We start from the raw sequence: 133,204 nt of genomic DNA on the forward strand, positions 1-133,204 counted from the left end.
GCTCTGCTTTACCGACAAGACAAGTGACTGGGCACTATCACATTCTGACCCCGCTTGTCCGATAACGCATGCTTCTATAATCTCGCGTGCGAGTTTGTCCTACTGATGACTGTACATTTTCAAAGGCTGGAGTACATCCGCGGGGGCGGCAGTGCATACCAAAATGGCCCGACACAACCTGTGATACATTGTACCAGTGCTCTCTTAACCGCTCATTAAGACAGCGTCCTGTCTGCCCTATGTATCTGCAGCCGCACGAAAAAGGGATAGAATACACCACTTCCACAATGCATGATACAAAATGGTTTTGGTGTTTCTTAGTGCATATTCGTTTATCTCGCATCAGAATTCACTTTCTTGCACATCCTAGACAGTTTGTCCAGAGCCGAGAAGACTAAATAAACACCAACTTAATACAGTAGTACAGAAATATTGCAGTACTATTGTGCCTACCACTGGTGAAAAATTTAGAATTGAAGTAAATATTTGCATATAGCAAGATTTATAAATCACCTCATTTAGGTACGGCTGGGCTCCTTTATAGGTTTAATTCTATGTAAAGTCTGTCGTTTACTTGCCATCCCAATGTAGGTATCGGACTTTCTGAGGCCAGTCTATAAATATAGCTAGATGAGCTTGTAAGTGGGCAATTAGAAGCTTGGGAACAACCTTCACGAGTTAAGCTGAATTTTCGTTTAAGCATGGTGTAACAGTAGTGAAAGGCGTAGATGAGGCAGCAACTATTCAATATTCAATTAAGAAATGTTCGACCAAAATTACTATTGACCGAGTTTGCTTTGAACCCAAATTCCATTATTTGCACATGCCTAACGAAGACTTATCGGTTTTTTGTGCGAACGGTACCACCAATCGCAATGAATAGCTAGGTCTATTCATTCTGATCCGTTAGAGTAGCTATGTGCTTTGCATGGGTGCTCTATGAACAGTAGCAGGTGGAATATGAGCGAGCACAGCGTGATACAAACCCTACAAAGTAGCCAACATCTTATGTAAAACAGACCGAAAACACCATCGGCACTCCTAATGGGTTAATTCAGACATCTGCAAAATTATCGCCGTACGATTGTTCAATAAATAAATATCTGTAGTGGCTAGGTCCCCTGTAGGTATGACACTTTAAACAGTTTCCTCACTCCAACTGCACTTTTTTCCACAGGCTAACTTTCAAAGAGATTATAAAATTTTCTGACATGAAAGCTCCAAAACCCTCTCTCCCCTGCTACAACAGCTGCTCCAAATCACCACTTGTCAGTTCCACCACTGACATGCCCAAGAAATAGGGGCTTGCCGATCAACTATGCTTTGTGCAGGTTTATTTTGGGATAAAACCTTTTGTATAATGTGTTTATTTTTCTTTTATTTGCTCCCCAGTTCACTGTGAGGCAAGCAGAATAGAATGCCCGACAAAGTCTCTGGCAAGATACACGTTCCAGTTCCGAGTGCATTCCACCAATTATATGCTCGGTTTCCTTGACGAATATTATGCTTACAGAACGGAGTGCATAGAAAACTGGCCAAATTTTTTCTCTGAAAACTATACCGCACAGAATAGGTATTGATTTACCACCAAGGGGCCCATTTAGCCAGGTGCATAGCATAAATTTGATTTAGGCAAACGTGTGGTTTCACGATTCAAACCGGAGACGACGAAGAAGAAACGCACACGTCTCTTGTCGTGTGTTTGTCCCTGGTCCCCGTTGTCGCCTCCGGCTAGAATCATGTGTAACATTAACCAGCTCGCCTGTTTATTAATCTTGTCTTCTATCATCAATGCGAGAGACGTGGTCGCCTCCACGTCTCTTGCATTGTTGGCCAAGGACTTCGCCAACCAGGCATGGGCAAAATACATGCAAATATGTATCGAAATACAAATACAAAGTAATTAGTCAAAAATGTATTTAATTACAAATCTAATTACATTTCCAAAAAAGCATTTAATTACAAGATACAAATACAACCAAATGTATTTGGTCTCCTCCAAATACTTTTCCAAATACATTCCTCGAAATTTGCGTCAGCGACTTCAGGGCACCTGCAACGGGTTTCTGGGTATCTCATTTTAATTTTGCATCGCACACTCAGGAGTTAGTGTGCGAGGCTCTAGTAACGTAACATAAATATAATCACACAAAAAATGTAATCAGCTTGGACGTAATAGGTGAAAAAAGTACAGAGCTTCAAGCAGTTTTCTTTTTCTTTTTTTTTTTGTCAATTACATTTTGGTATAGACCAACAAAGAACCGAGAAGACCAACACGCGCAGCACTAGCTAGAGAATTTTTTATTGTTGCAACTCGCACCAGTTAAGAAAATCTGGACGACCCGCGCATTTAGAATGTTCCAGGTAAAAATATGGATGGAAATTAGGCTGGAAAGCATGACAAGTTGTCACAGGCACTTATTTAGCCAGTCTTCCTGTGAATGTCGATTTCGTCACTATTCTTGCCCTGGACTAGCACCGTAATTACAAAGTCACTAAACGCTTGTGCTTGATTGAGAGACACTGCATTCGGTGCAGAAGGTAGTTTTCTTCCTGCTCTGGACAGTGACAATAAATTTGAGAGATGTATTTTCGCCCGCAAAATTGTATCTAATTACAATTGTATTTGAAATACCCATGTTTTAGTATTTAAATACACACGTCAAATACATTACCCGATTTGTAATTAAATACAAATGCAAAATACACAAAGTATTTAAAATATGTATTTCAATTACTTGTATTTGAAATACTGCCCATCCCTGTCGCCAACTAAGTGCAATTTCGCAGATGACAAAAAAAATTTTGTCGCTCCGAGTGTCTTTTATGTCTGTATTGTGCATTGGTTAGATCACGCCTCGAGTTCACGTCTGTGGTTTGGAACTCTGTAACAATGTTACATAGTAATCTTATTGAAAACGTTTAGCGTAAGTTTATAAGAATCTTAAAACGACCAATATATCGGCCGCCGCCGTTTCTACAATTACCATTCCCTGCTCACTGACCTCGGTTTAGTGCCTCTGCACGATAGACGAATTGCAAGAGACATGCATTTCCTGCGTCAAATTGTGCATGGTTCTCTTGATTGTGCCCAGCTGCTGATGTCGCTGAGGTTCCGGGTACCGTCAGGGAGGACATCAAAATGCAGACACGTTTTATCCTGATGTGCGGGCCACTTGCCCAATGACACGTCTGCAACAGACTCGCGATGCCTTTTTTGGTGAAGCAGACATTTTCGCCCGATTGTGTTTTTATCTCATACTTTTATGTATCTGTGTACAGGACAGTGCACCGTTGCTCAAGCCACTTGGCTGTTTTCAGGCACGCAAATAAACCCCATCTATCTATCTATCTATCATTCCCGATGCAAGCCTTGATTCGTGTTCATCAGTTTTTTTGTCATCCCTCCTGCCGTTGGTGTTTGTGTTTGGATTCATGGTGGTCAGCAAGTTGGTTGAGACGTGCATTTGTCCCTTGTCCCCAAATAGACAATATGTGAAATTGTTTGAACGTCTGGCAACACTGCGTGCTGCCATTTTTGTTGCATTGAGATTCCTCTACTATTTGTCAATTTTGTAGTGTTGTAAGTAACAAGCGAGGCCTACTGCTCACCGTCATAAATCCTCACCCACACCTGCGAGCTAACGGTTAGTATTGTTTTTGCTCTTGCGCATGTATGTGCTTGTCCCCCCGCCGGTCACCGGTTTCTTGCCACAACCAACATGGCGGACGTACACTTCAGCTTGAAATTTTACTTTTGAATGCCGGCAAAGGCGCAGGCCCCTGGTTTTCAAAAGAGCTTTCTCTACACAAGTGCTTGTGCGAGTGAAGGATTCTTCTGAACTACACTTTCACGCCCTGGCCTTTGCCAGCACCGAAGCCAACTGGTGAGACTGAGCGTGTTCTTCGACGTCCCACTAGATGGTGCTGTGCATTTCGCATATGGGAAGCTTCTAGGGGAAGCTCATTGCTGTTTGAGGTGAGGACGGGTGTTCTGCGAACCAGAACATACAGAGTGAAGTACCAGGAAATTGATACAGTGTGCACTGCTTGTGGAGAGGACGAGACAGCTGAGCACTTGATACTCTACTGTAAAGGGCTTCACCCTATGCCTACCGAAGACAACATAGATTTAATAAAGTCATTGGGTTTTAGAGACAGCGAAGGGAGAGTGGATTTCAAGACTGTAGAGATTACCAAGCAAAGATTAAGTGAATGGTGGCAGAAATCGAGAGAAAACTAGGTATTTTCTTATTCACTGATGGCAAGGGGGTTTCATAGCCTCACTTTCTTTGCACTGCGGAGTGAATATAGATTTCACATTTAAATATTCTAAGCTTAAATGGTAAAACAAAATGGCTAGGTGTCGTAAGCTACCGCCCGATCCAAAGGGCTCAGCCGTATTCATCCATCCATCCATCCATGGTCTATTATGCCCAGCAAGTTTAGTTAGAACTGTATTTACTTTTACCAATTAAAAGGTAATTGTGCTAAAATAATTGGACTTATTCTCAATGCTGTGTACCCAAATAAATAGTCTGCTTGACAGTGACGACCGTAACATGGTAGCACTCTTATTTTCGTGTCATACATAGTTTTTACACAAATTTCGGCTGGCATTTCAGATGGATAATAGCAACAAACTGCAGAATATGTGACAACATATTCAGCAACTGGTGTTGTGTGGATTATCAGTCATGTCTTGTCTACACCTGCAGATATCTCATAGGAAAATTGACTAATTGTGGGCAAAGCTTCCCAAAACATGGCACGAGGAGTGCATTTTCTGCAAGTGATGTGTCAGACCACTAGCAACAGGTTTGGTGAATGCCTGCACCTTTGATGCAAGAACTGGCTGCCAAAGAACTTGGAGACAAAACATAGCGTAAAGCTCGAAGGGTGATGCCATTGGATGGCACCCTCAGAGATCCACAAGCATTTTCCAGAACACTCCTTTTTTTTTTTAGTTCATTTTAAATTACGATGTACTACCCTTCCTTCCCAATCACTCAGTGCATCCTCACTCATACTCTCATACTCACACTAGAAAAAAGAATCAACCAGTAGTACTGCTGTTGTTTTTTCTGCATAACACAAAAAGAAGAGAGGAGTGGTCTGCCTTACACCTGTGTGGTGATGCCTTCAAGATGCTTTCGTTCTCACCTGCCGCTCTTCCCCCTTTTACCGCAGCCGGCTGCCTATTGTTCTGGCACTTATCCATCTAGTAACAGCTGTCGAGTCATCTGCTACTGAATATAGATGATAAAGTAGGGTTTATCAGACTACAAAAGCGCAGTGCATTTTCACGACAGTAATCAGTGACAAAAACTGCATGCCAGCTACAGTATTTGGACATGTGTATGCACACACATGCATCTTTGCAATGTTACCTGCAACGGAAATGCCTCTTCTCAATCTGCTTTGAATGTGCCGAGAATTGCGGGTCCGATCAGTTCCTGGTTGTGTATGTAGTGCCGCCAACTGAGCATGGGTTGAGGGACGTATGATGCCGGGTTCAGCCATGTAATTTTTAGACTATCAGAAGCAAAGCACCGAGTTTTTTTTTTAATTGATATTGTCAGTTCGTGAGAACTAGAGGTAGAAAATACTATATAAAGAAAAATAGCAATATAACGAATAAAACAAAACATACGAATACACATATGAATATAATCAATCCAGACAGTAGCCCAATGAAAAATGCTGTTATACCATGAATAAATAAAGTGTGGGTCAAGAATTTTAAAAACTCTTGGGGAATATTTAACACATTATTGCTTACATAGATGCAAAACTAAAGATTACATTGCAAATCCAATGGGTGTCTCGGACAATATCAGTCTTGGGTAGTAACGTGTTACTATAACTTCGTTACTTTTTTGCAAACTTTTATCTGTAACGAGTTACTTTTTCTTTATCTAACTTGTAATCTAAACCCTAAAAGAAGGAGAAATAAAATAATGGACATTATTTTATTTCTCCTTGTCTTGATTTGAAGTTGAAAGTAACGACGTTACTTTTCAGTTTCTTGAGGAATAAGATATCATTGAAAGAGTACAATCTAGCCATTTCTTGCACTTTCCAAAATCAATCACAATCACCTTATTTCCCCCCAGGAGGTATTACATAAGAGGTAGGTACGAGAGAAAAATCAATAATGCTACATGTCATTCTAAAAGGTGACGGGTTACACGTTCTATGAAGGTTAATGGGCAGGTGATGGCAACAATCTGGTCGAAGAGGTTGTTCCAATCTGAAGCTGTAAGGGGAAGAAATGAGGTGAGGAAGGTAGTGGTACGTGAGGGTGCGTGGACAAGAAACTTGGAGTACCTGGCAGGTGCGCTGCGATATGCGTGCAGGGGTACGTTGGATGGCGCATGGGCGAGTGAAGAATAAATCTTATGGAATAAACGGAGGATGGCGAAGATTTTATAGGCCTGATTCATGTTTCAATGATATATGTATCATACGAATATGAAGAATTAATAAATTTGGTGGTGCAATTTTGTATGGTTTTGATTGCATTGCCAAGATAAGCTCGATATGGGCTCCAAATAGAAGATACAAGAAGGCCTGTATTTTTTTTTTTTGTGTTGGGGGGCGGACCATAGGTGATGCTTCAGGGATCCGAGAGTTCTGTTTTTGCAGATCCGGTAATGCTGGTGATGTGTGTGCACCATGATAAATCGCTGCAAAGGGTACACCAAGGTATTTACAGGATTCCACTAGTTCAGCAGGGATGTGTTGGCGATAGCCAGTGTTGAGAAATACAGGGTGTCACAAAAGAAAATTTACACGGTCTTTTTTACCGCAAAAATAAACTAGGCATCGCCGAACGCTCATTCTCCGCCCAAAGGTAGAGCTAGAGGTCACAACCAGATGCCAAAGTTACAGCCCGATCCGATAACTTAATCAAAAGTTATTAGTGATTTTCTGAAAATTTCAATGGGAAAATGGAGCCCATTTTTGCCCGTTTTCGGTTTCTGGTGCCATAGAGCCCCATGTGTCTGAAAACTAGGTCGGCCGCCATTTCCCCATTGCAATTTTCAGAAAATCACTTATAACTTTTGATAAAGTTATCGGATCGGGCTGAAACTTTGGCATCTAGTTGTGACCTCTAGCGCTACCTTTGGGCAGAGAATGAGCGTTCGGCGATGCCTAGTTTATTTTTGCGGTAAGAAAGACCGTGTAAATTTTCTTTTGTGACACCCTGTACTTTAAAGGGATACTACAACGAAATTTCGGCGCTCATTTTTCTGTCTATATGTGTTCACAGGAGCAGTATCACATCGAACATACAAATATTTTGTTAAAAATGTCTCGAAAAGCAATTTTAAAACGAATTAAACGATTAGCAAAGAGCACCTGGTGGATGTCGCTAACGCCTCACTTGTAATACCCGTCTAGGAACCTTGACAGCTAGTGACGGAGGTTGTCTCATCTCCGGCCACGACAAAAGAGGAGGGGAAGGAGGAACTCAACTCTTCCCGAGAATGCCTTTTGTGTGTCGCAGAAGTCGCTATTGTCCCCCTACAAGATTATAGAAGATTAACCCGTCACTCAAAATTCGTACAAAAGCAGCCGCTTCGGTGGCGGGAACGACTAGGCCATTTTCTCGACATCAGCCTTGCCATAGCTTTGCTCGTCTTGAGACGACCTACGTCACGATTCCGTTGGATGTCACGTGGTCTCCGCTGGGCCTTCTCTGAGCGCTTGCCAGAGTGGGCCGTTTATCACGAAAAATACAGCCACCAGGATCAAAACACAAACGTGCGATTGTCTTTTACGGATATTGTGGATCATATTCAACCTATTTTTGAACACGACGGGAATATTTCAAATTTCGTTGAAGCATCCCTTTAAGCAAATTGTACTTTAAGTTCTACTTTAAGTAGGTTTAGAAAACTTGTACTTTACTTGAAGTACAATTGCTGAGTATGTACTTGTACTTTACCTAAAATATTTTTTTCTAGTACTTTCCGAGGAAAGTACAACCCTCGATTTTAAATTACATTTCCCAAATTTGGTTTCGTTAAATTTGTATCTCAAAACTATGCTTTGTTAACTCTGAAGAAATACTGGGGGGGATATTCTACCGTATTCGCACCAGGAATGTGAGCAGACGACCCATTGCTCCTTTGTTCTGGGGGCGAGTTTCCGGTAGCGTTTAAACTCTTGCTACTTCTCACTCGGTCAGCGCAAACGAGGAGGTTAAAAATATTAGGAAGGCAAAATTAATCATAATGTAGCACCCGAGACTGTGGTGCAGAAAAATTAAACTTTCAAGCCGAAGAAAAAGACTAGAGAGAAGAATGTCACAATGTTTTGAGATATGTTTTTTTGTCTTTTCCTTCAACTTGAGCGTTCCTTAATTTTTTTAGCACCACATCCCAGGTGTCGCATTTTGATTATCACCAACTCGCCTGCACACTCACCGATTTTTCATTAAAGAGAGGACACTCCTCTACGAGAGAATTGCTTGCGGAAGGCTGACGTCATACTCTCTCCCCGTACATTTAACACCCTTGGGTGCAACAAGCCCGTACAAGCGGCGCCAAATTCAGGAGTCGGAGGGACATCTTAATTTGGCGCCATTTCTGAAAATAACTACTCCGTGGCCACTTGACTATCAAATATTTGCCGCCGTTTCCAAAGATAAGTCATGCACCTCCGATTACCCCTCGGGCAATGCAAACCAGTTAAAAAATCACTGTATAGGGGAATGAAAGGGCATCATGAAAGATTGTGTTAAAAAAGACTTGTGCTTTACTTTGAAGGTACAGTCAGCACAAAATGAAACCCGAACGCCGGAACGCGTGGCCGTTCATACAGGCTGCTCCACCTGGAGGGTCCCCGAGAACTAGTGAAAATGCGCCGGGGTGCGAGGGTGCGGGTCCTACTAAGATGAGCCCGAATCTCGCGTGGTGCGTCTGGGAGTTCCGCGTTTCGCCAGTGGCGCGCTGTAAGCGCCGTCACATCCGATACAAGAAAGCACTGTCACTCGCTTTGTGCATCGGATTCCCAGCGATATCTCTTCAGCGCTGTCATTGATTATCGCTTTGTGTATCGCAAGGGCAAAATGAAAGTTGAAACATGAGACCCGTAGTGCTTGATGACGTGTCACCGGAACCACGCTGGGGCTCCGGTGAACAACGTGCCACGCGCGGTTTCTGAGAAATAGTGAAACGTCATAAACGCGAAATAAAATTCGTTTATTCGCACGACCATACTCTTTATGAACAAAAAAATGCTGCAACAGACTGACGCGGAGGCCTCGGTTTTTAGGAGCAATGCAGTTGTTTTAGTGCGAGGCTATCAGTCGATTCTTAGAACGCGAAGAATGGACCTTTTCTGAGAAGCGTTCTGCGCACGCGCGAGCGCCCGATGCCAAGCGGCGGAAGTCGGAACGAAAAATCGAAGAAATTCGGAAGGAGGCTGTATATCAGCGAGTAGAACACGTAACTGCAGCATATATATAATTGTGTTCCACAAAAAAAGAACGTCGACGGAAAGGAAAACACGACGTTTGGGTGGACGCCACGGATGCCCCTCTTTAAAGTCGCGTTGGGCAGGCGCCGCTGCTCAGAGAGCGAAGAAACTGGTAGCGTAGCTCCCATTATCGATTGGTAGCGCAGGTAGGTCACTTCCTCGATTTTTAGTTCGTGCAGCCACTGCCTGGTGCCGTCGGTATGTGGAAAAGGTCCATTGCTCGCTGACGCTCTCTTTGGTAACCACCGATACGCCAGGCATATCAATTACGGAGTGGAATGCATTCATCGCCCTGTCTGAGCAGGGTCTATCGTGCTTCATAGGTTAATAATGATTCTTTGCGAATCCTGGGGATAATTGCACGCATTACCCGTGACTTCCGAAATTACAACTGTATACTGAACCTTTTTTTGGGCTTTGGTTCTATCACGGTTCAACGTTTGTTCTACGGAATGGAATTCTTAGGGTGTTAGTCAGGCGCTCAGGTTGGAGTGCATACAGAGACGACTTGTGAAAATTGTCTACGATCGCCACATTGGACGGAGTGTTTTTTTATCATTATGTGCTTCTTTTGGGCACTCTTGGTTTTTTGCCTCTTTCAACTAGGCGACTAGTCCGCGACATGGTGTTTTTATATAAGTTGTTTAATTCTGCTTCTGATTCCCCAATATTATTGAGTAGAATCTCAATTCATGTCCCCCAGCGACAAAATAGGTCTACTCCCTTTTTTTACCCCTCTTATCTAGAGTCCAGTCCCCCGCTGACACGGATGATGCTCACGTACAACAAGCATTTTAACCCTCACGTGGACTTTTTTATACCTTTTAAAAAGTTCAAGAATAGTATTGTGGTTAGGATTGCCATGTAGTTTGTTTAGTTCAGTGCTGTTTTGTAATGTGAAGTGTAACCCTAAAAAGACCCCTAAAGCTGTTTGGGAAACACAATAAAACTCTGAATGAATGAATGAGTGGCCGCCCGGTGTCGACCGGGCGACAGTGCGGCGACAGAAAAGTACCCCGAGTGACGGCGCTTACGACGCGCCACCGGCGAAACGCGGAAGTCCCAGACAGTCAGCACGAGGGTTGAGGACATCTTAGTAGGACCCACACCCTCGCACCCAGGTGCATTTTCATTAGTTCTCAGGGGCCCTCCAGGTGGAGCAGCCTGTATCGATGGCCACGCGTTCCGGCGTTCGGGTTTCATTCCGTGCTGACTGTACATTGTATTTATACAGTAAAACCTCGTTATAACAAAATGGGATATAACAAACTAATGGATATAACAAAGCAATCATAATTCCCCTTGCTTGCTAATAGTATGGAGAAATGGACATTGGCTATAACAAACTAATGGTTATAACGAAATAACTACGACCGCTCCTTCAACTTTGTTATAACGAGGTTTTACTGTAGTACTTTATTTCAAGTACATTGCACCCAGTATACTTACTACCTACTTTACTTGAAATACATCACCTCTCATTTACTTTGTACTTTACTTGAAGTACCTTTTAGATGTATGTTCCCCAACACTGGAGATAGTATAGGAGAAGACATGGGGGTTGTGGCGGCGGTGAAAAGGGGCTGCACCACTGTTGTACCTTGTCAAGATCATTCTGTGGGAGGGGGAGGGGGTGGGGGAGTTATATCTTGCCACAATTTGACTGTCAAGTTCGCATTGCGCCAACTTGATTCTCGCAAGTCGTGACGAAATATAGCCACGTGTAGATTTAATGAAAAAAAGGAACCTGCTGTAAAATCCTGAGCAAGCTCTCACTCAAAATTTGGAGATAATCTTGTAAAACTGGGTGATGGGTGCTTCATAGGTCAACAATATGTAAAGATATGTTCTTTGTGTATTTTCCGAATGCTGCAAAATTGAGGGGTAGGCGCTTATTGTCGAATGCTCGGTATTTTACGGTAATTATTTCTATGAGCACGCTTGTACTTATGATTGAATACTTGCATGCTAACAGCTTAAAGGGATGCTGAACCGAAACCTGGATTCCCCAAAACACGTGGCAAAAGCGTGCAACGGGGATGCTACAAACACCAAAACATCGCTCATACCGCGATATCTCGAACGGATGACCGTATTTTTCAAAAAAGAGGCGCATTTGGCAGGAATGTTGACGTCATGTTTCTCCGAGAAGAGGGAACGGCCTCGCGTCTTCTCCACCTCGCGGCCTTGAGGGAGCGAAGCGAAGAGAGGAGGAAACTAGGTATCTTGACAATCACGCGCCTCGTCGGCCTGGTTCAATCTCGACTTCTTTTTACAAAAAATGCGGCCGTCCATTTGAGATATCGCCTTACTAGTAGTGTTGTAGGGATTGTAGCGTCCCGCCTACATCTCCAGCATTGTTTTTTTGAAATCCAAATTTCAGTTCACCATCCCTTTTACACTACCCAGAAAAAACAATTTCTGCAAAAAATGTTGAGTTTGAAAAAAGCCAAGTTTACATCCACCAACCTCTAGAGAGTATTCCCAGAAAGTTTTATTAGTTTACACTGGATAGTTATTTTTTTATAAATTATTTTCGGTCTACCAATGCTCAAAAAAAGGTAGAGGTTGGAGCACTTTGAACGCACTTTTCTCAGTTCAGCTTTTTGGCAGCAAATTGCACCTTAAAGGGCAACTCCGCTTCATTTTTGGTTTTGAAAAAACAGTGTAGTCCTCTTCAGTATCGCCTAGGAAGACCACACGTGAAATCTTACGACGCAGTTCTGTCTAAATGTTTCTTAAACAGTCCGGCAAACTTTGCAACTCGCCAAGCTGCCGAAATCGGCTGACTTGAGCGGGTGAATTCAGGCGCAAACCAACAGCGCAGTCAAGGCTACGGCATGGGCGGAGCCAACATTGAGCTAAACGGCATCTACATGGCCCCCTTTTGCTTGTTTTCATTTCTCCGGGCGAGCGTAGCGCATGACGTCAGCAACGTTGCCTCTCGGCGCTCAGCATTGTCCACGTGATTGGCGTAACGCGCCTGCGCAGCGCGTGTCTTGGGAGCCGTCCGGCCGCCCGCCGTGGTCCCGCTGTTACCGCCGTCTTCCGCGTCACAACCGCCGTCGTCGTCTCACCGATTGTGATTATTGTCTCTCGGAGTTTCGTCCACACTACGGACACCACGTGCGCGCACACTTATGCCGCAGTTGTGCAGACGTCGTCGAATGCCGTAGACACCAAAACGTGGCGAAGAGTGCGGTGCAGACGACACTCGCGCCTGCCACACGCCCGCCCCAATCCCGCCCGTCGTTGGGCCGAGGATCACGTGACATCTCGTACCACGTGATGGCCATGTACTTGGCGACCCGAGGCCAATGTTGCCGGGCGGAGCCGAAGTTTTGGTTTCGATTTCTGCTCGTGTTTAAAATCAGATTTAAAAATATATATCCCATTTTTCCCGAAGCAAACGACGTAGTGTGTTTTACTAGGGCTTTTCAATTCGAAATCAATCATTATCCCGAAATCTTCGGAATTAAGTGGAGTTGCCCTTTAATAAAACTATCGTTTCAGTATGAAACTATCGATAGACTTAATATTTGCAGCTTATATGACAAAATTTTATGAAGCCGATTACTATGAACTTAGATTTTGCATTTTCATGTTCCTTTCTTATAAAAAATTGTAATTTTTAAAACTTAATAAATGCGGGGAAAAAAAGTTTTTTCATAAATATTTTGCTTGAAAAACGCATAATTTCTGAAATTTCTTTTCATGGTAACTGGCGACAGGTATTCTAGCATGCATTTCACCAGAAAGATAAGTGGTTATCAACACCATTTCTCAATTATAGATTCATTGAGCAGATTCCATGCAAAGCTATGCTTTACTTCGTTCTGGGGGTATAATACCTTATAAAATTGGTTCACAGGCCTGAAACTTTGCATGCCCTCCTTCTATATGGCTACAAACACCAGCTGCAGATATCACGCTGATTGAGTGAACGGTTCAAAAGTTGACATCCCCAGCTAGTGTCCCCCCTTAAAAGTACAACCTATGTTGCAGTTTTTATTTTTTCTGTGCAATCGCTTTTTAATCATATCAACCGCCAAACGCTACATGCGCATGGCACTGCGCTTGTTCCGTACATTGATTAGTGCCACTACTCTGGCTTGGTGTCAACAGTCAAGGCAAAACGTGCTGCTATTTGCGCAGGGTTTGTTCCTCACTTGCCGGGGACAAAGTGAAAGATGTCCAGAAACTATAAAGATTTGAAGCAATGGTCATTTTTTGTGGTGGGTTATATGTTTTACTGCTTCTGTCATATAAGGCGACTGGACTGGCTGAGACAATTCGGTAAATATGGACTTCTAATGAACCTTTATGCACCTCAATGCTTTTTCGTGAAGGGATGAATATCTGCAAGAGGAGCAGCAAAGAGAAGGGTGGTTGATTAGTGTGCTTGGTCATTTCAGTAAGCAGCCACCATGTACAAATTTGGAGAAGAATTAGCAGGGGACACAAAAAAGGTGACTGCAACCTTGGAAGAACAAAAATGTTGAGGCTGTACCAGTATAAAGCAGCTTCAAGCACACGTTCAATTGAGATTGTGTTAGTAATGTGTCGTCAACTACCATTTCAAGTCATCGACAGAAATCTTTTTTTGTTTCCTCATGCGTTTATTTAGGCAAAACGAGATTTTGTTGCAACACCAATGCAACATGTACACCTATGAGCTTTTCCATTTCAACACATTAAAATCCATTTCTAAAAAGCTTTAAAAAAAAAAGCCAAGCACTTTCACATGCTTAGAAAAGAGCCTCGGATAAATGCATGCAGTATTTATGTATATATATACATGCAGTATGCTTGTACCACCTCCAATGCCTCTACACGCGTACGGCATTGGAGGTGGCACTAGTTCTATGTCCTGGAACACTTGGGGTGCGACTTAAAGCACTTCAAAGAGCTGCTTGTTCATACCTGTGCCTTCAGAGCTTCATGGAACTTCTGAGAAGTTTCCAAGCAGGGCCCAACAAATGACCAGAAAGGATTACGCCGCTGATTCACGCAACTCTGTGCTTACTGGTGTCCTTTGGAACCAGATTAGCTCTGATTTATGCTCGAGACTTGTGGTTTTGGGACACAACAAATAAGGCTTCGGAAGTTAAAGCCACTGGTACCATCAGGAAGCCATGTGAAGGCACTTGGATGAACATGTTAACAAAACAGATGAAGGCACTTGGATGTGAAGGCACTTGGATGAACATGTTAACAAAACGAAAAAAAAAATAGCACTTTCTAAATAACCAAAAACATACAGCAGAGAAACAACACTAAAAAAATAGGGAAAAGGCTGCCAATTTCTCCACAGCCTTCATTTATTTTCCCTCTCTTTTCTCGTACCCTTTAAAGGGGCTGTGCAAGAATTTTTATGCTGCAAGAATCTGCAGCGTGTTACGTTTATTTTGTTTATCTTAGCACAAGTAAGAAAAAAGTTGATTTCCCCCTGGAATATCGTAAGTCCACCCTATAATCGCAAAGCAAAAACCAGACTACATCTCGGTGTAGAGCTGCATGTGGCGGCCACGGGAACTACGGCGCGATGTCGTCGCGAGTACACTGTTGTGAATGAGCAAGTTGTGAAATTGTCTGCTCAGTCTAAAGCTAACTTTAATAAGTCTTGCATGAATGTGTCAAAAGCCTTTTATCGTTGTCAAGAATCCTTGGATGAAACGTCTGTGGCGCCATCTACCCAAAGTCAACAAAACCATCTCTCCGCTGCTTTTGTGATGAACGGGCAAGAACACATGTTAACACTTATGTTTTGTTGCTCAATTAAGATCGGCTACATGCCGTCAACATCAGCGATGCCAAATGGTTGTGGTGTTCTGGAGTGATCGAACCAGAGCTTGACAAGTGTTCTGATTGGAAATGAAAACTTCTGGACCACTGGAGACCGAAGGGAGCTCACGAGCTTGTCCGAGAACACAACCGGAAGCTCTTTGACACCAGTGATCCAACACTGCGCACGTAATTCATAAAGATGGTGTAAGAACTGAGGGCACCACAAACTTCTATCTCCTACATGTTTTTAAAATAGTACAAGCTAGCACATGTAAGCAAAAATTGTTTTGTAGCCTACATTCTATAAGTGACAGACTAATTCCCACAATAGGACTTGGTCCGAAAATCGTTGCATCGTCCCTTTAAAGAGACACTGACAACGTATCTACGCTTGCCAAGGTTTTTACTTGTACATGACACACGAGCCCAACTACCCAGAACACAATCTGTGGCTCTAAATTAATTTTCTTTCCACCCGAAAATCGCCGATCAAGAACTGGCCGGTTTGAGTCGCACCCACCCCTTTTCCGTGGTCACATGCCATTCTCTGTGGTTGACACACACATCAAATATAATTAGTCGTGGGTCGTCGAAGGAACATACTCAATATTAAAAATAGAAAAAATTATGATACACATTTTTTGTAGCTTCTGAAAAGCTGCAAATACGTTGCAAGAAGCAGAAGCATGCAGGCAAGCTGATTAGGAAACATCATAATCTAAAATCTTGGGGTGCAGAGAACTAAAATTATGGACATCACAGCGCAACACAAGATTTTATGTTGTGCTTTCCATTGTTTAATTACTTTGTATTTTAAAGTTTTAGATTAAGAAATATTTGCATGCATTTAAAGTTTGTGAATTTCCCAATTTGCAAAATTTAAGGGCTGACAAACATTACGGACTTTACAGTGGATATATTGAGGAGTAAATATGTAAACACTATACAATACAACAATAACGACAATCACTTTAACACAATCCCCACTGAACACTGAGAAACAAGATGTTGCCCAGTTGTTTTTCCTCCTTGGCCATAATTACGCCGAGCTACTGCTGCCGTTCTGTAACACACTAATGGAATGGTCCAGACAAGGGAAGAGACCAATTTGTGCCTTCTTGTCTTCAGCATTTCCTCTGCAATGCTGTACAAAAAATAAAGACTTCATTTGTAGTGGCACATTACATGATCTTATCATCTTGAAGTTCAAGCTGCTTACCTGCGTGGACAATATTGACAACATCCTCGAAGCCTCCACTGCCAGAAGGAGCAAGTTACGTGCCAACGGTGCAACTCCAACATTGTTCTATAAAGAAAAACCACAATAACTGAACTGTTTATTTTTCCTATTACTCAGCTGGGCACTCATCATGTTACCCAGCTGGGAAACACAAATTAAAACCATCATGGTGTTTATGAAAACATACAGGAGCACTGCTTTGCAACAGCGTTGTCGGGCTGGGATACCTGTACCACAACACAACAGCAGTCTGTACTGAGACGCTAGTCATGATGTTCACATGCCCGAAATCTCAGCACAAATCGCATGCATGACCTCCAATGTTTCCTACATCTACCGTAAAATACCCACCAACCGCCCATTTCACAAGAACTACCCACCCCTCAATTTCGTAACATTCGGAAAATACACAAAAGACATCTTAACATATTGTTAAACAAAGAAGCACCATACCCATCTACCAGTTTTACATGATTATCTCTCAATTTTGAGTGGGCACTTGCTAGGAATTTTACGGTAGTCATTCGTTGCTCTCCATCTGTAAATGACAATCATTGGCTTCGACATATTTTACGGGAAAGGTGCAAATAGCTTATATTGTAAACAAGAAAATAGAACTGAATAAAATGATGTATATCCTAACAATAAACAGTTGAGAAAAAATTGGTACTAAAGTGAACCCATACTTTAAATGTAGAAGAGAGGTACAGTCATTAGGCAGCAGTTGAGATGCAATTTTTCCTGTAGATTTAGCCTGCTCAAACTATACATGCCATCCATAGCTGTAACTGGGTGTCACATCAGTGTTCTGATTTGCACTGGACATAGAGAAACTTCTCTTTTCACCAATTGGGCTGTGTTCGAAACACTTGTTATTGGTAGTTTTCCTCGGAATGCACCCCAAAAACAACCTCAACCTAAATTTTGCCAGTGCTAAGTTTACAAATATTGCACTTTCATAAAGGAATGCCTCACCGCGCTGGAACCCTCATCGATGGCCGTGAAGAGATGCAACTGGCGAGCCGTGAAGTTGATCTCTTGCTGTACTCTTTCTACTTCAGCATGTAACCTGTAGTGACAACCAATATGAGAGTTTATTAGCCAGTATTCTCATTAATGACCTGCTCAAAAGCCGGTTATCCCAGATGCACTTCTAAACCTTTTTCTCTCAGTCTCAGTTGAGGAGAACACAACCAGACTAAATTAGCGGACCCACCGGCCCCCGAAAATACAGCTGATCAGGGCACGACCGATTGTCCTTGTGTTAACCATATTTCCACTGTCTGGAACATTTCTTCTTCGAATAATTCAGGTCAATATTTGCCGTTTTAAAATGAAGTCGGTTACTAATGATAATGAAGTAAGCGCGGATCCAGCGTTCACTGTAGCGCATCGCATGCCTTTGCCCGACCAGCTGCTTCCTCGAGGAAACCGGGGCTATGAAGGACACCCCAGCGAAGTGCTTCAGTTGGACTTCAAGCAGATCAGAGATCTGTTGGCCCACAAGCTGTCCCGAAGCAACCTGCAAAAAAAGTTTTGTGCAGAAGCAAAAAAAAAGAGCAGTTTTGCGTTGAATTACAGTACAGTCACAGCAATAGCTGCGACACGTCACGGCGAAGTTGTTTGGCATCAACGTTGCATTCACGCACCGTTGGATGCGTGATAAAAAGCAGTTGGAACAAAAATAGACATCTGACAATTTTGTTCCCGAAACTTTTGTTTCTTTCTTGTTCCGGAGTGTGTGAAAGCGTGTCTCCCGGCATGAGCTCTTGATATTGACAGTGCTCCAATGGCATTTTGTTATCAGCTATTGTTTCTTTTTTCCAGGGAGTGCGTGCAGTGGGCACTGGATACTAAAAAAAGCCCAAGTATAAAGCGGACTGTTAATGCTGCAACAAAGCTCAAATATTTCAAATAAATAAATAATCTGTGGCATAATTTAGTGGCAACGCCTCCGCTTTGCACGCAGCGAACCCAGGTTTGATCTCGCGGGTGGTGGGCGCTCTTTTTTAAGGATTTGGCAACATCGACGACGGACTTCCTATAATGCTAACTACAACAACAGCATCAACAATGGTGAGAATAGTCCAGTGGTGGAAAGAGCCCATAACAGCTATCGCTCCGGAAGGTATGAGGCCGAGGCCACTCCAAAGTAGTCCAGCGCTTTAAAAGCAAATCGTTTCGTGCACCATCAGCTAAGTGCAACTTTCACCACTTCACACATTGGTGATATGTTGTGTTATTAATATTTGTAGCCCTGAACCTATGGGGGTGATCTACATTCAAAGTTTGTCGAACTTTTGTTTAGAAGTTTGAAGTTCGGTGAACTTATGAACCTAAGAGGTTCGAAAGTTTGAAAATCGTCGAATTTCTTAGCGCAATAAATTCGAAATCTAGAAAATGAACTGAATTTTATAGCACTAAAACATAGGATGTTCGAAAACAATTCGAAAGTCCGAGAATCGTAGAATGTTTAATGTGATTAGTTTGACATTTCAAAAACTTTGCGAACCTCCTGAACCCCTTAGATCGATCTTCAAACCTCAGGTTCGCAAAAACTTTGCGGCATCTCTACTTTCAATGATCCCCTCTCCCTAATTTTTCAAAAGCCAAGAGTAAAATTGAAAGATTTGTTGAAAATTAATGCACCAAGAAAGTAGAGATGCTAAGAATGAAAACCATTTTTACAGTCAAGGTTTAGTGCATGCAATAGGAACACAACACCGAGTGCAGGCTAAAACGAAAAAGAGAAGCCACTGTACAAACTATGAGTAGGAAGCAACCTTGCTAGAAACAAAAATTACATTTGTGCCTCATTACACCATGGCCATAAACATGTACACATGCCATGTAGTGACAAAAAAAAAAAAAACGTTATTTTGTTTGAAGGCAGGAAAAGGTACAGTAGCTATAGTCTGTGACAGGTTACGAGTTCAGGGGAAGCTCCTCCCACCTGTTTCCACTTCAGCAGAGCAGACGCTCGAGAGCAGAGGAGGTAGGCTCCTCTCTACCGTTCGCTCTGCTAAAGCAGAAACAGGTGGGAAAAGCCTCCCCTGAACTCTTGACCAGTCACCAACTCTAGGTAGTTCGTCAATGTGCGAGGCAAAACTAAGTTTGGCTGCAGTTATTTCATTTTATTTTGTATCAACTCCATTTAAAACTTACGCATGACATGCATGCCTCGAACATGACGCCATTTAGGCCATCAAGTTTGGGTCACAAGATGCGCCTACTTACTGCTCACAGCACGCCAAGTTCTCTGGTGTGAAATGAACACCACAGAAGGCACAGTTGCAGACACAAAAATTTCCATGACCGCAACCTATGCGACATATGTGGAAGCCTTTTACAAGTTCCGCATTCGTCACCTCCAACAAGGACACAGAACTGCTAAGACTACCCACTTGTGGTTTTCCTTGACTGACTCCAGATGAGAACACATGACCACAATTTCGTCTGAGAGCCTTCTTCCTGCCTGGGACAGTCTCTCCGCAGCTGCAGTCACCTCCTCCTTTCCCTGACCGGACATCCAAACAAAAATGCAATCGCTACAAAAGGCGAAAGGCTTCTGGAGATGGGGCAAGCAGCAAAGAAAAGTAATAGGCACCTCAAGCACTTTGGAGCCAGAGCACAATTCCGTAACAATTGCTTCAATTTCGCCGACAAGTGTGTGAATAGTGCTGTTGTTCTGTATCCAGCCATCTCCTCTCGATGCACCCCTGAAGGAGTTCCTCTGCAATCGGTGGAGAGATGGTAGTGCAAAAGGAACAATGCGAGAAAGACTAAGCAGAAATGCTCGAATTCCTTGCTTACGTCAGACAGCCAGAGCGAGCGCTGGAGGGCATGTTTCCAGCCGGCGTCTGAAGCAGTTGAGTCGATGCCCTGTCCAGCGAGGCGATTGCTGTCCTTGACTCTACTCAATATTTCCGGCACATTTCTGTGTAGAGCCCTAAGTAAACGGTTTCACAAGGTGTAAATTAGAGCAACAAATCGCAGGACACATGCGCTTAAAATATGTCGCTTACTGAGTCTGTTAGAGTGGGAAAGGTAAAAGAGAATGTGTAAAAGCTTTGAATCGAACAAGAAACCCTGAAAGAGTGAAATATGGAAAACAGAACTACAAGGCATCTGTGCTATATGGAATGGTGAACTGTACTGTGTGAAGAAAGACGTTGTCCATAAAAGACTCGGAGACAGATTGACCCCTGAACAGAATAGCTGCAGATTTGCATACAGTTAGGCAAACAAAAGGGGATTGACAACCGAGGGTTCGGGCACTGTAGCTCGCAGCATTTGGAGCAAAAGCTCGCAGAGCAGAACCAAGGCATGCCAAATACAATACTCATCATGCCTGCTCGTTTCGATTTAGATAGGCACTGTACCAGTATGCAGTCACATGTTGCTACTGCTTGATGCAAGTTGAAAAGCCTCGGGGTTAGCAGTCGTACTGCACTGGAAAAATCTAGTCTACAGTGGAGACACAAGATGCCCCTTGAGCCCGAAAAACTTCCAGCTGTCTACACAGAAAATATGATTGGACTGGACAAACAATATGTCAATCACATCTTGTTCTCGGTGGCATTTTTACTGAAGTATTCATCCACCGAATCGTAGTTTGCACATTCATTTATGCTAAATACCTGCAAAAGCAGTACACATTCAATAGGGGGGGTCCTGATGTCCTGACCCCCCTCTTGAATTGTGCATATGTAAAAATGCAGGGCCGGGAAACTGTGGGGGGGGGGGGGGGGGGGTTATTAAATATATGACCCGCTGACCCCCTTCTTTCAAAATACCTGCGTCCGCCCCTGCACATTGCATGTAACTTAAACACACAAGGCACTGCAGATGAAATAGCATAAAGTGCATGAGCAATGTATACCGTATTTACTCGCACAATGAACGCACTCGCGTAATGAACGCACCTCCCAAGTCGGCTGTCGAAATTTCGACATTTTTTTTTTTTCACTCGCGTAATAAACGCACCCCCAACGCGGAGGTCAAAATTTTGACCCCCTCCTCCCACGCGCGCGAAGTGAACGCACTTTTCTATCCTGGTGCAGCGAGGTCAGCGAGGTCGCGAATGCATGGGCAGCGTGGTCGAACAAAACGCCTTGCAAAAGACGTTAAAAAAATTCGCAAAGATCCAACGGAAGCAAGAAAAAAAACATGCGAGAAGAGCTTTTTTTTTTTTTGAACAGCGCAGTCTGGACTTTGGGTTCGCGTGCCGCCCCGCGCAAGGAGGTAAGAAAGAGAAGCGGAGAAGCGCTCTAAGCGAACGAAACAGCTTGCGAAAGGCGGCAAAAAGAAAGAAAAGAAATCCACGGAACTAAAAAAAAACAAAAATAAACGAGCTTTTTTTTTCTTCTTTTTTTTTGCACAACGCAGTTTGGTTATGGGGGGTCGTGCGCCCCGCGCAAGGAGGTAACAAAGAGGAGCGGCGAAGCGCTCTAAGCAAACGAAACAGCTTGCGAAAGGCGGCAAAAAGAAACAAAAAGAAAAACAACCCACGGAACTGAGAAAAAAAACAAGAAAAAGAGGAGCTTTTTTTTTCTTCTTTGCATGGCCCAGTTTGGTTACGGGGGGTCGTGCGTCGCGCGCCGCGCGCAAGGAGATAAGAAAGATAAGCGGAGAGCCCTCGCCAAAGCAACGCCTAAGCAGCGCCTAAGTAAACAAAACAGCTTGCAAAGGCGGCAACAAAAAAAAAAAAAAAACCCAAGAAACTAAAAAACAAAAAAAGCTTTTTTTTTTTTTTTTTTTTTTTTTTTGCACGGTTTAGTTTGGTTATGGGGTAGGGCGCCGCGCGCAGAGAGATAAGAAGTTACTTCGATTTTTCAGGATAAAAGGTCCGTTCATTATGCGAGTAAATAACCGACGCAAAAATTTTACTTCGCGTAATGAACGCCCCCCCCTAACTTTGCATCGATTTTTCGGAAAAAAAAGTGCGTTCATTCTGCGAGTAAATACGGTATGCACTGGGCAAAAATCTCGCTGATGTACATGTGCAGTGGTCTCCCAACCGCTGCAGATGCATCGGTGCAAGCTTCCTATATTACCTAGCTTTAAGGTATTCTGCATACACATGTTCTTAATTAAACATGTGCAAAACAAGCAATGTACTCAGACTTGCCTGAAAGAAAGTTCAGGGGGGCAATGCCCAGGTGTGCCCCTGAGAGTTTCTTCTCGAACGGACGGCTCGTCAACCCTCGTCGACTGCATCCCTTCGAGCAGCACTGGACAGAACAAGTTTAGGTGGGGTTACAAGAGTATGTTTAAACCACGACCTACTGTAATCTCGACTTGCCCACAGAATGGCTCCCTATGGGAGATCCTGTCACCGATGAAGCCCATCACTTTGCTGTTGGGGGTGCTCAACAAAGACATTTCTGCGACCCAAACTGCGATCACAGCTTGCCTATCTAGGCACGGAAGCACAAGGGCGTTTTTTAGCACGGACTGCTGTTGTGACATCGTCGAAATGAGGCGCATTCTCGGATCACCCATGAATAGCCACTGCGCTGGCAGCCGGCGCCTCTAGTGGCGTATCTGTCATGTGCCCACTCACTGACGAGATCCATCGAGGCCCGCTAGGGGAACAGGTTAGGACCAGATAATGCTGCCGCGCCTTGCGTGCCTTCGATTGATACGCGGATACTCTAGAAAACAAAAAGACCTTTGTGTAGCACCATGTCATAGAGTGCTGAAACACTGTGGCCGCATCCTGTACAACAAGGCGCACGCTGGCACACTTTTTTGTGGGCAGGTCAGGATTACCTCACAAGCGAAGAACAACCCAAACAAACAGGTCCTTTTAACCTCCCAAGTAAATCATCCTGCAAAGTCCAACCTGTGTAAAAGCATGTATCAAGGATGTGACATGAGTCATGACTCCTAACTTTAATGCCATCGTGCAATCCTAGTAATTACCATTTGACTGGTCATGTCCCAACTCCTTAATCGCAACTAAGTTGTGGGATCAGTGTGGGAAGTCTGTGATTGCTGCATCATGTGGCAGTGTTGGCGGGAGGGGGGCATTCTGCATGTTATCATTATTTTTATTCATCTCCTTTTTTCGTCAGGATAACAAAGTAAATGTTACGATGAGATGACTTTTGCCTTTCCTTTAAAGAAAAGTGCCTGAAGTGTAATAGAAGACCCTTCAGGAAAAGCACCTTTGAAAGTGCCTTCAAAATGGTCAACATTACGGCAGTATGAGAAAATCCAGTCATGAGAAAGCCACATTGTTTCTTAGATGGCAGTTCAAAATAAATTTTCAAATGATGTCAACTGAAATCAGACACAATAAAGTAGAACCTCTCTTATAGTAAACACTGATATAGCACTCTGCTGGAAAAATGACCTGAAATCTCATTTATTTCCATGCATGAACTAATGAGCACATTAGGTTCCTTCGATAAAACTTTAAAAAGAAAGTTCCCCACAAATCCACAATCTGAATATACCATAAAATACCAAGGAAATGCCCACTTCGTTCAAGCGCCCACAATTAACGTGTTCCAAATTTGGGAATACAGCAATTTTGTTAAAGGGCAACTCCACTCAAAAAGTCGACCCTATCGAAATGACTGATATCGCTTTAGGAGGCCAAAATACGGTCATACCCAAAATATCACGTCAAACCGACGCCGCGTTAGCGATTAAAACCAATATTAAAAAATTAAAAATGTTCTCCCGGCTCGGTTAGCGGCCCGAAAGCGGGTGAGCAACGCTGGCACCGGGTGAGCTAGTGAAGCAACACTGGGCAATGACGTAGTTCTAGTCCTACGCTCTCGTACGGACGCCGCGAGCGCTTCGTTTCCCGTGGCATTCTGCGATTCTGCTGACGGCACGAGGTGTTTACCACATTATCCTGTGTTTCCCTATTTTTATTATCCTCCAGGCAGTTCCTTTAACTCCAGCATTGCTTCCGCGACAGCGCGGAAGAGAGCAAAGCGGTGCCGCTCGCTCACGCGCGCGTCGTGGAGCCGGAGAGATTCGCCAGACTCGCGTTGGGCAATGTCGAGCAGGATTTGTAGTGCTCTGTGTTGCACCAAAAACCCGGTGCGCAACCCGGAGCTGCGGTTCCACCAGTTCCCAAGAGACCGGAAGAGGCACAAGGTGTGGGTCGGTGCCGTTCGCCCGATAAACTTCGGAAGACCGTTGACTCCGAGCTCCAACGCGAAGCTCTGCTCCCAGCACTTTACGTCAGACACCTACACACGGGATCTGCGGCTGCTGACTGTTGCGGGTTTCTCCACGAAACGGGCGTCTTTGAAGAACGATGCGGTGCCGTCGCTGTTCGCGTACCGTCCGCCGGCTGCTCCAGCACGATCGACCGGACGCAGCAGGTAGCGGCTGATCTAACTAGAGTACACATAAAGGCACCTTAGCTTAGCAACTTAGACCACTTGTGGATAGATCTGTCCATCTATCTCCCATTATTTCGTTTTCTCTCGGTCCGCGAGCAAGAAACACATACAGTCACGCTGCGCCGGCACCGACCGCGTCATATTTATAGCAGTCGAATTCGCTTTTCGGCCAGCAAATTTATAAATACACACTAAAACCTACTACATTTGGTGCATATTAACAAAGTGAAGCGGTAAAAAAAGAAAACGTGCTTCTAACCTTCTGTTTTTGAAACTCCACGTGCGATTGAGCCAACCTTGTCGGCGCGTCGGCTCAGAAGCGCGGGACAAGAACTAGGTCATGCCGACGACGCGCCACTAGTATCAGTGTTGCCAAGTTGCTTCAACCCCTAGTTTCGGTTTCGCCGCGCCGCCGGAACGATACTTGGATTCGCGATATCTACAAAACTATACACACTACCGAAAAACAAATTATATCTCGTGATTCAGGGCCGCCGGCTTCGACTAAACAGATCATAACCCAAAAATTGTAAAAATGGAGTGGAGTTGCCCTTTAAAGGGGAACTCCGGCGATATTTTGAGCAACCCCAACTAACCATATATTCGAAATCGCCGTCCGTTACTCTTTTCGGTGTGCTATTTAGTATCGCGAAATTCAGAATAGTTTTTGTGAAATCGGCAAATGAAAACGACGCCAAAACGAAGATTCGAATATACCCGCGCTTTTCATTGCCCTGACGTCACGGTTGGGCTGGATTGCAGTTCGAGCAGGCAGTCTAAATATGAACTATGCCGAGCATTTGTATCCTGCTGCTGCGCGGGGGCTGGAGCGACCTTCCAAAGCATTCATTTGACACCATGAAACTGTTTGTAATCAGATGTGAACAAAGTCTACAGCTTAAAGAGTGAACTCCTACCCAACCATGACGTCACTTTTTCAATGTTGCCCGTAGAGCTTTTCACTTTGAAAAACACGATGAGGTCCAAAATTGTAAATTCTGTAACTGCACAAAAAAACATTATTTTGTCCAAATATTTGGGTTACTAGTTCAGCGATGTTTGTTGGTGTCTCTAGCAAGCTTTTAGGCAAATCGGGGACTATGAAGAAAACGGCGGAGTACCCCTTTAAGTGCCTGATTTGACCGGACAAGTGCCCATGTCTAGACTAATCTAGTTTTCAGTGAAAGCGGGGTGGGCGCTCCCCAGGTATTTTACGGTAGAAATAGACAAAAATTATAAGTATTCTCATGCCAAATTGAATGTACATGAATTTAAAAAAATGGGCAGCGAGTAGCTACGTGCATCTTGAACAGTGTGATATGAGCACCAATGAGTAGAAACAAAAATAGGAGCTATAACCCTCTAAGCATAAAACATTTCATGTAGATATCTAGAAAGCAACAAAGCTACATACACAATTTAGAGTACCATTTCCCTTTTATTCCTGCTGGTTCTCCTCCAGTCAGCTCATTAAAAATATTTGGCGTTCACGACCAGCATGAACAGTGGAAGCACCCCAGGTAACAAAACAATTCCAGCCGATTTACAACTGCCCTTTCCATACAGAGGGTGATGCATCAGCCTCTGTATGGAATCAGAGGGTGATGCATCACCCTCTGTAAATCATATTCCATAGTTATTTTGTATGTCTCCAGAACGTACACCCAATCTGCACATTGGTACATGTTTGCATGGGCCGATATCTAGGGGCCCGGTCCAGCCCCGCCCGCTGTCTCTTGGGCCCCGGCCCGTCCACGGCCCGCTATCCATTTCTGACAGCCGGCCCAGCCCGGCCCGGCTGACGCTGATTTTCACAGGCCCGCTGAGGCCCGCTACATTTTCTCCTAGTACGAGTAGCTCACAAATAGCACTGCATGACAGCTCACTTGCCACTGCTGCACATGTTGATACGGTACAGTCAATGCAGTAAGCATCCTTTTTTTAATTTTGCTGTCCTTTATTAGTCGGACGAATCTGCGGGCCTATGCAGCTCGCTAAGAAAAATCGCCCCCATCGTCCTTTCTTGCGACCAAACCCGCATATCGGAAAGGACGAAAAAAATAAAAATGACAAGTAGCAGCAAACAAAACCATATGTCAAAGTTGAAAAGAAAGGGAAATGTCATGACAGATTCGGACAAAAGACGGGCAAAGTTCTAAATTGCCAACTCCCACTGTGTACAACCAAAAAAACCTCGTCTTTTGCGCTTGTTTGCGAGAAATTGTTTCGAAAAAGCACCCCTCAGGGGAACCTCTTCACCCATATTGTGGATGCACACTCGTACGCATAGTATATGGTTTACGCCTTTGAGTGTGCACATTGTGTAGGCGCATGCATGTGTGTTAAAGAGGAGAAGCGACTCTGCACGACGGCAGCGCCGCCAGTGACGAAAATGTCCGCTGCGTCGCCAGAGCTCTGGAAGAGAATTTGCTGCACACACACCGAACTGTACGAAAACGTATACAAACACACACACATGCTTTCAGCATTTGATCTCCACCCACTATGGTCCTTCTCTCTCAAACACCAAAAACACTTTAAAAAAATTGCTGCTAAAAAAAAAAAAAAAAGAAGTAACTGCCGGCTTGGCCCGCCTTGGCCTGCCTTGTAGACTTGAAAGCAAGGCCCGTGCCCGGCCCGGGAGCTTCATGAATGTAGCCGTGAAGCCCGAGCCCGGCCCGTGGCCTGCGGGCTGGCCCGTACCCATGCAGACCTCTAGGTACAAGTGGATTTTCAAGCTTTAAGATTGCTTCAGACCTCCCTACAATTGGCCTCATCAGCATCATACAGTATTCCATTCCAAGGGTTTCTCTGCAGTGTTTCTTTCTGGCAGGAGTGAGCAAAAGCTCAGCTGTACACATTGATGGCACCATGCACACAAGTCCTCCTAAATGCTTGGTTATAAACCAACACGCTGTTTATGAACAAGTCCACGTTTGCGCACATTAGGTGTGGGCACTGCGCGTGCACAGAAGCCAGATACGTGTGAAAGGGAGCGACTGCGCACATGCCGCGCCGACATTACGGCTGCCGCAGCAGTGCGACATCAGAGCCGCACATTGGTACGTAGGTTCTCCCTCCAAGTTGGCTTCACCTATGAAAGAAAACTGCCTCTTTCTCCGAAGTGCAACTTCTGTGCAGATTATACCCAAGCTGATCACCAAGAAACAAATGTTGAGTTACAAACATTGCTGCTATACAGCCCATTAAAACTCACTGAGCCCAACCGTGTGTTCTAATGTGGATAAGCTTCTAATTTCCAGCAGTACGAAAATATTAATATAGTGAAGTAAAGCTGAAGTAAATTTGTAACATTTTTACATGCTTTTCAGACGTGCACTGGTACACTCTATTGCAGGTTAAGAAATGCAAGACAAGCCCCTGCTGCCAGGCATGTAGCCAGGATTTTGTTTCAAGGGGGGGGGGGAGGCCCCAGCAAAATAGAAGATTTCAGAGGGGGCCGGGCCCCAAAGGGCCCCCCCCCCCCCCTGGCTACGTGCATGCCCATGACAAAATGCTGTATGAGGGGGAGGGGGAGAGGAGGCCCCAGCAAAATAGAAGATTTCAGGGGGGGGCCGGGCCCCATGGCCCCCCCCTCCCCTGGCTATGTGCATGCCTGCCGCAAAGCCCTCCACTCTTTCAACTTCAGCAGGGCGAACGCTGGAAAGGAGGTGAGTGAACTTGCCTCCTCTCCAGCATTCCCTCTGCTAAAGTGGAACGAGTGGGGGACTTGGCGGGAGAAGCTTGTCCTGCTTTTTGTAACTTAGCTGCAACAGAGTATAGTGAAGATGCCGATGTAGTAAAAGGTTTTCCTGAAAAAAATGAAGAGTGGCTCTGCTGAAATGTGGTCAAACCCAAACTGCACTACAAGACCAAGATACACAAAATTCTACCAAGTAATTCATCCGGAAAGAGAAATACCAGTGAGGTCCAAGTCAAGTGGGGGTGTTCCTTCATGGTGGCATACTGGCGTTTGGTCCCCTGATGCAGTTGAGGTTGCATTCACTGTCGCATTAATTGTTGTTATGCCCCTTATCAAGCGACCTGAAAATCATAAACACGAATGCTGCATATTGTTAAACCAAAACACTATCTAGCTTCGTCAATACAGAAAACTCCTCTAAAAGCCAATGAGAGCGACGGCAAACGGTTGCAGTAGTGCCCCTAGCAGATTAGGAGTCTTAACAAGCAGACGACACAATGAAGTACTGTCGAGACCGGTTATAGCGAAGTCGGTTAAAACGAAATAGCGGCTACAGCGAAGCAATCACGATTTCCCATTCACTTTAGCACTTCGTTATAACCTAAGTCAGTTATAACAAAATAGCAGATATAGCGAAGTGCTTTTCTATTCCCATTGACTTCGTTATAACCGGTCTCGACAGTACTGCATAGGCTTCGCGGCATTCTCAAGCTTTGCGAGCCACACTTTCCCACAACCGCAACCGAAACGACCACAACTGCAATCATGACCCCAACCGCAGTGACAAGCAAATTATAGCACATGCAGAAAGACATCTATTCATTTATTAAACGACGATTGCCCAAATCCCAAAGTTCACCTTTGGTCCTTCAGAAGTAAAAAATACAAGAACTAAAATATGATGCAAAATGGCTTTCAGTTTCATCTTAGTGAAGAAGTTTCCCAGCATATATATTTTATTCAAAAGTTTTTGAGACATAACCCCTTTTTCCTGCACGATTTGAAATGAAAACACCCATATATATGTCCTTCATTGATGCAACTGTAGATCAGTGGTTCTCAAATGGGGACCTGCAGACCTTTTGGGGCCTCGGAAGGCCTTCTTGGAGTCCCCAAAGCTCTCAACCATCAATCAAGCCAAGCAATAAAACTTTTTTTTTAATGTGAAAGCATTAATTGTTTTATGGAGCGAGCAGACGTTATCAGCTTTGAAGCCGCGCCAAATGGCACCTAAACTCCTTCCTCCAAGTGAAGCCGCTATCTCCCAACTTTAAAACCACGCGAAAAGCCTAGCCAAGTGGCACCTGGTTACCCCGATTCTAAAGGAGCGGGGTGAAGCCGATGGATTTAGGCTTCGCCCCCATTGGCTAGCGCGAGTCATAGTTTCAAGGAACAAGGCTCCCCTTGGCCGCTGCGCGTCAGTTTCAACGGCCGCCACCCGATGGTGCTGCATGTCCGCGCCGCGAGCGCGCCGGTAACATGAAGCGTCCAAGGTCGGAGCGGCGAGGAGGTGGGAAAGCGCACGCTCGGCCAACGCAAACGCGCCGCAGACGAAACAAGGAAGCGGAAGAATGATGAGCATCAGAGATTTCCCTCCACACCCCCTAGGGGGGATGTACACCCCTCTTGTTTTTCTGAAGGCCCCCCCTTTAATTCGCACACTCTTCTATTCTCAATGCCCCCACCCTAAAAATTTAGACATCCCCCCTAATTTCAATTCCTGGGGAAACCCCTGACGAGCATGCTTTTGCATTCACAACTCATAAGTGCTTAGGTGTACCTTGAGCCTTTTCATTAATGCTGGTTGTTCCATAAAGCCAAAAAGACCAAACCACGTGTGCCCAGTCAGTAGGGTTGATTATTCTCCGTTTCGGAGCTTCGAAGTTGGTTTATACACATTTAGTATTCTTCGTCATCATCTTATAGTAATTTTAAAGGTAGGAAAGTGGAAGAGAGTCAATCGTGCACTCGCTCGGGGCGAATCTGTCACTGACTCGTTTTCTTCATTTACCCCTTTGTCATTGTAATCATCCAATACCCACCCTCCCCACTAGCGAATGGGGTGTCCCATTACTTCTACTGATCCAGAAGGGGTCCCCAAAACATGAGTGGTTGAAAGTCACTGCTGTAGATGTCTTATTAACATTGAAGGCAACAAAAAAACCTTATAATAATGCGTTTTTTTTTTTTTGTTTTTTTTTGAGGGGGGCCATTTTACCAATTTGCTTTAAAGAGTTTGTCTGCTATCGGAGACTCCAGCAAGGTGTCTACCTAAATAGTGTTTTCAAATCCCCCAACTTTCCCAGGTTTTTCCTGACTATTCTATAAATATATTTCCCGATCAAACCCTAAGGGGACATGATGTGTTTGAAGTGCAGTTTTGATGTGGAAAACACAGGTATAACTGACAGCAATAGTGTGCTTGGTCACCGTGCCCTGGTGACCAAGCACGCTATTGCCTTCTCAGTGTATTCTTCAGTATGTCTTGCTAAATAAATGTCCCGTTTTAAAGTGCGAGCCCAAGGAGAGAAGTTTGTCTTGATGAGCACATTTAAAAAGGATGCAATCCGCCTAGACTCAAGTTTTCAAGAAGAAATTTGCATTGGCATGCCAGCTGAGTCGCATGCAATATGTCACACCACATATGCATTATTTGTAGTTGCTCAGAGAACGTAAATCCCAATTTCCCTGACCGAGGCTGATTTGGGTGGAAATTTCCCGACTTTTCCCGAATCACCAAATCCACTGACAATTCCCTGTTTTCCCTATTTTCCAGGTTGGTAGAGACCCTGTCCAGGCTCACCAGGAGCACTGCAATTATTTTTCGCACACGTGCTGTGGGAGATTTCAGCAGTGTCGAACCGAAATGTTTATCGGTTCGGTTCGGGTTCGGGTTCACGGCTTTCGGTTCAGTTCCGGTTCAGTTCCGGGAAGCCAAAAATAACGGTTCAAACCGGTTTGAACTGGTTCGAACCGGTTTAAACCACTAAATTGAGAATATATTTTCTGCTCTGTTCTGGCGATAGACACTATTTACACCGTGAAACGAATTTCTATATATAGTTTTTCCTATCGTTCGTACAATCCACTTTTATTTTAAGCTGCCAAAAACATATTTTGTTATTTAATTTCAACGCAACAGTAAAGGAAAATCTACATTAACAGACAGAACGTAGTGTTAATACAGCTCAAAACCCCGTTATTTACCGGTAACATATATTTTACCTGACTCAAAATGTGTAAGTCACAGTAAAGAGTTGAGCTTTTCCGTACATACTTGTAAATAAATCAGCTTGAATTTTAGAGCCTTACTGTTCTCTCCTTTCCTTTCCTCCTTCATATTTAAGTATAGTTCTAAATTTCAAGCTGATATATTTAGAAGTATCAAAATGTTGTAGGCGAAGTGTGGTAGGTCACATAAAATGCCCGTGATTGGTACAACTTTGCGTCGCAGTATTAAAAGTTATGTCGCCACATATATCATGAACTATGGTTTATGAAATACGTTACATAATATATACATATTATGACGACACAAGTGAGCTAAAAGATTATAATGCAATTCAATGCAAATGTGCAAGCGAGCTGGACAAGAATGTCGAAAATAATTCCCGGAGAAGGGGAACAAGAGAAACAAAGGACCTCTCCACTGGAAATGGAGAGGTCACTGGTTCAATACCAGGACCAGGTGGATTTTTTCGGTCGTGCACCAGTCGACTAGCTGTGTTTGGAGATTTGGGTTTGTCCTTTGTCCCTCTTGTTCACCTTCTCCAGGGATTATTTTCGTCATGAGCTAAAAGCAATACAATTTCCAAAATGTCATGAAAGTATGAGCTCAAGCTTCACTCTATCCTTTACAGAAACACTGAGCGGCAATCAGAATGCTTGTTTTTCTAACCGATCATTGTTTACACTCAGCACCATAATGCAGGTGTCAGGTTATCCGTTGGGTTTTTGGGAGTTTGTAGGTGATCGTAAGTTTAAGGCGTAGACTGGGGTTGATTTAAAATTAACCGGACGTTTATTAACTGGGATTACAATCGGTTACACAAGGTTACATTATGTCGGAAGAAAGAGCGGTCGTCCCGTCCGTATCGTACGGCGTCCCGGAGTCGTCTCTGTTGCGAAGGGGCTTCTCCTCGGTGAGACGTAACCCGACGCCCTGCTCCTCTCGCCTCGGAATCCCGCCCGGGTCACGTAAACCGGGGGGCCCGATTCTGGGGGCTCCACGGAGGTGCAATGGGAAAGCCCGGGCTGGACGAAATTTTTGGTCGATTGTCTGGGTCTCCGTCTGGCAGGCAAGGTGGCTCTCCGCGCGGAAGGCGCTTGACGCTGACACAGGCGACGAATAATGCAGGAATGAGTGATCGAAACTGTCCAATCTACTCTATAAGTGTCTTCGCACCCGGATCGAATCTGCCCTAAAATAGCCCTTGCCCATGTAAACATTTTCTTATACAAGATAAATTGGCATAGCTGGCATAGCCTGGCTGTTGAGTCCTGTCCTTGACAAGATGCGGTCAGTTCAATTTGCAAACAAGTTTCATCCTTGCTAATCGATGATTTTTGTGTAAATAAAACGAAGTAGTATTTAATGCGCTACTCAACATGGAAGCTACTTTATTGTACACTTTCTGACGGTTTGCGTGCGCAATCGTCATAGGTCCGCTAAGCGCCCATGTGTACTTTGTTTTTGTCCAACTCACAGACCCATGAAAGCTATGTTCACCATATAAAAGAGGTAATAGCAGACTTCTATATGTTTCAGAAGTTGTATGTGTCAGGAACGCATAGTTATTTAAATTAGCTTCAAAATCAGAAATTTGTGTGAGGCTCTTCCAAATCACTCATGACGTGCCTATCGAGGATAAAAACGCCGCAAAAATATTTGCAGAGCCTGTTTCAGATAATGTGGGGGTTTACTCATGATGTATATCTTTAAGATGATGGACGTTTTGTTGTGAAATCCTCAGTCCGTAATTAACTATATTTTTATTATCATCAATAAATATTACTTTATAAAGTTCACAAAACCGCGAGACCGACACGAGAGGACGATCCTCAAAACGCGGATTGGATAGTGAAATATTGGGTTGCTGGGTATGCCTAAAAGGACCTTATGCTCACATGATAGATCAGAGGGCTAATACACGAAATGTGCAGAGGGAAAGAGAAAATAGTATTTTTCTAAACAATCGCTTACACAACGCCCCTTATATAAAAAGAAATACATAGAGATGCCTACAATGACACTCCTCGTTATACATAAATAGTGTGAAGGACAGACAAAGATTATGAAAATCTTATTATGAATCAGATTTTATCAGCTTGCATAAGCTCGAAACTTAGCGAAATACTGCCTCGGAAGGCTAGTGTTATATTCGGTCTTACGTTCACTTGCTTTGGGCCCTCACTTTACAACTCTGTGCTTTACCAGTCATGTGCTCTAACATTTTATTAAGCTGCCGTATATCATCGCGAGACTGCTATAAATACTGCACAACTTTACAATTTGGACACCTATGTTGCGAACATCGCATTTCACCAGAAAGCTGCACTGTTTGACATGGTATGCACGTGACGCAGGCACGTAGCCAGGAGGGGGCCCATGGGGCCCACCCCCCCCCCCCCCCCCTAAAAAAAAATCTTTCATTTTGCTGGGACCTCCTTTCCCCCCTCCCCCTCACACAGCCTTTCATCATCGGCGGGCGCGAAAACGCGCTTTCTGGCAAGAGCGTTTTTGCAAACAAAGTAGTTCCCGGGGCCACGTTTTCTGCTCCGCGCCGAAGATGCGGGACAGGGGAACCTTTATAACACAGTATATTTCCAAAACCTAGCCCCCCCACCCCTCTTTTTTTGTTTCGTTGCTCCTTTGAAGAATACTTTTTATTCCTAAGGAACTGCCTCCTCCATTTTGGAATGTTAATTAGACAATTATATTTGCCACTTTTTAAGAGTAACCCTCCGTTGCTATTATTTTGAACCCAACTGTGAAGTTTAAACAAAATGCATATGTGGTCAACACTTGGAGAATAACTTGAGAGCGACGCTCCTGTGAGAATTAGAGCGGCTGCCAACGTTCGGCTATCCGTCTGAGGCCACAACGGATCTTTCTTTTTAAGTATCTCTCCCGTACACACTTTTATCATTGAATTAATTAGTCACATTTAGTCAGTTCAATACGTCTATTCTTGGGGACAACTTTCCGAGGCAGTTCAACAACAACGAAACATGTTTGGGTGGCTCAATGATGTAAAATGGGTCGTACAACTATTTCTGTACTTTTAGTAAATACCTTTAGGAACTAATGCCTGATGTTGATAGCTTGCAAAAACATTCATTAGTTCTCTCCTCCACGCAATGGCAGACGCAGAAAAAATAAAAGAAACAGATTTCTCCTCCTCAGCTTGCAATTAGAGCAAGCGGCCACGTTATCTGACGGTAATTATATACCGTAGGTGTTCATCATAGTCATGCAGGGGGCTTGGGAAACCATAGAGCATGGACTCAGCTTCAGGTATTTTTACAGTTGGTATATTATCATATTTAATTGAACGTGAGTCGTTACCCAGATGTTTGGCGACGCCGATTGTCGTGAACGCGAGCACTCGCACGGGGTCATAAAAATCACGTACGTCAGGGTGTCACGTGACTCTCAATGCGAAGTCGGGAAGTCATGTTACGTCACGGTGTCAAATATGTTAATAAATCTAGTGACTTTCTCAAATTAAATCAACTTCACGCAGTGAGTCACGTGACGTGACACAATTTGACAGCACGTTTTGACACCATGACGTCACGTGACCACGTGATACATGGTTAATCAAAGTATGAGTATAAAAGCGCCTCAAAATCCGACAATGTACCATACATTGCAATTCTGTATATGACGATTTGATCAATACATAAGAAACACAGCTGTCAATTTTTTGTTCCCAAATATTAATTTTGTGATACCAAAAGAAGCAAAAAAAAAATTACGGCTAACCGTTTTGAACCGGTTACCGTTATATTTTTTTCCGGTTCAGTTCCAAGATGGCGGCGATGATTTCGGTTCGGTTCAGTTCCGGTTCGGCTGAAAATAACGGTTCGGTTCCGGTTTTCGGTTCGGTTCGGTTCCGGTTCGACACCCTGGATTTCAGTATTAGTCTTCAAGGGCCAAACAAGCCTCGAGGCAGAGGACAAGTATAAAGATTAACGTCAATCTGCAGTACATTAGTGTGCTCAGAATTCCAGTGAAGAATGTAGTCTTGGGTTCAAACGAAATCTGTAAATAGGGTACACTAATATGAGACCCCTCTATTTTAAAAATATCACTGCAGCAGCCGCAGGCAGCCATTTGGGTGCGACCGCATGAGACATAAGCCAACATCCATTTCAACTAAAACCAGTCAGCTCAAAGTCTAGAAACAGTAACTTTTCATTTGAAGACGAGAAAAGTGCCCTTTGGTTTGACTTTGAGCTTCAGATGAGATTGCAGGATCCTGCCACATTTTCCCAGTGAATACAGTCAAACCTGCGATTACAACGAACTCGTTTACTGCGAATTACACTCTATATCGAACATGCAAGCCTCTCAGTGTAATGCGCATGCAATATATATCTCGCATAACGAACTACACCTTCGATATACCAAAATCCTAGCGCTGGTAACCGCGAGAAAAATGTGTCGAATACCGGTGCTCGAGACGTTCGGCTTCGTCGCATTGCAGATCGAGCGAGAGAGAGGAGGGGCCCAGTGATGTTTGACAAACTCCTTCTCCTTCGCGCTCCGTCTGAACGAAATAAAAAAAAGAGGAAGCCCTTCGGTTGTTTGGGCTTTCCTTCAGCTTGGGCGACTTCACCGCTTGGCCCTTGGCAACAGCTCGTTCGACCTTGGCCTCCTTTTATCGTCTGCTCCTTGAGCCTATCGCGTTGCAGGTCTGCCAGCTATGTCAGGTGCTGTTGGCACGTCATTGCGTCGTCGCCTGCTGGCCTGTTCGCCTGTGTTCACCTGCCTCCATCGCTTCCTTCATTACGCTGTAAATTTTCCGCACTGTGAGGCTGCGCCTGGTTGAGCGAGGTGTGCGCTGGCCGTTTAGCTCGCATAATGACGACTAAGCAGCGGCCAGCTCTGCCCCTTTCCGACAAGGTCGAGATCATTCGCCGTGTGGAGCGTGGCGAGAAGAAGTTGGACGTAGCCGTCGCCTACGAGATCCCAAAAAGTATGTCGAGAACAATCCTAAGAAACAAAGCTGCTATCGAGGACAAAACCCGTGAACGGCCGAACGCGGACGGCAGGCACATCCGGAAGCCGGCATACGACAAGGTGAAGAAAGCACTCTAGGAATGGTTCTTGGACATCCGTGCCCGCAACATTCCAGTCTCCGGTCTATTGTTACAAGGCAAGGCGAGAGATTTTGCATTCGTCCTCAAGATTGAGGGCTTTGAAGCAGAATCGGGTGTCTGTGGAGGTTTAAAGACCGGTACTCAATTGTCCAAAAAGGCGTGGCCGGAGAGAAGTGCACAGTGGACAATGAAGGTGTCAAGACGTGGATAGACGACAACTGGCCGGGCATCAGGGCGAAATACGAGCCGTGCGACATATTCAACGCAGACGGCACTGCTTTGTTTTGGCAACTTCTTCCCAGTCAGACCTTAGTGCACCGAAATGAGAAGTGCCATGGTGGCAAGACGAACGAGAGTCGCATCGCTGTAGTCCTGATGACCAGCATGGACGGCTCGTCGAAACTTCACCTGCTTGTCGTCGGGAAGTTCAAGTCACCCGGATGTCCACGAGGGTGCTGCCCCCTGCCCATGACATACACTTTCAATGGGAAGGCATGAATGACGAGGAGTTTGCTCGGAAAGTGGTTGCAGGACTGGGACGACCAACTAACCCCCAGTGGCCGCAAGGTTTGCTTGCTCTTAGATAATTGTTCGGCGCATCACTGGGGCATCTCACTCAGGAACATCGAGTTATGTTTTCTGCCACCCAACGCTACGCTTTAACCCCTCGACCGAGGTATCATCTGAGCATTTAAAAGCCAAAAGCGTGTGGTAGAACAGTTCCTCGTCAAGTTGCATGTCAGCGGAGAGTTGCAGGTTGACTTGCTTGCTGTGATCGAAATGCTCAACCGCGCCCGGAGTGACATCACCAAGAACTCCATTCGCAATTACTTCCGTCATGCGGGACTCAGCCTGGAAGATGAAGCAGCGACTCCAGCGGATGTCAACAATAACAATGACATTGTTGGTCTCTGGCAGGAGCTCGGTCGCCAACTTGACATGATGGCGGATCGAGTCGAACTCGACGATTTTTTGGCGATCGACGATGACGTTGCTGTGACTGCAGCACTCTCGGACACAGACATCGCTGCCGACATGACGGCAGCTGCTGCTGTTGATGACTGCAAGAAAGCTGAGGATCCCGAAGACGAAGAGCCACCTTGTCCGACGCTTCACGAGGCGTTTTCGGTGGTGGACATGCTTTACCACTACTGCTCTGGCATCTAGGGAAGTGGACTCAAAATTGTGCCTGCACTTTCTCGCATAGACAATGCTACCGTCATGGATGTTGGCAAGGTGAAATCTCAAGCTAAAATAACCGCATACTGTGCATAGCTTTTTGTTTTCAATAAACTGATTTCGTAAGTGGTAAGTGGCATGAGTTTTCTGTTTACTTTGACGACGTATACTGTGAATAGCAAACTCATCACAGAAGTTTGCTGTACACGGTTACTGCTATATCAAACTACTTGATATATCAAACGAATCGTAGCGCCCCATGCTGTTCGTTATAAACGGGTTTTACCTATGATATGCGCCTGGAATATTTTGAGATATGATAAATGTTGAAGAATAATGTGCAGCCAAAAAGGCCTTAGTATAAATTTTCTTCCATGAACTTTGTCTCGAGTTATAGGCTACAGATAGTAGCCCGGACACACGACACCAAGGGCAAAAGTTGAACTTAGTTTCCTTGCAATCAACCGAGGACTACCGACATACTTCGACATTTTGGAGGGCATTGTACTGCATAGGAAAAAAAATGTCTGAAGCAATGTAACTCCCAATGGTGCCGCACCACTTGCCCACACTATACACTGGAAGATGGTGATACACTGGCCGGTTATCAGCTCACAGTAAACCCCAAAAGAAAGCGACAAGGCACAACTATACGACCATCAAAAATTAAGTGTATCGTTTTAAAATCAGAACTTCCTGAAGCGATTTGTACTATTTAAGCGTGTTGGTGGCTTTTAAACAATTAGAAAAAGGAGAAACATAAGGGACGACACAGACAGGACAATCTTGTTCCGTCTGTGTTGCCCCTATGTTTCTCTTCTTTCTGAAAAAAGACAGCGTGCAAACAACCACACTTAAAGGGGCACTGAGTTCATTTTTGAAAAAGGTTGTTTTTGATCTTATATGTATTGTTTAAAAGGTGTTAGTTCCTGTATATACCAAGTCCTATATTACAAAACTGCCTATTCATCTCAGAGCAAGAGAAAAACATGTGGACTCTTTTTTATCGCGGACTACGCTGTGTGAACCAATGAAAGCCCTACATTATGCGCAGATTCCGAATGATTTCATTATACGTCGTTTTGAAAAGTGTCCGATAGGTACACATTCAGATACGACTCGTCTTTTTCATTGTAGGCGAAGCCATCGCTTGCAACTCGCCGACAAGCGGCCTTTGTCGACCACTTCACTCGGAAAAAAATTCTTCCCAAAAAAGGGTGTGTCGCGATCTTTGAACACGCTTTTAACGAAGAAATAAGCTACGCACGGTTGTAATTTCGGGTTCATTGGGATACTTAGAGCGTCTAGATTGAGTTGTCAGCACAAAGGCATGATCTCAGAACCGACTTCAGTGCCCCTTTAGGAGCATTTTTGCCATACTGTAGTTTCTCACCTGACATTCAACCTCAAAAACACAATGCACTGAGAAACTACAATCAGTATGTCGCAGTGCTTACTTGCACAGCTTGAAGATGTGACTGACACAGACTCCAGGTGGACATTTAGCTCTTCCTGGACTCTCTTGACGCATCCACGGACGACCTTTGCCCGCTTCAAGGCCTTGTCTGCAGGTGTGGACTTCAGGGCATTTCGAGCTGAAAAATGTAATCTCAGTACACAACTAACAAAAAAAATCTTAATTTTTAATCTTCAGATGCTAAGAGTCCTGCCGGAGTTCAGGTAAGCCAAACAAAAGGTGGGAAACAACATATTCCATAACTGGTACTCTACCAATTGAAAGATTCTGTGTTATAACATTAACTCTTTCCATACTGTGCAAGTTAAAGGGGCACTGACACCCAAAAGGTTTTATTTTTTTTGTTCTCTAAAACGATGCAAGTTGTAGTCATAGACACGCAAAAAAATACCGCAACGCAAAAAACCAAAATTTAACCACGCGCGCGCGCGCCTCTTTGTTTTTGCCGTTTTTCTCTCCCACTCCTCACCTCTTCGCTTCTGTTGATTTGTGACGTCAAATATCATGAAATTTTTAAGCTTTCTAGGCTACAGTTCTATAGCATTTAATAACGGCATTCGTCAAACATGTTTTTTAATGCAATTCCGAACGCACTACGGCCCTTCTTTTTGAAATACAGAAAATCGGTGTCCAGTGTGTTGTCCCCTCCTAGCTTCTTATCCTCCCTGAAAAAACATGGCAGTGCTCGACGCATGTAGGTAGCCTCTGTGCATATAGTAGAGGATGATCGGTAAGTCGGGGAATCGGAAGAAGTGGTCTTTTTTAGATGCCCGACAAACTCCGACTTCAAAAAGGAAATCATAAAACGGTCAAAACAACTGGGTTTGGTGTCTGTGTATCATAGCTGCAGTTGTGACTCTGCCGGGGCAGCCTTTTACGCAGAACCGGCGCGACGTGGCCCCTCATGTCGCTCACAAAAGCCCACTGCGCATTCTCTTCGACCTCACACCCTTTCAAAGAATTTGAGATCGCTGAAAGGGCCCCAAAAGAACTTCAAACTCTAAAGTCGAGCGTCATCTGCTCGCAGCCGGTTGTTCCCGGGACGCCGGCGAACACAACTATTCGGAGGCATCAGAGAAACTCGACTCGCAGAATGGTTCAATATCAGGGTGTCTACCAAGTTGACATTTTTAAATTCCCTAAGTTTTCCAGGTTTTCCCTGCATACTTTTGTGCAATTCCCCGAGTGACACAGAACTTCGTTTTAGGTTAAGATGGGCTCACACCATGTCGCTAGATGCTGTCACTCTCTAAAAAGCATGTTATAAAATTTAAAAAAACGACATAATACAGTTTTAATGGTAAGAACTCACTTTTATTAGATTCAAAAAGAAAACAGAACGGAGTGGTAAGTAAGATTCATAGCGAATAAAATATAAAAAAAGTAAACTGAGGTTTACATGACCCCCCCCCCCCCCCCCGTGAGGTCATGTGACCTCGGGGAGGAGGGGGGGGGGGGGGTCAGGTAACCTCAGGGGGGTCAAGTGACCTCAGGGGGGGGGGGGGTCACGTGAACTCACGGTTACGCCGATGGCGATGCCGCTCAAGCCGGAAACGGGCGCCTAAGAGCTGCGCTCTAAAAAAAAACTGGAGCGATAACCAGGAAAGAAAAAGGTAAACAAAGATAAGGCGTTCAAAGTGCGATTGCTCAACTTTTGTTGTCAACGCAATCCACTAAACAAAATCTTTTTTTTTTTTTTTTTGCTCACTTTATTTTGGGGTTGCAGCGACAGCGGTGTTCGGGGAAAAGAGCGCACACGATCGTTCCAACAGCGGGCACTCTCTGCCCTCCCTACGCGCGCGGGTGCCCTTCCCTTTTCTTTTGCCATCCTCCATTTTTTTTGTTTTTATGGTTTTTTGTTTGTTCTTGTTTTATACAATGGACCTTTTGTAGAAACATCGGTACGAGAGTAAATAGTTCCAGTACCCTCACTCTCTTCCTTCTGGCCGAGCAGAGAGGGAAGATGGTTTCATTGTGTCGAGTTCGGGGAGGAAGATTACGCACGATGGGGACAAAGGCGAGTTTGGGGGAGCCGTATCTAGGTCACAGCGCCCCAATCGGTGAATAGGATGTAGCCGACGTTTTGGGTGTGGAACGGGTGGGAGAGGCCTTGCGCGCACGTTGTTTTCTCGCCACTTAGCCTCGAACCCAGTCGTGTGTCTAGGTGGCAGCACATATTCGCCAAGAGGTCCATTGCTTTGTCGCTGCGTATCCCCACGTGCGCATATCCTGGCTTGGCGGTCTGCCAGCCCCGCAACCCGAGCTATGTGCTCCCCGCCGGTGCAATCCGACCCCGGGAAAAGCGAAGGACGGCCGCGCTTGGCCATGCTTCGTCTTCGTTCGCTACATCGCGTGTCATTACAGAAAAACAATGTGATTTTCTAGGGGATGTTTGGACTGTTTCATATACTTAAACAATAATTCAAAATACACGGGTGAGATAAAACCCGGCTCGACTGTACGCTTGGCCCATTCCATTGAAATCTGAAGAATTTTGGACTGTGAAAGTCCATCTGTAACACTTCTAAAAAAAAATTCCCTGATAGAAGCACAAATTCCCTGAGTTTTCCCTGAGATTTTCCAGACTATTCAAAATCCCTGAGAATTCCCGGTTGGTAGACACACTGAATATTTGACGTCACTGCACTGGCGCGGATCACGCAGGAACTTCAAATTCGGCATTTGGAAATTGTTTTTTTATTTCACAAATACTGAATTCCCAAGTTTCACATTTTGAGGGTAATGTCCAGCCATCAATTTCAATAGTTTCAGATAATAAAAAAAAAAAAAAAAGAATTTGACGTGTCAGTGCCCCTTTAAATTCGATTACCCATGATCGACGACTTCCGAGCCCCACTGAAAAGCCCACAATAACTTTCTGGACAAGTTAAGGCATCTGGTGGTTAGATTAGACACTCTAGTTTCAGTTTCTGTATAGTTCTTTTTTTTTTCTCTTACGAGATGGCAACTTACTGTGATCAAATGTACAACCTAGGAGTTAGCGCTTTGCATTGAGAACATGGTGTCTCCATTGCGCGGCACGCCTGCAGAGTAGCGTTCGAATTTGAAGTCTCGCGATTCGAGCGCATTTGCAGTCAACTTTATTGGTGGCACTAGCACGAGCGAGTCGGATGATGATGTCGGATCATAAAATTTCTGTGGCTACGGGATCAAAATGTTTTTGTTCCTTCAATGGAAAGATTGGCACATCGTACACGTGATGAGCACTGTACATACTGCCAACAAGCTTATGCTTGCAAAACGGAGGTAAAAAGAGGAGATACATGGTCACTGATCTCCATCGAGAAGCGACAGCTCGACAACAACTACAACGCAGGAATGCTCGGACTTAACAAATCAGACCAATTGATCAGATCATACAACATCCCGATGAAGTGTGTCCAATTGGTAGAAGGCACTCTTCTTTCACTGCATTGACATCTCAGCTGCCAACAGCTAGTGCATTCTTTTTACGAGCACACCGCAAGTAGCACGCAAACATTCCTGAACTCTACAGAAGTGCATGTTTTGATCAGATGGCATCCCGAATAGAGCTCGCCCAATGGCTTCTTGGACTTGATGTAGAGTATGTCCGACCCCTCTCCTGCCCCTAAACAACTGCATTACTAGCCTCTAAAAATGACGAAACGGCACAATTGCAGAATGTTTAACGAGGAGTGTGAAGTTGAGCACAAGACAAATGTCTTCTGCAGTACCTGCGACATTTACCCACGTCTTATCCCATCCAGAAACAATTTCACCGGATGGTTTGCACGCCACGATGGTTGAGATTATGTGGTAGAACTTGAGGGCGTTTTATTTATAGCATTACAAATCCCAACCTTTCCTGCTATTGAAATTTGCCATCTTTTGTATTTTGGACTTTTTCAGCTATCATTTCTTTCCGAGATATCTGGATATATTTCTAATCTTTCTTGTGTCGGCCACAATAATTTTGGGTTTCAGAAATTAAATCTTGTATAATTTACTGACTCCTATTTTATACATATATTATGGGAAAGAGCATGTATTGTGCCGCATTTTGGTATATCGCAACAAATTTTAGAAGCACATGTTTTTCAAAATAAAAAAATATTACTGCAACCCTCCCAAAATGACACTTTTCCCGTGGTAAGGGAAGAGTTAAGCTTTCAAAGTATGCAAGTACAGTACTGTTCTCACGGAGAGAACAACTTGGCTTCAGGCTGTCCATTTCAGTCCAGATGGAAAGTTACATTTTGTTTCTTGGCACATTGATATAAAATAATTTCAGATGAGAGGCAGTGCACGGTGAACATGAGATGCAGCATCTGTTAAGACATCATTCATTGGTTGTTCCATAAAAGGGTATTTAGCAAGTGCCATTTGTGGCGTCGTGCTTCCCTTGTTTTCTACAGTCACAGGTCCACGTCTGTTGGGTTGTGAACTCTGATTGGAGAACCAATCCAGGCAGGGGCCAGTGGCAGCGACACAGCCACGCTGCGGTGGCGTCATATGCTATTCACAGCAATGACTACCTTGCCTTTCCTGCGGCTGTCGGAAATCCACTGTCTATTTACAAACCAGCAAGGAAGGAGAGAGGAAATACCTCGAAGAGTAGGTTGGACTTGTTGACTAACGACTACCACAGCTGCTACAACAAACAAGGAACTCATAACCGAGACGCTTCCCCACTAAAGAGAATGCCATCCGCTGGGGTGGAGCTTGGTCGCACACATGATCAAGCCTTCTCACTTTTGTCACACTCCTCTCTCATGCATGGAAAAAGGCACTCTAGTCGACTTGCCTGCCCCATTAGAGACACTCTTACTCCCCATTATGCACATTGCCAAGTACTCCGCTCTGGAGACAAAGGTCGCCTCATATTTCTTTTAATTAGAGAAACATTAATTGAATTTGAAAATTGATAGGCTTGACTTACCGACCAACAGATGCTCCACGGCTGTTTGCAGGGAATCTGGTAGGGATTTTCCCTCAAACGACAATGCAGCCAAGTCTGCAGCCGAACCCACTCTTGAGGCCACATCGCCTGTTACGCTGGCAAGACCACTCTCATCCAGGGAACCGTCCGCCAAGACAGCAATGCTGCTCTTGATTGAGCTGTCTGAAATGAAAACGGCACCCGTCTGTCCACCAAAAGACAAAATGCCCTGACTGGAGATGCACATATTTTCCAAACTTCAAATTATTTGAGGATAGTGTGGGCTATTCAGTTCAATTTGCAACACACTTTTACTGTTCAAAGTATTTGAGTTTTTCGAGCTACAAATATATCGTAAGGTTGTGCGAATATTCAAATATCAGTTCCAAATAATATGCTATTTGAGATTCAGTTCAAGATGAATTGCAATATTTATAATTTTCAAAGTGCTGATCGTGGTGGGTCAGCCCAGAGCCGTATATACAGAGTTTGGCCATTCATTGGGAAGTATAGGAGACAAATGAGGAGGCACCACTGGCCGAAAGTGTGCTGGACGTGTCCCAGGGCGTCTTCACAAATTCAAATGTGGCCAACCAGAAGCCAAAAATGACACTCTGGCGGCGGTCGCAAGAAACAAAATTAATAAGTGCGTCAGAGTAACTCTCGGTGACTGAAAATATGGTGCACGTGATGTTTCAATCACGGTCATTTAAAATCATGGTGGAAGAGTGCAACTAGCGAAACAATCGACAAAATCCGTACGCCAGGCGCTGAGGGCCGGGAATTTGTTGTCCGAGCGGTCACACTCTGTCAGAGCAAAACAGAGTTTGAGCGGCACATTTGTTTCTTACATCTTTCTGCAGGATCATAATCGAAACATCACGTGCACCCTATTTTTAATCGTGAAGAGTTACTACATTTAAATCTTACGAGCTTATTAAAACCATATACCTATGATTAAAACTGTTTCTCGCTACCACCGCTAAGGCATCCTTTTCGGCTTCTGGATGGCCGAGAGAGCATGTCAAGCCCTCTTTCTGCGTCTGGTGCACGCCCTGGAAGTAACACCTGCGGAGCTCATTTCGCTGCAGCATAGCTGCATGCTTACAAGGAAAGCACACCCTCAAAGTGGGATGGTGCATGTGCACGCCCAGTGCACTTAGAAAGAAACAGAAACTTTGTGATTTTTGATATCTACTCTGCAGCAAAATTTTGGAAATTAAACTGTTGCTATTATGCAAGAGTATACACAAACTCAGCTCTGTTACGTCACAGTGCAGTGGTGGCGCGTCGAACGCACTTCCGGTCTGGAGCTGTGGGCGGAAGTCACCAGAAATCTCCATGCAGGACGTGCATTCCTGCATATTTTTTTTTTGAAGATACCATACAAAAACCCGTCTTCTCGTCAAAATGTACGAGCTGTACCAAAAGAGTCGGGGAAGTTTTGAAGGTCAGTTTTCATGCGTTTTCTGCCTGCTCAGTTCGTCCGAGAACGTGGATAGGTGCTATGAAAAAGGAAAACCAGACGCCGTCGGACCACGATTGCTTGAGCGGGAAGCACTTTGGGTTGATTTCATGGATACTTGTGTTCGTCGAGATTTATTTGTTTTCTTCCAACATGAAGGCGGGAAAACCACCAAGTTGTATGGACCACCTGCAGACTACGTTCAGTGCATCTTCAAGTTCAAACGGCCGCCTGATCATTTCAAACTGTCGTCTGCTCTCTCAAACGTTTCTGCTTGTTGTCGTCTCCTTGTTCAAGCGACAGCACCCGTAGACAAAACGTTGACCCGGTAATTCTGATCAGAAGTAAGTGCAGGTCTCGACAGACTTTTAAGTTTGAAGGTTGGTTGGGGTAAGTAGGCTCAGTGTAAACAGTAGATACAAGGAGATGCTTATCATTGTTACCCGGGGCCATCAACAATCTGATTCACTTGATCTGATTCTGCTTGTGATTTTTAGTTTCGACGTCGACCATCTCAGCTACGGTCCCCGATATAGCAGCCCGAGCGATGTCGTGACCGAAAATGGCAAGCAGAATATCATCATGCGAATCAGGCTCTAGCGTTAATTCTGCGACGTCCACACGGAATTAATCGCCGTATGTCACATTATTCATGCGAAGCTTTGCGGTGTAACGAGCCTTGTTAATTTTGCTGAGGCCGCTAATGTAGTCAGAAATTGCCAGGACAATTCCAATGCGAAAAAGAACACGGGGAATCACACCAATGCCGACATCGCATTCCAATGGTTTATTTATGGGCAACGGTGAGCTTCTCGCCCACACTCCATCGCGCATGCACGGCACCGGTGGCGTCCGCTAGGGGCACTCCGGTTTGTTTGTAAACATGAGTTGGTCTATATGTTAGACAGATGACCCAATAACCTGCAATTGTCATACAGGAGTGTTTTTTTGTTTTTTTTTACATTTGAGATTGAAGAAAGGATATTTGTACGTAGCAAGATGAGTTACAAGTCCCCTCTATTAGGTATAGCTGGGCATCTCAATAGGTTTCTTTTATGACACATTCGTCATTTCCTTGTCACCCCAATGTAGGCATGGGACTTACTAAGGCCACAGTCCATAAATATAGTTTGATTAAAATTAGCTTAGATGTGGACAAGTGGAAGCTTGGGAACAACCTTCACGAGTTCAGCTGGTAGTGGAAGGCGTGGAGAAACTATTCAATTAAAAAATGTTCAGCCGAAATCACTATTTGCTTCGAACTCAAAATCCACTATTCACACATGGCTAGTACTACGATGTCCTCAAAATTATCCACTTTGTCACATCAAGCTTCACTGCTTTGCATCGGTGTGCTAGGAGAAACGGCTGACCTGTCAGTACGTCTGAAATTTTACTCACTAGGTATTGCAGGTCAGCCTTCTCTGGTTACAATTGCAGTTCGACCCTCAATTTTAAAGAACCAATAAAGAGAAGAAAAAAAATATTTTTTAAAAAACCTGGCTGGGACATGAATGTCAAAAAATAAATTTGACGCAAAAAAAAATTTTTTTATTTTTTTAGAGCAATATTGACGGCACTGTTTTAAAAAAAGAAAAATTTTCTTTTCAGTGGCTTTTTAAAGGAGTGCTGGGTAAGGAAACCTCAAGCTACTCAAATAAATATGGTAGTCATTGCCTCGCTTGCCATGTTACATTATGTTTTACCCAACTCATGTGCCTTTTTTCTTAATACAAGCAGTATGTAAAATGTTTCACGTGCAATTAAACTGTTCCTTTTTATAGGCCTTCTATACCCTGTTGGATGTAAAGAAAATCCGGAGACGCTCCTCCCATAAAGCCTGCCACTCATTCCACTTTAGTGAGTGAATGCTGAATAACTTGCCTCCACTCCAGCGTTCACTCTACTCAAGTGAAAAGAGTGCAAGGCTTTGCAGTAGGAGCTTGTCCTGCACTTCTTAACCTGCAGCAGGATTTAAAAAAAATGCCCAGTCCTGATTTCTTAAAGTATTCATGCCTCATTCAGATTAAATGTAAAATATTCATATTTGAAAATACCAAATTCGATTCGCAGTCAAATTTTAAATTTGATTAGAAAAATTTTTTTTAATATTTATTTGTACACCTCTAGTCATTACATAATTCGATCAAATTAAATAGTCAATGTCACAAAACAGTGCACACACAAACAAAAATGGTAAAACCTCTACACTGCTGCCGATACACAAACGCTTCGAACCCACTTCAAACGGTCCGCAAAATTCAGTTTCTCAACTAATTGCTCTGTGATTTACTAGAGAAGTGGGGCTAGTTAGTGGAAGCTTGAAGTGAAAGTATTGACAGATGAACTTAGCTCGTTCAAAATAAAAAAAAAATATCAGGCTATTTACGACGGCACTCGCAGACTGTGCCATAACGGTGCTCGCCGACTTGTAAGTGATGCCAGCAGATGGCGCAACGTCAAGTGCGAAAAAATGCGGCGCCTCATTCGATCATCTTGGTACAACAAACGGTGGCTCTGGGGATACCACTTTTCATATTTAGTTTATTGAAAAAATGTAGCACTTTGAAATTCGTACATTACAGAGACACACGCCGCGCTGAGGAAGCGTACGTCAAAGCTTCCAGAAGATTACCTGCTAAGCTCGAAGCCGAGGTATCCTCGATGCTCCCGACATCTGTCGGCAACACTGAGCAGACAGCACGCAACGTCTGTGAACGCCGCTGTGGAATGCCCAAAAGAGGTTATTCTTTTTCTTTTTTTTTTTTTAACAAGATAAGTTCATCCGTTGATATTTTCACTTTAAGCTTCCACCACAAGCCGCATCTCTGTAGTACATCGCAGCGCAATATATTGAGAAACCAATTTTTGCGGACTGCCTAAAGTGGGTTCCAAGTGTTAGTGTAAATGCTGAGACATGCTGGAAGGTGCCATATCTTCCACAGTCCACTAGAAGTAACCAACAACTATTAGCAGAGTAAGTCCTGAACATGAAGATGGAATTTAAGCATTACAAGCAAACTCAAACAAAGCTGCAAGGAACTACAGAGTGCAACAATTTGGAGCATGTGACACCCAAAGGGGGCAAGGTTTTTTGCCTTGGCAGCTGGTTGGCAGCGTCACCAGTGACAGCGTCCACGTAATGTTGCACAGTGAGGCGCTGCCCACTCCGGCCTCTCCTACTGCCCATGAGCATCTTAACTGTGTCTGTGCCTTCAAGTGGCCGTGTCTCACGATCTTGCTCTGAAGTAAAGGTTTGGCATCTTGACATTCGAAAACGTACGACATTCGAAAACTATGAAGTGTTTGTCTGTCCAACGTTCCGGAAACGACTATGAAACAACATTCACCAGTGTCAGTAATTGATCAAACCTACACGAGAAGTATTTTAAAGAGGTAGCTTTATAGTGACAACCAACATCAGGAGCCGCGTAAGCATGAAATGTATAAGTTGGTCAGTCTGTAACCGCTAAATGATCGTGAAAGAAAAACGGCAACCGGTGCCAGAGATCAAACCCTGGTCACAAGCGTGGAAGCCGAGCGCGCCGCTGACTGAGCTACGGACCCAGCGCGCAGGAACGGGAGGAGCAGAAGCAGGAGGTGCGAAAAAGCATGTGTAGCGGAGGGGTGGAAAGGGCAACAAAGAGAGGAGCACAAACAGCTGGAGTAGCAAAAGTATGCAGAACGAGGAGTCCAAATTCAGCCCAAAAATTCAGCCCAAAGGCTTTGTATCTGGGTGGTGCTGAAGGGAAGCGCATGCAGCATCACAAAGAGATATGGTGCAACACAATCTGTTTCCATACAAAACACTGCCCTAGGCACCAGCTGAACTAAGAGCACCACCCACCCCAAACACTGGAAGACTAAGGGTCATCCTGCCCTCGGCACCACCTAAACTAACAGCACCACCCACCCTATAAAACTACTGAAGTTCAATGAGTTCGACAGAATGACCAAACATGCAGCTAATTTTTTTTTCTCTCCTCTCATTATCAAATTGCTTTTCGCTCTCTGGTGGATCGAGCAGATGTACTCAGATTGAGATAATCACAGCAGTTTTCACCAGCGTATGAAGATTTGTGTCCTCAATTTCCAGGTCTTATGTAAAACAAGTTAGCACCGACTGCCCCTGAACGTTTTGTACAGCGCTGTGCTCGAATAAGTGGGCATTGATTGGAAACTAAGGTTGGCGGCTACACAGGATGCCTATGCCAGTTCGGCCGAGGTCGATGCAAAATGCTTCTACTAGGAGCCGCATTCTGGTGCCACTGTCCTGTTGCACGCTTCCAATAAAAACATAAAAGTCTAAACAGCTCACAAGTATTGAATCCCTGGCCTAAAGACCTGTTACTTAGCAAGTCAGCAACAAAAAATGACATCACTGCAATGTATGCGGCATATCCAATCAATTGAAATATGCTATGTCTTGTTTTCTTTAATGCTACTAAAGTTATTTTCCAGGCGCTTCGAAGACTTCAAAACTGACCAAAGCACATGTACTACCCATAAATCTGGCACCAGCAAATGCTCATCCCCGATTTAACAGAGTTACTTTCCCATTTTGGGTATGCACTCTAGTGGTGCAAAACTATCAATAGTGGAAGCGACTACGCAAAAAAACTATCAATAGTATACAATTGATAGTAGACTATTGTAAAACTATCAATAGTATACTAAGAATAGTCAACTATTGTAAAAATGTCAATAGTACACTATCGATAGTCGACTACCATGAAACTTGATAGGATACAGGGATGGACAGTATTTCAAATACAAGTAGTATTTGAAATATGTATTTCAAATACATTGTGTATTTTGCATTTAATTACAAATTGGGTAATGTATTTGACGTGTGTATTTAAATACTAAAATGTGAGTATTTTAAATACAATTGTAATTAAATACAATTTTGTGGGCAAAAATATATCCCTCAAATTTATTGTCACTGTCCAGAGCAGGAAGAAAACCATGTTCTGCACCAAATGTAGTGTCTCTCAGTCAAGCACAAGCGTTTAGTGACTTTGTGATTACGGTGCTAGTCCAGGGCAAGAATAGTGACAAAATCGACGTTCACAGGCAGACTGGCTAAATAAGTGCCTGTGACAACTTGTGATGCTTTCCAGCCTGATTTCCATCCATATTTTTGCCTGGAACATTCTAAATGCGCGGGTTGTCCAGATTTTCGTAATTGGTGCGAGTTGCAACAATAAAAAATTCTCTAGCTAGTGCTGCGCGTCTTGGTCGTCTCGGTTCTTTGTTGGTCTATACCAAAATGTAATCGACAAAAAAAGCTGCTTAAAGCTCTGTACTTTTTTCACCTATTAGTACGTCCAAGCTCATTACATTTTTTTTTGTGATTATATTTCTATTACGTTACTAGAGCCCCGTACACTAACTCCCGAGTGTGCGATGCAAAATTAAAATGAGATACCCAGAAACCTGTTGCAGGTGCCCTGAAGTCGCTGACGCAAATTTTGAGGAATGTATTTGGAAAAGTATTTGGAGGAAAAGTATTTGGAGGAGACCAAATACATTTGGTTGTACAGTAAAACCTCGTTATAACAAAACGGGATATAACAAACTAATGGATATAACAAAGCAATCACAATTCCCCTTGCTTGCTAATAGTGGGAAGAAATGGACATTGGCTATAACAAACTAATGGTTATAACGAAATAATTACGACCGCTCCTTCAACTTTGTTATAACGAGGTTTTACTGTATTTGTATCTTGTACTTAAATTTCTTTTTTTGGAAATGTAATTAGATTTGTAATTAAATACATTTTTGATGAAGTATTTTGTATTTGTATTTCGATACATATTTGCATGTATTTTGCCCATCCTTGATAGGATACTATCAATAATCGACTATCGTTAAATTGTTTATAGTCGGATACCGTGAAACTATCGATAGCCAACAATCGTAAAGCTATCGATAGTGTTTTATTATTACGGTGACAAACAATGTTATGTGTTCATTCGGGAAATGTTGTGAAGCTTGGAGAAAAACGCAACTGAAATTAGGGACTTATGCATAATTAGTGAAAAACAATCTAAAACCTATTGGCAAACAATCAGAAAATGGTATAAATCCTCCTTAGAAACTATTGGCAATAAACTATTACTAAACAACTATTTATTGTATACCGGTAGTACTATTAAAAAATATAAATAAAAGACATCACCTTGATAGGTTGTCGAAGACTTTTTTTGCTGTTTTAGATTGCTTTCTGGGGTGTGCCCTTTGCTTTTTAATAAGAAAAAGCTCAATCAGAGAAATGAAAATCCCTGTGGCCCCTGATAAGTAAACTATGTACAGTCGGGGACAAAAGTTTCCAGACCACGGGAGCGGTGGCCGACATGCATTGCTGTGCACTCTGATGGTGCGACACCTGCTGTCGAGACCGGTATGGAAGGACACGCATAAGCCATGCGCCGGCCTCGACAGCAGGTGCCACGCCATCAGAAGGCGTAGCAATACATATCGGTCACCGCTCCCGTGGTCCACAAACTTTAGTCCCCAACTGTACGTGTTGCATAAATCCGGAACACTGCTTGAAAATGATGTCAGCAATGGTGATTGAAAGCACAAGTATGGAGGACATAACTTTACCCGGATGAAAAGTGTGGCGTTCTTCCGAACCAAACAGGTTGCGAGAAAGAAAATAGTATTGTCTTTCGAATTCACAAGCTTTTTTTCACTGAAATAATGCCTCATTGCCACCAACACCGTTACTTAGATCACAGAAAATTTTTGTTTTTATATTTTATGTTTGATCCAGTTAACATTGTTCACAAACTTATAGTATTTGAAGAATGAAAAAACTAAAAGCATCAGTAACTAAACATGTTGGTTTGGTATAAGATTTTTATCTCATAATAGTATTCAATTTGAAGTCTTCAAAACAAAATCTGTTACATTTATTGATTCAAAAATATTTATTTATAGATTGTGCGACGACTTCCGTATTTTGAAGTCATATTTTATACCAACAGGCAAATATTTTTTCAGCCACCGTTATTAAAATCTGCCTAAATAGAACCGAACAAAAAGTGGCAAAATATCATGGCAAACAAACTAGCCTAACTGCTTTTGTCAAGAGCTAATTCGCGATTTTCGGGAATTCGCTATGAATGGTCATCAGCAGAAAAAAAAAAGAATGATCCCCAGCAGAGTGCTCAATTTCACCTATCAGTGGTCCAGGCTATGAAAAGTGATATGTAACAATTGAATAATAAAGGAAACACAAGCGTGAAACAAACTTGTGAAAACCCTGATGCTAATGTCTTCAACAAATATTTTCCCTAGCTCCAAGACAAAAAAAAATAAAAAATACTGTATATAATTTATAGTCTTACAAATGCGGGCATACTAAAGTGCGAAGCCTGATATCTGAACTCCACGAATCTACAAAATATCTGCGCAGGAAAACTAGAAGGTGAATTCATTGTATGAGAATGCAACTTTTTGTTTTGTTTCCCTTCAATTTCACGTTCTTCCCAAAACCACGCATTGTCTGCCGATACATATTCGCCAACATTCCCGTTTTGGGTAGTGTTTTCATTTTTGTAACACTCAATAGTTTCCTGAACACTGACTTCTGGTATTATTGATAGACAACCAAAAGCCAACTACAGTGCAATTCACTAATAACAATAATCAGAAAACCCAAACTTTCAATCATTATTACTGATTATCGTTGTATCTAGACTAGAAACTAATCATTTACAGTCTAGAAAGCAGCACATCGTTATATGTGGTATCGCTATAAGTGCGTTGCACTTTATATTGATAGTACTATCGGTAGTACTATCGACTGTACTATCAATAGTACTATTGAGAGTAAACTATTGATAAGGCTATCGATAGCCAACTATCGATAGCCGACTATCAATAGTCAACTATCGACTGTATTATCGATAGTCCACTTGATAGTTTCTGACACTGTCGATAGTTTTGGAAAAGCTATTGATAGTATCGATAGTAAATTTTTCTATAGTCTTGCCTCACTAATGCACTCGACCAGTCTTTTCCGTCAAGAACATCCAGCTCAGAGTTGAACAAACACGGTAGCCACCAACGTACCCCCAACATGAGCCCACTATTGAATGCCACACGCCCTATGAGACATTTGTCCAACAAGCAGCACCTTACCAAGACAGGAGAAGAAAGCTTCATGGTCAGTCATCAGCAAGAGGCTCTTGAAGAGGTTGTGAACATGGTAGTCCCAGGCACACTGCAACTGCCCCAGAGCCTTCGAAAGTGCATCGTCCTTGTCTCCCCCAAGCGACACGACCGCAGCCACAAGCTCCGGATCAAGTGACTCCATCAGATGGAGGTGGTTCCAGAGCCTGCTCACAGCTGAAGAAAAAGAAACCCGAAACGGGCCTTTTGCACACATTCGACTGAAAAACTGGGTTGCAAGTTCAAGTTGGCCTAACCCTTCGATCAGTACATATGAAAATATGCAGATAGAAAGACCCTTCATTGAGGTCAGCAGTAGAGAAACTTTTTAAATGGCAGTCGAGATTTTGGGCAGGAGACTTTCCTTATTAACACGGATTGTATTACATAGCTTGCTCCAGGCCACTTCCTGTAACATGCTCCTGTAATGGAAGAGTGTCGCACGGGTGCAGTGTCAGCGTTCAGATGAAACAAGTCCTCACTGATTGAACATGGGTCCAGTGGCATAGCTAGGCCATCTGGCAACTAGGGCTCTTAAGTCTTTCGTAGCCCCCAATCACTCCCCAAAATTGCAAGCAACCAGTAAAGCGGGGTGGGGGGCTGGGTGTTGCCAGAGGTAGCACCCCCCCCCACCCCCCGTGATTGGGACGCCTGGTACCCGGGGCCCAGGGCCCCCCATTGCTATGCCATTGCATGGGTCGCAGCCAAACACAGACGCAACACTCGTATGACGCGGAGAGAACAAGCTCAAGATCCAGAGGAAACAGGGAGACGTGAAATAGCAGGGTCAAAGCTGGGGTGTGTGACCGCAAGAGACAAACTACGCTCTCCACTTCTGCTAGAACACTGGCTTTGGCAGGGCTTTCTCTCAAGGGCACAATGATGTTTGCACTGTAGTGGAACAAAATAGTTCCTCTCTGCAATATTACCTTGAAGCAAGGCATGGTATATATCGTGTTATCACGGAATTTTCCCCAATATTGAGGGGAAGGGCAAGTTCTATTATTATTTTGCAAATTTAGCAGTTCAGCATGCAAAGAGCTTACAGAAAGCTGCAACGGAGTTTCAAAGTGCACCATCAGATGCCCTCACCTATCTAGACCTTAGTCGAGACTGCGCTCGGACAAGACATGCACACGGTTCATGTTAGTGATGGATTGAATCTGCCGAACTGATTTGGCAAAGTTTGGCACATGCCGAACTTTTGAAGCAAGGTTCGGCAAAGATTCGGCGAAAATTTGGCAAATGTCTATGCACAGGCGAGAACGCGACGGGGCCATGGATTGCAAATGGAAGCCACGCGGTTGTGCGGTTACCATTGTACACTGTAGTCGGTGTAGTACAACCAGTGGTTAGGGCGAGGTGTGGAGTAGGCAACCCGGTAACTGTGTGTTTGTGGGCCTTTGCGAGTGTGGTTCTCTTCAATATTTTCTGCCTCAAGAACAGAAGATTGGCCAGTAATTTTCACAGTCCACTGCGCAAGTGACAAACGATGCAGGACATTCTGGATTATCTGATTTTCATTTGACCTTTCCAGTGATGCAACAAAGTAGTTGAAACATTGACTAACAATTACTTTAAAGCACTTGTCGTAATTATAACAATCCTCTTTTTGGCTAACAAGTAGTTTGTGCCAAAACAAAATAATATTTCATTTTAATTAGCATTATTTTGCGGTTTTCCCCATGTATATGCATAAAACTATACACAAAACTCTCATGTTCGACGCTGCACATACGACATTCCTAACTCTTCCAATCTATACCTAAAAATCTGTGTGTGTCCTAACACCAGAAACCAGAATTTTGAAGGTTAAAAATGAGACTTTGCAAATATGGGACGCACACTTTTATGCAAAGCTGACGTCAAGAGATTCAAATAAAAAAACATGAATATTTACAATAATATTGCTATCTCTTCTGTGAAGGCTCAGCAACTGTTGCATTCATTTTCGCGCACGAAACGGCGACTCCCATTTTCTAGAATCGAATAATTTCTTCACTGAAGCACAGCACGGATTTCGTAAATCATTACCTTGTGAAACTCAGCTCCTATCCATCACTCATGACATTCATTCTATTCTTGACCGAGGCTCCCAGGTAGACTGCATTTTCTTAGATTTCGCCAAGGCATTCGATAAGGTGTGTCACGAGCTATTACTGCTAAAACTTGCAAAACTTAACATTGATCGACCCTAACGTTCTCGCATGGATTCTGTCTTTTCTGAATAACCGATCACAATTTGTAACAATTAATAACGAAAACTCTCCACCTGTGTCTGTGAATTCTGTAGTTCCTCAAGGGTCTGTTTTAGGCCCACTACTATTTTTAATTTATATTAACGATTTTCCCATTAATGTGTCTTCATCCGTTTGCCTCTTCGCCGATGACTGTGTAATTTACCGTGAAATCTGTCATGATTCTGACCTCTCTGCACTTCAGTCTGATATTAACTCTGTCTCTTAATGGTGTGAATTGAAATAAAGCTAATGAAACTAAACACTAGCAAATGTAAACACATGAGAGTGTCCCCCAAACCTAACAACAGTCCCTGTTACCATCTAGATGGCAACCTTTTGGAGCAAGTGGCAATGTGCAGGTACCTGTTCACTTAACAAATAACCTTTCATGAAACTCCATATTCAGTATGTTACTGCCCGTACTAACTGCATGTTGGGCTACTTAAAACACATCTTTTCATGGCACCTCTTTCACTAAAATCGATCCTCTACAAAATATTAATCAGGCCTAAATTAGAATATGCAGCCTCCATCTGGGATCCCAGTCACAATACTTTAATCACAGCATTGGAATCCATTCAGAATAGGTCAGCCCGTTTCATTCTTTCCAACTACCATCGTACTGCTAGTGTCACATCGATGAAAAATAGTTGACGTTTACCACTTCTCTCCTTGCGATGTAAAATTTCATGCCTATGTCTAGTATTGCATAAAATGTATTTTGATAATCCTCTCCTATGCAATCAGATGATTACTCCCCCCTTTTACACTTCATCCCGTCTTGACCATCAGCACAAAGTTGGAGTTCCAAGTTCATTTACCACAACATTTCAACCTTCTTTTTTACTCCACACATCCGAGAAATGGAACCACCTGCCCGGTTTGATTGCTACTATAACTGATACTAACCTGTTCAGAAATTCCATCACTAACTATTTTAGCAGCAACCCATGACCTGTTGTTTCTCTTTATTTGTTGTATATTTAATATTGTTGACTTGTTACGATTTTACTATCTTTGTTTTATGTTTGTGCTCTGTAACCCAGGCGAAAATTTCTAACTGGGACCAGTTGGCACCTCAACTGGTTTCAACTGGGACTAACTGGTCCCAACTGGGAATCAACTGGGACTAACTGGTCCCAACTGGGAATCAACTGGGACCAATAGGAGTCCAACTGGGACCAGCTAAGGGGTCAACTGGTTTTAACCATTCCCAGTTGGGAATGAACTGGTTTGAACCATTCCCAGTTGGGATTCAACTGGTTTGACTCCCTTGGGAATGGAGTGAACTGGGACCAGTTAGGAAAGTAACTGGTTGGAGCGATTCCCAGTCGGACTTCAAATGCCTTTCCCGTTCCCAGTTCACACGGGGCAACAATTTTGACAAGTTGGGTGTGTATTGACCTTTGCTAATGAAGAAAACTAAAAGCACTTACATTTTTAGATTTATACAAATCGGGAAATTTTTAATTACTGGGTACATTTATATATTTATAAAAATATAAAATTTTAATTAACTAAATAATTTTTTAATTGGAAAATATAATTAGTGACAAAATGTGTTCACCTAAATGAACATTTAGTGCATTATTAAAATATATTAAAACATTTATTTAAGTACCTACAGTTTTTTTGTTTTTTTTTTAATAAATAAATTTATCTTTTGGCCGATCAGAGCTAGCCGGCCGCCGTGGCACGCGGGTGCGGATTAGTTAGTTGGCGGTACCTAACCCCTTTTGAGACAGGGGGGTCAGCAAAAGTTCAGATTGCCGACACAGGTAAAAGTTTTAGTTCTTGTTTTGTTTTAGCTTTTCCCACTTTTGGGACACTTTCACTGGTTGGCGATCAGACGCAGTCTCTCCCATTCAACGAGAATGCGCTTGGTTGCTAGTGAACCGTGGGCTCCTTCCCCGAATCCCAGCATTTCGGGAATCCTCTCTTCGCTGGTCGCCCAGGGTGGTCGACAGTGGTCTAGGGCAGGGCACCACAGCAGCACGTGGAGGACGTCCTCGCTTGACTGCCCGCACAGATGACAGGCTGTGTCGGTGTCTCCGAAGAGTTGGGCACGTCGGCAGCTCGTCATCAGCGCTCCAACCCGTGCCTGAAACAGTAGCGCGCTTTCATGGTCCCCTCGGTAGTGTGTGCAGGGAGACGGCTCAGACTTGTGGAGCGCGTAGATGCTCTGGAGGCTCTGCTTTTTCCTCACCGCTTGTCTCCAGGCCTCAAGTTCAATCGCGTTCACCTCCTCTGTCACAGCCTTGAACCATCCTTTCTCCAATGTGGCCTCATGTCGCCTCGTCCCTTTGCTGTACACAGAGTCGAGCCTGGCGATGGTGTTTGACCAGTTCGTCCTGCTGCTGCGGTATCTAACGTAGTGGAATGTCCTTTTGGTGTACGCTTCGTCTGGCATGTGGATCAGGCGCCCGAGGTATCCGAGTTTGGCCCTTGCATCCCGTTGCTTGAATGTCGACCAGGCCATCTCTCCCGTGACGGCCAGGTTTGCAGTTGCCCCGTTTCCGCCCAGTGCCCACCTCTTGATTTCCACTTGATGGCGATCCAGTGTCTTCAGGGTGGTCTGTTGGAAGACCACTGCGTCGTTAGCATAGGTGACTGCCGGTACTGCGACACTCTTCCACAGTGCCCTCGCAAGGGTGTATGGGTTATAGGAATACTTTGCCATGTTCCACAGGTGACCTTTTCTGATGTTGGAGGTTTTTAGGGTGTTCCTCTCGTGTTGTTCCAAGTATAGCGGGCCTTCTTGAAGAGTCACTCCCAGATACCTGTATTCCTTGGTATGTTCTACTTCCACCTCCTGTACTCTAAACGTGTGGTTAGGCTCGTGAACATTATAGCCCATCCACTTTGATTTTTCCTTACTGAATTTGAATCCCTCTTCATTCCCAATTCGAGTGCAGATATCGAGCATGTCTTGAAGGTGAGTTTCATTCTCTGATAACAGGAGTATATCATCAGCAAAGGCCAGTACTGGAATATAAGTTGTTTCCATGTCATTACTGGAGGTAATGGTTGTGAAAGAAACACCCTGCCCTTTGGCTTGCAGCTCCAGAATGAGATTGTTGATGTAGATGTTGAACAGGGTTGGAGAAAGGGGGCAGCCTTGGCGCAGACCCACAATCATGTTCACTTGCCCTGATAAATGTCCTCCCAAACTGTATCTGGCGTTGCATCCGGCGTACATGTTTCTGAAGAGCGATACTGTCTGAACATCCAGTGCCATCGCTTCTAACTTCGTCCCCATCTTCTCATGGGGCACTGCATCATAGGCCTTTTCCAAGTCAAGGTAAGTCAGATAGAGTGGTGACCTATCTAGATTTTTTAGCTCTATTAGTTGTATGACAGTGAATATGTTGTCGCTGCCCCGCCGGTTCCTACGGAATCCATTCTGTGCCTCGCTGAAAAGATGGGCTTTCTCACAGAGTCTCTGTAGTCTGTCTTGCAGAATTGATGCAAACAGTTTGTAAACATTACTTAGTATTGTTATCGGCCTGTATGAGTCTAATGATTTCTTGTCTTTATCTTTTCCTTTGTAGATTAGTTTTATTTTGGCTTGTTTCCAGGCTTCAGGAATAGCATGTTTTGCCAGCATGTTGTTTAGAAGGTACCTTAGGTGCTTCTGTGCTACCGGTTTAAGCTTTTTCAGGAACTCGTTGGGGATGTCATCTGGACCTACTGCCTTTCCTGCCTATAGTTTATTAATATGTCTCTGCAGTTCACCGGGCGCTATTGGTTCAAGAATGCTGCGGTAAAATTGTTCCTGAGGTCGTAGGGATGTTTCCTCCTGTGTCCTTGGTCTGTTGTAGAGGGAGGCTTGAAGTCGCGCTGTCGACAGATGGCGCTGCCTATGCTGACGCCGGAGTCGGACGGACGCGGACGCGGCCATCGCCCAAGTTGGCTTCGTACAAGCTGGCGGCATCATTGGCGTCGTTATGAAAATGTCAAAACTATAGCTGCGCTTCTTTGGACCTAAGTGTACGCACACCATGGTGGCGGCGGTGAACTTCGAGGATGGAAAGATGCAGTTCAGCGATCGGAGGGCACCCAGGAAAGACCGGACGGAAGAGAAAACGCCGCGGGAGCACAATGGCGAAAATGGCAGGAGGTCTACCTCGAAAATGTTCGACTGTTGTGACAGAGATTGCAAGGTGGGAGCGCTACCGCATCGTATCAGGACTTCACCTGCGCAACGCGGGATCACGGGTGAGCACCTTCCTTCACGCGATGGGGAGAGAAGCTGAGGACGTCTTCACTAACAGACGCCAGCGGCCGATCTTCCTTCATCTCACGAATACTACCTCTGAAAAAGCGATTCAACCGTCAAAAGCAAGTGGCTAACCCCAATGCGTGTACGTCACCGAACCTATTATTTAGTTTCATTCTCGAAGTTTTTGAAATAAAGTCTTGTCAACCTTCCATTTTGTGCCGTGTTTCATTGTTGCTGGAGTTGGTACCAGCGGTAACTGGGACCAACTCCAACTGGGACCAGTTGTAACTGGGACCAATTCCAGCTGGGACCAACTCCAACTGGGACCAGTTGGACAACTCCAACTGGGACCAGTTGCAACTGGGAATTGTTCCATAAACCAGTTGAAAATTTTCGCCTGGGAATGACTTCGGGACCTGAGGGTACTTTCAATAAATAAAAAAATAAAGTAAGAACACAGTGATGAACAAAAGGTTAGGGTGCAAACGAGCTGGTGAGGGTTAAACATTTGACTGAAAACCCCAAGACAAAGTCTTGGGGTTTTCACAAAGTCTCAAACACCGCTGAACTTTATTCAACAACGAAAAGGCTTATATAGGCATCAAATCCTACTCAAAACACTAGAGACAAGAGAAAGAGAGAGAAATGGGGAATCCCATTCCAGAAGCAGTACAACAAAGCGACCTTTACAATAGAACTGAGAAGCAGTGACCTCCTTTATACAATAAAAACAAGACTTTTTTTTTTTTTTCCAACATTGATTATGTTGGCAGCGCTCCTATTTCTCTCTCTCTCCCTCTTGTCTCTAGTGTTTTGTGTAGGATTTGATGCCTATATAAGCCCTTTCGTAGTCTAATAAATTTCAGCTCTGTTTGAGACTTTGTGTTTGTCCGTCCCTTCTCGTCCCAGTCTCGTGGTTTTCAGTCAAAAGTTTAGCACAGTGATATTGCCTTTATTTTAACAATGTACACACTTGCAGGCTTGCGCTGACAAGGCCTTAAAACCGAAACTTGCATATTGTGACTGTGCCTGCTACTACCCAACTTTGTTGTCACACCACTTCTGCAAGAGTTCACTGTAAAATTGCCAAAAAACACACAAAAATGACACCAATACAATTATCTTGTAGAATATCACCTTATTTAGTAATAACTGTGTCAATATGGATTACATGTTGCATTGAAGTTAAGAAAAAAAGAACATAAAACCTTTTTTCCCCAGAGAAAACTAAATATCAATGTTAAGTCTGGTAACAATGTTTTTTGGCCGAATCTTTAAAAAAGTTTGGCAGAAGTTTGGCTTTGCCGAATCGTAAGGTTCAGCGCCGAATTTTCGATTCGGCAAAAGTTTGGCCCATTACTAGTCCCTGTGGTCCCGATGATCCATGTCTAAATTAAACTTTATAACATCTTAGGATCCTAGATTGAGGAAAATGAGTGTCAGGGCCAAAAACAGCCCTGGTGAAGTGCCACTGCGACATGCTTACACCTGACGTCTGTTGTGCAGCCTGCAGCCAAATGGGCAATGCTGTACGTCAAGTCCAGTGCCGAGCAGAAGCTGTTGAGCTCGCCGACAAGCAAATCCGACTTGTTGGCTACACTGCTATTAGCCTCACCCTGAAAACATGAGAAAGAACCAAAGCATCTCATATTAGTACTTGTTTTTTATTAATAGCCATGTGGCGGAAGCTTTCTATGAACAAAGCCTGTGCATGCACATTTCTGCAGAGCAAGTGGAAACCAACGGCTGCCATTTGAATGATGAGGCACTAATTGAAGAATATAACTGCAACAATGTAAACGTCAGGCTCAGTCTCAATGCAGGCCGCTTTCTATATAGATCTAAATGGTATTAGCATCTCGTCATCTGCTGGGGGCCTCCCATAAATGCCAGTGATTGGCTCTTTGCATACAACAAGAGAAAGTAGACAAGCAGGCTTTGTTCACTGCCTACCTGGGGGAAGGTACTCTGTTGTTTGGCACTGTCAAGCTAAATGGAAGCCTATATTCTCATAAAGGCTATAAAATTATTCAATGCCCAAGAATTATTGCATTCATTTTTGTTTTGAGATGAAAAATTGTATTAGTAGTCAGAAGTGGCACATTGTGCATTGGCCTGTACAAGCATTGGTGTGCTTGTACACAGGATCTGGTGTGTCAGCAAAAATGAAATAACAAATGAAATATGTCACAAACAGTCAGAATTGAAGTAGGTAGTAAGTGTAAAAGTAGACTGCCAACAACTAGATGAACAAAACAAAAAAAGAGGAAAAAATGCAATATTGTTATGAATAAAAAGAGCAGATGGGTATAAAAATGAGAGTAAACGTTTAATGAGGTGAACTTGTGTCTTTAACTAAAACAACACGGGCACTGTACGTCCTGGTGTGGCGACAAAAGGGCAACTGACTCAAAGCAGTGAACTTACCGCTGCTTTTATACAAGCACTATGTTACACCAGAACGCACGATCACAGCCGAGGATGAACTGGAACTTTCCAGAAGAACAAGCATCGGAAAAAGAAAGAACTGGGGCAACAGTGTTTGAACCTCGTACCTTTGCGCGGCGGCCGAGTGCACTGCCAACTCTGACAAACACGCAACAATAGTCACGTGGCCAAATGTGCAGAAAGGTTCAAACACAATATGCAAAACATTTAACAATAATTACACATCTTGGATACTAATAACTCATACTAGAAAATAATAAAGAAGTTAATTAAACACACATTTAAAATTAGCGACAGCGCATCAGTGGAAACATGCAAGTAGAGGTGAGCAAATATTTAAACTTTGAACAATTTTCAAATGATCTGATTTGGAGCACAATTGTACTGTTAGAAGTGTACCGAGTTATTCTAATGTTAAAAAACTATAATAGTAATGTCTTCGGAATTCTCAGATTTCTCGCGTCAAGTTCCACTGCTTTGCACCAGCGTCCAGGCATCAAACTTCGCTTTGCACGGGCACGTGCGTCAAGCTTCACTGCTTTGCACCGATGTAGTAGGAGAAACGGCCGACATGTCGGAGCATCTCGGCTGGCTTAATGGCCTCGAAAATGTTGCTCACACTTGTAAGTCAGCCTTCTATGGTTATTAATATTGCCTGAAAAGCAAACATGCAGCTATATTCAAATAATGTAGCTATTGCTTTGCTTTCCATGTTATGTTTTATCCAACTCATCTTGCCAGGGTCTTTCTTTTCTTAGTCCCTTGCCTACTCATCTTTTTCTTTATGGAATGTACAGAAAATTTTTATTTTAAACAGGCACTTTGCATCAAAGTAAGACAAAAGCATTTCCTTGACTTCCAGGTGTGGTATCTTGCTCTAAATCAGGACCTCTGATCTTCTGGTCCTCTTCAGTAGTTCATCAGTGTGATAGCGCTAAAAACATTCAGGAAGCTGGAGAGCCATTTTGCACTGTCCACGTTTCCATGTTGCTTCACTCCGTTTCTTCTTGGCTGTGCATACTTTGCATGCCTATGTCGGGTTCTTCATTGTTAGATATGCCCGAGCATTCATCACTTTCAAAAATGAGTTTTTGGATCTTTTCGTAAGCTAAAGCGGACCTCCGCGCCGAAGCCAGGTTGTTTTGGCACGAAGGCGCAAATGCTTCCCCAGCACGCACATTTTTTTTTTCTTGGCTCAATGGAGCACCCTGTCTCCGCCAAACAGCAACACAGACAAGCAAACAACCCAAGGTAAGTGGAGCAACAAGGGTGGTGCTGCCATCTGCAGGAGAGCGTGCCAAACAAGCACTGAAATTGAATCGTGAGTCACACTCATGGTCGGGCTTTATGGTGCGTAAAGGGCGGCACGAGTCACACTCAGAATTAGTAGGCAAGGGATTAAAGGAGTATTCCGGCCGTTTTTTTAGCTACCCAAACAAATTACATTTTCCGACTACCCAGACTTTTGTCTTCACAGTATGCTATTTATTTTCTCGAAATTCAAAATAGCAACTGATAAAACCGTAAATAAAGATGACGACGAAACCAGCATTCAAATTTCCGTGCACTCTCCAGTGGTGTAACATCACAAATGGTACAAACTTTCAGGCCGTGCAGGTAGTCTTAAACAGAGTATTTCCAGTGTTTTTTACGTGCTTCTCAGTGAATCAGCTACCAAGCATTCTTTTGCTACCATCAAACATCTTGTAATCAGTTTGTGGGCACTTCACGTGTATTCGCATAAAAAAAAGAATTAAAAGTGCCCTCAGAGATGAAAGGCATGACGGCCTTGTCCTTTGTCCACATGGGGTGATTGGAAGTAAGAAAACAATAAAGTTTCCGTATCGCACTTAGTGGCAGAGCGTCCATGTTCTGGAAATGCTGAGAAACCGAAACTCAAGATGCTTGACGCTACCAAGATGGCCACGTGCACAGTGCAGCCAGACCAGTTTCACATACCGTCTATTGTCCTTTTTTATAACACAATGTAGTCATGTTTGATTAACAAGTTCCAGTTAAAACAAGATTATCTACTTACTTGTTACCCATAACATATACTTATATCCTCCATCCTCAATTTCCTCATTCACTTATCATTTGAACTGTTATGAAGCAACGATCAGCCACTTTTTGTGTTAACATGCACCGGCTACCTCCCCTAACATTACTCGTTGCTACAGTTGCGTGAATAATATGTGACTTTTGACCTTAGAAACTTGTCTCTCACGTAATCATTATATTATTTTCAATGTGTTCTGTAACACCATAATTATCAGGGCTCATAACATCAATTTTAAAGTTTTACAGTGGTAGTTGCAATCCTTCCCGGCAAAACATGCTCCTGTATACGAACGGAAAACCCGACTCTACAATAGATGCCCCGCTCTCCCCTCTCCCCGTCGTTCCTCACACACACTGCAAGGCTCTCTCTTGCTCCCTCTTTCTTTCGCCCCTGAAGGGCCCTGCTGCTCTTGCTCTGGTGACGCTCTCCCTTCCTCCCCTCTCCACCCCTCCGGCAGCTGTTGTTGTGAAATAACCATGTGGTCGTGCTGTGCGGACACGCTCCCTCGCCTCCCCACTGCTGCCACTAGGTTCCGTCCTCGTGTACTCTCCGCGCCTGTACAGAACAGCTCGCCTACATACTTTCGCTTCTTCCACCGCAGGCGCAATCACGGGCACACCCATTCGGAAAAAGCATGTTTCAGCAAAAAAAAAAAAGAAACACGTCTCTGTCCTCTTAAACACATACAACCTCTCACACAATCATTCTACCAAAGCACATATCTCCTCACATGTCTCCTACATCAATTCTGCTGAAATAAAAAAAAACATGGCAAACATTGTAGTACAGCACACTGGCTCTGAAAGCAAATCTCCTTCAGCATGCCTTTCCACAATGCAGCAGTTACTGCTGCCAATTGAAACAAATTTTGTGCGGTTGTTCGCAATATTCTACTCAACAGGTTGAAACTGGCAAGTACAGAGGAATGCTTGAGATGTATACGCGCATCTTTATAACACAACTGAATTTAACGCAGAGAGAAAAATGTTTCCTCACCATTGAGCACTGGCGGGTACTTTCCAACAGCTTGCTAAAACTTGAACTTGGCTTCATGTAGTTTTCAACTAGCAGCTCAACGAGAGCAATATTCACCACTTCTTCAAAATTTTCCAAGGATGACTTCATATGGTGCTGCAGATCATCCAGCTTCTCCCTAGTTGTGAAAAATGCAAGGGTACAACTACTGTATCTCCGAGCTCTTAAAACAAACAAACAAGAATTTTTCTGGACATGAAATAGTGAAGCCATGAATAATATAAACAGAAAGTACAAAAGCAAAAAAAAAAAAAAAAAAAAGCTTTACAATACAGAGACTCACTGTTCAGAAAATGAGAGAGATTTGGAATATTTCTGTTCTCTTGAATATGTGAAAGACAATTGTTTTAGAGCACAGCTCTCGTCACCGTCGGCGTAACCGCACGCTGCATTATGGGACGTTTCCTCGCTACATTTAGCAAGAAAATTTCCCTGCTAACTTTAGCAGGAAATTTTTTCCACTACATTTAGCGGGAAGTTTCCCCCCTAAATTTAGCGGGCAAAAGTTTTCCTGCTAAATTTAGAGGGGAAACATAAACCGCTAAATTTAGCAAAAAAATTCCCCTGCTAAATTCAGCAGGGAAATTTATGCCACAAGGCCTCCACACCAATTCAGTTTCCCCGCTAAATTTAGCAGGGAAATTTTCGCTAAATTTCCCCACTAAATTTAGTGGGAAATTTAACGAAAATTTCTCGCTAAATGGGAGGGGAGCAGGAGAGGAGAAGGGGAGGATAAAGGGGGGAGGAGGGATATACCCTCCCTTCTGTACCCTCCCCTCCTCCTTCTCGAGAGCTGCACTCTAATTCGGCATTACAGAGAATTGTAAACGTCTTCCATTTTTTCACTCTCTTGACTATTTGAAGGCGACCAAAACATAATGTTTTTTGTTTTATTCCCAATTTTGACATGTAGCATTCTTTTCCTGTCTTTAGCTAATATGTGGTGAGAATGAATAAAGTGAAAGAGAAAACACAACACCACTGAATATGTTTATGCATATGCTAAAAACATACCACATAGCCCTGAATATTCATCTTCAATGTCTTTTTTCCTATGCATGCTAGCTACAGCATATGCAGAAATTCAAAGAAACAACTTTTCTGGCAGAGAATGGAGGTTTAAAAATTGGATAAAGCAATTCCAAGCCAGTTTAAAAAATGAATGCTTTTAAAACGTTTGAAGTTTTTCTATCAATTATTTGAGCAAAATGAGATCAGTCAGGCACACACTAAACATAATTAAATACTGTTATATGAGAGCACATAACAATATACTGCAAAATGATATATCTTAATGGAGCAGTCATTGTCACAAGGACACAAATAGTTCAATGTCTCCTAAAAGAAAGCTGTTTCCGCAAAACGTTGCCAGTCAATGACCAGAAAATATCAAACTTCAACAAAAATTATTTGAACATACCTGGGCGTCTGGCCTACAGCGTTCTTCAAATTCAGTTTTACTTGAAGAACCTGAAAAAGAGCAAAGAAATTAATGGCTCACATGTTGCATAATCAAAAGTAAAAGCTCCGCTAGGCAATCCCACAAAGAAGATCCTACCTCCTTGCACACGAGATGCAGCTTCTCTCTGCTGTCCTCTTTACAAAGTTGGCCTACAGACATTCCGTGACCAACAACAAAATCCACGGCGGAGAAAAACGTTTCGTCAACTTCCCGAGAAAGCCTGTAGAGTGCCTGCAATCGGAGAAGACGTTAAAGGGAACCTGAAGCACTTTACAAGAAATCTGAGTTAGGACCGGACTTCTATAGCTTTTTGTCCCATCAATTCAGCCACCGCACTTAATTCGAGCAAAAGTAAATGTAAACCGCATTTATTTTGGAAAAAAAGAGTGCAGCGATTCCCGTGGGGAATGTGGCAAGCCTCTCTGTCGCCTGTTATCCATCCACAGCATCTCGACGTCATTGTCATTGTCGGCATTACCGAGCCAGCTTAGTGGCAGGCAGGGCTCATGTGACCCCGCCGATGATATCACTTTTGCTAGTTCTTGTCTAAGCTCTCGCACTCTCCTGTTCGCGGCACGCCACAACGGGCAGGGCTATACGTCAAAATTTTAATTGGCGATTACAACGCTCCTACTAATAAAATAGAAAGAAATTTGAGACAATTTTTAAGGTGCCTACATAAAAACTTTTACTGTTTTTCAAATCCAAGAATCTTTTCAGCGTCCCTTCAAGCCACGACGAAGCAAAGAGCCGGCAGCTCCACAGCAGACAAACTGGCAGAGTGCTCACCTCGTCCACTTTTTCAACAAAAGCGCCCATCCAACCGTCGAGAGCGTGTTGTGAAGACGTCCCGCACGCAGCGCCGCACAACTTGGACAACCACTGGCAAGCTTGGCAAATGCAGAAGTACCATAGTATCTGGATGCACGCAACAAAAAGAACACTCTATAAACACAGCTGCGGGTGCTAAGCACTGCAGGTTCAAAAGATCCCCCGATTCTCAAACTTTCCGAGTTTCCCGGAACCACGGTGTAAGAAGGTTCAGGTGGAGTAACACCGCCTCCGAAGGTGTCCAACTTTCATCCCGTTTCTCGTGCGTGCCACTAGATGGCGTCATGGTTGTTGAGGCCTACAAACGGCATCTGCTACCCGGGGAGTGAACCAACCAGTGACTGCGGCGAAGCTTTGCACGTGCTAAACTGAACGTGATGGTTAAACTTGGCACTTTGAAGTGGCAGTGGACATTCCTGATGTTACGTAACCGTTACAAGTAACCGGTATAAAGGACTTGTGGCCGGTGTCATTTGCAGAGTTTTGCCACTTGACGCGTGCTTTCCTTCTTTGTGAAGTGAGAAACTCGTACATGCAGGGCTGTTGAGATCGTGCACTGGGCTGTGGAATGGTAAATGTTGGAGTGTGTACAGGGCAGGCCCTTGAATTCAAGAGCACTATCGGAATGCGAAATGCTCAAAATCGATCGCGAGGGATGGGACACTCAAGTCCAGTTGTGGCGCGACGGTATGCTATTCGCTTATTAAGTGCACCCCGATTCCACAGCAGGCCAAAACACTTCCCCCGTTTGCACAAACGAGACTACTTTAAAAAGAATAAAAAGTAAAAATTATGCGTTATTGGCATACTTTACGTGATATAATACAATATGTTTATGGACCACACTTGGACACTAATGTATGAAAAGGTGCTTTTGGGCAGCGTGCTATCTTTTCTATTGGGTCATTAAGCCCAAATGCCTACTAATAAAACTAACTAAGTTGACCTGCTGACAGGACTCACAGAATGTTAGTTTTGGCGCACAAGGAAAATGGGGCAGAGACACGGCAGAAATATGCTTCGATCTATGAATTTTGTTTATTCATCTGAAAAGGTATAAAAGCGCCGAAAACAACAAGGACGAAGACTAACTAAGACTAATACAAGGTACACTAATTCGTTAACATAACTCTGAAAGTAAACACCCTTTACTTTAGGGACAAGCAGCATTTGACAAACAAAAAGTAATGGTGCACTGCTCTTGCACTTCCAGGTGAAGTAAAACTGAATGTGTTAAAAATAGTGCCATTGGCTAGAAGGAGGATACTGACAAATCCAGGGGGTCCTTTTTTCTTTTTTCTCGTTCTTTGTTGGGTAGCAGGGGTAGCCTAGAAACTTTGTTGGCATTGTGCCTTTTGCCAGAGCACCTTTCCGTGGGGCACTTACGAAGACATGGCCCTTGTAGATGGCTTTCCACAATTTGCTCACAAACCTACTCAAAATGTCTCTTGCAGACGAAGTCTGTCAGCTGCAGCAGGTCATCTTTGCACGGGATAGCGTCTCACCATACAATTAGGCGTTCTTCTTCTTTTGGAGCAGCAAAGAGAGACAGCTTCTCCGTTAATGTTTTGTATCTCACGTTGCACCATGGCACGAAGATCCCCACTGCCGGCAACTTAAAGTAAGCCGACACTGGCCAGAAGCAAAACGATAACTACAGAAAACTGTGCAGTGTTGCAGCTCAATGCATTCTACCACCTACTACTGCTCATAAAAAGGCGGCCTTGGTGCTGGTGGCGCACCCCGGCAGCAGGAGAGAATCACGTGACGATCTTCGCCACGACGGCTCTTCGGCGGAGGCACAGCGTTATGCCACCTGAAGTATTTCTATCACCGTGCCCGAAACCATAGTATGATTCGCAGTTGCATATCAATGCCCCCCCCCAGAGCTTAACTACACTTTAAAAAAAACTTCCCTTAGGGGATAAGGAGAATTAAGAGGATGCAGTTGCTCGTGAAGCCAAACGGTTTATTGAGAGTGCATCCCCCAAGTGTTAGAGACGGGACCTTGAAATTTGTGGCGGGAAAGGCAGACTACTGCATTCTAGAGGGTTTTTTTGCACGACACAAGGGACAATCACAAGTGAGTAGACACGGACAAGCGCTTGTCCGTGTCTACTCGCTTGTGATTGTCCCTTGTGTTGCGCAAAAAAACCTCTAGACTGCATCATGAACCAACTAGGCCAACAACAAGTTTTAATAGACTACTGCATGCGGCCCTCCTTTGAAGTGGAACACAGAGACGGGGCGTACCTTCATATATCTGCTGTTGAAATGTTCCACGAAAAGCTTGAGAGTGTCCGCCAGAAACTGCAGGTAGAAGCGCTGGATAGCCGAGATGTCAAAGAGCCGCTCATAGAGGCCCCTTTCGGAAAGCGATGAAGTACGAGCCTGAACCCCCCGAAGAAATGGGAGCACACTTCGCAGTGCCTCCTGAAAATTGAAGGTTTTTATTTATTTATTTACAATACTGAAAGCCCTTTCGGGCTGTTTCAGGAGTGTACAGCAATAAAACAACAGAAATAAAGAACCGAAGATCAAGAACAATCACCACAATACAATCATTTGAGTACAATTTCGGTTGAACAACAGCACCAAAAGTCACCACCACTAAAGAATACTAGTATGTCTCCGCATACAAATCAAATAATGTACTTTCAAATTTATTGGCACTGTCAATCCCAACAAAGAGGTCACCATCCAAACTATTCCACTCCTCAATTGTTTTTACAAGGAAAAAGTACTTAAAAACATCGAGATTTGTAAAATACAGCTTGACTCGAAACTGGTTATTAACTCTCGGTGACTTTCTACCAGGAAGCTGTATATAGTCACTCCAACTGATGTTATAATGCCCATTGTAGAGTTGATAGAAAAATTTTAACCTTCCAATTTTTCTCCACTGACCCAAGGTTGGCAGCCCCGCTTTTTTTTAATATTTCTGTTACCGGTTTAAGGTAACTGAGAGGTCAGCTCGCAAGGTAAACTGCTCGCAAGGTAAACTGCAAGTTCGTAAAGAATCATTTCGAAAATGTGCAACACTTGCTGTCAAAGTTTATGTCAAAACGTTCAGACAATGTTTTTAAGCGTCAATCGGTCGCAGTCTACGCTAATTCAAATGTAATGGGGCAAAACAGAATTTTAAAATTTGCATACATGTTTCCCTGGTGTTATTTACAAAATGTGGCGGGCTCCCCGAAGACAAAAATGTACTTACAAGGAGAACTGGCACAATATCCCCCTCTTGCGATGCATCCAACGATTCCATTGCTCGGATGCGTTGGATCGCAACATGATGGGCCTTTTCTATACTTGTTCTTTCCAATTTCTCCAGTGCAACGAGCAGCTGGAAAGGAAGCATTTTCATACATGAAAGCAGGTGAAAAACAGCTAGTAGTGCTCCCAGGGAAGTTCCCGAAATGCGATTGGCAGGACCTACTTGAATCGAGGCTGAAAGGGCTTGGCTTAAGATAGAAGACGTGTATGGGGCCTCAGAGCATCCATTTCTCAGTTCAGCAATTGCCACTTTTAACTTGTGTTTTAATTGATCTATGTCCGGCTGAACCTACAAGAAAAGCAGTAGTCTGAATACAACAGCCGGCAAAGGCATTACAAAATAATTTGCAAATAAAAAATAACAAGTTGAGTATGCAAGCTTTAAACGTCACTTACAGGCTCTCCTTCATAGCTGGCGGCAACATCTAGAATTCTCACAAGCGAGTTCACAACTTCATCCACTTCTGTCAAATCCGCTGCGCAGTGTTTAGTGTTTGGCAGCACCTTTTGCAGCTAAAGAAAAATTTTTAAAAATAATTTAGGTATGATTATGAGCATGTTATGCCAAGTCGCAATCATACTTAACTGGAACAAATGCTGTAGAGAATCAAGAAGGAGAAAGACGAAGCGAGTGATGAAGACGAAGTAGAAAGGTTAGGGAAGTTCGAGCAAGACTAATTAAACGCTATGTGAATTATTGCTTGGCACCTTGACGTCTTACTTTTGAAACGAGAAAGATCCTTGACAAATGCTAAGCCTACTTTTGGTATCTAGGGTGTCTTTAACAGGCCTTCCACTGCAAAAGAAGCCGGAAATATCGATGCCTGCACATAGAAAGTTCAAACTTTTAACGAATGTGCACTGAGCAGGTCAGTTTTACCATGTGAAATTTCAAGGCGTTTTTGCTCTAATTTTTTACAGAAAGAGAACTATGCTTGAAATTTCACACAGTGAGATTGACCTGCTCAGTGTACATTCAGTGAAAGTTTGAGCTTTCTTTATGCAGGGCGCCAATTTTTCCGGCTCATTTTACAGCGGAAGGTCCGCTTGGGACACCCTATATAAGGCGTTTCAAATCCACGGCCCACGACTCTCTACAATGCAGCCCGCAAGAATCCCGTGGCTGCGAGGCCCCATTCTCATGCCTCGAACGCTACAAGTGTAATAACTTAAAATTTTACATCGTAGATTCATTTCTGCTCAAAAAGGATCAAGCTTTGCTCATGTAACGTGTTCACACATTTTGCACTATTCTGTTTTCTTTTGGACTGAGTATTGAATCGTCTAAACATTTGCTTCTCTTTCTCATGTAAATCAACAGGAACGACAATACCACTACTAGCCTACAAGCTCTTTGCTCAAGGAGGCACCTCGGCTGCAAGAACTCTCGCTCAGCAGGAGCGACTGCTTAAAGGGGCCCTGCAATCATATTTAAGTGTCTACCTTTTTTGCCGTTTCCACATCTCTTGAGGTTCAGGCAAGCCAGCGGGCTCGGAGAGAGTAACTAAATATCAGCGAGTCATATTTTAACCGGACAACGCAGAAACCTCCTCCACCTACGGGGCGACCCGCGGTGCTGAAAGCGCACAATATGTGCAGTCTTTGGTCCTGGCCTTACTACTGGCCAGAGCCACTAAAAGCTTCTTTTTAGTAGAAATACAAAATATAAGTGGTGCGAACCATTTCAATTACTTATGAAAGTAGTTTTTGTTTAGTATTTTAGATCAGAAAAGAAACAAATGCAGTTTATTATAAAGTACGGAAACAAGAAATGACCCGTCGACATACACGCCACCAAGCGGTGGAAAAGGCAGCGCATACTAGAAATAAGTAGTGGGATCAGGCACCGACGAGCAGCGAGCGTAGAAAGGTTCGAAAAGTATGCGGCGGAGCTGCAGTCGTATATGGGCTCGAGGATCCGACTGGTTCCGAGCGTTCCAAAAGCCTTCGGCGAGCAGGTTTGGATTGCGGTTTGGCCGTTCGGCGGTATGGCAGAGCGAAGTGGCTCCCATTCTGAACTGATCTTTACCCCGTGTTTACTGTCACTTGTAGCCAATGAAGTGTCATGCCAAATTAGTGTTTAATCGCACAGCAAATGCAATGCGAGCTGCCCTGGCCGCCCACTTCATACAGCCTATCTAGAACATGCTTTAGTGGCGCCCTCTCGAGCCGTCGACACGGAGTGCGGCAGCCGTGAGCGCTCGCTGACCTCACTACTTCTCCTCGAGTTCACAGCCACTCAAGCGACCAAGGACGTCATGAAGCAGGTTATGTTTTGCTAGTTTTTGTAGCTTTAATTTCCCTATTACTTTTGAAATAAAGCAAAATTCGAGAAAAGAAAAGTTTCATTAAGTTACTACGTTCAGTGCGCTCAGGTTCAGTGCAAATTAAAAGCCAGTAAAGAAGTCCTTGCAGGGCCCTTTTAAAGGACACATGCAAAGGAAAATAAAAATTTTTTTTCAACAGCCTAGTAGGAAAATAATGTCATAAAACAACGGCGGCGGCGGGACTTTAAGGTGTCACTGGCACCGTCGCGCGACGCCGCTGCCGCCTCAAAGTTACGCCGCCGCCGCGCACAGGTCTATCACGTCTGCTTGCGTTTTTTCAGGAGCTTCCTTTGGGCTCTAAAAGTTACTTATTAATCTTTGTTTTTTGTTGCACTTCAAACGAAGATGAATAATTAACTTTTTGAGACCATAGGAAGCTTCCGAAAGAGCGCAATTACCACGTGACAAATAGCGGCCAGTCACATAAAAAATAGCGGCCACTTTTCCGCGGCACCTGCGGGCGCCAACTACAAATTCATATTGCGCCGTAAATATAGCTCTAAACATTTTTCTTTTTCGTTGAAAATTCGTTTTATGACTTCCTTTTTCTAACCAAACTGTTTAAAAAAAATGTTTTTTCTTTGAAAAATACCTTTAAAAAACAAGTATTTCCTTATGATGCTGCTATAAAAATTGTCAGGAAAGCGAAAACTACCATATAAAGAGGTTTTTCCCATGCCTGTTGAGCCTAGTGAATTGTGCGACAGGGCAAGGACGGTGTGCTTGTGCTTGCTCTCGTTCCATTGAAAACTGCCAGTACGTTGGTGTTTTACATCTTGTTATAGCATCAGGTATGGGCACAAAGTAGTCGCATGTGCAAAAAAATAGCTAAAGATGGCAAAACTGTGAGCCTACAAAACAACAGACAAGGGTCCTTCTCTAGAAAATCTCTGGGGTGCCGTTAGGACAGTCGACTGCTTTGCAATGTGAAACACCATCAGCCCCCACCATTGGCCCTTGACTATTTGGAGGTGGGCTATCTGGCCCTCACACTTGAATGAGTGTGAGGTACCCTTGCCCTATGTTATGGTCTCTTTCCATGTGCTTGTAGGTGCCTTTCCACTAGTGCTGAGGTATTTGTCTTCTTTATGCCCCACTTACATATGCTAATTCTTCAGTTCACAGAGATATGCCAGACCGCTCTTGCGCTTTAGTTTGATTCTGCATTGAAATGCACTACCACGCTCCAGTCCAGTGTGGTTGGGACTGTACAACACTGTCACATTTATACGCTGAAAATTCAGAGTACCAGCTTACCCCATCTCTGTCATTCACTTCTCAAGATGTTTCTTTGTTTTTTTTTTATAGAGATCAAGTTTTGATTAATTGTAGCACTTACCACAACCATAGCCGGAAGGGTTGTTGGCCTGTCTTTACCACAAACACATGCTATCAAGTATAGAGACTGATGTGGATGCATGAATAGGAAACTATTAATCACTGTCAGTCTACCAGAAGTTCATGCACTGAAAGGAGAGCTCGCAATCACAATCTGGAGACAATTCTGAGTACTCAAACAATCCACACAATACAGCATAAAAGTACCGCTTTTAAAGCACTTCAGATGGCCCTCAAAAATTGGTTTCTCAACGTATTGCACTAATATTTACTATAGAGGTACAAGCTAGTGGTGGAAGCTTACAGTGAAAAAGTCAAGGAATGAACTTGCCTCATTCAAAACAAAAAAAAAACCTGTACTGGGAATCCACGCCGCCACGCAGACAAAGCATGCGTAGGGACAAGTGCTGCCGAAAGATGGCGCACGCCCCGTCAAGAAACGGCCGGATGATTTGGGTTACTAATAGCAGACGATCCCGCAAAAGAACCCGAACCAGCCGGTGCTCTCGACACAGCGTACGCCATCTGTCGGCAGAACTTATCCCTACACGTGCATCGTCTGCAAAGTGGCAGCATAGATTACTCAGAACAGGTTTGTTTGTTCATTTATTTTCTTTCAAATGAGGTAAGTTCATCCTTTTATTTTTTCACTGTAAACTTCTACCAACTGCTTGCACCTCTGTAGTAAATTGCCACACGATAAGTTGAGAAACCGATTTTTGCGGGTCGTCTAAAGTGCCTTAAAGGGAAGCTGCAATGAAATTCTGGTGCCTATTTTAGTGTCTAAATGTCAACCACATTATGGCCACACCACGGAGACACAAACATTTTGCTCGAAAAGACACCAGAACATTATTTAAAAGGAATAAACCGAATGTTGTTACGTAGCTCTGACCTTGGAGCCATATATGTCGAGAGTTTGGTCATTAACTGGTAAGAAGAGGGCGGAAATAAGGGCACGTAATTGGCCGAAATTATTTCAATAACCTTGGGCGCGTTGTTTGACAGCACCTGTGAGCAGCCACTAATATTCCACTAATATTCCCCTAACGGAGGCAATCAGCTGAACTTATATGCTCTAATTACAATTTGTAGGAAAGGATGTATTCAAGTATTTCATTTCAGCATGCTAGAGTTGAAATGTGTGACACTTCGTAACTGAAAGGGCAATGCACGTAACGCTGTCGTCAAGGGGACATTCAGACTGAACTCAATCTATCTTTAGATTGCAGCCGCGGCCGTGGCTACGATGGAGTGGACGGTAAAAACTGTGGACTCGGCTCCAGAGGGGTTTTCACCCTAACCCCGAACAATCACCCCCATGTTCGCAGTTTCGCTTCACGTTTCAGGAAACTTCGATGACCTACGACTTTGATTATATTTGGTGTGTGTGTCAACCATAGAGAATGGCACGTCACCACGGAGAAGAGAGTGGGTGCGGCTCAGACCGGCGAGTTCTCTATCGGCGGTTTTCGGGCGGAAAGAAAACTAATTTCGAGCTGCAAATTGTGTTCTGGGTAGTTGGGCTCTCATGTGCCATGCACAAATAAAAACCTAGGCGAGCATAAATACCCTGCCAGCGTCCCTTTAATAAATTATTGCCCAAATAGTCTACCCTGGTTTAACTTTCACAATGCCTTCAATCCCACAGTGTGACAAACAAGGCAGTTTTGTTTTTTAATGCAAAAGCATTAACTGTCTTATGGGGCAGCGTCTATAACCGCAAAAAAACACAAGAAATGCCCATTCTCCAATTGGCTTAGCAAAACAGCTCCTAGATAGCCATTGGTGGCCGCTTCCCGTGAGGGAGCGCTAGGCTGCCGCTTTCGTGTCAGGCATTGCCGGAGGAGTAGTAGGAGGTGGAGGGAGGGGAGGGGGGGCTGCGGCCGCTTCACGAAAGTGCGCACTCGGCCGCCGGCAGCAACTTCGGCAGTAGCGAAACGTAGCCTTCCACACCAGTACACAGCAGACAAACTAAGGGAGCGGAAGAACAACAATCATGCTTTCTTTTCGATGCTCCAAGTCAATAAATGACGAACAATTTATCGCCTTTGTTCTCGAGTTTTATGCAAAGACGGCTCAAGCTCGCTGGTTGAAGCTACAAGCAGCCTGGACATCCGGGGAAGTTGCTCGAACCCCTTGAAGTGCCCTATCGCTTGCACCCCTACTTTAAAACAACTTTCGTTATCCAAGTTTTTCAAGCGAGAAAGGAAACGCCTACTCTCTAGACTCTGAATGAGTGAAAGTTTCAAAATTTAATGCTGTGCTTGTGCCGCCTCTCTTCAGCCTTATATGTTTCGTTTTTCTTTTACTTCTTGCCATCATAAAAAAAAGAAAAAAAGGATTTTTTTTGTTTTGGTATGTGAACGCAAAAGGAGACACAAAAACATGTCAGACACAGACAGACATTTAGCCAACACGCACTCTTAATTCTGTCTATAGGGTGTCCCAAGTCACCAAACTCGATTAAATGGACCGTAAAAATCTACACTTTTCGTCAAAGCTGTATTTCAGAGGTCAATATTTTCTTGTAAAATTAGAAGGCGTAGCTCCCCTTTCTGTAAAAGATAGCAAAAACAATTTGCCACGGTCAATGGCGGGCAGCGACGCAGATGACCAAGTCGAGTGGCGGAGCGCGCTTGGCACTCGTATTGATGGTTGGTGCCACCTCCTTATCGAGACGGCTCGCGACCACCGTGTTTTATTAAAATGGACTTCTTGCCATCATAAAAATGGTTTAAAAATAAATGCGGAAAATAAAAGCAAAACTTAATGTAAAAAAATGTGTTTGCACGACGACGGCGCTTTTGCTGCCAACGGATTTCGTCTGCGTGTCGTCTGCTTTCTTTCGCTTGTCGGCTGCACCTTCCGACGCTGCTTGCGATGCCATCTATCAATACGCGAGCCAAACGTGCCCCGCAACTGACTCGGTCTTCTGCGTCGCCGTCTGCCATTGACTCTGGCAAGTTTTTTGGCCCTATTTTTTTTACAGAAAGGAAGTTATGCTTTGTAATTTTACAGGAAAAAACCGACCTGTGAAATACACGTTTGACGAAAGGTTTAGATTGCTACGTGAAGGCACTGATTTTTACGGTCCATTTTAGATTGAGCCTGGTGACCTGAGACTAGGAGTGTCGCAAACTTTTGTCGAACCGGATTTTTAGGACGAACTTTCAAGGTTCGACGAACCGTCAGACTTTTAACCCAATTCGACCGGTCGACTCGGTGGAGTCTGGCCAGACCTTCATACAAGCATGTCTAGGTTTTGGATAATTTTTTTATGCAAAGGGTTATTTTAATTTTATGAACAGTTGCAATTAAAAGAAACTAATTCTAAACACTGAAGAAGTTAATAACGTAATTTTTGTACTGTATTAAAGTTGCCCTCCGGAGCGTTCTGCGATGGTCTATTTATGGCGGTAACTAGGGTTGTGCGAATATTCGAAATTTCGAATAGTACTTTCGAATAATACCCTATTCGATATTCGCTTCGAGAAGAACTGTACTATTCGCGTTTTTCGAAGTGTTGATTGTGGCGGGTTGGACCCGTTGAGCGCGCTTGTTCCCAACACCGGTGCTCTGCGGAGAAGCAATACACGCGGAAGCGAGCGTTGCGGGTATTGCTTCTCCGCAGCGCACCGGTGCTTGGTAAGAAGCGCACTCAACGGGGTAACACGCCGCGATAAACACTTGGAAAAGTATGAATATCGTAATTGCGTTCTTTGAAGTAAAGCATACATTCAAAGCGGGATGGTGCACCTCTGCCGACTGTATGTGAAAATAAATTAAAACTTTGTGAATGTGTATATCTACATTGCAGTAAAAGGTTTAAAATTAAACTGTCATGCAAGAGTATACTATGTTAGGCAGAGATGCCCTTACAACCTGCGTTCATCATGCACGATTCATTCTTTTTTAACTCGAGATTAAAGAAAAAATATTTTATATAGCAAGATTTGTAAATTAACACCATTGGGTATAGTTGTCCATCTCTACAGGATTCATTTTATGTCAAATCTGTCGTTTACTTGCCATCCGAAGACACCAGACCTTCTGGGGTCACAGTTCATAAGTATAGACAGAATAAACTTAGCTTATAAATGAACAAGTGGAACAACCTTCACAAATTTAGCTGGGTTTTCGTCTAAGCATAATGCAATGGTAGTGAAAGGTGTGGAAAAACTATTCGATATTCGAATCGAAAATATTCGGCCAAAACCACTATTCGCTTCGAATTCGCTTCGAACTCAAAATCCACTATTCGCACAAAACTAGCGGTAACTCAATCTGCAGGCCCTAAGGATCCTAAAAATCATAAAATTACAGTCATGCGCGGCGGATTTCCCTACTAAAATTGCTATCAAAGTCCCCGGCACGCCCCCCTTTCTGAGATGACCCCGGAAAACGAGAGGGGCATCTCTTTACGCGTCAGCCAATAGCAAGCGAAGGATCCCGGCGTCACTGCGCGTCACCAACGCCGCCGACCGCCGACCCGCGGAGGAATCTCTCGAACACGCGCGGACCGTCGTCAAGGAACCCGGACTTTGTGCTCGGCAATCGTCGTTCGTCGCACCGCACCGTCGCGCTGCTACTGCAATACGCAGTCGCATCCCACAGATGACAAGGAAAAGTTTGACTCGTTGACGTGGAAGGATCGCAAAGCTGGCTTCGGAGTCGGGATCCACGGGAAGAAGGAACATGTGTCCCGCAAACGCACGCCTGCAGACGCCCCGGGAAGCAGACGAGCCGACGCGCCGACGCATCAGCCCCTAGCAACAAGCTTGCGGGGAGAAAACATAGTTCGCTGGTTTTGGAGCGATAATTGCGGACTATGTTTCCCGCACCACAATCAGTTCACGTTTTTCTCAAACTCTAATTTACAACAAGCTTAAAAAGTGTTGCAATAATAACGTTTGCATTCACCGCGAGACGCAGCATTTCCATTGGTCAAGTTTTAGGGATGGGCAGGGAATGGGGGATTGTCTTCCAAGAGAAAATAGTCCCGATATATTTCTTCTGCCATCTGCTTAATAAACGGTTTTGTAATCTAAAAGTTTGTATACATATTAACTTGCACCTACTACGCAATATAACAACATAAACAGACGATCGCAGAAAGCTCCGGAGGGCCCCTTTAAGTGAAATAACCAATCAGTGATGCCCTTAATTCATCCCTTAGCCATCATCCAATCCGAAGCCAACTGGCCAGCCTGTCGCGCATGCGCATAGCAGCCGAACCTGAGTCGAACTTTGCACAAGAAGTTCGAAAAAGTCGAACCTGGCCGAACTCGAATCCCGACCGGTTCGCGACAGTCGCTGTTCAGAAGCGACCGGAAATGCTACCTGATTACTTGTTTTCCCCTCGCACGCACTGCTTCTCGCTAAACTTTTGAACCGAAATGTCTGGTAGCAGTACGTGAAAGTAAACACGACCTTTGTTTTCAAAAAAAAAAAATATATATATATAGTCAGACAGCGAACGCCAGACGTAGTCGAAAGGCCACTCGAGAACAACCGTTAAGGCATACAATTCGAACGTGCATCGGCGAAGAGAAAAATAAAACGTCGTCTCACCGACTGCGTTAGGTCGGAAATTAATAACGTAAATTTTCGATTCCTCACGAGTACGTGTAGTGGGTCTCCCATGTAGAAATGGGTTAGGTTTAAAACTTCGCGGTACCAAAACAAAAGTCTCAGGAATCACGAAACCACAAAAAAGACAAACTGTGCATGCGATCAGCGTTGCCAGCTGATTTGGCCAGTTTGGCTGTTTTGTATTATCATACATCTGAAAAGATACAACAGGTAGAAACGGGTCATGCTGGCGATGCTGGCCAAGCATTTTAAACTTTGAGGATTTATTTACGACTATAAATATATGCGCAAATTTATTTCAGTTTAATTCAACTTTTTTTTAGTCAATAGCCCCGATCAGTTTCGTTTGCGAACTGCATTGACGCGCTTCTGTGGCATCAAGAAATTTCCGTGGAGTGTGACATTTGGAATTTGAAGGCACTTTTAATTTACGGTAGCGAGATTGCGTTGACGCGAATTAAACCAAGCAGTGTGCGATCAGCGAAAAATAAAGAGGCACGAGCATACGGGCTCATTCCTTACTGCTTCGCCTCGCACGCTCTCAGAACACAGCCGACACTGAACACACCCTGTTCCTTGTGCAAATTATTATCATTAATTATTCTAATTATTTATTATTATTACTATTATTATTATTTGAAATGTTAGGAAGGCATGCATAGCCACAATGATCACGAGCCAATTGCGAAGGCTGTGCAAGCGCGAGCGGCTAGCCTTGACTGCCTTGACTGGAACACTCACTCGCTGCACGAGCGCTCGTGCAGGGTGCGGCTAACAATAGCAAGCCCCAAATACATACGGTATGCACGCGAGCGAAGGTATCTTTGACAGGCTTAAGGCCGGTTCTCACATGCAGCGAAGCGCTGATTTAGCGCTCCTCACGTGTCGTCAGCTACTTATCGTCTGTCATGAGCAACAGTTTTGACGGTGCGATACAAAGCTGGTAAACGCTGCCGTCAACACGCGCTAGCGCTCCGCTGCATGTGTGAACAGGCCTTTACAGTACCTCGGTACTCGTGGAGGAAGCACGAGCGATTGCAAGCCTGCCAAATACCTTCGTGCTGCATCGGGTTCGTGCTTGGGTCTTGTCCGTGTCGGTTCTCTCTTCCCATGTGGAACCACGGACCACTGGCCACTATCATAATGTAAGATGGTATCTGCACCCCTTCGTCCCTGTCAATGTCTCCTAAAAAAAAAAAAAAACAAAAAAACAGCACAATAAAAATTGTTTAGCCTTTCCACCCTCGTTAAGAAGGAAGACCAGCGGGGCTGTACTTCTTCGTCGTCGTGTTTTTCGCGCTGTTTCCTACGATGAATTCCCACCAACGCGCCAAACTCTCCATTCTTCTATTATAGCTGTAGAGTTCCTGTATAGGCTCCCTACAGGAGGTTGCCGCCATCTAGGAGCGACGGCGGAAACCATACTGGTTGTGTGCTTGCCGCCGTCGCTTATAGATGGCGGTAGCTGTCCAGGTAGGGTTGTGTCGACATACACGGACACGATTCTGGGGAACCTAGCCCTTAACAGCTCCGCTGTAAAAAAAAAAAAAAAAAAAACAACTGAATCAGGAATTTTTTTTTTTTTTTTTTTTTTCGTGGCAACAGGATTGTTGGGCGTTGCGTGCAAGATTGGGAAACAATTAAAGTAGCTGTCATTCCATCCCGACAAGCTGAAAGGGTAGGTCCAAAAATATGCCCCAATAATTATTTTCATTTTTTTTTTCTTTTTTAGTTTAAAACACAAATTCGAAGTTATAAAACTCAACATATATTACTGCACTGGGTACCGGACATTTCATTCAATGGCATTTCATTGAACGCTGTTTCATCGAATAAATGGACATTTCATCGAACGCAGATTCACTGAATGCCGTTTCATCGAATTTCCCCTTAGTGAATTTTGGAGTATTACAATACTTTTTACATAATTTACTATCACTTTTTAAATAGTCTTGATGCCATCTCCAATCAAAAGAAATAGAATACCCTTTTTAAAAGGTTAAAACAGCGCAAAAAATGACGGACAGGGTAAAGAAGGACACGGACAGAGCGCTGACTCGCAACTAAATTTTTATTGGACTCAACGGTGCAATATATACGCACAATCGAGAACAAAAAGAAGAAAATCAGCCTGAAAAACACCCAAAACAAAAGCACGAAAAACGAAGTAGCACCTCTAAAAAGACAAACAAAGGGCACGCGCTAAAACCACACTAATTAAGTGGCCATAAAATGAATCTCCTTCCTAGATAAGGCAACAGAAGGGCTGCTGAGTCAGACTAGAGTCAAGCTCAACAGGGTCTTCTTTCCCCGCTGATTTTTCCAAGCCCGTTCCCTTGGCTGTGGTTTCGCTAGATAGTAGATAGGGACAATTTCTATGCGAGAGAAAAATGAATAAAAATAAACATGCTCTCTCTACCTGCACCACCAGGTAGTATAACAGGTTTAATCCAATTAAAATTAAAAGAATAGGATTCAAATGAATCAAAACAAAAATTTTTAAGTAAAAGCCAATTTATAAGAAATCAATGTGGGAAGCAGCAAACCACAGTTAGGGAACGGGTCTAGAATTATCAACGGGTATTTATTGAGTGATGAAAGAGAAAATTCAAAAACAAAATTTTTTTCCAGGAATTGGCTTCGGATGAACCAGACTTCTGCTGCTTCCCTCTTCAGCGCAATCGAAGACGACAACGTCGAGGGTTTCTGATCTTGAGCACCTTTGGACCTCCTAAGAAAGCAATAAACAAACAAACATTTCTTGGTAATAAGAACAAAAATTTAAAAAAAAATTTCCGTAATTTGTTTCAAAATATTTTTCCCTCAGGAAAGAGGTCTGTTAAGTTCTGTCTATTTGACTAACATGTAACACCCCTTAGTTGTTTGCGTAATGTTGATGATCGACTTTTCAATTTAAATTGAGGAGAGACTACTTTCGTTACAACAACCTTTAGAGTGCTGATTTTAGGGGTGTTTAACTAGGTATGGTTTATGCTTTATTTTAAAGGGCGGATTTTACAGTGCGTGTTGAATTGGTAAACTATCTTGTTCCCGGAATGATATAAATTTGTTTTGCTAGGTTAAGGAATTAATCATAAATTATATTTCCAAAACTGTTGATAGAGAGTATTTTATACAAATGAATTTCTGATTTATATGAATTGTACATATAATTCATTTATAAAGACTTTGACGAGCGTGTTGGGACAGATGTAACAGTAAGAAAGCACAAAACAAACAGAGGGACAAAAACAGACATGTACAAGCTTGTACATGTCTGTTTTTGTCCCTCTGTTTGTTTTGTGCTTTCTTACTGTTACAATTCATTTATAGTTTAGAGTTTAATAAGAAAGGGTTTGATTTACAATAATTTCTTTTTTTGCTGTCTAAATACACTGTCAGATCGCTGTCCCCCAAGTGCCCATCTATTTTTTTTTTCTTTCCGACAGTGCCCCTCCCCTGTTCCAGGGAAGCGGGACTACAATTCCTCATATTTTCCCCCCAGTTAAGTATATTTAAATAGTTATTGGTTTTTGGCAGTGGATGTTGTATTTCCCAATGATTAGGTCGACGACATTATATAATAATTGTTAAAACCTTTTTTTTTTTTTTTGTGCACCACGTTCCACCTCTTTTCTCCCCCTCTTACTCTTTCTCTTTACCCTACTCAGAAGAGCCATTAACCGTCACGTCACCCCAACTCAATCCCCCGCACCTCCTATCATATTTCTTAGCCTGATTTTTGTACTAAAACTGGCTGAGAGATGATCGGAGAAACTGCATTAGATGGCGGGAACTAGTCCGTGTCCTCCTAACTTAATGAGAAGGGTCTTCCAAGCATGCGAGAACTGAATAAATATATCTAAAGGAAGCCCGGGCCCCGGATCTGGTCCGTGCCCCCTAACCAGAATTGGGTCTTCCGATGGCATGCAATTTGTTCCAGCATTTCAACGGCAGTCATTTATAAAGAGAGAAGCCCATGACTACGGAGCTAGTCCGCGTCCTCGTAGTTGGAGGGTCTTCCAGGCATGTAAAGAAAGTTCGATGGAAATCTGGTACCCGGATCTAGTCCGTACCTCCGTTCCAATGCGGTCTGCAGATAGCATGCATTTTTTTTTTTTTTTTAATGAAGCCATGTTTTGCTTGTCACCCGCCAGGGGCAGAGCTTAAAGTATGGTGTCAAAATTCAAAATTGTTGGAACAATAGACATCGATCTCGTGTAGTCTTCTCCACTGTCTTAGCTCTTTCTGCAGACGTTCCAGACCAGGCTCGCAGCCAGTGCAAGAGAATATTGCTTTCCTAACTATTTTAATCTATTGATGCATTTATGTATTTAATCATTTCTATCAAAATTTCTACCTTTGCATTATACTTAAGTATCTTTTGTTTCTGTTGAGTATTATTTAATGTAACTTTAGCTGGTTTACATGATTTAGAGTTACGGGACAAGAATCGAAATAATGGGACAAGTCATTGCATTCTTCTCCACAAAAGCATTCTTTGTTATTTTTAATATAAAACCGATAAAAATAAAATGGAAATCTGCCATGTCCAGTAAGCAATTGGGTAAGATAATAATTAGGAGGAAAGAAAGATGGGATGCTCAAGGTCGATGGAACCCATTGATATAAATGGCAATGGGCACCATCCGCCCCCCAATCTCTATTCCAAATTAACCGGGCCTGATATAAAAGGTGAGTTTTAATAGATTTTTTGGACTTTTTCATTGGGACGTAGATGCCAAATCGACGAGCAGAATCTGCAAATTGGTCCGCCAATTCGTTTCCGGAATTTCCAGAATGTCCTTTTACGAAGAAAAAATTAATATTACATATCTGTTGAAGAGAGATAATATTGTTTTTTAATTTGCATATAATGGGATTTACATTAACTGGATTTGCTAAGGCCTGCATTCACAGCTTTTAACTATTGAAGACCTTTTAAGATGGCGACGGCCTCAGCATCAAAAACTGTACTATACGAGGGTAGGGTATATCTGCCAATTTGTAAAATTCTTTGATTTTGATATAGGGAGACGAACGCTGCCCCCACGCACCCGAGACAAGCGGATCCGTCAGTGTAAACATTAATTTCATTGTGCAATTCAATAGTTTCTTGTTGGCTGTAATGTTTGTATTTAATAGCGTATCTTTTACTAGGGTGAATATTCCATATATCAAAGGGATAGTCTACTTCACTAGAAAATACATTCCAATCATAAAACTGTGCATTTTGTTTCAGTTGAAATAATTTGAACATAAAGACCTCAATATTTAAGGTGATATTTATAGGTATTATATTACATAATATTGGAAGACTTAAATTCGGTACTGTGTGAAAACCATGATATATTTTTAGCAGAGGCACCCGCTGGACAGAGATCATTCCACGTTTCAAATGAGAAGACCGCTCTGGCTTCCACCATACCGGAGCTCCATAAACCATATATCTCTCAATTGATTGAAGGTAGATTTTTCGAAATTGGGAAGAAGTGATTCCCCATTGTTCTGATGAGAAACGTGAGAGATTAACTGTATGTTGCACAACTTTGGTTTTAAGGTATTTAACATGAGGTAAAAAGGATAAATGCGAATCAAAAATTACTCCCAGAATCTTTAATTCTTTTTGAAAAGTGAGTCGATGGTGATTAAAGATAACTGACGGAGGTCGATTTTGATATTTTGTTCCTTTTGAAATTAGAAGACAAACATTTAGCATAATTAAAGAACAACTTCCTTTCTTGAGCCCAATTATGAATTATAGATAATATGCTTTCAGCCCGAGTTTCGATAACCAGGATTACGTCGTCGGCGAGGGCTTGTAAGTGTGCATGTAATGGGAAGTTTATACATAAAAGATCATTGATTAGAATATTCCACAGAATCGGACTCAAAGGGGAACCCTGAGGGCAGCCCAATGATACTTCCTTATTAATTTCTATTAGATTTGGTGATATATAGGATACTGACCTATCTACAAAAAAAGAGGATAATTTAATGTTTTTTGGGGCATTTATGAATTTGCAAATAATCTAAAACTAGCGGATAACATAGAGAATCAAATGCCCCTGAAAAATCCAGAGAGATTAATATTCGCGACTCCAATTCACTATAGGTGGCGCCACTCGATTTCCAAAATGGCGGGTTTAGTGAGGGTCGGAGATGCATGCCGCTGCTGAGCCTGTCCGCTTTGCTGGCTTCACTGAGCGACACAAATTATTTCTGCTTATACGAGGAAGCTAGGGTGTTATGAGCTCAGGTCACCTCTTTATCCTGAAAACAACAAAGTTATTTAGTGCAATATTTACGCCAGGAGGCACGTTTTAGTTTTGGAGCGAAACCGAAACTATCCTCTATTGGGGATTTAATTTCTTGATATAGGTCCTAATTTCAGATTCTTTCATAAATCAAAATGTGTCTCACACCGTAATTATTTAGTTAAAAAAGTTGTTCTCGGAAGCTTTTGTCCCTTTAAAGACAGAGTTTTTCATACACCTTAGAGGTAACATAGAATATTATTATTTGTCAAAAAAATTGTGCTGATATTTGTGCGCTCTCGCTGCCTTTTCTCGCTCAGATAATTGTCATGTGAAATAATGAAGTGCGGGCCTTTCAATGGGTTTTTTGGATGATTAATTGCTTTAACATTTTACCCAGCACAAGAATAACAGAATAAATCCAATTTATACAATATGTTCCCAAAACGTATGAATTAAGAAACGCTGTTTTCACTAGAAAAATTCAAGGACGGAATCCGAGTAAGACAGCTGAAGTGTGTGTGTGTGTTTCTTATAGAAACGCGTGACGCATAGGAGTTTATAGTGCATCCAGTGTTTGACTGTTTGTCTATCTTGATAACGATGTCAGAGGTTTTCATGTGCTAAAAAGAAAACAAAATGATATACCTTTCTGGAAATACTATTATGGTTAAATGGCGTATTTTTGTGATCGTGGCGTTAATTGAGGGCACACATTGCCACGATTTGTATTAATAATATTTTGAATATTAAAATTAAGATATTTTAATATGCAATCTTCCAAGTCCTAAAATAATTAGTTGCCTATGATCTCATTTGAAACGCTCGAACAAGTATGACATTCAAAAGTGTGCTGTCATCACTGGTGCCAATTGCAACATTTTCAACTACCAAGTTATGGAATAAATATAGTCTAAAATCAAATAAAATATTCTAGCTAATGTGAGAAATTCATGTAAAATGAAATTCATTGAGGGTACTGTCAAAGCAGCGACTTTTGGCAATCGGAAAAACTTCTAAAGTCCCCGTCAATCAGCGTTGCCAGATGGTGAAATTCGGCACCAGGTTTAGAAAATCTGGTGAGATTGGGGGGGCTACTGGTGTTGATGTACCGGAACGGCTACACCAGACAATATCTGGTGAAAACTGGTAAAAAATCTTGAGAAATGGCTTGTCACTTGCATTAATCAAATTTACCCCTGTTTTGTTAGCCTTTTGTTAGTGTGTTTATGTAACCTATTTGTTTATGTTCCATATTCTTATAGATATCAGCGATGGATGTGATTTATGTATCAAGAGATAGTCCGTGCCAGTGTGACATTGACTTTGTGTGAAGTTAAGTGTTATGTGACTGGATGTCATGCTTATCAGTGTTTTTTTTTTTTTTCTTGAAACTTGACTTCAAGACCTGTTATGAACAGAACTTTATCACGGTGTTGTATTTCTACTTCGTTCTTGTGCGTTTCTTTTTCTTACTGCTGAGCAGAGAACGTATGCTTAATTTAGATTGCGAGCATCTTTAGGTGCAACATTATATGGTCTTTGTTACGTGTCGGTGGCCTTCATTAATTTGAATTTGCCGTCTAAGGACTACCCAGCACCAGCATCTCATAAACATGGTATATGGTATATGCTGATAATGCGCCACATGTCCGCTTTCTTCCCTTTTTTATTGTGATGCGATGCCTTATATCAGTGAACCACCTGAAAGCTATCCCTTTGCGAGTGCATGCGTAAAGAAGCTGAAGGAATTAGAAATACGTAATAGACGCGATGTTTTAGTGCTGGTGAAATTTGGTGAACTTTCGGTCAGAGTTTGGTGCCGAAGCATCTTTCCAATCTGGCAACGCTGCCGTCAATATCCTTCCGGACCAAATCCCCTCCCCCCCCCCCCTCCCCCCCCCCTCGAAAAACAAAAATGGATATTATTTTTTTTTTTTCTAAATACCAATTTTTCATAACATTTAGTTACTTTCATTTCTACGCCCCGTCGTTTTGCCAATCTCAGCCTTTCCAGATCAAAGGAACGACCTGCTTGCACGTCTGCTCACTGCAGCATGTTTTGTTGGCGTCGGAAGCCGATGAAGCAGTAGTGCGTTTTAGTATTACGTATACGAGGGAACGCAAGTGCTGTGTGTTTGCGTTAGCTTTGCGTGTTCCACGCTGCGCGTGCGCGGAGCCCGAAATTGCGGTCTTGGATCGGAGCATGCCAACGGCGCGCACGCGCAACGTGTAGCACGTCACCCTAACGCAAACGCACAGCGCATGGGTTTGCTTCTGTACGCCACACTAAGACTTTCTAGTAAGGTACAATCTCACACCGGCTGCAGCACTCCATTGGGACAGTGAAGAGTGTTGTTTGCATTCGGAAATGACATTTAGCGAGCCATGACCGCGCGCAGTTCCGCCGTGTCCGCTGAGCAGGAGAATCGGGGGACCCTCACTAGAGCGCTTTCTGTTTCCGCCGCGGGAGGGCGAGCGTCGAGCTGGAGACGCGAATTGCTATGTTGGAGCTTTCTCCAATGTATTCAAGATGCTGAGTCATAAAGCGCTAGTGTAGATGATCGATGGTGGGTAAAACCAAATTTTTGATTAGGATGTATTAATTTAGATTGTACCAGAAAACAAATAAAGCCGTGTATACACTAACTTTCCTAGGACCTTTCCAAAGATTGAATTGAGGCATATTGGTCTATAGGAATTAACTTCGTCTACAGGACGATTGGGTTTATTTAAAAGAATTATTTTACCTTTTTTCCAACAGTGAGGAAAATATCCAGCTTTTAAGCAGGAATTGAATATGGACAACATAAACGAAGACTTATATTGCCAGAGCTGCTTAACAATAGATGCAGTAATTTTATCTAATCCTGGTGCTGTTTTGGTTCTTAAATTCAGTATAATGGTATTTATTTCTTGGTATGTAAAATTTTGGTCAGAAGGGCCTAAATGAGGGCTGACTATACGCTCTCTTCGAGTACTAATTAGCTGCGAATCAGTTTCGGTACTATCCGTTCTAAAAAGATTATTGAGTATATACATAATGGATTCTGTGTGAGAGGTGGTGTATGTTTGATCCGTCTTAATAATAGGAGGTAATGGTGTAGTAGTGGTTATTTTATTAAAGGCTAATTTATATGGGATTCCAAATAACGATTTTTTAGTTGCTTAAAAAAAAAAACTGCCATGAGGTCATTTTGGCGGAAATAATTAAGTCTTTATAATATTGTTTATAGTCATAATACTCTCGTTTATAGGAGTTCCTTAATTCGAAGTTATAACATCTTTGATAGCGTCTACGATAGGCATTACGTAATCTTGTTTGTTGGAGTTCAGCATTCCACCATGGTGTTGTTCTTTTTTGTCCTTTTACATTACGTTCGCATTGTTTAATCCATCTATTAAATTTATCATAAAATTTAGATAATACGTGCTCTATTGATTCTTTATTTGAATGAATGATAATATTTTCAAACCATATGAGTCATGCCGGATTATGTTATATAACTTGACTAGTCCCTGTAATGTGATCTTTTTGACCGGTGTAGTTGTGGCATTAAACAATCCAAATGAAAGATATTGATGATCGCTTAAACTATCAATCTTAAGGACATCCCAGTAACCTGTGAAAGTAAATTTCCTGAAACGGCTGAAATATCTATCCAGATCGTGCCTCTAGCTGACTCAAAAGTGGGTAATGAATTCCTATTATTTAAAAGAAATAATTTTTTAAGAGTAAAAATTGACTTAACTCTTCTCCTCTATTATCAGTGATGTTCCCACCCCAAAGCGTATTTTTTGCATTAAAGTCTCCTGCGATTATTAACTTAGGGTTGCTCAAAGAACTAATTACGGAATCTAAATTTAGTAGATAATGTTGAAAATCTGCTCTAGGGGACAGATAAACGTTTATTAATATGATTTCTATGTCTGCATAATTACATTTAACTATTATCATGTCTGGAAGCAATGTAAAAATAGAACATGTTTTGTCCCGTACAATGATTTCACACTTTGGAGATGTCGCTGCTATGGTAGTATAATGTTGTGGAATTCCAATTACTTTATTATTATATACATGGGGTTCTTGAATAAAAACAAAATTAGGATTAATACCGCAACATGTCTCTTCTAGGTGAGCCGTAGCTGCTCTAGATTTTCCTAAATTAATTTGCAGTATTTCTAAACACTTCATTTTCTGTACATCCCTGCACACCACCTTTATACAAAATATTTACATCTTTGTACACCCAACTTTTCTGGTTCTCCATATACAAACTATACATTATGTACAGTATTGTTCTAAGTGGGGTACTCGGTGCGCCCCCTCAGACGCGACTCGTGGAACGCCAAAGTTCCACAAGCCGACGCTCCGAAGTGGTGCCGGGCATCCACTCGACGCGTCACGCAAGCTCGACAACGCTTGTCCTCTTGTCGAAAGACGCGACATTGCTCCGCCGCGTGACTACCTGCGCAGTTCACGCAGAACTCAGATTCAGATGGGCAAAATTTTTTGGTGTGTCCGTATGTGGAGCAGCGATAGCATTTAGGAACAAAAAAATGTTCATATAGTGGACACGAAGTCCAACTATAATGTTAAGCGTTTTACATTTTTGATTTTGTTGTATCCCGAAGGAGTAAGATCGAAAATGAATGTCTGATTACCAGATTTAAAAAAAAAAAAAAAAGTTCGCATGGTGAATTCGTCAGCCTCAATTTGAACATCTGGGTTCTGGGCCCGGAGAGTCACTAAAAATTCTGCTGACAGGAGGTCTGGGTCAACCCCAGACACCCTGAACTGGGGCCTCCTCTTTGCGGGTTTTCGAAGAACAAAGACATCTTTAGTGTTGGGGTGTTCATTAATGGCATCAGCCAGATTTTGTAGCCCTTCCAATGACGCCGACTGCACTGCAATTCCGTTCCTAATTTCTCTAAGTGTAACCTCACCAAGTCCGAGAGTTTGGGGTTCAAAGTGTTTCTTTAACATGACTAATATCCTTAGATGGTGAATTTGTAGGGTCTCGCAAGTAGACGAGTAGAGCATGGCCCATTCGCGGCACCTGTCCAGCAGGACCCGCGCTCCCTACAACCGCCGGCCCAGGAGGGACAATTGCGTTTATCTCTCCCCCTGACTGTGGTGCCCCCGATGATTTGGCGGCCAATACCTGAGCATACGTTGGAGATTTTGACTCTTCGGTTACCGTAGCACGAAGGGATGCAATCTCTATTTCCTGTTTAATATTAATGTTCAGCATTTGTGAGAAGAGTTGTTGGATTTGGCTGCCTCTTTCTTTGTTGATTTTATTTTTTTCATTACTCAGAAGTTGAATCAATTTCATCTGAATAGCAGTTACGGCATCTGAGAAGTTGTTTGATTCATTATCCGTAGTTTCTCCTCTCTTTCCTCCCCCAACGTCTCTTCCTCCATCTCTTCCTCCTCCCTCGTCTCCCCCACTTCCCCTTTCCCCTCCCTCCCCCAATGCGCTCGAACCTTCCTGCATGTTTCCTGACGGAAACACGAAGTCCAAGCTGCTAGCTAATCAAGAAGAACGAATGAGAGGGTGTCTTAATTGCATAGCAAAGGCCAGCAAAGAAGACTCCCAGCGATTACAAAAATAATACCACCGATCTCCAAAGTTTTGCGTTGTCAATTAGAGCCCCACAATCTAGTGCTTCACTAGATAAATCTATTTTTTTTTTTTAAATTCCAACGCGAAGTGGAGCCAGGAACACATCACCGTACCCCAATGAGGGGCACGGCGAGGGCTATGAATCTGGATCCAATTCCCGATAAAATTTTAAAGTTAATAAGGCAATTTAGGTATCAAAATGATCGCGGCGAATTTGGCTATCCTCCGACCCCCTCCTCTCTCTCGTCGCTGGCCCCATCCTCTCTCTTTATATTATTTTATTATCCTAAGTATATTTCTAGTGTATCTCTATGTACTGAACTGCATATTTTTAATATATCTCTATGTATTGCACTTCGCGTCTTGCGTTACTGATGAATATTCGATGTGGTTTTGTGGCGATGTGGCGAAAAATCAGAAGTTTGGAAGACCCACCCTTTCGTATTTATTTATTTTTATTTTTTTTTTTATCCTTTCTGCTTTTTTTTTTATTATTTTTTGGTCAATGTTAGATTTGCATGATACTCTTCATCCATCTTCAGATACTCTTTTATCATACTTTAATTGTTTTGTTATTACTTTTTTTGTGAGTTTGTATGTTTGTGTGTATGTTTTTTTTTTTTTTTTTTTGTGAGTGTGGGTTGGAGAGGTTGTTCTTCTACCCTGTTTACCTTTTTTTTGTCATGTATATGTATATATATATAGTTCTTTTATTTTTTTATGCTATTGTTTTGTAAGCCTCCTTGTGTCGTTATTAATCTTTTTTTGTTGTTGTTTTGTAGAAACCTTTTTTTTTTTTTTTTTGATGGGATTTGCCATGACACTGTTGTCGGTATCCTGTTTTCGAACAGTCCGCGACGATTCCGTGGGGTTGATGGGGGCCCGCCGTGACTCCACTGTCCTGTTTTTGGACACTTCGCGACCCTACCCCGAAGCCTAGGCCGGGGGGCGGGCAGGCGGCCCTGACTCCCCGGGAAGAAATCAGAGACCCACTGAGGACTGGGTGACGCTCGTCACCCCTCCTCCGCTGTGTCCTGTTCATTGTTGTACTTGTCAGTTTTTTTTTTTTTTTTTTCTGGGGGAGGTCCCGGTTTTTCCCCTTTGGAGTGGTCCCTTTGTGTTTGTACGTCACTTTGGTGGCCGGTCCCCATGTTTTTTTTTTTGTTTTTTTTTTTCCCTTTTGGTTGTTTATTGATGTAGACTGTTTGTTGCCTTCGAGTAATCTTGTTGGCGTCCTCGTTTGGTTTCAAGGTTTTTTTTTTTTTTTTTTTTTGACACTTTTTAGGAGGTTGCTTGTTTCTATGGTCTTGTCCTTATTCTGTTTTATTCTGATTAATTGCTTATCTATATGTTCCTATCCTTTTCTTTTCTCTTTTCCTCTTTTTTTATGGGTTTGGAATAGTTTTGTTTATTAATTCTACTATGTTCTCTAATATTTTTAGTTCATTTTCGCTTTGTACAAGTCTTTTTGGTGTCATTCGTTAAGCCTGATGAATTTTTTCTAAGAAGGTATCGCTAAGTTTTTTAGTGATCGGACAGTTTCCAATGTAATGTATAAATTCCTCTGCCTCCGCCCCACACTCACAAACACTGTGTTCTGTTTTTATTATTTCTTTAAAGTGATAGGGGAATTTCCCATGATTTGTTACGAGTTGTGTTTGGTGGTAGTTAGTTGGAAAGTATTCTGGGATGTTGTGAATTGATTTTATCCAGCTGTGTGTGTTTTTGTCCGTGTCACTGTGTCCATTCTTCTTCCCAAATATCCCTCATGCTTTTTTCTACCTCGTTCTTGATGTGTTTTTTTTTTTACATTTTTAATTCTATTGGTGTGCCTGTTTTTCGTGCTTCATTAGCCAATTTGTCTGCTATGTCATTCCCGTCGATATTCGAATGTCCTTTTATGTGGTGCAAATAGAGTTTATGTTTTAGAGGGATTCTTTTTATTGTTTCTTTTATCTTATGTACTATTGGGTTATTGTTATATGGGTTTTCTATTGCCTTTAGTGAAGATAGACTGTCGGAGTATATTGCAAAGGTGGTGTTATTTTCATATTTTAGTGTTTCCTTTAGTGCTTCCAGTATAGCGATCAATTCGGCTTCGTATATATTTGCATATATTGGTAGTTTTATTTTTTTCATAGCTATGATTGTCTCCGTTTGGTTCATTACTATACAACTGGCGCCCACTGATGTTTTTGTTACCGATCCATCGGTGTATATCTTATGGTCTGTTGGGATGGCGGTTTAGTTCTTGTTTCGGAAGGGGAAGCCCTCCAACTTTGCGGGGTGAGTCTTCCATACCTCAATTAAGTGCCGAGTTTTATTTATTTTTTTTTTATATTGTTTCCTGCCAATTATGTAATCTTTCTTATTCTGAAAAATGTTGAATGTTGCTACTTCCTTGTTAAGTGTTAGTTCAATTGGTTTTATGTTTGCAAGTATATTAAGACTTTTGTTACTAACAGTCCTGTAGGCTTTGACAATTTTTATAAGTGGTATTCTTTGTACCGAAGTCATTTTTCTAAGTAGGTGCGAGTTATTGGTGGATTTCCAGTAAACTGGTGCTGCGTAAACTATTGTTCTTTCGATTGATTTTATATAGATATCTCTGAATTGTTTAGGTTTCATTCCCCATTTTGTTCCTGCAAATGTAGCGAATTTAGTGGTATTTTGGTATATTTTAGATTTTAGGTAGTTGGCGTGCTGAATAAATGATAGGTTTCGATCGAATATAACACCTAATATCTTGAGCTCTTCCGTATGTTTAAGATTCTTATTTCCGAATTTTACTTTTGGTGGCCTTTTTTTATTGAGATTTTGTTTTATTGAAATTAACTTTTTTTTCCTTGCTCCAATTGTCTATGATTGCTAATGTTTTATTTGCTCTCTGTTCTATTTCGAGTCTATTTTTGCCTCCGATTATAATTGTAATGTCGTCTGCGAATGCTTGGATGTAAGTTCCTTCTTCAAATTTAAGGTCTAGTAAGGTGGCGATAAAAATGTTCCATATAAGAGGGCTTAATGGTGATCCCTGCGGGCTTCCTATTGGGGAGTTTATTGTAATTTCTGTAGCGATTAATTTATAATTTATTCTTTGGTTTAGAATTGTTTGTAAAAGCAGATAGAGGTTTTTTGGAAGTTCATATTCCTTTAATTTTTTTAGCACGAAGGGTATCCATACTGTATTAAATGCGTTAGATATGTCTAGTGATATTAGTATTGATTTTTGATTTGCGGTTATGTTTTCTATAAGAGTTTCTTTTATTTTTAGTAGTGCCATGGTTGCTGATTTACCGTTTGTAAATCCGTATTGTTTGGAGTGTATTAGGTTTTTGCTATGGAGGTGGTAGTAAATTTGATTATTTAATAGTTTTTCTAGAATTTTGCCGAATTAATCCGTTCATGCACGTCACTAATTAGATGACGAGACATTTCGCTTTTTTTTTTTTTTTTTAAGCAGGGGATTGCCAGCCACCAAATGCCTTCCTGCACCCGGCCCCGGAACTTACAGGGCTAGGTTCGGACTTGGGGCTGGCAAGACAACCCTGAGTCTTCCACTCTGTAAGGGCAGAGGTACCCGAAAATTGCTCCCACCGAGGTGGGAGCCAGCTGAGCCATGATGCCCTGACTTGGGCGCTTCGCCCACGGGTATTACCCCGCGGTGGTCATAGTGCGATGGGCCCAGAAACACCGCATCCCGCCCTGCAGACACCGCACGGAGATGAGCTTGAGGTCATTGTCCGTCAGGCCCAGGCTTTGTAAGTCCCGGGCACTTTCTGGTGACCAAACGCCTCTGAAGTTAAGGGTCACCGTAGTGACAGTGAGAGAGCCTGTCCTCTCCCCCTGGACCAGCCGTCGCAGCTCCACCCCGGAGTATTTGTCTTTCTTCTGGTGGTGGAGGAAACCCAATCCCATCCTCGTACCGACGACTTGAGTGTTGATGATCAGGGAGTCCTCCCCCTTATAAGCCACCAGATCCGGTTTGAGAACTTCTGGTAGGGTGTAGTGGGGCTCCCACAGAACGGACCATGCGAGCTGGCTCAACCGACTGGACACATAGCGGACGAGGTTGTCGTGCCTCATGGTCCGATTGCGGTGTCCTCGGTGGCAGCACTGTAGAACGTGCCCCAAGCTTTCAGGGGCACAACAGCCAGCTCTGCAGGTCACATCCCGTGGGCGGCCCCGGCTAGTCCTCTCCAGGGTGGGCTGAGCGTTGATTCTCAGCTTGATGAGGTCGATGAACTGGCGCCCCGCAGCAAACTGCTTCCCTCCGAGATCCACCGGTGAGCTGCTGGAACCCTCCAGGAGTCGCGAAGGGCCGCCCCGTCACAACTCCGATGCAGCCGTGCCGCCCACATCCTCTGAACCGCCTTCTTGTCCAGCAGCTCGACGCCTTGATAGTAGCAGGCGTCCAGTGCCTTCTGCCGGAAGCCCACCAGAAGTGGGCAATGCAAAGCCTCCGCACAGCCAGGATGGTCGCTGAAGCGGAGGCCCTCGATGCGGCGGAGGCACATGGATGGAATGGACGCCCGCAGGGACACCACTCTTAGGCCTCCCTCTCCCACGGGGGCATGGAAGTACCCGAGGGGGACGTCATGGGGGAGGGCGAGCCAGCTCCGCCGGGCTGCTCGGACCTTGGTGTCCAATTTCTTAAGGAGCCCCACCGACCAGGGACCCAGGATCAGGCGGTGAAAGAGGCGGGGCAGCAGGTAAGTCCGCAGCACCAGGAATCACTGCTGCGGCTTGAGAGGCGCCTTCCTCACTCGCTCCACCTCCACCCCAGTGGATCTGGTACCGTCAGGTGTGAAGGATACACCCAGGTACCTCCAGACAGAGGCAACACCACTGACGGGCAGGGGCTCGCCGTTGATGTGAAAACGATTGGTGGTCACGATCTTGCACTTCTTCTCCCTGGCTGAGGTCTGGAGCGAGAGCGTAAAGCTCTTCGCCACGTTGATGGTAAGGCCTCTCGGGGACAGGAAGGCAGCGAGGTCGTTGAGTCGCTGCTGCAGCCCTTGTGGCGTCTATGCGCAGACCACCAAGTCGTCGGCGAAAGCCATTGCGTCAACGGTGAAGTCTCCACTCCTGAAGGCCACCCGGGTATCCACGCTGCTCAGGAACTCGTCCAGGACCATGTTGAAGAGGACTGGAGACAGCGGGTCGCCCTGCCGCACTCCCGTCGTCGGCTGCACCACGAGCTCTTCCCCTCCGTACTGCAGAGTAGTGTACGATGTGGCGTAGAGGTCCCGGAGGTACGCCAGGAAGGAGTCATCGAAACCAGCTCGTAGTGCTCCACGCAGGATGGCCTCCATCGTCACCCGGTCAAAGGCCTTCGCAAGATCCACAATGGTCAGATGGAGGGGGCGCAGCTTGCTGCGGGCCTCATCCAGCACGGTGGATAGCAGCAGGATGTTTTCTGCACATCCATCCACCGGCTGGACACACGCTGCCGGAAGTCCAGAGGTGCAGCGGCCATGACCCGCTTAGCCAGGATCTTGTGGAAGAGCCTTCGGATGACCGAACCCACGGTGATGGGACGGAAGTCTGACGGGAGGGCAGCCGGGTTCTTCTTGGGGATGAAAGTGGTGCGGGCTGCACGCCATGCTGTGGGAAGGCGGTGCAGCAAGAGGAGCAGGTTGATCAGCACCCGCAGGAGGAGCAGGGGCACGGAGCGCAGGAGACATGCCGTGAAACCATCAGGACCTGCCGCCGAGTTCTTTGGCGGCAGCGCCACCTTGATGTCCTGGGCCGTCGCTGGCTGGAAGACGTCGACTCTCTGTGGGGGCAAGGACACCGGCTCCGGGGGAGGTGCCGGGGGAGACCCCAGTCATGAAACTCCTCCATTCCAGCAGCAGGCCCCGGCAGTCGGTGATCGCTGACTCGCACGGGCTGTCCAAGATTGCCCGTGCGCAGTCCGCCTGCCTCCTGGCAAACCGCTCCTGCGTCGCTGCGTACTCCCGCTTCTTTCTCTTGCGGCGACTTTCTCGTGCTGGCTGCCGGAGGGGACGTCGCTGTCTCCGCTGGTGAGCAGCGGGATCCACGAAGACCTCTCGAAGGTAGTCGTTGAGACTTGGGAAGATGTTGACTCCCAGAAGAGCCCTCTGGGCGAGGTCCCACAGGCGAAGGCCTTGGAAGACTGCTGGGGGCGCCCGGGTCAGCAGCTTGCGGAGCTCCTCTCGCACCCTCTTCTCCGACGACTCCCGAGACGGGTCTCGCAGTGGAGATGGGGGTCTCCGCAAGATCCAAAAGGGGGTTTCACTAGGCGAGCGGGATCGCTGGGGCTGCTGCACCACATGGGCCACAACACCACCAGGTGTCACCGCGTCTCCCAGGTCATCCCCCCCCCCGAGATGGCGGATCCGGAAGCCGGGACGTCCCCGATGACTCAGGCAGCATCACCTCCAATGATGATGGAAGACGATCGCGCCGGCAGGAACGCAGGGGGCGCTTGAAGAGAGTCATAGTTACTCCTGCCGTTTACCCGCGCTTTGATGAATCTCTTCACGTTGACATTCAGAGCACTGGGCAGAATACCCTGGACAATTGTTTTTCACCTAAATGTTGGTTACTGTATTATAGATGGTAGCTACCATACCAAAACTCGAGTGGGTACAAGACTTATTTTTTATCTGGCGAGGTGAGTGCCTGTTCTCCACCGCGCGAGACATTTTCAGAAAAATGAGCTATTCTCTGCAGTACCTATTTTTATTTTGTATTCAAGTTTACCTGTGTTTTCATTCTATCCTAGGAGGATAGTTTTCTTTTTGAGAATGTATACTGTATGTCGAAAATCCGGCCGGTGCACGGTTCTGACGGTTACAATAAATGAACAAAGAGGGGAGACAGGTCTTTTTTTCTGTGCCACCCGACATGGAGACAGACCATCATCAACAATGAAGATACGCCCTTGAACGGACATGCGTCCATCACTGCACCCGATGGTCACAGGTTTAAAAAGTGTCATCAGAGTTCCCGTTTTCATTGGCCACTGAAACTGTGTTCGGTGAAATGTCCGGACCCAGGCTGCACTCCATCCCATGGATTGCATGCAGCATGGTCAAAGGCAGCACACCACTTTTTTAAGCAGTGGAGTCACTAAGGGGAGGAGGGCTTGTGGAGTGCCACCACCCCGGGTGCCGCTGATCCCATTGCTTCTAAGTGCTTTGTTTGGTCGAGCACACGGTAGAGAAAAGCACATACGCTTTAAGATACCGTATTTTCCAGACTATACATGTTTAAAAGTTGAAATTTCTGGCTGTGCGGACTATCTATGCGTGCGGACTATACAGGAATTATGTTTTTCAAGATTGTTTATTATGACGAGACGTGACAAATTTTGTGCACGAAAGTGTTTGTTAATGATGATTTATGCACATTATAGGCTTTATTGTGAGCTAAAAAGCAGACATTTGTAAACGTGTGCCGTCTATGAGAAGATTTTCGTGTAGACTAAGCACCAGGTGCGGACTATGCACCGGGTGCGGGCTATGCACCGGGTGCGGGCTATGCACCGGGTGCGGGCTATGCACCGGGTGCGGGCTATCTAAGCAAAATCTTTTATTTTTGACCCCAAATTTCTCCCTGCGGACTATACACCGGCTGCGCACTATAGTCCGGAAAATACGGTATTCTTTTCTTCCCTTCTCTTCGTGTCACCTTTCGTATTCAGCTGTCTCGGGTTGCTTGAAAATGTTCACATAAGCTGTATGGACTCCCTCTTGTGCCAGCAGTGCCGTACAGTTACAGGCCAAAAAGCTTGTTTCAAAAGCACAGAGCCAGTGAATAAATACATCCTAAACATAGGAGCTCATTCCTTCCAAGAGTTTGCCTGAATGAAGGATGCCCAAAACCACTTAGAACACATTGGTCACATATCCACATTAAGCAGCCCATTTCTGTTGAGCACTATAGCACCAGAGCCAATGTGCACTTATCCCAATACTAACCTAACCGTCTGGAAGCCGGCAACCATGCATAAATTAGTAATTAAAATGGCTATTCGGGCTAGTTAATTTGTTCATTATCATGTTCAAAGTGCCGAAACCACACCAGGGCACACTCGCAAGAGTTGTTGAAAAACCTATCTCTTATATACTCTTAGCCACTCGTACATCCGGCGCAGCTCCTTTTGCAAAAAATGCATACTCTTTTGCCGATAGTGACATAGATGTGTCGTTAATACAATCTATACCATGTTCCTTTATTTCAAAGACCTCGTGCAGCTCCCTCAATATCCGATCGGGATACTTAGCCAAAATTCTTGTCTTGCCAGCTACCATTACAAGTATTTGACAGCGCTAGAACTGCACTATCAGTTTTTTCGTGCTAAATTCAGACTGCGTGATTAAATACTTGAGGGGCGATGATCACGGTATGCGAAGTGTTTTTGATGACAATCTTTTCTATTTGATCGAGCATGAACCCCAAACTGTTTATGTCAGAGTGTATAGAAAACAGCGCTACACCGTTTCAAGCCTCTCATGGCATTTCAATTGACAACTTTTTGAAACCTTTGGCGTTTTACCGAAAGAGCATGTCTCTCTTTTGAGGGAAATCTGTTTGTGCAAAAGAGGAATTTGCATTGGTTCGTGTGTGGCGCCGATACTGTCCAATATTTTTCTAAGTGCGGGAGGAATACAGTGTCCCCCATTTATAACGATACCACATATAACAATGTATTGCTTATAACTAGGGTTCGGAGTTTTCGGTTTAAACCGATAAATACCGATAAAAGTATGCCGAATTCATTTTCGGAAATTCGGTTTTAACCGAAAAAGGTCAGTTTTTAGGTTCGGCATTTTCGATTTAAACCGATAAAAGTTCGTCGAATCCATTTTCTAAAATTCAGTTTTAACTGGAAAAGGTCAGTCGCACCGCAGAGCCGTGGCGAAAAAGTGGAACGACAGTGTCTATCGAAACGTGTCCGGATGTATCAGATACACGAATGGCATCACAACGTTTTGGTTTAATGTGCACATCATCGATCGGAACGTGAATTCCGAAATGCCCTATGACTTCGCCATGCACGAACGTGTTTTCAAACTCGTTGTAAGGACGACTGACTTGATGCTAGCTCTGCATGTTGTGTTGTGCCTCAAAACGTCGCACCGTGTCTCTTTTGGCGGTCACAATCGGTTGATTGTCCGATTTTAGCTCAGGCAGCGCTTCATCTCCTCAGCCTGCCAGTGTCCAGTGTTAGCATTGAGAATGCATTCTCGAAGCTCAGGGTCATACTAACAGGAAAGAAAGAGTGTGGATCAAGGACGAGAACCTGGGAAAGTACATGTGCATGTACTATAATAAAATCACATAATCCTGATGTACAGAAGGTGAAGTTTAATGTTTTTTTGGCATAGGCTTCATATCTGACTTGTGTGTACTTCTGTTGTTTTTTCTTGTTTTTTTTTTTTTCTTTTACAGTTGCACACATTTGCCTAATAAAGTGCCCATTTCTCTTTCAATGTATCTGTGCCGTTATTCTTTGAGTGATCACAAATATCAGAGCTACGTACAAAGATCATCTGATGCGGTGTCCGTTGGTGTTTATTTTATATTCGCCGAAAAAAAACGATAAACTTTTTGGACATAAGTATACACCGAAAAAAAAACCGAAAATTCAATTTTAAAATAAACACCGAAAAAAGTACGCCGATTTTTGAAAAAATAGAAACTGAAAACGCAGAACCCTACTTATAACGATCAGTTTCTAGAATTTCTAGTCTAGAACCAATCAGATTCTAGTCCAGATACAACGATCATCGGTTATTACGATTGAAATTTCGGGTTTTTTCATTATTATAAGTGGATTGCAATGTATTTCTGAAAAACTGAACAACGTGAACTGATTTAAGGGGGGACTACCCAGAAAAAAAAGAATTCTGCAAAAAACACTGATTTTGAAAAATTACATATTTACATTCACCATCTAGGAGTATTCATAGAAATTTTCACTATATTAACTGCATAGTTATTTTTTTATAAATTATTTTCTGTCCACCGAAGCTAAAGATAAGGTAGGGTTTGGAGCATTTTGAGCGCATTTTTCTCAGTTTCACTTTTTGGTATAAATTCCATTTTAGTCAATCTATTGTTTGATATTGGCAATACAGTAAATGCTCCATTCTTCCCTTTTCCCGACTAAAATTTAACAAGGAATGTGGCTATAGAATGTTTTTGTCATTTTACGGATGTCTTTTACAAAAAATGTTGACATTTTGTCGTAGACACAGAAGACCAAAAAGTTGACCAATTTTGCAGAAGAGAAAATGGATAGAAATGACTTTTTACAAAAAACTTTCCATAGCCGCACCTCCTAGGCATTCTGCTAGATATCTAGCGAATAAAAATCTTGAATAGTGCGATAGTTTTCCGACGATAGATTAACTAAACAATGTAGGCATGTTGCTGATAAAAGCTGCCCCAATTTCCTTTCCACGTAACCGACAGACCTGTACTGTGCTGTTTTGACGCTGGCTGTTTTGACCGTGCTGTTTTGTCGCGTGTTGTTTTGTCGTGTGCTGTTCTGTCGCGTTCCCAGCAACAGTCTCATGCAGCTTATTACAGAAAACCTAATCTGAGCTGTCGATGAAACATTGTGCATGTCGTTGAAACATTGCATGTCGATGAAACATTGTTCGATGAACTGATTGCCACTGCCACTGCACATGTACAGTCAGCAGCAAAAGTTTGCAGGGAGCGGGAGCGTCAGTCAAAATGACTGGTTGCACCTTCAGACGGCGCGCAGCCGCTCTCGAGTTATGCTCGCAGTAATGTCTTACTCGCAACCGCCCAGAGTGCACGAGACAACCGGCACAAGGTGCCGCTTTGTCAACCATCATGCCACTTTGTCGGCCATCATGCCGCGCGGCCTCTGACACCGTGATGGGTGACCGAGCTCGCGCATGCTACAGATAACATTTTGTGGCACCCTGCACCAGTTCCTGTTATCTCGTGGGCGTCGAACGAAAGCGAGAAAAAAACAATCTCATACAAGAAAGGACAAAGTCAAATTTGGGGGTTTTACGTGCCAAACCTACGAAGGGCATCTCGCACGCCCCAGCGGAGGACTGAGGATTAATTTCAACCACCTGGGGATCTTTTGACGTGCAACCGAAAGCTCGGTTACACGTCAATCTGACGGACGCAATAAGCCTCCGTCAGATTGCGGGCACCTCGGCCGGGATTCGAACCCGCCACCTGGGGGATCCGTAGGCCGGCGCTCTCGCCTCGGAGCCACCGAGGTGGCTAATTTATACAAGAAAGGAAGTGGAAGCGCTAGCCTTGAGAGCGGCAACACGCTGCGAGGAGCAGCAGCCTGTCTTTTCAGCTGCGCTCCCGTACCCTGCAAACTTTTGCTGCTAACTATACACCATCATTTGGTGATACCAGAATTTTGGCTGGATATCCTGATCTGATATTTAAAGAGCTACACGAGGTCTTTGAAATAAAAAAAAGGCATAGATCGTATTAGCGACGTATCATGAGCAAAATACTTTTTGGAAAAGGGGCTGCACCAGATGTAGGAGTGATTGTTTTACCACAAGTATGTAAGAGATGGGTTTTTCAATAAATGTTAGTAGCAAGTGCGCCCTGTTCTCGTCCTTTTTCTTGTTGTCCTTGTGGTTTCGGCCCTTTGAATGTGATAAATTAACCAATCAGAAAGTTTGGGGAAGGGGGGGGTTATGCAAGACGAAGGGACCGGGACATCCCCGCCATCTTGTATAGCCCCCCCTGGTTGGTTAACCCACCTACAAAAACTATACTGAACCCAGTATAAATGTGGACAGGAGGACATGTTTTCCAGCAGTAGTATATCAATGCTTTAGATTTAAAGAATCAATACACCACTACAGGAAAGAACTCTTCCTGCTCACATTTGTATTTGAACAAGTGGAGTTCTTGTGGAGAGCTTACAACCAACTAGAATTTCAGAATGACAGGTAGCAAACAAATGAAACAAAAATTTATTTATTTTTGCTCTTGCATAAGAAGCTGATTTTACAGACACAGCTGCACAGATATGTTTAACTTGCAAATTCACGCTGCAGTTGTGCTTTATGACCGTTGTGACCAGAGGTTGATAAGTTTCTTCTAGTCTCTCATTCGAATAAAAAAAAAAATATTGCATATATGTCTCGGCAGACTTGAGCAAGCATCGGTGCGATGCAATACAAAAAATTTATACGACTAGAACCTTGCAACGGTTCGAAACTCAAAATATACTATGGAAATAGAAAAAAAATGTATGCTAGATATAGAGCATTTTGTCTTGTACATACTTATCACTTTGAACTTGGCCCTTGTATAGGAAACTTGTTAGAAAAGATAACAAACTGCACAGCAGTGGCATTGTCACAAACGTTTGTGTGTGAGGGAGGTGGGTTTGGACCTTGAAACCTCCCCCCCCCTGCCTACGCCACTGCCGTACAGATAAGTTGGCAGTCCTGTTAGGCACCATTCACGACTTTTTTTTGGCTGTCTTGGGAGATCCCGAAGACAGGATCTTTACAACGCACTCTCCAATGGCTTCGTGGAGCAGCACCATCTCCCTGTGGATGCAGGCTGACATGTCCCTGCAAATATTGCACAGTCTTCGCTAGTGCAAAAGGTGCTATCCGAGTGGCACTACACAAATTGTTCTATACACATTTTCACCTTAAGCAAAAAAGCAAGTTTTGCACACTGTTCATACGCCGTGTGAAGAACTTACAAGATTTGGTCGTAGGAGAAAAAAGCAATGCTTCTGGCCTTTGAAACTTGCAAGTCTCGATAAGATAACACACTGTCACGAGCGCCACAGCTCGTAGATGGTGCCACCGGGTTGGCAAGACGTCCGAGCGGCAACTCCCGTCACAGGCATCTTCTGGTTGGGCACTCAACCCGACAAGAAGTCGGAACTAGTATGTTGTGTAATCGTTGGTTAAATAAACCCTATGTATCGTTCGTGAACACGATACATATAGCTAATATAAAAGGCACTTGCAAGTATCTGAATTCTCAACATAAAGGGGGAAATTAGTCGTGTTCCACGAGGAACAGTTTTTTTTTACGAGGGTTCTCGAGGTGAAAACGAGCATGGCGTTGCAGCCCAGAGCCCGGGCACTGAATAAAGAGGAGACACTGTACGGAGGAAGTCGAGATGCTTTCAAAGCAATAACATGCAAAGCGCAACACTGCTAACGATAACAGACGATTGCCATTTTTTTTTTTTTTTTTAATGTTTTCCACTACGTGGCATTGAAAAGATGTCACCAAAACTGCTACATTCCAGCAGAAGACTAAAGATTAATGCAATCAGAAGCTCAGTTACACAACGCCTTCTCCGGAATAAGCCTCGGCCGGGATTCAAACCCGCCACCTGGGATCCATAGACTGGCACTTTACCTAGGAGCTGCCTACCCGAAAGATAGAGCTTAACATCAAGAAAATCACACTAACAGCCAAATTTTATGAATTTGGATTTCATGGTTCAGATTTCAAGTAGGTATACGCTGCCAACGCAAGACTAAAAGATGGCAGAAACTCAGAAGGTCGCAGACTCACTCAAACAAATCTTGCACCTACTTGTGTGCACCGTTGAGGAGGAAGTCCAGCATCTGCGGTCCGGTCACTCCACTGTGAACACTCCTCCCAGCTTCCTACCAGAAAATTGACGAGATAACCCGTGACCGCATGATGACACACTAGCCAATAAAAAAAAAGCAGGTGGTACATGTGCACCTCATTCAAAAATTACACATTGCTAGAAGGAAATTCATTTAAACAGATACCATACCTTGCCGCATATAAGTCAACCTTTTCAGAAATAAGCATCTCAAAAATGGGTTGAATTCAATGGAAAAAAACTTTTATTGGGCAGAATTTGGGGGGTTTAGGTCAATATTCAGTCAACCTATACACGGCAATATACGGTAGCTTAAAGCAAACTTTTGACATGGGAATGAGACAACAGCTTCAGAATTGAACGAACAAAGGTAGAAAAGAGTGGTTCTCCATTCAAGAACCGGCAGTGGTCTCCAGGAGCCAGTGCAGCTCGCATTTTTAGACATGCAAGACAGCAAGCAAAAGTATAGATGTCCGCTAAAATATTTCCAAGATATATTTTAAGTTTGTTGGCCATTTGACATAGACCACCTTCATACTGATTTATTAACTGACGACTTTTAGAGCCATCAAAATCAGAGAAAAGTTGCCCTAACATGCCACTTGGCTTTCAAATAAGCTAATATCACACTGAGCATAACCTAATACCAGTCGGAGCTAGAGGAAAAAAGAGCTTTAAAGGGGTACTCCACTGATTTTTTTAGCTACCTCAACTAACTATATTTTCTGACTCCCCGGCCTTTACTCTCTCCGGTATGCTATTTAGAATCGCGAAATTCATAATAGTTATTGCAAAATGGGCAAATGAAAATGATGCAAAAACCAACATTCAAATATACGCGCGCTTTTCAGGGCCGTGACGTCAGTGGCAGGCAGGCTTGCCAGTCGAGCAAGCAGCCAAAAAATAGAATATGCCAATCATTTGTTCCGTGCTGGAGCACGGGTACTGCAGCGAGCTTCCCAAGCATTCATTTGACACCATGAAACTGCTTCGAATCAGTTTAAAACGAAATCTACAGCCCAAAGAGTGAACCCCTGCCTTCCACTGACGTCACTTTTTCATTGTTGCCAGTAGAGACTTCGAGCTTGAAAAACACGGTGAGGACCAAAACTGTAAATTCAATAACTTCGCGAAAAAACAATATTTTGACTTAATATTTGGGATACTATTTTAGCGATGTTTGTTGGTTAGTTTAGCAAAATTTCAAGCAAATCGGAGACAATGAAAAAATCAGTGGAGTAGCCCTTTAAGTAGAGAGCTTTAGTAAATTCCTTTTGCACTCCAATAACGATACAATCCATAAACAAACGCACCAGCAGAGTATCAGGTCTTATCCGAACAATCTACAAAGTTTCCCGATGGTGCAGCAAAGTCAAGTTCCGAAACTCTAACCTATTCTACCCGCCTCCAATGAACCATTCAAACAGTGTTTGAGCTCTGTACAATGTGCAGTCCATAAATGTCCCACAATAACACTTCACTTTTCTCAATCTGACCCTCTATAGGAAGAGAGAACTTTTTCAAACTGACAGAACCTCTCCAAATATCAGCCGATTCAACATCACCAATACCCTTTGCAACATTCAGTACCATCTGGTGGCTCAAATAGCATTTACCTTTTGTTGTACTAATGACGGTAATCGACCCGTTGTCTGTAGTGTTTTGCCAGGCACCATCACTTTCGCTAGTCAACGGCAGACAAAAATGTGTTCCTTACCTCAAAATTCTTTCTGGCTCTCTCATTTTCAATGATTACAATATACAATCGTTAAAAACAGAGCACCAACTCACATTGACGCCGTGATAAACTTTTATACATCAAGGGACTTTAGAGCCGATTATGTGCCTCCAACAGATTGACTGGACCAGAGTTAGAATGAATGCTTACGCAGCTCTTGCATTCAATTCTTAAAGGGACAATGAAGACGATTTTATTTAATTTTTTTTAATGGTGTTTTTATGCTTCTTGGGAACATAGCATGCTGCCCAATTTTTTGTAGCCATTTCTGACGCGTATTTCTGTGCCTACGAAAGAAGTAAAGAAACCGAAACTGAACAATCTCCATTCTCGTTTCTGGGCCTCCGAAAACGGAGGTGACGTAGGGAGTGACGTCAAGAGTGAATAGTCGGTATCGGTAGTATTTAGGAGATCAAGACTCCTGTTACCGCGGTGGGTTATAGCAGCGCGGTGGCGCGGTCGTTTCGTCGAATTTGTCAACATAGACGGCAATGCCGCTCTCGCGAGCGAGTTCGAGCTTCCGTTCAGTAACCCAACACAAACGGAACGGGAGTATGTGTGTGGCGGCCTCCGCCATCACCCGAGGGAGACCGCCCAGGGGCCGGTAACGAGCGGCCCGCATGCCGAAGTGCCCATAGTTGCTCGGTGGCCGTTTCGCGTCCAGCGTAGCAAAGAAAAAAACAATTATGCTGCTTTATTTATGGTTTAGTAATCCTTTCCGGTCCGATTTATACTTTTCATGGCTATTCAAGCGGAAATTAGAACAGTATTCCTAAAAACCGAGAATCAAAACGTGACCGAGGGCGCGTCTCTCGTTTCAACCAATCACTGAGGCGTCTCTTGTGACGTCGCGCTTCTTGGCCTCGCATCGGTCACGTGAGCTCCGCTTTTCCCGGCTTCTCCCGCAACTTTCAGGGCGTCGCTCCAGTCGATTCCGGTACGATTATTACCGCAACTGTTTAATTGATTTGCGCGGTACACAAGCGCCGGTTTCGGCTGAAATTTGGGCCACGTGGCCTGAGACGTGCCTGGAACCCAGTTCAATCGCCAAAAAGATTTCCGAAATTGCCTTCATTGTCCCTTTAAGTCCCATCGTGCTCACGTCTCGAATGTATAGGCCTCGCATCTTCTGCTTCAAAGCATCTTCAACTTCTTCCATTATCAGTAAACACAAGGCTGCCATTAGTATGGCACAGATGCCATCCCTCGGATGACAGTGATCAAAGTGGCCAGAATGAATTTCAGAAAGGGTCCATTCAGATGTAAAATCCCATTTTCTCTCCAAGTGTAATTTAAAAAGGAATGCAGACGGTCTGCTGCAGTCCCGAGCAGAACATGCAGGTTTTTCAGTGCACCAGACAAATGGGAAAAATTAAAAGAAAAACATGCTCAGGTGATCTTGAAATATCAAAGACATCACACAGCATAACCAGAGCGATACAAAAACGGTGAAAATTGGCCACGCACACTAGCTTAGATGGTTTCACCGCAAGGCATACCTGTGCCAGCAGGCACCAGACAAACTTCAGGCAACTATACAAGCTCTGTTGCTTGATTTCTTAGTTTGGTCACAAATGGCATACCTGCCAACCTGTGGACTTTCAAATTCGTAAAAGTCCCACGGCTGTGGCGGGGGGGTTACGCAAAGTGAATTGCAGCTTAATGTCAGCCTGGCCAGCGCGCGAAACGCTTACATCACACGTGCACGTGCTACACAATCCAAACTTCTCTCGCTTTTTGGGCGGCACGAAGCACGGAAATTTCGACGTGTAGGACTTCAGGAACACCTGAAAGCACCTCTTTTGAGGTTTCGAGTTCGGCATTGCGCCGCGAAGCCACAGTGACCAGGAGAATGCTACAGTTACACGTGCAACAAACACAGACGCCGTACTTCTCGCCTCAAAACTGGCCGAAACAACGAGGCCCAACAACGTCTGAACACGCCGAACCACCGTTCACCTGTGCACCGCCGAACACACGAACAAAGGCTTTGAGCTTTGGATTGGTTTTCGATCCGTGGCCACTGGATAGACGGATAGTAAAAACCACGACGCTGCTGTGGACGGTACCTATCGCCCTCTTGTGGCGGTGCAAGATACCGCCAACAACGGAGTTACAAAACCAACAACAAAAAAAAAATAAAAAAAATAAAAAATAAAAAATATATTTTTCGTAAGATTTGAAGCAAGATTCGTAAAATCGTAAAATTAGTCCCAATTCGTACGTTTTACGAAAAATTCGGGAGAGTTGGCAGGTATGAAATGGTGAGTGGCAGACCAGGGAAAACTACAATGGCAGCTTGATGGGCCCTTCTTACGGTGGCTGAGGCTACCTAAAATTTAAACTAGGACTTTAAATATTCATTTGCTAAACCAACAAAAAAAATTGACCCACCCCAACAAGAGCGAAACGGTAAACTCCCTAAGAATTTACAACACGTGCAACCAAAGTTCAAGATGAGTGGTGCCTACACAGCAACGATCCTCTGACCTCAGCTTAGGATCTGTGAAGTCATCAAGTGGAATCTGTCTTTTTGTAGTAAGGTGGCACTTGAAACTTGCCGAGAAATGCAAAAGCTCCTGTACTACCCCAAGCTTAGCAAGAACAGAGGGATGAATCTAGTTTCTGTCAAGAAAAGTGTAGTTAGATCTCAGATTTTCAGAAAATTCAGAAGTGCAACAAGATTTCTGAGACTGACAAAATTTCATTTTCACCACAAGCTCAACTTTTTTGCTGCCGATGATGAACACGATGGGACCACTATGTACACAGTAGTCAGTCATTCTGACAAGGCTGCGAGTATGAGGTCAGCATTGTACACATCCTTTTACGTTAAAAAAAACACGGAACTCAAAAAAAATAATTTTTAAGGTGCCTAAATATAACTTGCATGCACCAAATGAAATTTTCCCCGAAAACAAAAACATTTCAGAGCAACATTTACACCTCCAGACGCAATTTTCGTGAAAGTATTTTGATGTTAAAGAAACTAATTTAAATAGTCATTATTGCCTCCAAAATATCAGAAGACCGCAACTTTTGCTTTGACTTCAAATCATAACAAAGATGGCTACTGGTACTTGCAAGCAGTCCCATACCCTACAGAGCTAGCACATTTTTACAAGTACAAGTTGTTTCGCATTTCCCGAAATGTTTATAGGAAGATCTCGGCTGACATAGTTTGCAAGAAACAACTGTCCCAAGTACAAGTTTTAGGAACTGTTTCATGGATGCATGTTTTTGTAGCAGGGCTCAACATCACTAGAAGCTCCATATCAGTTGCGGAGCTTGCGCTTTGCAGCAGAGCCAAAAAATACCGAGTCGAACCCTACAGTCGACGCTAATACTTCGAGAGGGTGGATAGTATTAAGAGTGACGCAGGCCCCACCCGGGTCCGTCAGCTATACGTCTCTACACCTTCGCATGTTCCGGTTCTGTATGCTGGTACTGAAAGCATCATGCAGAGGCAGCCGTGGCGGTTTGCGCGTGACATCTTGCATGTTGACCTTCACATCGATCAAAAATGTAGAGGTTGTGAAGTATGGTTCAGCAAACATTTGCTTTGAATTTTAAAAAAGTAAAAGAATAAAACATGAACGCGAAGACAGACAGTACAGTTCTTTCAACTAGCAAGCGACATTTAATGATGCCACCTTCAATGCAACAGGCCTTGCCTTGCCTTCCCTTCCCTTCCCTGACCTGGGAAAAAAAAAAGAAGAAACCCGGGAGAAAGAAGAATCTGTTAAAGGGGAACTGTGCAGATTTTTTTAGCTATTTAAAGGCATCATCTGAATATGGATGTCATCCTGATTTCGAAATGCTATCCTGTTCCCCCAGATTCAGTCTAGTTAATTAAAGTGAGATTTTGTTTGCTGCCGAAACCGAAACATTGTTCTCCTTAGTTTTTTTCCCAGTTTTCCCCGCCACCCAAACGTGGGGTCATCGGCAGGCAGCGAGGCGCGCAGCCGGCAATCGGGTACGCTGTTAGACACTGTTAGATGCAAGAAAACGCCCGTTTTCTCGCGTCTAACAGCGAGAAAACAGAGGCGTTCGTGCTATATGAAGTTGATAATAATCTATTTGTACAAAGTATGACCTTGGCCCACGTGCTGAACTATGAGAAAGTAAAAAAAAAAATGGGAGCAACTGGGATTTTGAGAAAACCATTTTTGCAACGCAGTACGCTCAAACTGCGGCTCGCTAGTTTAGTGAACTCGCTACCAAATCCGTTCTAACAGAAGCTGGCAGTCATGCTGGCGAAGAAATGTCGACAAGTCAAGAAATACACTTTTGGGCAAATTACGTAAGCAGAACGGAGAATGCTCGAAATGAAGGAATGTGCCATTTGTTTTTGATTTTCTTAAGAAAAGTTATTGTTGCAGACGCCAGCACAGGTAAACTACCCTTGTAGCATGCATATGCTCCTTTGTGCTTATATAATTTAGCAAAATCTATAGACCACTCCAGAAAAGCGCTTCTGGTCGGTGCCATTTCCAGCGTTCCGTGCTTGTGGTGCGTACTTTGCTTGCCGTCCAAAGCGATGAACATGCGCATGCTGGGCTGTGACCTAACTCATATAGGCTGAGATTCTCGTAAAATATGAAATGTATAGAATGGAATGAACTGCATTCGTGTAGGCCAGATGACAGGTTTCTGTTCATGAAGACCACGCTAAAATGAAAATTAAAGGAACTCTGCAACCACCGAGCCATACATCAAGGTGCAATGAAAGGCATATAAAATACACAAATACGCTGTTCATCTTCAAATAAAGAATATTTGCTCGAAATATTGCGTAAAATACCAAAATGCATCATAAAATTTTTAATTTGAAATATGTTAACAAGTTACTCCCAAAATATTTGTACCCATATTATATTTTTTTTCTTACTGTTGGAGTAGAATTTAACACGCTCATCAAACACATCCATGAGTGCACATGGGGAAAAGTAATTCTATAGATTTTTTTAAAATAATGTTTTGGTTTTGCACAGTTTTGGCTTCTTCATATATTAGCGGAGCTCAGAACCTGCTCCCTAAAGCGCTGCAATACCAGACACGAATCTGAAGAGCGAAACTATGTGCAGGTACCCAAGCAACCAACACTTACCCTGGGCCGAAGAATCCCTAGCAGCTCCTCGAGGGACTGCACAAAAGCATTGCCCACATCTTGTATGCCGTGCTTTTCAGCTTCTGTATGCCTCAGGATCCTGCAAAGCAGACAAGCTTGGGATGCAACACAGCAAAATAAACAGCTATTTGGAATTAATGCTCGTTACTGATACCGCTGGCCAATTGGAATGATGCTCTCCACTTACATAACTGTTCAGCTTTAAGCGCCAAACAGACGGGTGGAAAAACTGTCCAATCGGCATACAAACCATCGGAAAGATGGCTGCTCAGACTCGCCGTACACAACGGTTCGAGACACATGCTTGCCACCTAGCTTCCGACAAGTCGTTCTATTCGCCTCCGCCCAGTTCGAGTATCCTTCAAAGGTGGCTTTTCCACCGGATGGATGAATGGATGCTAGCGGCTCTACCATTTATACACTGGCGGTAACTTGCGCCACCCTAGCCTAGAAATCGCGCAGCAGTACCTCAAAGTGGTCGACTCCATTTGGTCATGATAATGCCTTCCCAGAATGGACATTAGTACGAGCAGACGCTTTTTCGGTTTTAGAACAAAGAACACTTTCATTATATTCTATAATGTGAGCACGTCTTAAAAACTTTACTTAAGGAGCCGAGCAACAATTTCAGGGCTTTGCTTAAATGATTGTGGAGGTTGATGCCTGACACTTCTGAAGTGAACTACAGAAAACAGATTTTGCTGGATACCCTAGTTTTTATTTTAAAAAATGAAAAAGATCCAAGTTTTTGCCGCCTCTCAACTCTTACATCGTCTTCCGGGTGACGTGCGCAGTGACGTCGATGAGGTAGGCACGGGGTTTCGAGAAAGTTCTCTCTTTAGAGCCATCAGTGAGCAGCGCGAACACATCCGCTCGCGACTGCGTGCTGGCGGGCGCCGCGCGAACAATATGTTGAAAGGAGGAAAGTCTCATCCGGGTCCGGCCATACCCGTCCGGCTCTGTCCCCCTCCCCCTCCGGCTTCTGGCGGCTGTTAGCGGTCGCGGATAGAGCTGACTGTTTTGTGGACTTAGGATAGATGGCGCCACTAAAACTCCGTATAATAAAAGTTTTGTTGATACCAGGTTTTCGACGCATTTATATTTATGTTGGAACGACAAGATTTATAGAAAAGTTACCTCTTATCGAGCAGGTATTCGCACAAGTTGCTATCTTTCTACAACATTCCCCATTGACGTCACGCCGCATGTTTCTCATGGCCGGTTGGCGAATATGCTAAATTTTGCCTCGCTATTATGCGGCAGAATCGCAACATTTCGATGAAAGGAGGTGTGTTTTCTGTACTTTGTGACAAGGTGAACAATATTAAAAGAAAAAGATGCCACTTCTTTCAACAATAAAATCGTTGAACAGCTCCTTTAAGGTTGTACTGTTTTGCTCGACATTACCTAATCAAAGAGGCACTATAAATTTGGTCGACACCGTCTTAAAGGTTGGCAACAATAGCTTGTTTTACTCAAGATAGACTGTAGAGGACCTTATGACCTGTTGCAGCAAATCAAGCACTGCAAACTCATTACGGGACTACATGCCTCACACATTGCTACGTCTCTCCCAAAGATTAGTCATACAGCACTGAAATGGCTTGTAGGATCCGCTGCGGTCCATCGTTAAGATGAAACAGGTCGGGTCTCGACCGGTCCCAAAGGGTTAACTTGCTATGGAAGTGCAAAATCAGCAGCTTGTTTCGTGCGACGTTAGAAGACTCCTATAGCTTGCACAATGGCTCACACGGGGCCCTTCTCTTCCTATGCATGTCATGGCCGCGGATGACAAACCTGAGGAACATTCATGGGTCATGTGTACCCCTTTTGCATGAAAGTAAAGGCAGGACACTTTCCTCGCCCCTTAGGAGGCAGGACTGTCAGCTATGGAGTGGAAGTGGCCAGAGACCATGGCATGACTGATTTGTTATTATGGTTGACCCACTTTACGGACCATTTTTCTGGGGGACGAAGGCGTTACCGAGACAATTCTGCTACTTATGAAAACTGAGACAACACCGATTGAGCAGGTAACAATTATTTAATATTGAAAACCTGCCCAATAGATTGATCTCACCAAGCAAACTGTGCAGGCGCTCGCATTCCGGAAGTGGTGCCACTGCGATGCCAGGGTTCATACAGGCATCAAAGCTAACAATTCCAGGGTTTTCAGGGACGTTTAAGGGCCTGTAAAGAGATTTTTAAGGACTCCTGTTTGTTTGCTTTGTTCTATATTTTCTAAGCTTGTTTACACTTTTTTTGTATGTTTTTAGTGCTTGGCTTCTAGTGTTTGTATATGGTTTGTATTCCATATTTGCCTTGTCCCACTCCCCTCTGTAATGCCTCAGGGCCTTAAAATAAATAAAGATACACGTAAAAAAAAAAAAAAAAAATGTTATATTTTAGTATTGTAAAAATATTTTATAATTGCAAAGAAAAAAAAAACTGGCTATTATTGGGAAATTCAAAAGTTTTCAAGCACCGCTAGATATTACAGGGCTTATAAAGTCTGGAAAATGCAGTTTTCAAATACAAGGGTTTTCGAGGTTTTCAAGGACCCGTGCAAACCCTGCATGCTACTCATAGTCATCGCCTTCCGGCTTCCCGGCTGCATAGGGCTGCAGTGAGCGTACATTATCGTTTGGGACGCCACGGTGTCGGCTTGAATTTCCCTCCCATGTGTGTAGTTCACAAATTTGTGTTGTTTGTGGTGCCTTTCAGCAAGCGCAGAATGCTGTTGCAGTCATCTTATCGCTTTATAATCTTTTCGTCAACTACTGCACCGTTTAGTCCTTTACGCAGTAGTCCCGTGCGGCTGCGGGAAAAACGACTATACTATTTGAGCACTCCGGCTGCTAGGACATCTCAATGAACTTGGAAACAAGTGAATATTTAGTTCAATGGTAAAGAACATAAAAATTCGAGGAGCCATCAGCTCGGTTTAGCACCGCAGAACAGCATCGAGTGCGTCTGAGAGAAATGGAGCTTGGTAGCACTCAGGCTTCTGCAACAGGTTTAATCAAAATTGAGTAAGAATAGCTAAATAGACTTTCTCGGGGAGCGATAGTTTCCTAAAAGTGGTTTTATTCTGGCTGACCGCCTGCGTGACGGGTACAGATGAACTGTGGAGAGAAACCTGCACACAAAAAAGAAACTATCTACAGAGAGACCCTGGCTGACGTGCTGTAACAACTCTCATCTGTCAAAAAGCAGCAAGAATGCCACACAACTAAAAACATCGGGAGGAGACGAGTTTTCATGTACAATTTCTATTCAATTGCTCCGAGCACTAACAGTCACCTGACGGTGGCAGCTTTTTCCTGCGGTCACACTTGGTGTTAATGCAGAAAGGATCAGTAACACCAGTCAAAATCAAGTTATGGCATAAAAGACCGCCACAAGGTGGGCGAGGTTCTTTTGCTGTCTTTCTGGCAGTAAGTGTTGCGCTTCTAAAGTGCATAATGCAGTGTCATAACATTTTGTCAAAAAAAAATAAAGACTGCTTTCGGAAAAGTTGGTTTCATTTCAAGCGATGCATATTGGGAATCAGTACTTTTTTTTTTGTGATTGTCCTAATTATCTGAAGCACAGTTGTGCTTTTTGAAACATGTTGTCGCAATAACAGTTATAACCCCCAAACTACATCGAGAAAAAAGTGTCTTAAAAACGGCCGCTGCAAGGCAGCGTGGCTGTTGATTGAAATAGACCACTACAGAGCGAGTGATCAGGGAGATTCGAATGTACAGAACACTTCAGCACGCTCTACTATGTCTCGTGCCCTGTAATCTTACCCTCTTTAGCTAATGTGCAAATGGGTGGATATAAATTTTGAAGCGAATTGCAAAATAAATTGAAGTCACTTTTTCCTGCCGCCCTGTCCGGCTCTGTTTACCTTTCTTAGCCACTTTTTTCGGTAGCTGCTTTCTTTCGGAAGGACATAATATCCGAAGCCTTTTTGTGTGGTGCTGTTATTGTAGCACCGTGGCACACAACAGGTGAAACCGCCCATTGAAACCGCGAGTAAAACACGAAACAGAAAACTTGAAAGAACTACAGATACCAGAATGCACCGCGCCAGCAGTGGCATTCCGTTAACTCCTGGTAAGGTCGGTCTATTCAGTGAAAGGCTATCAAGCAACCTTGCCCTTTTACAAATCAAGAGATCACTCATTTTTGTTTACTTTTTTTTATGATGTACACATACAACAAACTATGCTGGGATTCCAACCATGTGTAACATAAACTAAATGTACTTATCAATATAGCTCAATTAAAAAGTTACAAACATAGCTTGAATAGGAGCAAAGGCTTTATTGGAGAAATATGTTTCGGCAAGAACCCACCCTCCTTCAAGTTTCTTCCCGAAATGTGTCCAATAAAGCCTCTGCTCCCATTCAAACTTTTTTTCAACATGTGAAACATGCCAAGAGTCACAACGCAGACTATGCTATTAGAGTTTAAGCATTACTTGTGCCTCAACAGTTGCTAGGCTTCCTCTATAAATTGCAATGATTGTCCCTTGTCATGCTTTGAAGGACAAAGAGCAAAAAGAAAAAGAAACTCCCGTTTTGAGCAAATCCGGCACATTCAGAGTGAAGGCTCGAACTGCAAGCCAGAATCTGCATACCTGGACATGTGCTCCATGATGTGAGCGATGCATCTGTACGCTTCAACCAGAACGGGCCTCTCCAGCAACAGATCCGGGCGTTCGTTGAAGAGGAACTGGTGTGGCTGATGGAGATGATTGCAGAGCGTGCCACTGAAACCATGGGCAACGAAACATGTCTGCACATCTGGAAATCAACTACAAGAGGCACAAAAGTTCAGCAGTAGAAACAAAGGAGGTGGATGACCAACACTGATTACAAGGTACTGTCGCCTTGGTTTTAAAGAGGTCACACAAAAGTACCTCCTCCATCCTATGTTGTTCAATCTTATATGCTCCCCACAGGGATGGGAGATATTTTGACAGATTTGACGTATTTGTAATATAGATATTTCCTTTGAAATTCAGTCTGGCCACTCCTGGTAAATACCATAGTTTGAGGATTACAGTTCGCATCGATTGCAGTCTGCAGGACTAATTTGAAACGAAAGTGTACACCCTTATAAATAACCCACACTTCAAATATTCTTTTCTTTTTTAGCAATAAAGACCTGGTTTGGGTGACTACATACCACAGTTACATTTTTAAAATCCTTCGCGTAGAATTTTTAATCATTAGAGGGGTACAAAAATTGTCTTGAGCTGCCAATAATGCCCAGAGTCATGTATAAAGAGAGTTTGGTCAATGGGAGGAGCGGGCAGAGCCAGGGCATGCACCAGACGCAGAAAGAGGGCTTGTGTGCTATCTTGGCCAACCAGAACACTAAAAGGGTCCTCTAGCGGTGGTAGCGAGAAACAGTTTTAATCATAGAAAAGTGGCTTTAATAAGCATGTAGGAGTTAAATGTAGTAAACTTTCATGGTTGAAAATAGGGGGAGTCTTGATGTTTCGATTATGATCATGCAGAGAGATGCAAGAAATTAATGCGCTGCTCTAACTCTGTTTTGCTCGGACAGAGTGTGACCGCTTGGACAGCAGATTTCCAGCCCTCGGCGGCCGGCGTACAGATTTATGTCGATCGTTCTGCTAGTCGCGCTCTTCCACCATGGCTCTGGATGACTGATTGAAACATCCCAAGCACCATATTTTCAGTCATCAAGAGTTACTCAGACGCACTTATTAATTTTGTTTCTCGCGACCACCGCCAGGGTAATATTTCCGGTTTCTGGTTGGCCAAATTCGAATTTGTGAAGACGCCCTGGAACACGCCCAGCACGCTTTCGGCCAATGGTGTCTCCTCGTTTGACTCCTATACTTCCCAATGAATTGTTAAACTCTGTATTGTCACGAATGACAATTGATGAGGCGATGGTAACTGAAGGAACTAAACGTTTAATGGGGCGAACTTGTGCCCAAAACAAAAATGAAACAGAAGATAACAGTAGAGCGTCGTGGGCGTCGATGACGGCGTAACAGCGGGATCGTAACATTGGGGCGAGACTGACTTTCGCTTGCCACGCGGAGCGCCTTTTGTAGCCACAAGGGTTTCCGGAACATTCGGCTTAGAAAGTTTGACGCGTAGAACATTCGAGCCGCAAACAAGCAAGAGGATTTTCGAATTTAACAGGAAACTAAATTCCAATAATAAATAAAAGATGCGTCACTCCCAGGAATCGAACCCTGGCTTTTTGCATGGCAGGCAGGCACAATAACCATTAGGCCATACGCGCGCTGCCTACTTGGCCAGCTGCGCGCGCGGCAGATGTATGGCTTTCATGCCAAAGGAGTGTATCCTGTCAACTTAGCCCCATTCTCAGTCCTCCTAACCACCACAAAAAAAATTAGAATTAAGCCTTGTCTATGCCTATACTCGAACGCCAAGCGCAGCAAACACCTCGTTGTGCATCACGCAGGGATTTCATTGGCCTACGAGCACAAGCTTGGGATCCGGGACCAATAAACATCTCAAGCGCTGCGATTGAGTGGCGCACACTCGCACGCACCAGTTCTACGTTTTTGTATTTAGCCTCTATATTTGAGCCTTTGCGTTAAGAGACCCCATCAATACTGTAAAATACCGAGCTAGTGCTCACCCAAAAGTTGGAGATAATATTTTAAAAAATGGGGATGGACGCATTAGGTTTGAGAGCATAAAATCAAACGGGGGTACATGACAGGATAGGCCATGGTTTGATTTAAAGCAGCACATTGCTCTCAGCAATCCTGCTTCACACTGGCGCCAGCCGGATGCAGCTCCGAAGTTTGTAGGTTGACCAAAGTGAGGCGCCACATGCTACCAATTTTACATCCATCCATGCATTACCAACTGTACCTAGATCGGGTTCCGACCACTACATTTTAACGCGCTGCGGTAGAAGACTACCTCAATCACCATACGGTCAACATTCTCAGTCTGCTTGAGCCAATCGGAAAGCCCCTCTTCGACAGGGTTGCGTAACCCACGGCGCAAGCGTTTGAATTGCTACCTGCGGCTACTGCAACAATGTTCTCTGCTCCCTGTTCTTGTTGTGCGCTGTGCGGACGGCTTGAATGCGTCGAAGCAAAGTTGGCAAAATCAACACATCAGAACTGGAGGATCTTTTTTGCCGTCCATGTTTTCTACGAGGCCGTTCGACCACTAGAAGTATGCGAGGTCCAAGCAATGCTAAACGTGGAACACTAGAATCTGCCGAAGCGACCGCACATGGAGTGAATATAGGCTTTGTTTCTTTTACATATTTGCAGAAGGATGCTGTTATCTGCTTATTGGAAGAAGTTCACCTCTTCCAACGCAGACTTTATCAAGGTAGTATTTAACAAGTCCGCAATCCAGTCGTGGATGCCTCAAGGGAAAATGTCTGCAAAACTGTATTGTTCTTTGAAAAGTACAAATAAAAATTTGGCAGATTATTTTGTTGTTTGATATGCCGTGAACCTGTAACTCTGCGGGGTCGTGAATTTTTTTAAGATAGCTGTAGAGCGCAGAAGCTGTATTCAAATGTTCCGGGCCCAGACACGCTAGAACATAGAATACACGGACCGGACGGAGGAAAGAAAAGGGGGGGGGGGGGGGGGGGGGGGGGGGGGGGAAGGTTGCAGCAGTCGCGACCCGCATGATCAGCGACGTTAGTGCCATCTGTCAGCAGCTTTGTGCAAATTTGACTTTCTACCTAGACCTAGTTCCCCATTCTGCCACGACTCGTGTCGCTAGTTTTTCGCTACCACGGTGGAGGATACAGCTGCATCAAGCTGCTGGCACTCTCACATCAAGCTTCATCCCTTTGCACCGGCACACTTGCATAAAGCTTTACTGTCTTGCACCAGCTGTTTGGAGAAGCAACAGACACGGAGGAACAACTCTATTAGTTCGGTGGGCTCAGAAGTTCACTGGGTTGGGGGGAGCTTCAAATGTCCTATTTAAAATGTTTCGATAGTAGGGTGTGGGCACTTGTTGCGACATGAGCACCGGTATTTTACGGTAGGCTACAAAAAAACATTCTTCAGAATAATAATTTGGCAACACTGGTAGTGTATGCTAAAATTAAGAAAAAAAATTATTAAAGAAAACATTTTAATCAATTAATTTAATTTAAATTAATTTATTTCACTTTATATCACATTCATTTGATTTAAATCAAATTAATCTGATTTAAATCACTATAGCTAGAAAATGATTCTTTAAAGGAATGCTTCAACAAAATTTGAAATATACCCGTCGTGCTCAAAAATACGTTGAACATGATCCACAATATCTGTAAATGACAATCGCATGTTTGTATTTTGAGCCTGGTGGCTGTATTTTTTGTTATAAACGGCAAATTTGGCGAGTGCTCGCAGAGCAGCCAGCGGAGAGCATGTGACATCCCCCGCAATCGTGACATAGTTTGTCTCGGGACGAGCAAAGCTGCAGCGAGGCTGACGTCGAAAGGATGTCGTAGTCGTTCCAGCCATTGAAGCAGCTGCTTTTGTACAAATTTTGAGTGACGGGTTAATCTTCTGTAATCTTGTAGAAGGACAACAGCGACTTCTGGGACTCACAAAAAAGGAGTCTCGGGGAGAGGGGAGTTCCTCCTTCCCCTCTTCTCTCGTGGTGGCCGGAAGTGAGACAGTTATCGTCACTACCTGTCAAGGTTCTTATGGTGAATTCCACTCGTAGATCCGGAGCGCTTCCCGAAATCCGCGAGGGAGGCGAAATTCCGCTCCGTGGGACCCGCTCCGAATCGACGAGGGGAAGATAAACCCTCATTTTTGGAGCGACCTCTCCCACACCCCTTCCCACCGCTTCCCCCTCCGCCGTTCAAAATGGCCGCTGCTCAAACTTGACAATACAGGCGGCGTTGGACAAGCCCACCAACGCCTCAGCCGACTAATCTTTTTGACGACCAGTGACGATTGTCACTGCTTAGCTGCAGAAATAACACGCAATTATACGTACCACGGCGCCCATGTCACAAATCACGAATACGTCCGCGTTCGGCACCGTCACATACCTTTCGGCCGCCTCGAAGCGGCGGGGCACGGACAGCGATTGCCAGCGCTGGAGTTCAGATTTCTGGTACGACTTTAATAAACACAGAGGTAAGAAACAATCATTTGCGCGGTCGTTGCCTAATCACTTCTTGCTTTATTTCACGGTAAAACGCCGGCGGAATGCAGTTTAGAAAGGTAAACGATCATGGCTGCACAATGAACAGGCCTAACCTTGCGTCTGCCTCCGGCTTTTCTGTCGTTCTTCCTCTCACGATCACAGATGTCAGCGCTTACGATTTACCACGCTCCACAGTCCCGGCTTTGTATCCCTGATCTACGCGAGGTAGAAGCGTTCGAGCCGTCACAATCCCGTGTAAACAACCGACGCACCCACACAGATCCAACTCGACGCCCCGACCGGCCTGACCGGCCCGCCGAGTCCTCTCCAACCTCGCCGCGCATGCGCAATGCCGATTTAGACGGAAATCACGTGGGCCGCTCTGTCAACTTCCGGAGAGATCTGTGAAATGCCGCAGAGCAAGTTCGGCGGGGTTTGGGGCGCTCCGTGGAGCGGGTGCTGCCAGAGATCTACGAGCGGAAGATGACCAACTCGAGCCAGATCTGCGAGCGGAATATGCGCGCTCCAAATGGAGCGCTTTTGGAGCGCTCGAGATCTGCGAGCGGAATTTACCATTAGACTGGCATTACAAACGAGGCGTTAGAGACATTCACCAGGTGCACTTTGCTAATCGTTCAATTCATTTTAAAATTCCTTTTCGTGTCTTTTTTAACCGGATTATAGGTGTGTCCGATGTGATACTGGTCCTTCGACTGCACATAGACCAAAAAGTAAGTGCCGAAATTTCGTTGTAGTATCCCTTTAACATTATCATAAAACCCTGAGCGAGTGCCCACTCAAAATTTGGAAATAATCATGTAAAACTGGGGGATGGGAGCTCTTTAGGTCAACAATTGGTAAAAGATACGTCCTTTGTGTATTTTCCAAATGATACAGAATTGAGGGGATGGCCCTTATTATGAAATGGGCGGATGCACGGTACTTTAGGTACAATCGGCATCCAAATGAGCGGACTCGGCACAATGACGGCGAGAGTTACAAAAATCCCTCATGGGGTTTTTGTAACGGGGTAGCTGGCAAACGAAGTGGAATGTAGAAATCAAGCTCAACGCTCCGATTTTGCTCAGAAGAGCCAAATACTTACTGCCCGTTATAGAGGGTCCAGCCGTTACCATCTATTCATCCTTTTACATGATGCTTCTTGTTACCGATAAAGGATGCCCTTTTTACACTGGAATTTGTTGTCTTATTTTATATCCCCCATTCCCCTTTCCCCACTGGCATGGGGTCCCACATCACTTTGGCAGGTCCACAAGGGGTCCCCCGACACATCCATGCTTGAGAACCACCAATTTAAATCATTGGAGTAAAACTGGTCAGATTTACATCCCGATTTAAATCCTCGATTTTTATTCCCCACCCTGCGAAAATGGCAGCTTATACCCTGTTGCAGGTTCAGAAAAACAAGCTTCTCCCATGAAGCCCCCCACCCCTTCCACTTAGCATAGTGAACACCGGAAAGGAGGAGAGTCCCTCCTTCCCTCTCCAGCGTTCGCTCTGCTAATTGAAAAGGGCGGAGAACTTTGCGGGAGGAGAATGCTTTTCTGAACCTGCAACAAGGTATGGTGAAGCTCCTTTTACAGATCTGCTCTTGTTAGCAGTGACTGTCGTCAGGCGCTTCATTACGGGTGTCTGCATCCTAACAAACTGGATGTACTCGAGAGGGGCCATACCAGAAGTCGTTGACCAGATTCCACACTTCCTGGAGGTGGTGCTGTGCCTGACTCAAACGGTGCATCACGGGACTCGGCTTACGAGGACCCCCCGTCCCGCTCGGCGTTTGTAGAAAGAAGGGGCCCCGACGCGGTTGGCGCACCGGCATGCGGGCCAAGGGCAGCAGGGGACCCCGCGGCTGTCTTGGAAGGCCATCCGATGCACTCCTGGGCCTTGCTGCGGAGCTGCGGAACAAATAGGTGGTTCAATTCGGTTGTTTTTGGTTACTGCAGCATCTGAAGGAATGTTCCGACTGGAGTGCGGTATGAAAGGATGCGAGACATTCCCCAAGAAGTACAGTGGGCAGCAAAAGTCTGCGTGGCACGGGAGCGTAAGTCGAAATGACTGGCTGTGCCTTCCGACGGCATGCGGCTGCTCTCAAGACTTGCATTGTGTGCATGGGCCTCCTTTTGTGTTTGCCGTCATGTCTTTTTCTCTCGCTTCCGTCCGATAACCGAGACCGGTGCAAGGTACAGCTTCGTTAGCTGTCATGCCGTACATCTGCCACGGCCAGCATGATGGGTGACTGAGCTCGCATGCTACAGATTACATTTCACAGTGCCTTGTGCCAGTTCCTGTTATCCGACGGAAGTGAAAGAAAAAAACATGACTGCAAACACAGGAGATGCATGCACAAAGCACAAGTCTTGAGAGCGACGAGCTGTCAGAAGGCACAGCCAGTCATTTCGACTGGCATTCTCGTGCCTCGTAAACTCTGCCTGGCGACTGTACAGTCCTGCGGTAATAAACTGGGGCCTCCGATAGTGTATTGTTGGCCTCCACTCATACTTCTCAGAAGGCGCTCAACATGATTGCTGCATTTAAAGTGAGGGACTGCTAAACATATCTGAAGAGATAAAAGGAAAGCAACAAAGACTCGCTTCCCTCTAATCTCTGTAACTTACCAGCTTGCTCCAATTTGCAAGACATTTCGAGGATTTTTATGTTCTAGTGCGAACCGAAATCCAAGTTAGGTTATGTATGCATCTGAATAGTCAACTCTACCCATCTACTGAATTTTCCCAAATTTAGGTTATGAGTACTTCTATGTTTTTATTATTTCCTTTTTAAGTTAGGTTATGAGGCCATCTTAAAGCTTTGCTAATGACACTGAGCACAGATATTTGTATACAATGACACAAACATTTGCTTAAAGGCAAAACAAACCAGCAGGGGCTCGGTAAAAAAGAAACCAACAAACAAATGCAAAACCCAAAGAAAACGAAGCTGACTCAGCAGGGGCCCAGAGGAGGGAAGCAGCAGCCACGCCCCCCACCCCTCCCCCGAACAAAAAAAAAAAAAAAGTCTTGGTTACGCCAGTGCGACAGATAGAAAACGGGTGTGCAATGTCCCCTCCCTGTTTATATATATATATATATCGCGTTCCAAACAGAACCCTAGGTGACCCCGTGGTCCAGTGGACGTGACCCAATCAGCCTGCCGACATCTTTCAAGTAACACGTTTTCTTTCGAACAGCAAATCGTGGCAAACTAGAAAACACGAAACTAAGGTCGGTATCAAGCATGCACTTCATATCCGAGCACATCATAGAAGGCTTCCTCTAAACATATTCGATTCTCGGTGATGCTGTGGGCTAACCGTTTCTGGGGGAATCAGACCTGCAGCCATTGCACCCAGACATTAATCCTACCTGAAAGACGTGGTCGCCGTTACAGGCAGCATGGCAGACGTTGACAATCCGGAACTGCTGCGAAGTCACAACCCGAAAGTGCCAACAGCCACAAAGGGTAGTACGCAAAGCACACGGCGCACGTAAAGCGGATGTGCACCTACAGCGCACGTTCTCTCACTTCACTGGATTCACAGGTTTCAAATTTCAATAGTTGGCGAGTTGACCACCACCACCACAACCTAGTCAAGTGCTGTAACCTGTTACTGCACCCTAACTACCCCTGCTGCCAGTCACTGAGCTGACCCTAGCAACCCCAGTACAGCACTGACAGAACCACTGAACGTCCTCACATCCGCACGCGCGCAACATGGCACACAGCTGACACAGCAGCGGAAGGCAGGTCACATGGCCAAATACAGGCCAATATATGCAAAGCAGGTTTGACAGATATGATAGATCCCCAATTTATATCAGAGGGCCGATCAAAATAATATATTTGATGCACGCTAGTTTAAATCCAAGGCGCCATCTGACATCTCCAAAATGGACATCCCCCATCCTGGTTGGCCGACCTAGCAGCCAACGCGGCTAACGTTGGATGGTAGCGAGTAGTAGCAGCATAGCCTGGCATAGCAGCAGGTTGGTACAGGTGTGCACAGCGGCACACCGGCACACTAGTGTGCACCACGTGCACCAAGACGCCGGCGCGCCGCGCGCCGCCGCCGAGCATTTTTGCGCCGCCGCCGACGCAAACTGATCGGCGCGCCGCCGACGTCCTGAAAATATTTTTTTGTGCAGTGCACGACTGGCTATCCTTGGGTGCTTTCGCCAACCTTTCGCTGCTTTCGCCCTTCCAATTTTTAGGGTTTTTAGTGTGTCTCCGCACCGTCCGCACCACGGTGCAAGAAGGACTTTCTTGCACCGTGCTCCGCACACAGACGAAGAGACGGGTTCAGCCGGTTTAGTGAGCAAAATACGTGGGACTTTCGCCGGCACGCGCGTCTTGTGGGGGACGTGTTTCTCCCCTTCCAGGCAGGGTCGGCTTCTTGGTGTTTTTGGAGGATTTCGGAGATCTTTGCTCCCCGATGCCTCCTCTCCCAGCTTTTCGTGTCTTTGCCAAGAGACCTTGGCTCGGCGCCGTTGGGACGGCCGGGCAGACAGGAGCACTAGCGAAACTACGAAAGTGAAATATTTTTCATACGCGAACGGGCTTGGCGTGGCGCCGGGTAGGCTCCGGCCGTTGTACTGGCAAAGTTGCGGGGGTGTCATTTCGTGTCCATTGCAAATGTAATCCGTACCCCATCCCCCATCCTACCCCACACCCATCCAGTCAACGTGAGTTAACCTTGGGCGAAGACGTGTGCGCTGAGGACAAACGGGATAAGGTCTCCACCCAACACCTTTTCTCCCCCTCCCCATCCCTTTTTTTCCGTTGGGTCTATGGTCTACCTCGACCCCCTTCAACCCCCTGCCCCTCTCATCATTTCCCTTCACCCTCTAGCATTCCGCAGCTCGAGGCTTGTGACATTGCAAGTGTTGTTTTGTCCGTCCTTCATGTTTTATTCTTTTTTGTATTTAACTTTATCACGAACGCGCTCAATTAATTACCTTTTTTCGGTTCATATGGTGACAACCAAAACAATGTTGTAACAAAAAGATTAAATATAATGAACAGAACGTAGGGACGCATCTTTGTGAAAAACCCGAGACAGATATCGACAGACGACAAGGAAGAGAAGGAGAACGTCTCAAACACAGCTAAAGCTTTTTTTATCACAGAACCGTTGAATAAAGGAAGAGAAGATAACCCTTCTTCCAGTGGCGGACCAACTTGTCTTTGAGTGTGTGTGTGTGTGTGTGGGGGGGGGGGGGGGGGGGGGGTGCGGTACCCTTGGTATCCCTTGGGCGCCGCCGGCCATTTTTAGCCCTGCCCAGCGGCTGTTTCATGGGAAAGGGGGGGGAGGGGACAAAACACATGCCTTGCCCCCCCACCGGGGCCGTCACCGGCATCACTCAAGCGCGCTGCCATCTCTGATCACTGTTGTCACTGTTGCAAGGCTAGGTACGTACCAAAGGCCAAAACACGCTATATTTGCGCAGAGCCGGGGAGAGTTTGGCCAGTGGGTGTGGCGACGAAGGCGCCGGAGAGGAGAAAGATAAATGAAAGGGAGGAAAGCGCCGAAGGAGCGAGAGAGAAAGAACCGAGCAGAGCTGGAGCAGAGAGGAGACGACCGCCATCTTTTAGCAACGCTGTCGGAGACTGGTCGGAGAAGAGCACTGCTGAGGCTACGCGTCGTCTGCTACGGGTCGACTTCTTTTTCGCCTGAATAAAAGTTTGTGGCCATAGGCCGAAAAATCTTCATTTATTAGCTTTTTAACCCACCGAGGAATAACAGAATGTCATTTTCTTGCCAGAGCCAGCGATATAAAAGGCAATAATCAAGATTTAGACGCCGATCCCACGCATTCCGCCGGGAGAATGATCGAAGATGGCGGCCCTTCCCACTAAGGGGGGGAGCAGCCGGGAGTTCACGCGCATGCGCTCATGCCTCTCGCTCTACGCCGCGTGCTGAATAGCTCGCTCGGGAGGAGAGCGTTACGGCGGCGAGATCATAGACTGACCAAACTCTCCCCATATACGGCTCTGTATTTGCGCAGCTCTGTATTTGCGCGACCTCTTCTGCCCTCCAGTGTTGAAAATTGAAACCAAAGCCAATGGACCTTTGCAAAAATTACCTTCTGCGCGCTGCCATCTTTGTCTGCTGGGCTGTGGAACGCCTTCTGAGCATGCGCTGTTGGTCTGCTGTGCGGTACATCGGATGCTGCGCATGCGTCCACAGCTCAGTGACTCAGCATTTTCTGCCCGGGCGCTTCGTTCGAGACAGCCGCTGGAAAGGTCTATAGCCGAACCCGTCTCGTGTATGGCAGTGAAAGCAAACCATCATTTTGGCTGGACGAGTGTGACTCGTCATCGGCGATGTTGGTACAACCTTCCATGACGAGTACAGCTCGGGTTGAGTGGTTAAAGGGTTAAGGTAATAAAGTGAGACTTTTACAGACAAAAGAGGGCTTGTTCACTGCATTCCCATGCTTGGTTATCGACATCGTGATTGACTCTTTCAATCAGGCGCTTGCGGTCGTTTCTTTCTGTTACAATTGTGGTTGTCGAGTTCCATAATGGCACGCAATTCTTACATTCCTGAATATGCTTGGAAACCTCAGAATATGGATCCTCAGTGAAGGGTCCAATGCAGTGTGTAATTTTACCGGCGTTTTTTTTTTTTTTTTTTTTTTTGTGTGTGTGTGTGTTTGTGTGTGTGTGTGTGTGTGTGTGTGTGTGTGTGTGTGTTTGTGTGTGTGTGTGTGTGTGATTGATGTGTAGTTTTTTGTGGCGTCAGATGGTTTGACCCCATTGTTAGAGGTCCGGTTTCGTATCTTTTGGTGAGAGAGGTGATGTGAAGAAGGGTTCCCTTTCCTTCCTTCTTTTTTTCAACCCTATATAAGGGGTGTTATCCTCAATAAAGGTGTAGCTGTGATTGAGACGTTCTCATTCTCTTCGTTGTCGTCGTCTCCTCAGTCTCCGGTTTTTCACAAAGGAAATATGAAGTTGTTTGGTCCTGCTGAACAATTCCTCTTTTTTTTTTTTTTTCCCTGACATTTGGGGTTCTTTTCTAAAGGTAAATAGACTATACGGTAGGGAGAGATACGCGAGGGGGATAAAGTAGAAAAACAGCTTGTAATGCTCTTAATGGAAGTAAGAGTTAAAGAGATGGCTCCTCCTAGGGGTGCCTTCATGTGCGCTTTGCTTAGGGTGGAGACATCTGGCCATTTTGTCCCACACTTTTATTTTTATTTTTTGTTCAGAAGCGCGTGAAAGAGCGTATCCCTGCACGCGTCTGTGGCACTGACTGTGCTATGGCGACATTTTGTTTTCGTCGATTTCTTTGTATTTTCCCCGTGAGCGCGTGCTGTCGGCATCGGGTACTACAAAGGGTGGCAAGGACATTGATAGCAAAAGCGCGCGTGTGTATGAAGGCACTCTAGACATTGAGGCACCCTAGCTCCTCCTGGTTTTCCCTTATACAGTAGTCCTTATCAGATCGGCAGTTTTCTCTAAATCTTTAGAGTCTATCGCTGCCGTAGCACTTTGCAGTAGCGTCGATGATATGCTTGAAGGTGGGTCCATCCTGTAAGACCTGGCTCGTTGCGAGCCGGAAGTTCGTGGCTGTGATGTGTCTAAGAAACCGCATGGAAGTTTTCGCGTCATCCCGTTGATTGTCGTAAATTGTTGTACCCAAAGAAATCTTCAACACAGGGGGTCTTAAGTAGAACACGAAAAATCGACATGCTCGCGCGAAAAAAAGTTATTCGTGATTTACAGAAATTTTCAATTAGAAAAAGGCGGCCAAAGGAGCCCGCGATTGAATGGCAAACATTACCAGGAACGCGTTTCCGGCTTGAGCGGCGTCGCCGTCCGCGTAAACGCGCGTTGCATTATGGGTCGTTTCCAATTGTGACGTCACGAGTGACGTCACTCGCAACCGCGCGTTCTATTATGGGTCGCTTTCCATGACGACGTCACGAGTGAAGGTCACGAGGGTCACGAGAGAGAAGAAGGATGAGAGGGTACGGAGGAGGAGGAAGGGCATACCAGGCATACCCTCCTCCTCCTCAAGAGCTGCACTCTAATTCGGCATTACAGGAAGGTGTAGACGCCTTTCATTTTTATTTAAAATTTTCGGAAAATCGCTCATAACTTTTTATTCGGATAACGACAAGCTCTGAAACCGGCATGTTTTCCGAACCACTAGCTGCTCTACATCTGGGCTGGGGCCATTGTAGATTTTTTTTTTTCTGCGTTTTCTTTTTTAACATCTTGATATTTCTTTAAATAAAATGTAATCTCCAGGACGAATTGTGACACTCTTTTAGGTAATAGGGACCTTTAGCAAACCGTTGCCGTGCTCCGCGTACCGCACTACCGGTGCTACGAAAGCCTGCTGGAGAGCTAAATACTTTACTGCCCTCGTAAAGTATTTGGGAAGGCGTTGAAAACCCTCGCCTCCGACCGTCGTATTGCCTGATCGGGCGTCGGATAGGACGATTTCGTCGTACATGTGTTTTGCGCTGTAGTGCGGTACGTGGAGCACGGCAACGGTTTACTCAACGTTACTAGAACACTCAGTTGGGAAACTCGCCGTCGAAACTTGGGCTGCTGGCGTCCACCGAGACCGAGCTAAATACGACAACAGCGCCACTCTTTGTCATTTGTCTGTACTGTGGTCACCTTGAGCTTTTACATAGAATATTTTTGCGTAAAAACGTGTTAAAAACAATGGGAGAAGGCTCTTTTTGTATGAAATTTATTGGAGTTTAGTACAAAATGATGGGCGCGTGATGTTTTTAAAATCTTTAGTTTGCAGGGTTTTGCGGCACAATTAATATTGTTTTTATACAGCCATGCCTCAACGGTGCTTTCAGGTAGCGCGTCCCGACGTAGGTGCATTTTAACTTTTGTAGTAAGACGCGGCGCGTCCGCTGGGGAGACGGGGGTAGCACCCCTGTAACCTCCTCCGCTGTATCTGTTTCGGCTCCAAAATAGCCGATTAAAGCCAAAATAGAGGTAACGTACAGTTCCTCGAGTGGCTGCTGCGGGAGAAATGGAGGCGTTGTGTTCGTCATTAGCTCGGTTCTCGAGGACAGATCGGGGTGCACTTTTTCAGATAAGTCTCTATGGCAGTTTCCCAACTAAGTGTTTTAGTAACGTTGGGTTTACTGAAGGTCCCCAATGTAGACAAACCGGTCCTTTTACAAAAAAAAATATGAAGTGCTTTCTTGTTCAATGTTACGCTGCGGACGTTACATGCGGACGGAGTACTGAAACGCGTAGACCTAACCCTCCCCCGCCCTGTTCTCTCTCTTCCCCGTCAACCTAGGGAATGCGGAGATTTGGACGTAACTTGGGTTACGTCGGACGTACAGGCCCTTTCGAATTTAAATTTCGCGCCAATTGGACGTAGCCGATGCAAAATGGCCGCACGCCGCCGCCGAAGCCACCGCCGCAAACCCACGCCGACGCCACCGACCGAAAACGACTGCCACGCTGCCGCCGGTCGAGACAGCGGCATTAATTAACTTCTACCACTAAGAGAAGGGCCGAGGGGTTGTTATGTTATGAGCCGTCAAGGCGTCTGGCTTCTACGGCGGCGGACACCGCCCGCCGCTGTAGTCAGGGTGCTTATCCGTCACGGTGGCGGGAGGGGAGGCGCCGGCTGTCTGCTGGGAAACGAGCCAGGGGCCGTCCAGCGGCCAATGTGCAGGCCTTGGAACTGTTCCCCACCCCATTATAGGATTGGGAGTGTGGGGGATAATCGTCGTCTTGCCATTCCCAAACGTAAAGCTCCCTTTGTGGGAGAGCTTCGCTGGTCCGACCACAGGTCCGACTGCCGTCGGTCGCTTCAGGGGAGGCGCCGCCCACGGACTCCTCTTCTCCCTCAGGTGTCAACTAAAAACCCGACCGTTCGAGGGACGGTCGGACGGTCGTCTTCGATCTGATATTTCGCTCTGGAATAAACCTGTTAAGTTTTCCCGATGTGTTTCCCCGACTGACTGGCTCGGACGTCGTTCGCGAGAAAGGTTGGACGCCAGCGAGGTGGCCACGCTACCCGAGAGTCAAGGCTGGGCGTTGACACCTAACAGTGCTCAAGAGAGAATGCAACTAAACGAAACTTTCAATTACATATTTATTCTCCATGTTCGAATTGCAATTTTTAAGACAGCCGGCATGGATGGCTCATGCAATTTACACATGTAATAAAAGAAACCGACTTAGATATATCCGTAATAAATTTCTGGTCTATTACGGTTTCTAACATAACAAACGTCCGCATTTTTTTTTTTTGACTAATTTTGGAAATCTAGGAAATCGATGTCGTGTATTGCACCGAGTTAACTTCTCTGCAATACACGGTTTGCAAATATTTCCCTCGATATGGCTCTGCCACATGACACTATTGGTCGTAATGAGCAATGTGAACTCTCTGCACATTGATACCAATGATACATCACAGTGCACACTGGTGCTCATTAAATGCTACCCCCAAAGTCGGCTTCTTTGAAATTTTGTGTATCTTCCCCCACAGTGTGGCTTCTCTGCAGCATTTCCAATAGCGCCAATGAGTGAGGCGACAGTTTTGCTCACTGGTTCTACTTACAGATTCACGCTTATTGAGTTTGGTTCGGGATTTTTTTCCCTGCGCAAGAAGCAGACGAACTTAAGCATGAGCATGAGTGCCAAATTTCCCTTAATTGTAGCCAAGCAAGCATTTCCCTTAGAACGAAAGCGAAACAACTAGACAC

At 44.1% G+C, this 133,204-nt stretch overlaps 2 protein-coding genes and 1 non-coding gene across 4 annotated transcripts; all 3 read right to left on the bottom strand.

The window, feature by feature from the left end:
• Nucleotides 1–14,069: 14,069 nt before the first annotated feature.
• Nucleotides 14,070–81,124, bottom strand: LOC8038547. Its single transcript, XM_029972457.3, has 21 exons — nt 80,961–81,124; nt 72,118–72,234; nt 71,885–72,010; nt 71,663–71,791; nt 70,699–70,878; nt 68,404–68,532; nt 67,711–67,845; nt 67,573–67,622; nt 66,114–66,270; nt 62,094–62,223; nt 54,116–54,322; nt 44,494–44,676; nt 39,553–39,690; nt 28,807–28,929; nt 22,647–22,749; nt 20,330–20,465; nt 20,124–20,249; nt 19,921–20,033; nt 17,492–17,585; nt 16,496–16,582; nt 14,070–16,420 (listed from the first exon to the last, which is right to left on the bottom strand). Exons 1-21 carry the CDS (start codon nt 81,030–81,032, stop codon nt 16,316–16,318), a joined length of 2,640 nt encoding a protein of 879 aa, XP_029828317.2. The 5' UTR covers nt 81,033–81,124; the 3' UTR covers nt 14,070–16,315.
• A 13,470-nt stretch (nt 81,125–94,594) lies between these two features.
• On the bottom strand, nt 94,595–96,951 carry LOC120836882. Its single transcript, XR_005797906.2, has 2 exons — nt 96,586–96,951; nt 94,595–95,727 (listed from the first exon to the last, which is right to left on the bottom strand). It is a non-coding gene; the product is annotated as an uncharacterized LOC120836882 (transcript).
• Nucleotides 96,952–104,819: 7,868 nt separating this feature from the next.
• LOC8038544 lies at nt 104,820–126,604 on the bottom strand. Of its 2 annotated transcripts, none has more exons than XM_029971395.4 (6): nt 125,864–126,604; nt 124,172–124,396; nt 117,971–118,102; nt 113,320–113,419; nt 106,432–106,505; nt 104,820–105,440 (listed from the first exon to the last, which is right to left on the bottom strand). In XM_029971395.4, the coding sequence occupies exons 1-6, from the start codon at nt 125,893–125,895 to the stop codon at nt 105,326–105,328; spliced, it is 678 nt and encodes a 225-aa protein (XP_029827255.2). In that variant the 5' UTR covers nt 125,896–126,604; the 3' UTR covers nt 104,820–105,325. The 2 variants fall into 2 exon arrangements, with proteins under 2 accessions (XP_029827255.2, XP_029827259.1); XM_029971399.4 differs by having other exon boundaries at nt 106,411–106,505; nt 125,864–126,542.
• Between the last annotated feature and the right edge of the window lie 6,600 nt (nt 126,605–133,204).

Source organism: Ixodes scapularis, unplaced genomic scaffold (assembly GCF_016920785.2).
Source record: "Ixodes scapularis isolate PalLabHiFi unplaced genomic scaffold, ASM1692078v2 PGA_scaffold9__187_contigs__length_104089568, whole genome shotgun sequence".
In the NCBI taxonomy this organism is placed as follows: Eukaryota; Metazoa; Arthropoda; class Arachnida; order Ixodida; family Ixodidae; genus Ixodes; species Ixodes scapularis.

Bases quoted from the DNA above. Each gene is read 5' to 3' on its own strand.
- LOC8038544 (XM_029971395.4), bottom strand. From the start codon at position 125,895: ATGCTGCCTGTAACGGCGACCACGTCTTTCAG. The intron at 118,103-124,171 runs GTATGGCCCCTC...CCATGGTTTCAG, and splicing joins AATCTGGTCAACGACTTCTG to TGGCACGCTCTGCAATCATC. The intron at 105,441-106,431 runs GTAGGTGCAAGA...CAATATTTGCAG, and splicing joins CTCCTCAACGGTGCACACAA to GGACATGTCAGCCTGCATCC.
- LOC8038547 (XM_029972457.3), bottom strand. From the start codon at position 81,032: ATGGGAGACCCACTACACGTACTCGTGAGGAATCGAAAATTTACGTTA. The intron at 70,879-71,662 runs GTAAGTACATTT...TTCAATTTTCAG, and splicing joins ATATTGTGCCAGTTCTCCTT to GAGGCACTGCGAAGTGTGCT. The intron at 16,421-16,495 runs GTAAGCAGCTTG...TTTTTTGTACAG, and splicing joins TGTCAATATTGTCCACGCAG to CATTGCAGAGGAAATGCTGA.